This window comes from Hyperoodon ampullatus, assembly GCF_949752795.1.
Source record: "Hyperoodon ampullatus genome assembly, chromosome: 5".
Classification (NCBI taxonomy): Eukaryota; Metazoa; Chordata; class Mammalia; order Artiodactyla; family Ziphiidae; genus Hyperoodon; species Hyperoodon ampullatus.
Window position 1 is genome coordinate 34456612 of NC_136918.1, and position 144179 is coordinate 34600790.

The following is a 144179-nucleotide window of genomic DNA, read 5'->3' on the forward strand; positions in this document are numbered from 1 at the left end:
TCACAATCCTTGGTTCATGATATACTCTCATCATTTTCCAAGCATGACCCATTTTCATTTGTTAGTTATTTTAAATAACTGATTATAATTAGTTATTGTTTCATAACTAATTTTTAATAACTTTTAATATTTATTTATTTATTAGTTATTTATTTTGGCTCTCCGGGTCTTAGTTGTGGCATGCATGCCGGATCTAGTTCCCCGACCAGGGATTGAACCCAGGCCCCCTGCGTTGGTAGCATGGAGTCTTACCCACTGGACCACCAGGGAAGTCCCCTAGTTATTTTTAAAATTGTGCAACTACAAACCCATCACTCAAAACAAAAGCTAGAACAGACAATAACCCTATGGCCTGCCAATTCCACTTCTAGGTATGTACCCAGGAGAAACCCTTGCTTATGTACAAGAGGTGACATGTAAAAGAATATTCAGAGCAGCGCTGTTTACAATAGCAAAAACCTGGAAACAACCCAAATGCTCATCAGTGGAAAGCAACATGAATAAACTGGTGTATTCACACAATGAACTATTATATAGCAGTCAAAATCAATGAATTATAGTGATATACAATATAAATAAATCTTGGGACTTCCCTGGAGGTGCAGTGGTTAAAAATCCACCTGCCAATGTGGGGGACATGGGTTTGATCCCTGGTCTGGGAAGATCCCACATGCCGCGGAGCAAATAAGCCCGTGTGCCACATCTACTGAGCCTGCACTCTACAGCCCACGCACCGCAACTGTTGAGCCCGCGTGCTGCAACTACTGAAGCCTGCGCACCTAGAGCCTGTGCTCCGCAACAAGAGAAGCCACCGCAATGAGAAGCCTGTGCACTGCAATGAAGAGTAGCCCCCGCTCGCCACAACTAGAGAAAGGCCATGCACAGCAATGAAGACCCAACGCAGCCAAAAATAAAAATAAATAAATAAATAAATCTTATTGTAATATTAAGCAAAAAAAAAGGCCTCAAAGAATAAATACAGCTTAATAGCATTTTTAATAAAGTTAGAACACAAAAATTTTTTGAATAATAATTTTTAGGAATATGGATAGATGCAAAGAAACTGTATTAAAAGAGAAGCAGTGGAATTATAAACAAGGGATTTAGGATATGGCTACCTGGGGTGAGGGAAAGCAGAGGGATGGGATGGGGGAGTGGGCACATGGCTAGTGTAGGTTATTGTCATGCTTATTAACTGACTGCTTTAAAGAAAATAAGTGTAGGGAATTCCCTAGTGGTCCAGTGGTTGGGCCTCCTCGCTTTCACTGCTGAGGGCCCGGGTTCAATCCCTGGTTGGGAAACTAAGATCCCCACAAGCTGCACAGCATGGCCAAAAAAATAAAAATGAAAAAAAAAAAGTGTAAACCCAGTCTTGGACATATGAGGAAATTCCTGTTTTCTAGAACTTTTACTACAATTTTAATTCTAGAATTTCCTGATAAAGCTGACTGACTTTCATGTAAATATATGTTAAAATCATGTGGCATTAACTTGGGATTATACTGTATGCCAAAAAATGAAGTTCATACATTTGTAGAAACAGAAGGTACTGAAACCCCAATAACTGACACTGCCCCTTTCTTAAAAAGTATAACCCTTTGGTAGGAAAATATGAGAAAGTTTGAATAAGAATATTTTTTATATAAATGGAAATTGGAAATCATAATTTAATTAAAAGACTCTTTCACTTTTAACTCACAAAAAAAGTTTTCTCAAGTTTGAAAATTTCTGAAAGTCATGTATTATTTTTAACAGAGTAACCAGTTTTTATGGAGTTAACCTAGATCTCTCCCTAACAGAGTAGTGCTGATTCTGTTGCCTTACCATGGCTCTAATCCCAACCTCCTTGTTCCCTACAGCCACTGACCAAGTTTAGGCCTGGACTTGCAAACCCAAAGTCCACATTTAGCCTACAGAATTTTTTGTTTTTGGCCTGTGTAACGTTTACATTAAAATTGTTGCCAATATTTTAAAAATTGGAAATTGTACTTAAAAATGCAGATTCCAGCTTTATTAAAAAATCAGAATATTTGGCAACATTCAACTATAGCTAAGATGAGACTTTCCTTTTTGGATGAGGCATGGGGGTTCCAGTTCAGAGAGTTTCTGCCATTCTCCTACAACTGGCTCACTTCACTCATTGGCATTACACTTGGCCTTTATAGGAACTTCCAACCTCTTCTCATATCCATTCTTTTGACCTTCCCTCCAACATAGTACATACCCCATTACCTCTCCACATTGTCAAAAGTAGCCTTCTAAGCAGGTTTGATCAAATCACTTCTTGATTTGCATATCCTTGATTTGCTCCTAATTGTTCTTAGGATAAAATCCAAACGCACAGTGGCGTCATGATCTGGTCTGCCTGTTTCTCACCTCTTCCCATCTCTGATTACTACTCAGGACAAGCTGTTCCCAGACCCGCTTCCTCATGTCTGTGTTACTCTCTTCGCCTTCTCTTAACTTCTTCTCCAGGCTAACTCATACTCATCCTAAAAGACTCTGCTCTGACATCAGTCCTCCAGGAAACCTTTCCCCAAAGCTTTTGCCTCCTCCCCTTCCTTTGTGATCCCAAAGTGACATAAGCTCTTCCGAGTTTGTGAGTTCTTCATTAAAATTTTTGAGGTCTCCAAACACCACCAACAGGTGTTAAACCCGGGTAGGCTAAAGTGGGGTTAATCGTACTTGGATTAAGACCAGCGTTATTTTCGAGTCTAGACCTCTGACCGAGTATGGTTCCAAGGGTGAAGTGTGACAGGCGTGTAAAGTGTAAAGGTCCACACCAGTACGAACTCCGGAGACTAGGGCTGGTGGGCGTTTCAGACCCCGGCTCCCCGCCGGGTGCACTACCGCAAGCTCGCCGCCAAGGTCTGAAGTCGCTGCGAGCGCAGACCCTGATTGGATAGGGCGGTGCATGCCGGTAGCGGCCGGGCCTTCGAAGTGCTTGCTGGGAGTTGTAGTTTATGGAGCCGGAAGCGGGGGTGGCTAGAAACAGCAGCTGAGGCAGCAGTCACTGCCTTTGCTGTCACCCGGCTGTAGTGCATCACTCTGAGCCCACCGGCCGTGGGTGCCTCCTCGGTTCCCGGAGGACTCCGGGAGCCCTGAGGGGCGAAGCGACGGGGACGCCTCTCTTAAGAGAAGAGGCGACGACGCAGCCCCGGATGCGGGCAGACGGCGCGGGAATGGAGCTTGGCGGCTGCGAAGAGGGCTTGCCGGAGGAGAGCAGGTGGGCTGGGAAGGGGCCGGGGAGTCGAGGGCGGATTGATGCGTTGAAGTCCCGGGAGGCTTGAGAGGGCTCGGAGAGCACGAGGAGACCTGCCGGGCGCGACAGACATGAGGGCAACTGTTGTGGGCAACTTGTTTGGGAAGAAATTCTGAAAGGAGGGTCGCGCAGGGCGCGGATAGGGCGGACGAGGGAATGGGCTTAGTGAGGGTGAAGGAGGGGGGTAGGGTATGTTGAGGGAGGGGGCCTGGGGGGTGGGCAGAAGTGGGTGAAGCTCTGATCCAAGGCTGTTGGAGAGGAGGTGGATACTGAGAGGTGCTCTAGTGAGATTTCATAGGCCAGAGTCAATAGATAGCAGTAGGGGACAAGGTGGGTGCCCCGACTGAAACTTGCGGTGACAGCAATTCGGGCCAATATTAAGAAGGTTGAAGTAAGAATTTCTGGGAGTAAAGGTTAGGCAGCATGAGTGGCCTAGAAAGAAGCTTAGGAAAAATGAGTGTGAGGAAGGAGTGAAGGAGGGCCTGCGGATGAAAGTGGGCGATTGTAATGGCAGTGGAATGGGGATGGGGGCTTGCTAGTGGGACTAGAAATTGCGTGCGTGCCCTTTGTCAAAGCTGGATCGCTGTCAGAGAGTAACAGGACCTCCCTGTCGTTTCCTTTTCATCCTTAAACCCTTCACTCCTTCCCCACAATGCAGCTAAGCAATTTCCCATTTATTTATATGAAACTGTTGTTATCGAGTTCATACCTTCTAGAAATTAGAGAATTTAAGATTTTAAAAACTACTTTGACCCAATGGTGGCTTGGACTCTGGAGAGGTACTACCCCTATGTAGGGGTTGCTTCATTAATAACTCTGGTCTTAACCTCTTAAGAATCTGGAATGTACATCATAGAGCAGGAATGTGGGTTAAGGAAGTCTTTTTTTTAACATCTTTATTGAATTATAATTGCTTTACATTGTTGTGTTAGTTTCTGCTATATAACAAAGTGAATAAGCTATACGTATACATATATCCCCATATCCCCTCCCTCTTGCGTCTCCCTCCCACCCTCCCTATCCCACTCCTCTAGTGGGTCACAAAGCACGGAGCTGATCTCCCTGTTCTATGCTGATCTCCGTGTACTATGCGGCTGCTTCCCACTAGCTATCTGTTTTACATTTGGTAGTGTGTATATGTCCATGCCTCTCTCTCACTTCGTCCCAGCTTACCCTTCTCCTTCCCCTTCCCCGTGTCCTCAAGTCCACTCTCTACGTCTGCGTCTTTATTCCTGTCCTGCTCCTAGGTTCGTCAGAACCATCTTTTTTTTTAGATTCCATATATATGTGTTACCATATGGTATTTGTTTTTCTCTTTCTGACTTACTTCATTCTGTATGACAGACTCTGGGTCCATCCACCTCACTACAAATAACTCAGTTTTGTTACTTTTTATGGCTCAGTAATATTCCATTGTATATATGTACCACATCTTCTTTATCCATTCATCTGTTGATGGACACCTAGGTTGCTTCCATGTCCTGGCTATTGTAAATAGTGCTGCAGTGAACATTGTGGTACATGACTCTTTTTTGAATTATGGTTTTCTCAGGGAATATGCCCAGTAGTGGGATTGCTAGATCGTATGGTAGTTCTATTTTTAGTTTTTTAAGGAACCTCCATACTGTTCTCCATAGTGGCTGTATCAATTTACATTCCCACCAACAGTGGGAGAGTGTTCCCTTTCCTCCACACCCTCTCCAGCATTTTTTGTTTGTAGATTTTTGATGATGGCCATTCTGACTGGTGTGAGGTGATGCCTCATTGTAGTTTTGACTTGCATTTCTCTAGTGATTAGTGATGTTGAGCATCCTTTCATATGTTTGTTGGCAATCTATATCTTCTTTGGAGAAATGTCTATTTAGGTCTTCTGCCCATTTTTGGATTGGGTTGTTTGTTTTTTTTGATATTGAGCTGCATGAGCTGCTTGTATACTTTGGAGATTAATCCTTTGTCAGTTGCTTTGTTTGCAAATATTTTCTCCCATTGTGAGTGTTGTCTTTTTGTCTTGTTTATGGTTTCCTTTGCTGTGCAAAAGCTTTTAAGTTTCATTAGGTCCCATTTGTTTATTTTTGTCTTTATTTCCATTTCTCTAGGAGGTGGGTCAAAAAGGATCTTGCTGTGATTTATGTCATAGAGTGTTCTGCCTTTGTTTTCCTCTAAGAGTTTTATAGTGTCTGGCCTTACATTTAAGGAAGTCTTTCTTGACTTTTAAAAATATTCAGATATAATTAGAGTCTCAGGAGCAGCTGGGATCCAAAGACTGGAGGTGGAATATTTACCTCTGAGAAAATATCAACAGGGGAAAATTAATGAGATGTTGTACCTGGGTGAAGACCTGGCTGTTTTAAAGGGTGACTACTCTTTTATGTGCACAGTTAGCCTGTGGCCTGCTGTACAAAACCTGGGCCGACAGGACCTTGACGTTCCTGCCCGAGACTTGTGAATGATGTGTTCAGTGAAACTGAACATCTTTACTTCTCTTTTCCATGTTTCAGTTTCTGCTTATGTATATTTGGCTACTTATTCTTCCTCCAGATGTCTGTGAAATGCTTCATGTAAAAGGTCCTATATACATTCTAAACAAATTTTAGGATTGTTTTTATTTTCCTCTACCAGTTCATGTGGGAGAGGCTGGGTTGGAAATTCAAATTTCCTCCCCATCTAGCTGAGTTTTTTATTTATTTAATATATTTAACAAACACTTATTTACTACGTGCCAGGCATTGCTTAAGAGCCTTACAAGTATTATTTAATCCCCATAACAACTGGGTGAGATAGGTACTATTCAATATATTATCACCATTTGACAGGTGAGGGATCTGAGACATAGACAGAATAAATAACTTGCCATGGTCCTACAGTAAATCCTTGGTGGAACTGGGATTCAAACCCAGGCAATCTGGCTCTACTTTTTTTTTTTTTTTTTTTTTTTTGCGGTACGCGGGCCTCTCACCGTTGTGGCCTCTCTCGTTGTGGCCTCTCTCGTTGCGGACCACAGGCTCGGGATGCGCAGGCGCAGCGGCCATGGCTCACGGGCCCAGCCGCTCCGCGGCATGTGGGATCTTCCCGAACCGGGGCACGAACCTGTGTCCCCTGCATCGGCAGGCGGACTCTCAACCACTGCGCCACCAGGGAAGCCCTGGCTCTACTTTTAATACCTACACTATACTACCTCTCACTATGCTAATATACTGGGACGAAGAAATGTATAAGGTAATGAATTATATAGCATTCTTTGCCTGTCATTTTAAGGCTATTAGGACCGCTCCTTTGCAGGTATCTTTTTCTGTTATTCTTTCCATGCTTGCCTCTTAATCAAGGAACTTTAGTCAAAACTTAATTTCAATAGTGGGATTATCCCCACAAAATCACTCATACTGTTGCCATAGCCAACTCTCTGTGGGTGGCTAGTTAACTCAGAATGTGTTATTTAATGGGACTTCATGGCACTGATGGCCTCCTTAGTTCCAGATAGTCAAATGGTAAATAAAATACATGCCTTGTGCCTGAGAATTGAGGCACTGTGGCTGGGTCACTGCAAACCTAACCCTTCTGTGGCCAGTAAAACACCCAATTCAGAAGACATCTTGATGAGATGGCATCATTTTTAAAAAATATATAATGAAGGATAAAACTGCTCAGTTATTTTCTGAAAGCAGTTGGTGTAGTGAAACGTGCATAAGCTTTATATCCAGGTAGATCTGCATTTGAATTCTAGCTCTTCGGCTTAACTTGGCTTATCCTGTCTGAGTGGGAAGAATGATGCCTTCCTGACTGGTAAGTTGTGAGGATTCAATAACATAATGTGCATAAAGCTCCTCACAGGGTGCCTGATATGTACTGAATGCAAAAAATGTCTACTTCCATCTCCTCCCCAGTTTTCTTAAAATAAGTTTAGTGGGTGCTCTTCCAGTTGCTATTTTCAATGGTATCATTGCTCTCTCTTCCTCCTTCTGTGGCTCCTCTGTCCGAGTTGAACACACTGGGGACTGGGGTGTTGGCCTAGCTTTTAACTTCATCCTTGGAGTGGAATGTCATAGATTCCCCTATTGTTTTCCATGTAGCTAGTCACCACTAGCAAAATGCTGTAATGCTTAGGGATGATACTTCACTTTTCCTAGGGTTTCCTAAATGCCAATTATTTGGAGTTTGTCTGGTGAAACTACTAAACAATTAAAAGAATGATTCTTCTTGCATTGCTCTGTCACCCTTAGCTGCCTTGGGCTATGCAATCTACTTCTGAGCTTGGAACCCGACTACTTCCACAGTTTTCCTGGTACAATGAGTCTGATAGAGTCAGAATTCAAGGATTAAGGTACTTTTTTGTGTCTCCAAGCTGAGCTCATTCTATTGACCAAAACCTTTTCCTCCTCTGTTCTCTATCTCAGTTAATAGTGTTTTCCATTCAGTCAACCAAGTCAGAAACCTCAGTGAAATTTGATACTTCCCTCTCCTTCATTTCCCATACCCAGGCAGTCACAGGTACAATGAGTTCTGTTTCTGATTTTTCTCTTGAAGCCTTTTTTTTTCCCCTCCGTTTCCAAATATATTGGCTTATATTACCGAAAAATCCAGGGAGTGGTATTGCTTCAGGAATGGCCAAATGTAGCTGCTTAAACAAAAGTTTGTCCCTCAAAGTGAGAGAGTGGCATGGACATATATACACTACCAAATGTAAAACCGATAGCTAGTGGGAAGCAGCCACATAGCACAGAGAGATCAGCTCGGTGCTTTGTGACTCCCTAGAGGGGTGGGAGGGAGGGAGATGCAAGAGGAAAGAGATATGGGGATATAAGTATATGTATAACTGATTCACTTTGTTATAAAGCAGAAACTAACACACCATTGTAAAGCAATTATACTCCAATAAAGATGTTAAAAAAATAATAAAAGTTTGTCCCTGTCTGTGTGCTCTTTTTCTCGATGTGTTGGCTTCATTCTCAGGCAGATTTTTCTTTTTTAAAAAATTTATTTATTTTATTTTATTTTATTTTATTTATTTTTGGCTGCGTTGGGCCTTGTTGCTACGCACGGGCTTTCTCTAGTTGCGGCGACTGAGGGCTACTCTTCGTTGCAACGTGCAGACTTCTCATTGCGGTGGCTTCTCTTGTTGCAGACCATGGGCTCTAGGCGCGCGGGCTTCAGTAGTTGTGGCCCATGGGCTCTAGAGCACAGGCTCAGTAATTGTGGTGCATGGGCTTAGTTGCTCTGCGGCATGTGGGATCTTCCTGGACCTGGGATCGAACCCGTGTCCCCTGCATTGGCAGGCGGACTCTTAACCACTGCGCCACCAGGGAAGTCGCAGATTTTTCTACAGGATAACCCTTGGCGACTTCAAGTTTAGCAATCCAACCAAAAAGAAGACAAAAGCAATCCCCATAGGTATAGCAAAAGTGAAAATTCTGGGGCTGACTCTTTTTGGACTGACTTGTGTTCCTGTTCTTGTAATCAGGGTATGGAATATGTTGCTCAGTCAGGCCTAAGTTATATGCCCAACCCTGGATCCTAGGGTAGAGTGATATCTTCTTGGGACTTCATGGACCAGATTAAGTGCCAGAGGGGTGATTTCCCTGTGAAAGATCATTATTCTGTTACCAAAAGAAAGGGACATGAATTCTGGGCAGCTATAAACAAAATTATTCACTAAAGCCTTTATTATTTCTCATTGTGGATTCTCTCAGTAGCCTCCTGACTAAGCTCCCAATCTGAGCCCAGTCCCCCTATTCCAAGCAGCTTCCACATTGCTACCAGCTTAATTTTTCAGAAGCAGTTACTCTAGTATTTTGCTCAGAAATGTTCAGTGATTTCTCATTGAAAATAGAAAGTCAAAACTTCCCTGGTAATCAGTATGAAGTTTCCAGTTACAAAACCATGGCATTCACTCTCTCACATCTCCTTCCTCACCATTCTGATACTTGCTCCTCTAAATTCCCTGCATTGCCTCCTTCTTTGCCTGGAGAGCTCTTAGTCGTTCTTTAAATAATGCTCCTTTAGAAGTCATCATTGACCTGCCCTTTTCTCTCTCTCTTATTACAGCACTTCTCACTCTGTAGCATTTTTTAAATGTACGAGCCCCTTTCCCCCACTGCGTTCTGAATATCCGGAGAGGTGGGGACTCTCCCTCTTGAACCACCATAAGCCCGGTGCCTAGCACAGTGCCTGACATATGGTTGGTGCTCACTGAATATTTGCTCAAGGAATGAAAATGGTAAAATTTGGTCATGCTTCTTATGGTTGGGCAGGTGTCACTGGTGCTGTTGCTATTGAAAGGGCCTCTGTTTTTCCCTTTCTGTTTATTCATTTTTCACTTTTTCACGTCATTTTCATTTTCTGTTTCTTCCCTTTCGTTCCCGTTTTCCTCTGACCATGCTCTGGCAGCACTGGTAGCAAAGCAAGAGGATCACATGTTTTTTGAGCAATCCAAACTGATACTCCGATTATTACTACAACTCTCCCTCCCCCACCCCGCTGCCCCCACCCCTCCCCCGCAAAACATATTCTTGAAGCTTTTGGGGAAAATGCTATTGTCAGAACCCAGAAGCTGGAGGTGTATCAGCTGATAGCAGGAACCATAAGCTGAAGCTTTTCTCAGTATCTACCCTCCCCACAGCTGTTTCTGCTTTTTTATAGCTGCTTTATCACTTCTTCCGTAGATGGAATTTTTTTCCTGTTTTTTATTTTGTTTTGTAATCTTGCCTCCATAAACAACCTGCCTTGGTATTTATAGACCAGCTCTGTCCAACATGATAGCCACTTAGCCACCTGTGGTAATTTAAGTCTCAATTAATTAAAATTAAATAAAATTTTAAATTTTCAGTTCTTTAGTCACGCTGCACGGACTTCAAGTGCTTAATGGCCACAGTGGCTAGTGGCTGCCATATTGGACAGCACAGATACAGAACATTTCCAGCATCACAGAAAGTTCAATTGAACAATGCTGCTGTAGATTTAAATCTGCATTTTTCAGGAAAGAACTGCAGCATGCTTACATGTTTTTAGTTCCTCTGGATCAGGCTCACTTGAAGTGTAAACTACACTTGATTAGGAGGAGAGAAGATTATTAAAGGAAGTCATCAATAGTAGTGAGTAAAGAGGAACTTGGCAAACTATCTCTCAAAGTTTGTGGGGCCATATCCTTTGCCAGTGAAACTCACAGGAACCCTGCTGGATTGTAGGACTGAGAGATGATTGATTTTTTACTAGAAAACAGCAGAATCCCATAATTTCTTAAGAGTTCTCAGACAGTCTCCTGGTGAGCTCTCTTATTTGGATACTTTTGAGAAGAAAGCAGTAATAGTCATATTGCCATTCCTCTTCACCCACCTCCCTCCAAGACCATGAATTTATTTTTGCCTCCTAACCTCCTAAAGAGTCCTTTCAGAGTTTTAGATTTTCCAAGGGTGTTTTTTTTTTTCTATTTGTTTTGTTCTACTTTTGTTATTTGCTCACTGTTTTATTGCTTTCTGGCTGGAGAATATGTCTGTACTACTTCTACTTTTGAGGATCTATTGACTTTTCATATGCGTGTGCCTTAGTACAAGGCCAGTTTTTGTGACTGTTCTATGTGTGCTTTAAAAAAGTGTTCTTCAGGGTGTAGTTTTCTAGATGTTATAGAACAACCTTATTAATTATATATTATTCAGCTCTTCTAATCACTTTTTTACTTTTGGTTTTCATGATCTCCCATTACCATTGTTTTTTCCATTTCCATTTTTCTTTTTATTATTTATTTATTTATTTTGGCTATGCTGGGTCTTCGTTGCGGCACATGGGATCTTTAGTTGTGGCATGTGGACTTCTTAGTTGTGGCATGCAGACTCTTAGTTGCGGCATGCAGGATCTAGTTCCCCGACCACGGATCGAACCCAGGTCTCCTGTGTTGGGAGCGTGGAGTCTTAGCCACTAGACCACCAGGGAAGTCCCCGTTTTTCTTCTTGTTTTCTGCAGTTTTTGTTTCCCCTGTGTGTGTGTGTGTATGTGTGTGTGTGTGTGCGTTGTTTTGTTTGATACATTTTGAGGCCATGTTATTAGATACATAAAAACTAATGAGAGCTGTATCTTCATTATTCCCTTTTTGTCTTTTTAAATGATTCTTGCCTTGAATACAACCTTGATATTAGTATAGTTTCCTCCTGCTTTTTTGTTTGATTGGCTGTTTTGTTTTAAACAGTTGAGTTTATTCCATTGACACTTATTTTTATCTCATATCTGTTGGGTCTTAATTCTGTCATCTTTTAAAAATGATTTCTATAATGTTCTCTTGCTGTTTTCTTTCCTCAGCAGTTTTTGAGATAGTTTAGTTTTAGTTCTAATGATGGTTATCTTTTACTTTAAAATAGTCTCCCTAAAACTGAGGCAACTGAGGCAGTGTCTTTCCTCCTTTGCCTTTGCTATTGGAGTGGTGGTATATGCCTCCTTTACCTTGCTTGTAAAGCACTCTTCTACCCAGACAACATAAGGTGTGACTGTAAGGTAATGAGATTGGCTTTCTTATATGACTCACAAAATCAACCCTATTTTTTTGCAGTAAAACCTTATAAGTTTCTTTCATTCTATCCAGTAAGCAGATTTGATTCTCTGTTATATACAAGGTCATCCAATATTGAGGAAGTCTTTCCAGCTATCCTGCTTCAGTGAGAGCACCATGAACATAAACAGGGCCTTGGAACCTTTGCTAAGAAGAAATTTGACCCTAGTTTAAATTCAGTGAAGATACTCTTTGTAGGTGGAACACTGTGACTAGTCTTAATTATGTCACAAACTGTCCAATCCCAGATTTTCTCTGAAGCAGAATGGGTAAGAAGGCTTTATACTAGGTACCCCTTCTGATTTAATTGGATTTATTAGATTTATGCAATGGAAGTTCAAAGGAAAAGGACAGAGAAAAGGGAAGTAATACTACTATTATTTGCTTGATGGTGGTGCTTTCTGTAGATTATCAATTACACTCCTTTATGAAGTAGTTGTTCTCTCCATTTTGCAGATGAGGGAACTGAAGCTTAAAGAGTTTAATGGCTTGCCCAAGGATGCACAGCTAGTTTGTGCAGAGCTAGGATTCAAATTCAGGTTGGCCTGACCGTGAAGCTTGTTCTCTTTCCACTGAATGACATTTTCTCTCTGCTTATTAAAATATAAAATACAAAAGAAATAGAGGGACTTCCCTGGTGGCGCAGAGGTTAAGACTCCACACTCCCAATGCTGGCGACCCGGGTTTGATCCCTGGTCAGGGAACTAGATCCCACATGCATGCCACAACTAGGAGTTTGCACGCCACAACTAAGGAGCTGGCGAGCTGCAACTAAAGAGCCTGCCTGCCACAACTAAGACCTGGCACAACCAAATAAATAAATAAATATTAAAAAAGAAAAAAAAGGAAATAGAAAAACCATGGTCCTTCTCCTTAAGGAAATCAACCACATACCGGTAAATAACAATGTTTTTTTTTTTTAAAGATTATTATTAAGAGGAATGGTGTATTGACAGCTTGTGTTACAGAGTTTCTAACAAAAAAGTTGTAGCAGGTCAGATTATTTAGAACTTCTTGGGAGAAAATTGTACTAGAGCTGAACCTTAATCCCTGAATGGGACAAGAAGAGAATCATTCCAAGTGGAAAGGTCTCCATGGATACAGTCATGAGAGTAGGTATGAGGTTAGAATGTTTGCATGTGGTAGAGAGAGAGAGAGACTGTATTCAAATTGAGGAGTACTGAGCAGGATGGAGAATTTTTGAACTCCGTACTAAGGAGTTTGCATATCATCAGTGGTAAGGTTTCTGACATAAGGTATTTTCCTGCCTTTTGTTAAATCTACCCATTGTTGAAATTCAAGAAATTTAGTATCATTAAAATTTAGTATGATTGGTGAAGCATTTGTTGAATAGGTATAAAGTTACAAAGCATGCCTTCTAGACAGTGAGATTCCTACACATTGAGGTTCCCTCCTAGACTTTTGAGATTCTGCTGTCAACCGCTAAAGGGATGGAACTGCCAATGGTTAGGTTCTCCTAAGTGCCCCAGAGCTGAGAGCTGGATAATAGAGTCAAGTATGTTTTTTCTATAAGCATATTGTTTATCTGAAAAGCACTGTAAATATACTACATACTCTACAAGTTAAAAACTGTATAACTAAAAACAGAAAATATGGAGCCAGGTAAGAAGAAAGTTAAATGCAAATTAAACATGGTAGTTTCTTGCTACCTCAGTGTTACCAATAATTATTTCCCGGGACTTCCCTGGTGGCGCAGTGGTTAAAAATCCGCCTGCTAATGCAGGGGACATAGGTTCGATCCCTAGTCCAGGAAGGTCCCACATGCCGTGAAGCAACTGGGCCTGTGCACCACAACTACTGAGCCTGCACTCTAAAGCCCGTGAGCCACAACTACTGAGCCCGCATGCCACAACTACTGAAGTCCGCGCGCCTAGAACCCGTGCTCTGCGACAAGAGAAGCCACCGCAATGAGAAGCACCCGCACCGCAAGGAAGAGTAGCCCCCGCTCGCCGCAACTGGAGAAAGCCCGTGCAGAGCAATGAAGACCCAACACAAACAAAAATAAATAAATAAAATAAACAAATTTTATTAAAAAAATTATTTCCCTAATTAGGTTTTTCCCTACTTTAAGAATGAACCCATTACTTCTTTCCAGGAAGTGCTTTCTGGCATTAAAAGTCCTAGGTGCTTGCCTGACCACAATCTTTCAGCATAAGATGTCTTTGATACCTGAGTATTTAAAAAATCCTTTATGGTATTTTCCAGCTTCTGGTTCACTAACTTTGTTCATATTATTGACCTTTCTTTAATTGCTAGCCTCAAGGAAGGCCGAAATAGTTCCTCTCTTCTCTACATTCCCCTTATATAACCAAAAGTAACCACTATTAACATATCACTGTTTCTCTCTGTATATTTATGTCAAGACCATAAATATAATTTTATATTCTGCTTTTTATACTTTTTTTTTTGCAGTACGCGGGCCTCTCACTGTTGTGGCCTCTCCCGTTGCGGAGCACAGGCTCCGGACGCGCAGGCTCAGCGGCCATGGCTCACGGGCCCAGCCACTCCGCAGCATGTGGGATCTTCCCAGACCGGGGCACGAACCCATGTCCCCTGCATCGGCAGGCGGACTCTCAACCACTGCGCCACCAGGGGAGCCCTGCTTTTTATACTTTTACGTACTTTCATTAGCTTTGGAAATTGTTCCTAATCAAAAATTTTATTGGTTTCATGATATTCCACATATGGATATCACATACCTCTCCTCACATTTCAGGGATCAAATCATTACCTGAGTTGGGACAATCTGACCTTCAACTCTGGTCTCAGGTAGATACCACATTACAATGCAGATAACTGGCATACTGTAGATGGGATATGCTAATAAGTTGAAGCTGTTTCCTTTTATTACTAAAAAGAGTCTTGGGGGTGGAAGATATGCCAATATACATTTCTTGCATTGAACCTCATTTTACAATTGCACAGTATTTACTATTGATTTACTATTGATTTCACTTATTTTTAGTTATTAATTGTGTATGAGTTATATGGTATAACACTTCTTTAAAAAATAACATTTGCTTATAACTTTACTGTTTTAACCTGAGTGTTACTTCTAATTGTGATTTGGCAAGCTTAAGACTGAGTTGGCATTTAGGGAAACTTTTTCCTTGGGTATGCTTATTTGAGTTGCTTGAGCAATTCCTGTTCCTCTTCAAAGAATGTAGTCAAAATCCTCCCAAAAGAAAATTGGCAGGACTTTATTCTGAGATTGGCTTTGCTGTTTGTTGATGAACATGATTCAAGTAGAGATGGATTATGCTGACCCTTGCCACTCGAGCCTGGTTCTTCCTTGACGTAGGGTAATATGCTTAGAAAGACTTGCTTTTCATTTATGGTGATTTAAGAAGAGCACTCTGTGTACTTGTAGAAGTGGCCATACAAAGGGCTGCTCTGAGCCTAATACAGTCCTTGCCTGTGCCCAGATGAAGGTTACATGTGAATGCAAGATGATACGATCTAAATAATTAGTACCAAACAGGTTTAGCCTAGGAAAGACTGACCTCACTTGCTAACAATCTGGGTAAAGAATGAGGAGGGATATTTTATTTCTCATGGTGATCTATTTATTTGCATCTAAGATTCAGGTATGAATGGATTAATCCAACCATTGTGTATGGGCTTCCGTTGAACTTAGTATGTCAGCTCTCTGAAAATGATAACAGGATCATTAGGGTAAAGGATCCTAAAACGTAAAGACACTAAACAGACTAGCTATGTAAATCAAAACATTTTTAGGACTTCCCTGGTGGCACAGTGGTTAAGAATCCGCCTGCCAGTGCAGGGGACACAGGTTCGAGCCCTGGTCCGGGAAGATCCCACGTGCCGTGGAGCAACTAAGCCCGTGTGTCACAACTACTGAGCCTGTGCTCTAGAGCCCGCGAACCACAACTACTGAGTCTGCGTGCCACAACTGCTGAAGCTCGTGCGCCTAGAGCCTGTGCTCTGCAACAAGAGAAGCCACTGCAATGAGAAGCCCACGCACCGCAACGTAGAGTAACCCCTGCTCACCGCAGCTAGAGAAAAGCCCATGCGCAACACGAATACCCAACACAGCCAAAAATAAATAAATAAATTAATTAATTAAAAAAATTTTTTTTAAGTTTACTTTTCTTCTATATGAGCATATACCAAATATAGACGGTTTGGTACATCTTAGAGTAAGAGCCACCTTCTTTTGTAGCTGTGGTATCTCAAGGGCACTTTATTTTGGGGAAGAAAATTTCTTTAGTTTGTACAGGAGTTGTTAATACATCTGAATGCTCAAGGTTTCTAGGGTTTCAATGCTCTTTGTAAAATTTTGGAATCAAAGCCCTAGGATGTCTTGGTGTCTTGGTGTCTACTTTCAGCATTTATTATGATGTTCTTTGTGTCTTTTTTTTTTGTGTGTGTGGTACTTGGGCCTCTCACCGCTGCAGCCCCTCCCGCTGTGGAGCACAGGCTCCGGATGTGCAGGCCCAGCGGCCATGGCTCACGGGCCCAGCCACTCCGCGGCATGTGGGATCTTCCCAGACCGGGGCACGAACCCATGTCCCCTGCATCGGCAGGCGGACTCCCAACCACTGCGCCACCAGGGAAGCCCTATCATGATGTTCTTTGACAGTTAACCTTGTAAGATCAATACAGAATGAATCAGAACACAGATATGCAGAGTGACTTGAGGAACCAGACTGGCTCTCAGGCCTGCACCACTTGATTGTAACCTGTTGGAATGTAAAACTGTATCAGTCAGAACAGGCCAGATGCTTCCTGAGGAAGCATAGGAGATGGAGAATCACTGAAGCAAAAGCTGGCAGTCAGTTGGCCTCTGTGATGGCAGTTTCACAGTACAACAATAAATGGCCTTTTAATGACCACCTCAGTCCTGTGTACATCTTAGTTATCTTGAAATATCTCTCAGGACTGGGTTAGAAATAGAACAGGGGAATGGCCAACAGGTATATGAAAAAGTGCTTCACGTGACCAGTCATCAGGGAAGTGCAAATCAAAACCACAATGAGATATCATCTCACACCTGTTAGAAGGGCTAGCATCAAAAAGACAAGAGGCGGGCTTCCCTGGTGGCGCAGTGATTGGGAGTCCGCCTGCTGATGCAGGGGACACAGGTTCGTGCCCTGGTCTGGGAGGATCCCACGTGCCGCGGAGTGGCTGGGCCCGTGAGCCATGGCCGCTGAGCCTGCGCGTCCGGATCCTATACTGCGCAGCGGGAGAGGCCACAACAGTGAGAGGCCCGCGTACCGCAAAAAAAAAAAAAAAAAAAAAAAAAAAGACAAGAGACAACAAGTGTTGGCGAGGGTGTGGAGAAAAAGGGACTCTAGTTGGTGGTATTGTAAATTGGGGCAGCCATTATGGAAAACGGTATGGAGATTTCCTCAGGATATTAAAAATAGAATTACCGTATGATCCAGCAATTCTCCTTCTGGATATATATCTAAAGGAAACAAAATCACTCTCTTGAAAAGACATCTGCACCCCCATGTTCATTGCAGCATTATTTAAAATAGCCAAGACATGGAAACAACCTAAGTGTCCATTGACACATGAATGGATAAAGAAAATGTCACACACACACACACACACACACACACACACACACACACGAATATTATTTAGCCATAAAGAAGGAAATCTTGCCATTTGTAGCAACGTGGATGGACCTTGAGGGCATTATGCTAAGTGAAATAAATCAGACAGAGAAAGACAAGTACTGTATTATCTCATATATGTAGAATCCAAAACACCCAAACTCATAGGAGTAGAGAACAGATTGATGATTGCCAGAGGCAGGGGATGAGGTGGTGGAGGAAATGGGTGAAGGTGGTCCAAAGGTACAAACTTATAAGTCAGTTTTGGGGGTGTAATGTACAGCATGGTGATTATAGTTAACAGTACTGTATTGTATATTTGAAAGTTGCTAAGAGAGTAGATCTTAAAAGTTCTCATCACAAGGAACAAAATTTATAACTGTGTGAGGTGATAGATGTTAACTAAGCTTACTCTGGTAATCATTTCACAACGTATACATATATCAAATCATTATATTGTATGCCTTAAACTAATATAATGTTATATGTCAATTATTTCTCAATAAAACTGGTGGGAAAAAAGAAATAGAACAGGGGAGTCTGGTGACTCAAATGTTTAATGATGTAAGGTTAAAAAAGCCTGGTGTCTCCCAGTTTGAATAAATTCTTGGTCTCAAGGCCTTCAGAGGAGAAAACCAGAGTGAGATCCATTTGGCTTTCCCCTTTTAGATAATACTCCTGTACCAGACCTAGCTTCATTCATTTTATTTTATTTGTCTGCCTTTACTCTCTTCATCCACTTTTTAAAAGTGTCTCAGAAAGTGTACAAAATGTATGAGAGAAAGGATTCCAGTTCAGAACGCTCCTACCCTACTAGGTATTTAAATGATATTAAAATAGTTATAGTGAAAGTTCCTTGAAGAAATTATAACCATTCCCAGGACTGTCCTTTAAGAGGAAAGAGTAGTATTCTAATAAGAAATGAAAGGGCTAGATAAAGTGTACAGCATAACAATTTGGGGCCCAAGAGAAGCAGTTTGACACCTCATTTCCTCATGTTTTCCTTATCCAGTTTGATTCTGTGTATCCAGTTCTTTTCACTCAATTGCAGCTGGTTTTGAGTTTTTATTGGGTTGGAAGCTGTGTTGAGAAAATGCTGGGAATTTGAGAGGAACCTTGACGATCATCTAGGGCAATAATTTTCAAACTTTTACACTAAAGTACTTCACATGGTCCAAGGGAATAAGCCAGTAGTTGATTGATTTGGAGACATGTCCTAAGTGGCTCAGTGCAAGCTTAAAACATTTTGTCTCAATTTTAGGTTCAAAAATTAAGGGGGAAAATCATGGGCAATTTGTATTCTTATCCATAATATTTGTGTACAGATATATGTACTTAGTACTGGAAATATAGTTAATAAAAAGTTGTTTTTGGCTTTTTTGTTTGGCAAAAGATTTCTGGTTTTCAGCAAATGCCCTCATCTCTTTATATATTGACCATGTAATGTCATTGTCCAGAAATGGATCTTAATGGTCACACTCCTAGAAACAGGATTATAGGCTACTTACATGAGGATGGAATGATAGTAGATGAAGATCACCTTACAAAGCACAATATGCCATGTAAATATGAGGGCTTTATATATATATATATATATATATATATATATATATATATATATATATATATGCTTGTTTGTTTGTTTATTTATTTTGGCTGCACTGGCTCTTTGTTGCAGCATGTGGAATCTTTAGTTGCGGCATGTGGACTTCTTAGTTGCAGCATGCAGACTCTTAGTTGCGGCATGCATGCAGGGATCAAACCCAGGCCCCCTGCATTGTGAGCGCAGAGTCTTACCCACTGGACCACCAGGGAAGTCCCAATATGAGGGTTTTAAAACAAAATCTTAGTGTTCTTTACAACTTCAGTCCTCTCAGAATTGGGTCTTATACTCAAGTAAAAAATTAATAGGGGAGAGAATGTTAGGATGTGGGGCAGGAGGCTTCTGGTCTTAGACTTTCTTTGACGTGGTCAGGATCAGGTACAACAAAGTAACTAACCATTGGTATAATTGATGCCCTTGCAGGAGGGAGCACTGGCAGTTGCTGGGTAATTTGAAGACTACTGTGGAGGGTTTAGTATCAGCTAACAGCCCCAATGTCTGGTCCAAGTATGGTGGCCTGGAGCGGCTTTGCAGGGACATGCAGAGCATCCTCTATCATGGGCTCATCCATGACCAGGTATGTAGATCCCTTCTTTTCTTTTTGTGCCAGATTGGCTGAATCACTTGTTGGAAAGAAATAGTTGCATTAAGTTGTTGGCAGGGAGAAGATGAAGGCAACTAGTCTCTGAGCCCTTGAGAGCAAGACTATAATATATGATAACAAGGAGGAGGATAAGGACAATGATGATGAATCATTGAGATATTCCTCTTAAGAGTATCCTAGGACGTATCTGAGAAATATTTACAGGATATTGTCATTTTTAGACTATCCTGTGAGCATCACTTTGTTGATAACTTGTTGATGCTTGTGAGTGATAATTTTAGTTATAGCTTACGTTTTCTTCTATGTAAACTTTATTGATGTTGTTTCTTTTCCTAAGTATCCTCAAACACTCTAATAAGCTTTGAGTATTAAAAATGAGTGGAATCTACTAACACTCAGTGGTTTCTGCTTTAATTCTCAATGGCAGTTACTCCATTTGCAATGTTTTAAATAAGGTTTGGTTCTGGATAAAATGGTCAAATGGGTCATTGGATCTGATCCTCCTACTTTTTAAAAATCAAACCTCATAAATATGTGCATAATTTGTGTTCCCAAACACTCATGCTCTTCCCATGTAAGGCCTTAGTATTCTTTCCTGAAACTCTTTTTTTCTAAGCCAGGCTTGTCTTTCTTTTTTAATCAGAATTTATTCTCAACTAGCAGTCACACTGGAAAAAATTAATTGGTATTAAGATATTCATAGTTGATAGGATTTAATGTGCTACACTCCCTTCTAAAAATATGTATATATCACCTCCGAACAAACTCTTTAAACCAGTGTTCTTGTAGAGTTTTTTCAGAATTCAGTGGAAAAGTTGGCTTAGGTTAGATTTTCTTTATTCAGAGTAAGTTCTAAAAATGAGGCCCTCTTTCTAAAGAATTTTGAAGATATGGGGAAAATTTTTATCTTTTAAAGAGCTGAATCTTAATGGTCATCATTATTAAAACCTCACTCCAGGAATTTGGAGGCAACATTGTATAGTAGACTGACAGAGTCTTTGGAATCAGACAGAACCTGGATTGAAATTGCTCAGGTCCTTGGGGGAAAAAATGACACAGTAGTAATAATTATGGATTTTTGAGTCAGACTGCTCTTATTTTATCTCAGCTTCACCACTCTGTGGTATTGGGTAAGTTACATAACTGTTAGTGCTTCTGTTTCCTCATTTGTAAACTGAGGTGCTAACACTGGTATGTACTTCATAGGATTGTTGTGAGAATTAAATGAGATAATACCTGAAAAAGCTTTAAAAAGTGTAGTAAGTTGTCTGTCACTCTTAACTATTAGGTGATATTAACTTTTTTGAGCCTTTTCTCATCGGTAGAAATGTTGATAATATTATTTATATCATAATGTTTGATGAAAAGATTAAATGAAATGGCATACAAATTTGCCTAGCACAGTTTGTGGTACATAGGAAGTAATTAATAAATGTTCCCCTCATTTTTTTTTAAGCTTCAAGTTACATGTTGTCCTATGAAAAAAATATGACCATTGGAATTTACAAAACAAATAGTTTAACCCACTGCAATCTGGCTTCTGCCTTTACCACTGTTGTTCTTGCTACTGAAGTTTAAGTAAGTCCATGTTACCAAATCCAGTGAACATTTCTCCTTTGAACACTGTCTTGTGTTCTTCACTGTTGAACATCATCAGACCTTGCCTCGTATTGCATTACTCCAATGTTATGGAGACCTTCTCCTACCTCTGTGATCACTCTTTCTTAGTTTATTTCTGTGGAATCTCTTCCTCTCGGATTTTAGTTTTTAATACAGTCCAGTCCTATGTCCTTATCTCTTATTACATTGTACATTTTCTGAAACAGTCTCCTTCACTTGCATTGTTTTAACTGTCACCTATACACTACCTACCCCCAGCTCAGCCATCTCTGCTGAACTTCAGATCCACAAGACTAGCTGTCTGGCTATCTGCTATACATTATCATCTGGCTGGCTGTCCTATAGGCCAAGTACAACATGACCCAAAACAAACTTATTTTCTCTCATAAGGTTGCCCTTCCTCCTGATATTTTTAATACTGATCTGTGGCATTGCCAGCTACTCAGTCTCCCAAGCCAGAATTGGGAACCACGCCAACATGTTTTCCAAAAACCCAATACAAGTTTCCCAGACTGATGACCAAGATAGCTACCAGATTAGAGACACTGTCATTTAGTGGTTAAAGTACTTTCATCTTGATAGCAAAAAAGTTCTTTTCTTGGCTCTATTACTCATTTTACATTGTCATCTGGAGTAATCATTTTACTATATTTGAAGACAGTTTTACCATCTGTGCCAGAAACAGAATATGTATCATGATGAAATAGTAAAGTCAGTGGAATTCCCAAGTGAAAAATGCTTGGTAAATGCGACACAATATTATTGTTATTGGTAAGTAATAAGATCTGTGAAGGTACCTGGTCAGCAGAATGAAAACTGTTAAAGTATACGGTCACCTACAAAATAGCAGTAGTGTTAGTAAGCACAAGCAGAGCAAACCAGACAAATCTGTCATACACACATACATTTAGCAACTACAGGCTCTAGTGGGAAGAATTAAAGACAAAAGATCCATACCAACTTCACTGCTGCTCAGTTCTGCCTTGTAAAGACCTAAAAATTAAAGTCTGTATTAAGGACTTGTTTTTCCTTTTCATTTCCTCCCTAAAGATTAAGGCTTTCAAAGGCTTCTAGCTGCTGTGTCATCAGGAAGCTATTCTGGGTGTTGTGCTCTTGGAGGGGGGAAGGGATACAATGATTCATGCTGGCCATATCTCTTCTGTGCTTTCCTAAGGATGTGTTATGGAATGTGAAGTGTATTTTTTTTAATCACTCAGGGCCTTAGGAAACTCTAACATCATGACCATATTCTTAGAGGGATCTCGTTTTCCTTGACATCCTGCATCTGGGCTACCTTTTAGTCTTTCCATAACGCAAGGTATTTGATAACCCCTTTTCTGCTGCTTAGAAATGTGGAGATGCTTAATCCCTGAGATTTCTCAGCTGTCTAGAAGTGCAAAGATTCCCCCCACCTTTTCCAACACTAAGAAGAAACCTGTACTTGGCAGTATAAATGGACCAATTTAAAAAATAGCAATAATAACAAAAAAGACCTCTGGGTATATATATATATATATATATATATATATATATATATATATATATATATATATATATTTTTTTTTTTTTTTTTTTTTTGCCACGCTGTGTGGCATGCAGGATCTTAGTTCCCCGACGAGGGATCGAGCCGGTGCCCCCTGCATTGGGAGCATGGAGTTCTAACCACTGGACCGCCAGGAAAGTCCCTGTGTATTTCTTTTCTGAATATATAAGTAATATACAAGATTTTATTTGCTGAACATTTGGGAAATACCAAAAAGAGTTTAGAAGAAAGTAAGTTATTACCCATAATCTCAACATCAAGTAATAACAATCACTCTTTAACATTTTGGTAGATTCTCTTATTTTTTTCTATACATGTACATGCTTTTTAAAATATTAAGATTATACTGTATCTATTACTCTGTAACTTGCTTTAAAATATTTAATTAAAATAGACAATACAGGGAATTCCCTGGCCGTCCAGTGGTTACGACTCCACACTTTCACTGCTGAGGACCCGGGTTCAATCCCTGGTCTGGGAACTAGGATCCCACAAGCCACACTGCGTGGCCAAAAAAAAAAAAAAGAGAAAATAGACAATACATTTATATGGTTAAAAAAATGTATAAAACCACATGCAGTAAATATCTTATTTCCTTCCAATCCCATTGGTAACTACTGTATTCGTTTCCTTTCAGAGAATTTTTATGCTTATAAGAGCAAATATGAATAATTTTCTTTGCTACACCTTTTGATTTTTCATACAAATAAAAGCATACTATAAACACTACTCTACACCTTGCTTTTTTCACTTGATGTGATTGTAATTCATCCCAATCCATTACGTAAAGAGGTTCTTCATTCTTTTTTACAGCTGTCATTTTATAATATTCCATTCTATGTATGTACCATAATTTATTTAATCAGTCTCCTGGTAATAAACATTTAGATTCCTTCCAAGCATTTGCTCTTAGTAACAATGCTATGCTGAATAACCTTGAGTATAGGTCATTTTGCCCTTTACCATAGGATACTCCTAGTAGTAGAATTCTTAGGCTAAAGGGTATATGCATTTCAGTTTTGGTAGCTATGGCGAAATTGCCCTCCAGAAAGTTATGTCTGTTTACGCCCTCAGCAGCATTGTATAAGAGGATCTGATTCTTCATAACCTTGACAATATAGGGTGTTATTAAACTTTAAACTGTTGCCAATATAATAGGTGAAAAGTTACATTTCTTTTACTCTGAAAGATGTTTATAAGAGCCATTGAAGTATTTTTCTGGGACTTCCCTGGTGGCGCAGTGGTTAAGAATCCGCCTGCCAGTGCAGGGGACATGGATTCGAGCCCTGGTCCGGGAAGATCCCACATACCGCAGAGCACCTAAACCCATGTGCCACAACTACTGAGCCTGCACTCTAGAGCCCATGAGCCACAACTGCTGAGCCCACGTGCCACAACTAGTAAGTCCACATGCCACAACTACTGAAGCCCGTACGCCTAGAGCCCGTGTTCTGCAGCAAGAGAAGCCACCGCAATGAGAAGCCCGCACACTGCAATGAAGAGTGGCCCCCGCTCGCTGCAACTAGAGAAAGCCCACGTGCAACAATGAAGACCCAACACAGACAAAAATAAATTAATAAAAAAAAAGGATTTTCTGTGAACTTTTCCCTGTATTACCCCCATTTCCTTAGATTGTCAATCTTTTCCTACAGATTTGTAGAATCTCTTTATTTATTAAGGGAATTAGTTATTTGTCTGTAATGTGTATTGCAAATATTTTTTCCTAGCTTGTCTTTTGACATTTCTTTTTTTTGTTGTTGTGTTTTCTTTGAATTTTAGTTTATTTTTTTTTATACAGCAGGTTCTTATTGGGTATCCATTTTATACATATTAGTGTATATATGTCAATCCCAATCTCCGGATTCATCCCACCAGGACCACCACCACCCCCGCCCCCGCCACTTTCCCCGCTTGGTGTCCATACATTTGTTATGGTGGCTTTTACTATACAGAAATATCGGATTTTTAGTAAGTCAAATTAATCATTTCTCTTAGGGCTTCTGGGCTCTGTTTGATGCTCTAAAGGGGCTTTCCCACTATACAATTATTAAAAATGTTTCTCCATGGTTTCTTCTATTACTTTCATGGCTTAATGTTTTACATTTAAAGCATTCTATCTGTAATTTATTTTGAATATACTTAATTTCCTTGGCACATGGATCTATTTCTGGATTTCTGTTATGGTCTGTTCTCTATTTGTGTGCTATCACCACTCAGTTTTAATTATTGTAACTTTTCATTATGGTAGGAGTAGTCCCTCACTCATATAGCATCTTTTGTTGTTGATTTTTTCCCCCAACATTCACCTATTTATCATTTTATTTTCTTGTTAACTACCATTTCATTTTTTGATAAGGACAGGAAAAGCCTTCTTACACATGACCTGGATCATTAGCTGATTGATTGAGGGAAATTAAACATTGTTAAAATACATCACTCAAACATTTTATTTTAATTTAAAACATCCTAAATTTACATTTAATTAACAGTCTTTGGGTATAGGGTCAAACCTCTTCTGTGAGAATTAATCCACTGATGGAGTTCCATATCATCTTTCTTGTGTAAATTACACCCATAATACATCATACAGGACTTCCAGCTTCCATTTCTTTATGTTGGACTAGCAATTTAAAGATCCTGTAATATGAATATAAGACATTCTACATTTTTAGGCTTTCTCCCCACAACTTTGAAATTGTCTTGTCCCTACTTAATTGGACATCAAGTTTTTATTGAGGTTTTTGTGTGTACATAAGTAAATTGCTGGATCATATGGTAAGAGAATCTTTAGTTTGAAAGAAACTGCCAAACTGTTTTCCAAAGTGGCCATACTATTTTGCATTGCCACTAGCAATGAATGAGAGTTCCTGTTGCTCCACATTCTCCCCAGCATTTGATATAGGCATTGTTCTGGATTTGGGCCATTCCTTTTTTTTTTCCTCCCCTTTGGGCCAATTTAATAGATGTGTATTGTGTTGTTTTAATTTGCATTTCCCTGATGACATATGATGTGGTGCATTTTTTCACATGCTTATTTGTCAGCTGTATATCTTCTTTGGTGAATTGTCTGTTAAGGCCCGTTTTTTAAATTGGATTGCTTGTTTTCTTATTGCTAACTTTTAAGAGTCCTTTGTATATTTTGGATAACAATCCTTTATCAGTTTTGTCTTCTGCAAATATTTTCTCCCTGTCTGTGGCTTATCTTCTCATTCTCTTGACATTGTTTGTCAGAAAGCAGAAGTTTTAAATTTTAATGAAGTCCAGCTTACCAGTTCTTTCTTTCATGGATCATGCCTTTGGTCTTGTATCTAAAAAGTCACCACCATACCCAATATAGGTTTTCTCCTATGTTATCTTCTTGGAGGGTTATAGTTTTCCATTTTACATTTAGATCTGTGATTCATTTTGAGTTAATTTTTGTGATGGGTATAAGTGTTGTCCAGTGTTTCAGCACCATTTGTTGAAAAGACTATCTTGAAAAGACTATCTTTGCTCCATTGTATTGCCTTTTGCTCCTTTGTCAAAGATTAGTTGACTATATTTACATTGGTCTATTTTGGGGCTCTCTAGTCTGTTTCACTGATCTTTCTGTCTGTTCTTTTGCCAATACCACACTGTCTTGATTATTGTAGCTTTATAGTAAGTCTTGAAGTCAGATAGTGTCAGTCCTTTTTGAAGAAAAACATTGTTCTTCTCCTTCAGTATTGATTGGCTATTCTGGGTCTTTTCCCTCTCCATATAAACTTTAGAATAGTTTGTGGATATCTACAAAATAACTTGCTAGGATTTTGAATCAGATGCATTGAACCTATACATCAAGTTGGGAAGAACTGACATCTTGACAATATTGAGTCTTCATATCCATGAACATCGGTTATCTCTGCAACTTAGTTCTTTAATAGCTTTCAGCAAAGTTTTATAGTTTTCATCATAGAGATCTTGTATATATTTTGTTAGATTTATACCTAAGTATTTCAGTTTGGGCAGTACTAATGTGTATGGTATTATTGTGTTTTTAATTTAAAATTCCACTTGTTCATTGCTGGTATATAGGAAAGCAGTTGACTTTTATATATTAACCATATATCCTGTGACCTTGCTATAATAACACTTACTAGTTCCAGGAATTTTTTTGTTGTTGATTCTTTCGAATTTTCTACATAGGCAACCATGTCGTGTGTGAACAAAGACAGTTTTATTTCTTCCTTCCCAATCTGTATTCCTTTTATTTCCCTTTTTTTTTTTTTTTTTTTGTCTTATTGCATTACTGGCAAGGTATTTCCTGACTTCAGGGACAAAGCATTGATGGAACCAATCCAGAAAAAGGGTTCTTGTTGTCTGGGCCTTCTTGTTGTACGACCAAAAGACTGGCAGGTGGTGTTTATCTTTTCCCTTCAAGGCTTGAGGGTTAGCAGCTTCATAGATAAGGGCAATTCTGATCATAAACCCAGCTGCATTTGCACAAAACAGTGGAGTAAGCCTGTCCCTTCCTTCTTAAATCCTGGTGCTCGCTTCTCTTCCTTAGTAAATGTCCTTTGTGACATTTTTTTCCCAGAATAGGGCACTTTCATCTGCATTAAAAACCTGTTCAGGCAGATATCCTTTCTCCTCAATTATTTTCTTAATGGTGTCTGTGAATTTGTCTGCTGCCTCTTGGTCAGCAGAAGCTGCTTCTCCAAACCTCTCTCTAAAATTTTCAGACCATCCTTTTCAGACATTGAATTCCCTAGCTTTAGATCCTCCACCTTCTTTTTGCTTTCAGTTGTCACATAATGACTTTGCTTTTTCTTGAATCATATTAGAGTCCATAGGTATGCCTTCCCTATAGCAATCCTGTACCCACATAAAAGCTGAATTTTTCAATATGAGATTAAAAGGTATTTCTCAAAAAGTACAAGGTTTTTGTGCCTGCGGGAGTAGCTGCAGGCACAGCTTCACGAATTTCCTTTTCTTTTTTTACCATGATCCTTTCACTGGATTCACTTATCTTGAAATGGTGGGTAACTGCAGCTGCAGGCCTCAATCTATGGTGCATATCAAGCAATTCAGCTTTTTCTTATAATGTCATGACTTCTCTCTGCTTCTTGGGAGCACTCCCACCATCACTAGTAGAACTTCGTATGGGTCCTCTGGTGTTATTCAGGGTCTTTGGTATTACACTAAACACAATGGAAAATACACAAGAGCTGGGAAAGGTCACTTTTTACTGCTGTATGTAATTTACTGGAGAGACGAACTGCTCGTACAGAGATGATTAGTGTCACACGGCATTTTGAGTGGACACTCACAACACTTGAGCTCACAACAGTAACAACAGGAGGTGGCTACAAAATTATTATAGTAGTACATAATTGCATAAAATTAACTACAGTTAATTTTATGCAATTATTTAATACTACTTCTTAACGTTTGTTTATATTTCTCTTTATATTTAACTTTATGTTAAAGTTTTGATAAACTTTAACTTTTTATAATAGGTTTGTATATATTTTATGGTAGTAAATGATAAAATAGGATAACATCTACCTATATTTTATTCATTCATGAGATCTCTAACTTTCCTAATTTTTTCAATATTTCTAGGCTATGCAGTTCATCTGCAAGTTATTTTCAAATTGTTGCAAATCTCCAATAAATTTTCCAATATATTTATATTAAAAATCCACTGATAAGAGGACCCACCGTTCAAACCCGTGTTGCTCAAGGGTCAACTATATAGCCTTCTATATCATATGCATTGTATTACCTCCTCAAAAGAACAATTAAAATAATTTTTAACAATTATTCTTTAAAAGGGTGAACATCTGTATGTATTCCTTTTATTGCTGCTGAGAACCTTTGTTGAGGCAAGGGAAGGTTAGGCTTTGCTTTTTTTTTTTGGCCATGCCTCACGGCATGTGGGATCTTAGTTCCCTGACCAGGGATCGAACCCCTGCCCCCTTCATTGGAAGTGTGTGAAGTCTTAACCACTGGACCGCCAGGGAAGTCCCAAGTTAGGCTTTTCTTTTTCCTCTCTTTGAATGTCAGTACGAGAACTAGATGTGGTCCAAAATGGTAACAATTTGTTTACCTTCTGTCCCCGAAACAGGTGTATTGCCGCCAGACTGATTACTGGCAATTTGTGAAAGACATCCGCTGGCTCAGTCCCCACTCAGCCCTTCATGTGGAGAAGGTAAGAGGTGAAGGTAACCACAAGGCTTTGATGTTTGATGTTCTGTATGAAGAGTCTCCTAGGCTAGAAGGATGGCATATGTCAAGTTTCCTGTTAACTGAGGAGAGGAAATTATCCCTGTAGGACTGATTTGGAGGGGAGGATGATTTACTTTAAAAAATAAGCTTTGCACACCCATTGCTCTAGGCCACTTTCCCTCCTCCGGGAAAGACCTGAAAAAATTTTGTTATTTTCAAAAGATTTGCAAATATGGTACCAGAGTGAAGCTTTTCAAAATCTAGAACAAATGGCAAGAAGTTTCCTGAATGGTTGGGGGTAAGTAGGACTGATATGCTGATGACTGTTTAGGGAGAAGAGGATGCACCAAATAGAAAAAAAATGTGAGGTTTCTGGAGACCAGTGTCAAATGGAGCCTAACATGCTCCCGACAGCATTGGAGAGTAGAGTAGCACTGTACTCTTCCGTCCTCTCAGCTCAGCGTAATACCCCTGCCAGGGACACAGAGCTCCAGGAGGTTAGGTGACTTGGCCAGAGTTACACAGCTAGTTCCACATCAATCACAGCCAAATTTATATATTTATTTATTTAACCCTTGCCTATGGAAATTTTCAAATACGTTCAAAATTAGAAGAGTGTAATGAACCCCAAAATATCCCCCATCTTCAATACTTATTGATTCATGACCAGTCTTGTTTCATGTATATCACACCCACTGACAGATTCATTGCCAAGGTGATGTCTGGAAAAGTAACTTATTTTTAAATGATCAGGGAACCAAATCACAGGGTGTCACTCTGGCCTTTTTTGTGAGAAAAGCCCAGAGCCCAGTGATTTTCCTACATGGATTTTTTTGTCCTTATCACTTTATTTTTCCCACCAAACCCCCCTCTAATTTTTTTCTCTAAAATATATTGTGGGACTTCCCTGGTGGTGCTGTGGTTAAGAATCTGCCTGCCAATGCAGGTGACACAGTTTCGAGCCCTGGTGCAGGAGGATCCCATATGCCGCGGAGCAACTAAGCCCATGTGCCACAACTACTTAGCCCATGTGACACAACTACTGAAGCCCGCGCACCTAGAGCCTGTGCTTCTCAACAAGAGGAGCCACCACAATGAGAAGCCCGTGCACCGCAACAAAGGGTAGTCACTGCTCGTCACAATTAGAGAAAGCCTGAGTGTAGCAACAAAGACCCAACGCAGCCATAAATAAATAAATAAATAAATAAACAAACAAATAAATAAAAAATATATATATTGCTGTAGTCATTTCCTCTTAGAAACTGCCTGAAATTGCCATCCATACATTTTTTGCAGTGATCCTGAACTATGAGACTTAGCTTTTAGAAAGAGCCAATAGAAGGAAGTTCCAAATAGAGAAATGCTGTGGCGAAAGCCAACAAGACGTGCTCAGCTGATTTATCTTTGGTGAAGAATATTTGGGGGCATTTTTCCTAGATTTTTTTACCCCAGGTTTTTCTTGCATTCTTTCCTGGAGGCTACCTGAAATAGAGGACTCTGTGAGAGAAGCTGAGATGTCAAGTTCATTCTTCCTCTGAATACCCCGAGAATAGATGCCTCTTTGGAGTTACAACATAAAGAGACAGACGCAGCAGCTTTGTCCTCTCCAGGAGCTGCATATCACGTCTTAACTGCTTAGTCCCTTTCTAGTGGCCCAAACCAGCAATGGAGCCATTAATCCTTTCCTTCCCTCTCCTTCCTCTATAACCTGTAGGTGTTAGCTGGAGGGCAAATATCTCTGATTACCTCCTCTTACCTGTCTCAATTTAGTTCTCAGGTCATTAGGCCTCAATCTTGCTGGATTTACCAGGAAGTATATATTTTTAAAATTAATTTATTTATTTTTGGCTGTGTTGGGTCTTCGTTGCTGCACGTGGGCTTTCTCTAGTTGCGGCAAGCGGGGGCTATTCTTTGCTGTGGTGTGCGGGCTTCTCATTGTGGTGGCTTCTCTTGTTACAAAGCACAGGCTCTAGATGTGCGGGCTTCAGTAGTTGTGGCACATGGGCTCAGTAGTTGTGGTTCGCGGGCTCTAGAGCCCAGGCTCAGTAGTTGTGGCACACGGGCTTAGTTGCTCCATGGCATGTGGGATCTTCCTGGACCAGGGCTTGAACCCGTGTCCCCTGCATTGGCAGGCGGATTCTTAACCACTGCACCACCAGGAAAGCCCTGGATGTATATTTTGACTCATGCTTCTTTGCCTCCTAGTTCATCAGCTTGCAGGAGAACGGCCAGAGCAGCACTGACGACATGAGTGAGCGTGCCGTTGCGGAGCTGTGGCTGCAGCATAGCTTGCAGTGCCACTGTCTCTCAGCCCAGCTCCGACCTCTGCTGGGGGATAGACAGTATATCAGAAAATTCTACACAGGTGGGTAGAGGTCACATAGCCAGTACTGGTACATGTACTTCCTCATTCTCTTCTACTTTACTCTTCCTTTATAGACCCACTGTTACCCCAGGGTCTTATACTTTTACTTGATGCCATAGAGATCCTAATCAGAAACATGTATCTAGTCTTCTCTCTAACTTGCTATGTAAAATGCAGTCAAGCTTTATGCTAAGGTATTTCCCTACTCCCATATATGCAAATCAGTAAGAGTAACTACTATTTACTGAGAGTTTCCTATGTTCCAATCACTGTTATATATTTTTTATACATATATACCTAACAGCAGCCTTGAGAGTTGGGTATTAATACCCCTATTTTCCAATCAGGGAAGCAGAGCTCAAGGAGGTTAGGTGACTTGGCCAAAGTCACCCAGAGCCAGAGTTCAAATCTAAGTCTTCCTGATTTTGAAGCCTCTTGTCATGGCCTCTGCTATACTGCACATGATTTAGCCTCTTCTGTACCTTATTTGTCCCTAGTTCCCCTCTGTCCACAGTGGTATGATTCCCCTCAAGTCATCTTTGCCTTTTCCCTCTTTCCTTCCCTGAGCTTCTCCCAGGGCCATACAGGGAGGCTGAAGTTCTCCCTAATGGGCTCCATCATTGCAGTAGTTTTCTCTCCCCAGATACTGCTTTCCTGCTAAGCGACTCCCATGTCACGGCCATGCTCCAATGCCTAGAAGCAGTGGAACAGAACAACCCTCGTCTCCTGGCTCAGATTGATGCATCTATGGTAAAGTGGCCAAAGAATTATCTGTGTCTATGTTCTGGCCTCCTAGACCTCACCATGATGTAACCGCATGTAGCAAACTACTTCACTTAGGCAATTGTGAACTGAAAGGCTTTCATTAAAAACAAAAACAAAAACAAAAAATCTTAGAAGAGGAGGTACCATTAAGTACCTACTGAAGTAAAATGTCTATTTGTAAGTAAGCTTAAGTCTATTTGAGGAGGGAGGTGTCTATTTTTTTAAATCCTTAAAAAAATCTGTAGTCTGAGTAAGCACCTCCTTAAGGGCAGGCTTGATAAAATGCTAGGGAGAGGAGGGATGATTTTGAGTCAGGCTGACTATAGATAGGGTGTCAGATGTAGTGTGGCCTGATGTTACACAGGATCATTTTTGTCCAAGAAAATTTTGTTGTTTTATGTTGCTTATTATTAACTCTCTAATTCACTCATCCCGTCACTAATAACAGTGCCTCTGCTAGAAAGGAATCACAATTCCTATTTCTTTTGTGAGGGATCCCCTATCTCTCCTGGTTTTTCAATTTCGATTCTTGCTTACCATCTATTGAATACTTTCTACGTGCCAATCATGGTGCTATGCACAGTACATGCATCATCTCATTTAATCCTCAGAACTCTATAAAGTAGGCATTAATCTCATTTTATAAAGGTGGCCACTGAGGGACAGAGTAGATAAGTCACTTGCCCAAAGTTTGGACCAAATAACTTGTAAGTGATAGGGCCTGGATTTGAGCCCCAGCGTATCTGACTTCTGAGTGCATAGTCTTAAGCACTTTGCTGTACTGCCTCCATGATAAGCATTCCTGGTCTGACCACCTAGGATTCCAGTGCAGAAGCTGTGGTGTATGGCAGGACTTTGAAGTTTCAAAGCTGTATGCTCTAATAGAGGATACCTATGCTGTATCTACTGGCCCGGGCTGCAGTTCAGGCCTGCTGCCAAAGGCCAGTTCCTACCAGCGTTTCTGTAGTGCTAAGTGCTCCTCTTCTGAGGCCTCTATCCTTGACTCTGACACATGTGTTTTTTTGTAGTTTGCCAGAAAGCATGAGAGCCCGCTGCTGGTGACAAAGAGCCAGAGCCTGACAGCTCTGCCTGGTTCCACGTACACCCCTTCAACCAGTTATGCTCAGCATTCCTACTTTGGGTCCTTCTCTAGCCTCCACCAATCCATACCCCACCATGGCTCAGGTATGGGGGCAGAAAGGGGTAGTCAAGACATGTATCCCCAGGCCTGGAAAGCAGAGGACTTAGTGGGTGCTCACAGGCTGGCTATAGATGGAGCCTTGGGTTGATGCAATTTGTCAAACTTCATGTCTTAATACGGAAATCTTAAAGAGGTATATAGCAACTAGCCTAAGATAATTCAGTAGAATCATTAAAGTAACAGAGGCAAGAGATGTTTTTAGTTTCCCCTGGGTTTCTAATCCGCATTGCCAGAAGGCATTTCAATAATAATAGCTAACATTTATTCAGTGTCTGCCATGTGCCAGGCTCTGTTGTAATCAAGTTGTATATATTATCTCGTTTGACCCTCAAAACAGTCCTACGAGGTAGGTGTTATTATTATTGCTCATGTTATAAATGGGGAATGCATACTAATAAGCAATGAAGCCACTGTCCCAAGAGCTTATGCTTTTGGCTTAGCTGCTTCTAAGTAATTTTTTGCTTACCTTGAACGATTTAGCCTTTTCTGACGTGACACCATGTGTCCTGGGCACCCAGTAACAATAGGGAGTTTGGTCCTTAGTTGAGGAGAAGCCCTTCCCAGGTACCAAAAGCTTCCAGCTCACCTTTCCTTTCCCTTTCTTTTTATATCCTAGAAAGAAGATCTACTTCCTTTTCACTCTGTGGCCCATGCCAGAAACCTCAAGAAAGCAGAGGACATGTCTCGCCAGCAGAGGATCAAACCGTCCAAGCCCCTCCACTTCCGATCTCTGCATTAGCTGGGGACTCCCCCTCGACCCCAAATGAGATGAGCTCCAGCACTGTAACCAGCCCCTTAGAAGCACCCTGGGTCAGCAGCCAGAATGATTCCCCAAGTGATGCCAGTGAGGGGCCTGAGTACTTGGCCATTGGCAACCAGGACCCCCGAGGCCGGACTGCCAGCTGTCAGAGTCACAGCAGCAATGCTGAGAGCAACAGCTCCAATTTGTTCTCCTCCAGCAGCTCCCAGAAGCCAGATTCTGCTGCTTCCTCTCTAGGGGACCAAGAGGGAGGTGGGAAGAGCCAGTTGTCCAATGTCCTTCGCAGGTCTAGCTTCTCAGAGGGGCAAACACTCACTGTCACGGGTGGAAGAAAGAGGAGCCATACTCGCTCCCATTCGGATACCAACATTGCCTCCAGAGGAGCCCCAGGTAATGATAACCACCAGCCCGTAGCCAGTAAGGCGGCCTCCTGAATTTCAGGTGGAAGGGAGAGTTTGTTCTCAAGGGTCTTCAGATGGCAGAAAGAGAAGTTATGTTTCTGATGATATGAAGAGTATATTGCTTATAATGAAAAAGAGAAGTTTGTAATATAATGTGGATACCTAAGAAATCTCTCTGAGACTATTTATGTTTGTTCCTTTATACATTGCTAAATAGTAAATGCTTTCCTGGATTCTTTCACTGGTTCTTTAGCACCAGAGGATAGTGTGACTAATCACAGTCCAAGTTTTAAATGCATCTCTCAGACAGAGGGAAAGTACTAATGAGCTTCAAAAATAATCCCGTTAAATTCCTTCCCTTCCTGTGATTCCTGAGAAGTTTGGTCAGGATATAATAACAATAAGAGAGAGGCAAACTGATGTTAGGGTTTCCTTATTAACACTAGAGATGTAGTGAGTATGGGGTGATGGGACCTAGTAAACAAGTAAGTGGGGTTGACTGCTCCATCACTAGTTCAGGTTGAAAGGCAGTCGGGTAAGGAGGCCTTGGCTACTAGGACCTCCTTCACACAGACACCAGCTGCTAGCAGAGAGCACCTTAGGCATGGCCAAGGTGGTGTCTTTGCTTTTGCCATTTCCCTACTATCATCTTTCCTAGGTTGTTGGTGTCTGGAAGGCTTTGGTTGGGTTTCATTTGTAAGAGCATCTCCATAAAAGCAAGTGGAAGGCCAGTTTGTGCTCAAGGCCAGTTCTGGGTGGAAAAGCCTCAGAAATAAAATATAAAAGTAAAGTATAAAAAATTAAGAGCAAAAAAGGAAGATTTCCTTTTACAACTAGAGCTGCTGTTGATTTCTCTTTATAATTTCTAAAAGGTGAGAGCCAAGGCCTTCATCTGAAACTTCTGAATTGCAAACTTTTGTCTCTGTTTTCCCCTCAAGAATGTGGTTTGGCTCATTGGAACTCGTTAGAAAAAAAATCTCCAATCAAAGCCTGTCTTCCCATGAGCCATTGTAGATGTGAAGAGTGCTTGGGTTAGACCCTTACTTCACATCTCCTGGCGCAGACCTGGTGTCTGCTGTACTCCAGGCTGTTGGTGTTTGAACATGTAAAACTTCCCTGCCCCCATTCTTGCATCCATGCGGATTCCAGAAACTGTGGTAACCTGCATTGGAAAAGGGAGCCAGAGAAAACCTAAGCAGAAGGATCTGAGGGAGTGTGGGTCACGTGCAGCTTCTCCTACGAGTCATCTTTCCCTTTGCGCTAGGGTTCCCTCTCAGGAGTTAAGCCCCAACCTTTGCTAGATAAGAAGGCGCTCTTTTTTTCACTCTGTCTATTCTCGTGTTCTGGACTTTCCTCTGCACCTGTCTGTCTACATACAGGAGGCCCCAGGAGTATCACCATTATAGTTGAAGATCCCATTGCAGGTTTGGGAGCCAGTCCTGTCTGTCCAACCCCCGCCCCCCATCTCCTCGTGTTCCTCTGTGACCATCTTGCTTAGTTTTGAACTTCCTTTTGCATTCTGGTGTCAAATCAAGTCTGGCTGGCCTGGTCCTGTAGTTATGCTTAGACCTGTTGGTAAAATAATACCATTGTTTTGCATGATACGTTTTTTGCCCACGACTTCCAAATGCCTCATTCAGTCTCTCAACAGCATCCAGGAGATAGAATCAAGACTTGTCAAGCCTGTATTGCCCAAAGGTGAACCTGAGGTCTGCTGTTTGTTTAAGACATCATGATGAATCAGTGGCAGCATTTTTCTTACAACTGAGTACTTACTGCAAATTACTTTATTTTCCATGATTTAACACCAGAATGTGTTTTCTCCTCTTTCTGTGGTCTTGGATGTGAGTGCATGTTTTTGCCTCTCCTGGAGTCCCCTGTTTCCTTTTTCTTTCACCTGTCTTCCTTCCCCTGTAAATTTCTCCCCCACCCCCTCATTCCAGCCATTGCACAAGGTTTTTCTATTGACTTAAGTCTGTTTCTTTGGTTTTCACAGTGGTGTTCAAATTGCATATTGTGTTACATTCTGGGTACATCATGCATGGAGATATTGATGCTAGAATGTGTCTGCAAGATGGAGTGGTAAGGGAGAACTGAAAACTATGGCCTCCTGGTAATGGGTGAAGCCACTGGCTGTGTTAGCTTGGCAAAGGGGTTAAAGAGGAACAAGTCTGCGAGACCTTTGTTTAGAAGAGTGTTGTCGTTCTTAAGGAGATAAGAAATTGTAAGATGACAGATTTCAAGTCAGTGTGAGGAAATTCTAAGAATTAGAGCTGATCAGTTGAATGGGCAGCATCAGGAGGTAGTGAGCTCAGTGAGCAAAGGCTGGATGGCCTTTACGTGCTGTAAAGGAATAAGGTTCTGGTGTTGGAGTTTGTGTTGTGCACTGAGTTTGACTGGGGACCTCAAAGGTTGCCTCCAAATCATGGTTTCTTACCAAGGCATCATGGTGGCCGCTGGTTTGTACTGAGGGGCTCTGCCAGGACCACCGAGGGAACACAGAGTTATCACTTACCACGTGGTAGCACTTTTTGTGAGAGGAGCAGCTGACAAGTTGGCACCATCTGTCAAGGAAATGGGTTGGATGCTGCTCAATCATTAGTCCTCCCAGCGCATCCTGTTCATTTCTCAGGCACGCACCTGCTTTGCTGCCTGCTCTTCTTCTGTGGCACTGGGAATTTTGTGTTTCCCTTTGGAGAATATCAGTTTCCATTTCCTGTGAACCATGCCTGCTGCTATTCCTCCACTCTCAACTCTCAATGTTCCTTGAAAACTGCTACCCAGACACTTGCTACTTTGCCAGGCTTCTCATGAAACCTCTCCCTTCCTTCCCCAGGAAGGCTGGGTCTACAGCCCTGTGGCCGAGCCCTTTGGTTACAAGGCCATCATCCTTGGCTTCTCTAACATCGTCTTGATGCTTCTTTCAAGGACATTGCTGGGTGTTATTTTGTTTTGCCAGTTCAGAAGTGGGTTAAATTTGTAGGTATGACAAATTTACATTTCAGGTTCAAGAGAGGCCATATCCTGGTGTTTCTTTAGTGAGTTTAACCCTTCTGATAATTGTTTTAAAGTCTAGTGTCAAGGTATCAGAAAAGTTTCAGTGTGCTTGTCCCCATGTGAGGACTGTTTTCTAAATTGGTTTGTCAAGAGGGTAGAAATTGGCTGATATTCCTGGAACATTTGGTAAGAAGATGGAAGAAGAGAGAACCAAATTCATGAATCCACTTTGATTTGATTCTTTTTCGCCTCTGTGTTGCCACATTCCAGGTCATGTTTTCTCTTTTCCCCTTAGAATATACCGACTTCCCACCTCCCTTCCTCCATGTGTTCCTGCATTCTTGGACTGTTCCCTGTTGGTGTGCCACCTCTCTCCTGTTCGGGAGGGCATTGGGAATGGGAGCAGTTAAATACGGAAACTCCAAAGTTGGGAATGTATGTGTCGCTCACCTCATATGTGTGTTTTTACTCCCTGGTGGCCACTGACACTAGAATCCTGCAGTGATAAGTCGAAGTTGAGAGGCCCCTTGTCCTACTCTGGTCAAAGCAGTGAAGTCAGCACACCCAGCTCTCTGTGCATGGAGTATGGTAAGTGAGTACTAGGAAGGCCAGTGCTGCAATCGTGTGTCTGCTCTGCCCCCCCGATGCCTGCCACACTCTGAGCTGTGTAGCTCATCTTAGCTCTGTGGAGGGTACACACCGTACAGTCTCACCCTCCCTTTCATTATTTTCAACCCCTGTGCCAGAAATCACACTACCCCACCATTTCTCTTGCTCCTCTCTGCCTTAGGGGTCCCACTGTCTCGTGCTGTGGGTGTTATCACCGTGAATGTCTGGTGAGCCAGCTGGAATGGCTCTCTGAGTGGGTGAGAGAGACCTTGAAAAGACGCCTTTGAGTGTCGGCTTAATTACCGAAGATAGGCTCCACATGGAAATCATCCACAGGGAGAGCCATTTCTTTCCTTGTCTGACTCACAGCACAGGTTTTTTGGTTTCTTTGTTTGTGGGTAGGAGGACGAGTATGTCATCTTTAAATTTAGGTGGTCAAAGGGTTGTCTCCAGGCTCTCTCCATTTATTCCACCAGTCTCTAACCCAGGGGCTTAGTGCTCTGGGATTCCGAGATTCAGAGAAATTCCTGTAGAAGGTAGACATCTTTCCAACCTGTTATCCGGGAAGACTTGGGAGCATCTTTAGTGTTAAAATCACCAGACTTCTTAAAGAAGCTTGTCTGTAAAGAAGATTTGCTTTTCAAAGCAGGGCTTTTCACATCCACATTCCATTTTCCCACAGAGGGCAGTCAGTACCTGTGCTCAGGAGAAGGCATGTTCCGAAGACCATCAGAAGGACAGTCCCTCATCAGCTACCTGTCTGAGCAAGACTTTGGCAGCTGTGCAGACCTGGAAAAGGTGAGGACTCTAAGGAGCCACTGAAAAGCCCATGAGTTGGGAGATCTGGTCTGAGGGCTACAGTGCCATTTGTCCTAAAGAGGTTTTGGGTACACAGCAATAACATGGGTGTGGACTACAATACAGGTAAGTCACAGTAAAGATAAGCTCAATACGTTCTATCTCTGGAAACCTCTTCTGGGAGCCTATGTGCCTCACTGAGTCCAGAGATATTACTGATTTTGTCTTAGAAGCTACCCTGGACAGAGAAACATTGAATTTTAGTCACATGATTACTGTTTCCTTGACCCTGGAACCTTAGGTAAAGACTGTCTCCAGAATCAACTTCTATATTTTGTTCTAAGGCTCAGATATGTGATAAAAAATGTCCCTGTAGCATTTTTTAGCTTACAAAGCACTTTATCTTGAGATATCACATTTACCTTAATACTTTGTATATAAGTGTATGGTTTTAGGAAAGACCTGACCTCTTCTCTGTCATATTTTTATGTGGAAAGTGGGACAGGAAGGCCAGGCATGGCCAGATACGAGAGCAAAGAGAATGTACAACAGGTTTTCTGGCCATCAGCTTTCATTATAGGAGCAGTGTGCATTTCCCCTGGGTGTTTTGAATGAAAGCAATGCGTGTTCTGGAAGCTACTTTCCAAGAGTATAATCAGTGAGGTGTCCCCTTTTTGGCGCTCTTCTTCCCCAGGAAAATGCCCACTTCAGCATCTCAGAATCCTTGATTGCTGCCATTGAGCTGATGAAGTGCAACATGATGAGCCAGTGCCTAGAAGAGGAGGAAGGGGAGGAGGACAGTGACAGGGAGATCCAGGAACTGAAGCAGAAGATCCGCCTTCGTCGCCAGCAGATCCGCACCAAGAATCTGCTCCCTGTGTACCAGGAGACTGAGTACGGAAGTGAGTGAGGCTGTGAACGCCTGTTCCTGCTTCTTCAGGCTTCGGGATAAGACTTAGTACCTTGTGGGCTTTCTTTTTTGTCTTCATATGTTCATGTGAGACGTTATACACAAGCCAGGGGTTCCTCTGCTGTCAGAAAGATTTTCTATGTTGTTCTAATTTTTTTTTTCTACCAGACCAGAGTCCTAGAGCTCATCCATTTCCTACCTCTACATGTATATTATAAATTATCTTATTTGTGTTATACTCTTACATGTTATTATGTTTTCTAAGAAAACAAAGTCCCTATTATGCCTATTGCAAAGCACACAGGAATTAAGAAAGTACAGTAATTTTTAAAAAGAAAAATCTGGTAAATGTAGTATTCTTAACTTGTTCTATATTATACCTATTGTCTATATAGCTTTAATTTATAGCTGTCGGTTTAACATCGGCATGTCTGGCAAAGAAAATTAAACTTTAAGAGTTTTATAAACTGTTTCTAGGTTGCTAAAGAATTTATTTTTCTACTATATATGGTATAGACAAAGTTCAAAACTATGTACAGGAAGAAAGCCTGAGTATTTCTTTTGGAAGTAGGCCGAAAAGAGAATTTTCAGAACTGTTCATGTCTTCAGTTCATTTGTTCATAACTTTGCTATTGTAATGTGTGAATCCCAGTTTATTTAAGCTATTCTCTTCTATACTGTGTTAATTTAACTTTCATGTACATTTAGTACAACTTTTGTTATTAAAATTAGCATTTACCATTTTCAAAAAAAAAAAAAAAATATATATATATATCAGAAATATCTTCCAAAAAATAGGTTTCTGATATGAGGAGAACTAAGGCCACTGGTTCCAGATTCACTTTCCAGAGAGTGGTACTTTCTGCTCACATGAAACTTTTTAGGGGATCAATCAAGAAAGGGAAACTAGCAAGAATAGCTAGTTTCCATTTTCCCAGCATAACTCCCAGCCAAGGTTCTATTTACTTCTATGTTCAAGTCATACCAGGTCCCTTTTGTTGTGACCCTAGAAAGAGTAGGAGACCTCTTCTATCCTATTTATTACTTTTTTTTTTTTTTTTTTTTTTTAATGTAACAGGCTTTCGGGTCACTTCCAGCAGCTCCCAGTTCAGTTCACGTGATTCAGCACAGTTCTCTGACTCTGGCTCTGCTGATGAGGTTGATGAATTTGAAATCCAAGGTATGAATTAACACTTTTCAAGGGAACTTTCATTAACTGTGCTGAGAAGCTTTCCCTAAGCAGGGGGTCTTCATTATGGTTCATTATGGTATGTTGTCGGCTGTTGTAAGGGATAACTTCTCTTGTTAAAAACAAAGCCTATTTAAAATTTAAGCAGAAAATAACACTAAAAGGAAGTATTCCATTGGAGTGGGCTGGCTATTGATGTCACCATGATGCTTCTTCCTCAGTTGCACCTTTCTCTCAGATTCTCACTCTAATTCCTCCTACTAGCAGTCCAGAGCTAGCCCACATCTACATGAAATTAGATCCTATTCTCTTGTGTCCTATAACACAACTGAAATTGTTTCCAAGTGTTTAAAAGGAGCTTTATTATAATCCTAAGAGAAAATGACAGAGAGAGTCACTGGGAGGGAAAAAGCAAAAAGGGGAAAAAAAAATCAAGTTTACAAAGTGGAGCTTTATTTTCTGTCCTACCGGCGCTAATTTGCATAGCAGAATCACAGACTCTTGTTGTGAGCTTCTGCTTAGAGAAGGGGAGGGGCTCTTATCTGGAAAGGCAGTTGTGTTAAATCAGGTTAACCCATGATTAATGGGTTAATCCATTCCTGAAAATCATAAATGTCTTAAATGTCCTCTCAGTGCAATCAACAAATGAACAGATGGAAAACCAAACAAACAGTTCAGGGATGTAAGTTCTTCCCCCATGGCTGGAACCAAGACTAATTTTCTTACAGAGATGAATTGTGTCTAGTTTTCCATTGTAACATGATGATGAATAGATCTTTTACTGCATGAGGCTCTGATTTCCTGTTTACGCCAATCTCGAGAACCCATTCAGCTCCAGGTATGGTAGCTGAGTTTCTTCCCCATTCAGAAATACAATTTTTTTTTCAGAAATACAATTTTTACACATATTTTTCCAGGTCTCCAGGAAGTCTTCCTTCTGTGTTCTCCTTAATGCATCTGATTTCTATTTATAACAATGATAGTCACTTAAAACTCCATTTTTTCCTTTGTATGTGGTTTTCCAACAGTTCTCCAGTTCTCTGACACCAAATGAGTGTCCTACATTTCAATTCTGACACTAATTCCTGGAGTTAGCACAGACCCTACAGATTTAGGATTCAGTCCCATGAGATGGCTCCCTCTTCAGATGCCAGCTGCCAATGGGGTTCCCAGGATGCCTGTACTTCTCCCTGGCCAACTACCAACCCACAACTCCCTGCTCATGTTTGATAATTCACTAGAATGACTCACAGAACTCAGGGAAGCACTATACTTATGATTACAGTTTATTATAAAGGATACAAATGAGTAGTCACGTGAAGAGGAGGTACATAAGGCAAGGTGCCAAAATATCCTGAGCATAGGAAACCTCCGTCTCCATGGAGTCAGGGTGTGCCACTCTCCCAGTACATCGATATGTTCACCAACCAGGAAGCCCTTCCAAACCTCATCTTTATCAAGGTTCATTCAGTAAGCATGAGTGATTAAATCATTGGCCAGTGGCAACTGAGTTCCTGAGGTGGGGCTGAAAGTTCTGATCTTCTAAATAGCTTTTTCTTCTGGCAGCCAACCCCATCCTGAAGCTGTCTGGGTGTCCCCACGAGTCATTTCATTAACTTAAGCTCGGATATAATGGAAAGGGGCTCATTATGAATAACAGACATTCTTATCACTCAGGAAATTCCAAAGGTTATAGTATCTCTGCCAGAAACTGGACAGAGACCAAATATATATTTTTTTTTATTACACCACAGTCTGTGATTGACTTGATCTCCAAATTAGAAGAAAATAGGAGGGCTCTGCCCTTTCTCTCAGGATCAGCAGTTGGAATTTCATGTGGGTAATATTAAGGTAAATCCAAAACATGCTACTTCACTGAGTGTGGAACAGTCCACTTGACTATAAAGTCTGTTCCTTGCAGCAAAGCAAGGAGCCAGGGGGAGTTGTTCAGACTGAAAGGAGCCAAATTTGAAATAGCCTGCCTGGGGGGTGGCATGAGGTGCACTCCTATTGGAAACTGTTGCTGCATTTGTGGCCCCAGAGGAGGTGTTTAATCAGCTAACTCTCTAGTCAGTTCAGACAGAAATCCTTAAAGGAAAAGACCTTAGGCAGGGCTTGTCAACCTCTAAGCCAGATATTTCTTTGCTGTGATAGACTGTCTTGTGTATTGTACAGGGTTAAGCATCATTCCTGGCTTCTCTACCCACTAGATGCCAGTAGCATACCGCCCTTCTCCCCAGTTGTGACAACCAGAAATGTCTTCAGACATTGCCAAATATCTGCAGTGGGTACAATATCCTCCCTGGTTGATAACCACTGCCTTATGAGGTCTTTAAGGCTAGGCTGGTTTGGGGAGGCAGCAGTAACTGTCTCCCAAGCCAAAGTGAGAACCTAACTATGGATGTAGGTTTCTAAAAGCAGTGCCATCTTTTGGAGCAAAAGTCAAGTCCTGATTCCAGGAACATGTGGTACAGAACTGTCATTCTCATCAGTTTGCTTCCTGTCTGAATACTAAAGGGCACCCTTTTATAATCATTATTATACAGATGGTAGTGAAGGATCTAACCTGACTCACATGTCAAAGAATGGACTCTCAGTATCAGTGGCCTCGCTGTTTTCAGGTAGCCTGTGTTGGAAGCGTGGGTATGCTCATACATGCATGTGTGTGAATGTTTGTACCAGCTTTTGTACATACCTGTGGTACCTGTCAGGGTTATGAGGACTATAGCATCTGGAGAACTATCTGGGGAAAACTGGACTTAAGCTAACTGGGAACAAATTAGATACTCATTCTCTTTCTTTCTTTCTTTTTTTTATTACTTTTTATTTTTTAATTAAAAATTTTTTTATTGGAGTATAGTTGATTTAAAGTGTTAGTTTCCGCTGCACAGCAAAGTGAATCAGCTATACATATACATATTTCCACTCTTTTTTAGATTCTTTTCCCATACAGGTCATTACAGAGTACTGAGTAGAGTTCCCTGTGCTATACAGTAGGTCCTTATTACTTATCTATTTTATATATAGTCGTGTGTATATGTCCATCCCAATCTCCCAATTTATCCCTCCCCCGCTTTCCCTTCTGGTAACCGTAAGTTTGTTTTCTAGATCTGTGGCTCTATTTTTTTTTTAAGTAAGTTCATTTGTACCATTTTTTCAGATACTCATTTTCTTCTTCCTCATATGACCCCAGGAATCCTCACTGAGATTATCCTTGTTAATCCTTCCCTACAGTGATACTTTTAGATTAAGTGGTCATTGTGGCTGATGGAGATAGTGGACAGTTTAGAAAGGAGTGGTCAGGTGAAGAAATTACAGTTCAAACGTATAGCTAAACACTGCCACACATTCAGCAAAAGTCCGATAGAATGGTTTGAGGCTTAGAGTCTCTTTAGAGTTTTGAATTTGCAGAGCCAACTTTCAGAAAGCTATCTCTTCTAGGTACTTTGTATACAATTAGGATTTATTGCTGCAAATGTTTGGCCTTAGTTACTGCTTTGTGATCCAAACAAGTAGACTTCCTGTAGGTGGAGTTGACTAAAAGTAGTAGTTTTCTGTTCACAGTGGCTTTAAAACACACAAACAACAAAATTCAGGGCATTTATTAATTTGATTAATAGTTAATTATTTTATTAATTTAAAATTTTAATTAACAGTTAATTTTAACGGTTAATATTGTCAGCCACTAGAGTTTGAAATAATTACATGTGTAAGATTAAATTAAGATTTAGAGAAATAAAAGTAACCTTAAGTCCATTCTCTAGTAGGTCTGCGTCTTTATTCCCATCTTGCCCCTAGGTTCTTCATGACCTTTTTTTTTTTTTAGATTCCATATATATGTGTTAGCATGCGGTATTTGTTTTTCTCTGAAAGCATAATTTACAATTTATCTTTCTCTGCTGTAGGTTTCTTTATTGCTTTCTGTCCTTTTTCATTTGTTTCTGGTCTTTAATCAAGTTTATTACTGGGGACCAAATTCTTTCTAACAAGTGTCGGTATACTTCTCATTAGCAGTCTTCTTGATCATGTCCAGAGGCTTACAGATGCTTTTCTTTTTGATCACCTTAAGTAATATATGCTATTTGAAGAATCTCTTGGGATTCTATCAGAGGAAGGTTATCAGAATCCATAACACCTGTGGAAAAATTACTTAAGCATCGTAGTATAGACATCATCTATGATAAATGCTCTGCATAATTGTAATACTTTTCTTAATGTAATCATTTTTCTTAGATCCTAATTCAGCAAGTAGACCTTATGGAGCAGAAGTGTTTATGACAGAAATAGTTTTGAAAGTTACTTCCTCCTCACAGTAAAGTGGATGTAAACTTGTGATCGTAGCTTATTCATAGAAAGCTTTGTATTCGTTAATATCTATTCCCTTTTAAAAAAACCCATTTTACTGAGGAATAATTACACTTCAAAATCTACCCACTTTAAGTGTACAACTCACTAAATTTGAGTAAATTTACCAAGTTGTCAACCATCACCATAATCTAGTTTCAGAACATCTTCATCACCCCAGTAAGATCCCTCACGCCCATTTATAGTTAATTTACATTCCCACCCCAAGCCCCAGTCCACCACTAATCTTTATATCTCTATAGATTTGTCTTTTCTGGACATTTCATGTAAATGCAGTCACACAGTATGTGATCTTTTGTGTCTGGCTTCTTTCACTTCATCTGTATCTTCTGATGGTGTCTGCCAAAGTGATACGATATCATTCATGGGCTCCCAATTCCAGACAGTCTTTTCAGCGTCTTTGGTTTTAGGATTTTGTTGTTGTTTTTTTCCTCCCTTCATCCTTTTTCCACTACAACTTCATCAATTCTTCTTTATCCTCCTTCTTTTAGAATTTCAATCTCTGCATATATGTACCTAGTCAGGGTCCCATCAGGAGACAGAAACCACATGATAACTTGAATAGGGAAAATTTAATATAAAGAATTATTAACTCTGATGGGGGATTGAAGTAATGGGAGACCGGCTCATAAGGCGTAAAGAGAACTCTAAGGAATACAGGAATAGCGGATATAGGCAGGAGTCACCATCCCTAGGGCTGAGATAGAGCCCCCAGGGGAGGAACAAAGGTAGAAGAGGGCCATACCCCAAGGCTGCGATCCAGACCTCCTTGCTCACTGGATGGTGGATCAGTTTTCTGAAGGTGCAGAACTGCCCTGAGAGAATGTCCGGGCACGTTGTCCATGAGGGGTGCCATGCCAACAGCCCTCTTCAGGAAACCATTCTCTGGGGTGCGGGAGGAGGCTGCCCCCAGGGGGTGCTGTGCCTCAGAACTCAAGGGGTGCTGGGGGAAGTGGTTCCTGGGAGGGGCCAGGCCTGCAGCACCGGCTCGGAAGTTTTCCCAGAGGTCCAAGGGAAGCCGCTTATGAACAGTACCACCAGTGGCGCCCTGCTGCAAAGCCTCTTGAAGCCATGCTTACCCTGGGGAAAGTCACTTTGCACCACAGGAGTCCGCTTACGGGAGCGCACCAGCAGCCAGAAAAACCCCTTCCTCCTCCAGTGTCCCTCCGGCGCCCTCTACTGCCGAAGCTGAACATTGTGCCAGCTGGCAAAAGATCAGTGTTTTCAAGTCCAGCTCCATTATCACAAAGAAGACAAAAAGAAGGCAGGTTGGGAGCTGAAAGGCAATAAATTGAAAACTGGCACAATATATAAAGAGGAAAGTTCATGAACTATATTTTGGGCAAGTTTTACAATTATATCCAATTCAAGGTAATCTGTTGCTCCTCCCCACCTTCCCTCTTTTAATAAATTGTTTTCTCCTTCTAAGGCAAGAGTAATTGTGGTTCTCCATTTAAAAGTGTTTCCTCTTGAGTCAGCAGTTACAGAACATTCATTAGAGTTGGATTTCTGGATGTGTTGGGTATCCCCTTATGTGCTAAAAGGAAAACAGGATGCAAACCAGCATCAGATTGGCCAGTAAATTCTGAAGTTGACTCTATTCTTGTGCCTCGCTTATTTTGTTTAAAAATGTGCAGATTTTGCTAGGGTACCAAGGTTTTAACCAGTTCTTCCTTGATCATCCCAATACCGGCCTCTGGACATGCAAAAATTCTTCTTATAACCTGTCACTGTTTTTGTTGTTGTTGTTGTTTGTCTTTATATTTTTGAACTTTTTCCAGTCAGTAGTAATAGCCTTATCCTATGTAAAGCATCAGAAGCATTTGAAATGAGTTCTTGTTAAAGCATTGATAAAAAGTTTCATAATTATGTTAACTTCCATTTGGAAGAAGTGCTTCTCAGACTTCTTTCTCAAGTGCTCTCACTTGGGGTATGTTTAATCCATTCAGTTGAGTAGCTTTCTTCTGTCTCTTTACTCCTTAATTATCCTAGACCCTGGTCTACTTTTATCCAGATCCTCAACTAGTGTTCCAACCACATTAACCTTATCATCTGCTTGTACTGACTAGAGAGTGAGCAGGATGCAACAGAGAGGCTAGTACCCATGAGGCCTTCATGGTACTGACCAGTGACAGGTGTCATGTCCCTTTTGATATCAGGCGCTGCCTCCCCTTCTCCACTCTTGGGGTAAGATCCTCGCTTCCAAACCCATGTAGTCTTCTGCACTCTTGGAAATATTCATGATTAGCTAGGACATCACTGCACCTCTGGTAAAAAAGAAGAAACATGATAAAGTATGACTTGACTTTATTTTCCAAAGAGGAGAGAGTGTTATTTTTTCTCTCAAAGAAAAGAAGACTTCCTCTCTGTGAGGCTGAAGAACTGCTGAATAGTTTTATGAAGACAGCGGTTTTCAGCAACCATGAATTGTCAACCGCCTCTCCTCTCTGGCGTGCCATGTTTTCTTTAGTAGCCTGGCCCTCAAGTAATCATGTTGGTTAGCTCTTTATTCAAGATATCTGTCTAAGATTTTTGTCTCGTTTTTCCTTTTCTATCACTCGTAAACAGGCTGAAATTTGCTTTTTGCTTTTAGACAATTTTTTATTTAGGAAATATTTTTTGGAAACCTATTATGTACAAAACTCTTTGAGGATTTTAAGGACAAGGCAAGACTTACGTATGATCCAAGGCAGTTTAGTGTTACTCAAACCAATGTTGCAAACCCAATGGTCTATGAAGGTCTACTATTGCCTAGAGTTTTTTTTTTTCTCTTCTAGCACTATTTAGAATGGAATACAGAACTAGCCAGTGTATTGGGAACTGGATTTGAGTGGCACAAATTCAGACAGAGTATATGATATACATGAACTTCTTTGTTAAATAAAATAGGATTTGTTATTTGCTAGTCAAAGATTTTGTTGCTATCTTAAGTTTTTCTATGCTTAGAGAGCATATGAAAACGGAGAGATTTCAATTCTTTTCTCTTATTTGTGTTTATAGCTTTGAAGACATTGATTTTTCAGGAATATTATTTGAGAATATGCTGTTATACAGAGCACTGTGTTAAGTATTTCAGGGCCAAACAGAAGAATTAGACACGATCTCATTTCCTCACACCGAGATATTATAATCTAGCGGTACATACAAGCATATATGTATACAGAGGAAACATGAAGAACAATTGAACTACTCATGGCCAACTGCAGAATGATGTCATGTAAGCTTAGCGCTCTATTGAGGGGCTTAAATGCAGTAGATTGATCATTGTGTAGGTTTAATTAGGAAAAGGTCTTTTCACTAGGCATCAAAGGAAGTGAGGGACGAGACTTATCAGAACAGTCTTGTTTTCATGACTTGAATAGGCAGTATCTGCTTTTCTTGAACACGATTGCTATGTTTCACATTCTGCCCATTAAAAGTATTTGGGTAGATGAGGTCTCTAGAGATTCAGGCATATCATTATTAGAAATCCTTTTCAAAATTCTTTCTTGGAAATAGACTTTGGAAAATCTGCCATAGTTTCCTAAAATTATGTTTGAGAGTTCTTTCTTTAGTAAAGCTCATGTTGAATAGCTCCATGAAAATTTGTTGTTTACCAGGCATCTCCAGGGAGTTGCCAAACCATAGAGAAGTTCTTTTTTTCCCCTGTGCCACCGGACAGGAAGGGAGTCTTTCCGCGAAACTTTGTTAAGGACATGGTAGACTTCTCACATTCAGTGGGTAATAGCAACAGTGGTCCGATGTTAGAAGCAAAGTTTCAATTCCACATACATTTAATGAGTAACCTCTATGACCTAAATTCTGTGTTAGGTACTGATTCTGGTATAAAAAAAAGAGCTAGATAGAGTTCTTGACTCTGAGAGTTTATCATTTAAGAGCACTTGAGATTTAGAGAATGAGAGAAATTGGAGTCCTTTGTTGCTGCTTGGTAGAGAGTGTGTCCCTGTTTGCCTTAGGATGCTTCGTTTTCTCCTTCACTGCTTTGCACTCAATGTGAATTTGTGTTTCCACCTGGATTTGTAGCCACTTTGACCTTCTCAGTGCTATGCATAATGTCACCCATTCAGTCTGTTGTGACTTGAACGGAGCCAAACCATAAATCGTATGTAAAGCTCCACCTGGACTCTGCTCCTTGTCCTGCATAGAATGTAGCACCTAGCTGCTGCCCTGAGTGCTTAGCTGGCAATAGCTCGGCATGCTTTCCATTATTATCCCTCACCTCCTCCCTTTCCATTTCCTGCTCCCCTTAACTCTTGTTTGCATTTAGATGCTGACATCAGAAGGAGCACACTCTCAAACCACAAATCATTTGTTTCCTCCCAACCCTTGTAAGTACTTTTTTTTTTTTTTAATAAAACTTTGGGATATGTGGAGACACAAACCCAGGTCTTGGCCTATGGATGGGAAGGCCACGGGATGAAGCCATCTGAATTCACAAAGAGGCAAGGTTAACGTGACAGGCCTGCCTGATGGTGGTGAGTCCAGGGAAGAGAGCAGAAGATCGTGGGATCAAACAGGCCGGGCTCTGGTGGAGACAAAGCCCGCAGTGTGGATTATTCCTTCTTTGCTAACTCTGATTATACCAGAGACTCCCAGAAGATCAGGTCTCAAAAGAGAGAACAGTGATCGTGATTTCTGATTATGAAATCAAATTGAACAGGTTCCACATAGTAGACTCAACTAGAGGAAATAGTAGTTCATGTGGGAGTGACAATAGTCTTCATAGTCCACAAAGCAGTTTGACTCACTCTATTTGTAAACAGGTGTTGTCACCCCCATTTTGCAATTAAAGAAAGTGAAGTTTAGGGCTTCCCTGGTGGCGCAGTGGCTAAGAATCCGCCTGCCAATGCAGGGGACACGGGTTCGAGCCCTGGTCCGGGAAGGTCCCACATGCTGTGGAGCAACTAAGCCCGTGCACCACAACTACTAAGCCTGTGCTCTAGAGCTCGTGAGCCACAACTACTGAAGCCCGCATGCCTAGAGCCCGTGCTCCGCAACAAGAGAAGCCACCGCAATGAGAAGCCCACACACTGCGATGAAGAGTAATCCCCACTCGCTGCAACTAGAGAAAGCCCGTGCACAGCAACGAAGATCCGACGCAGCCAACAAATAAATAAATGAATGAATGAGTAAATAAATTAAGTAATTAAAAAAAAAAGAAAGTGAAGTTTAGAGAAAGGATTTGACAGAATTCTTAACCAGCAGTGCCATGAATGCTAGTAAGTGGGATTTGAGCCTAAGTCTTAAAACTATGTGTGGACCTGTGTATTTTGCTCTATACTCACATGTCTGAGGATGATGAGAAAGGAAGCTGAGTGGACTGGGGGTGCTGTGAGTGTTCTCTCAGTCCATAAATCACTGTGTATGGTATCGGGTCCTGAAGTTAGGGCTCCCATCCTCCTGTCTTTTCTCTATGCTCAGTCTTTCTTGACTCTTTGTTTCAGCGCTCACTGCTTCCTACACTCCACATCTGCTGAGGCAGTGGCCATGGGGCTCCTGAAGCAGTTTGAGGGGATGCAGCTCCCAGCCGCCTCAGAGCTAGAGTGGCTTGTTCCAGAGCATGATGCCCCTCAGAAGGTAGATTCTTCAAGTCTTTTTCTCCACCCAGCATCTAGCCCCAGGAGGCTGTGAGCCTTTCTGATATTGTTCTCCTTTATTACACGTCCCCAGTTTAGAATGAGCCTCCGTGTTTCCTTCCTTACTTTTAGAAGCCATTCATTACAAACATATGTCATGGATAAATGAAGGAATGCGTGCACGCTTGCCTAGGTTTTCCCTAGCCATCGTCAAGATAGGAGATAACGGCTCCTCCAGTGTCCTTATACCACATGACTGCTCACTAGACCGGGGGCAGCACTCCTGTGTTGTGACCACCTTGAGACACTGGAAAAGTGAACTGTTCAGGTTCTTCTTTGCTCTGCAGTTGGATAAGGCATGAAGCACCCTGGCACACCAAGGGTCCCGGGCTGGGTTCAGGGACAGCATTATCAAGGGGTGCTGCCACACTGGGATGCCATTTCTGTTCCTTTCGATCCTTGGAACCCAAGGCCCTCACTTCTAGTAGCCTGGTGCCTTATCATTTATTTCGAGGGCCAAGGTTCCCTGAAGCCCTTGCTTATGGTGTTCCTGAAACGGCTTTCATTAATTATGCTTCTGCCATGGCCAGAAGGGTCAAGCATATGTATTCCCCCAGATTGTCCATGGTGGATCACCCTGTGCTTTTCTTCTGCAGCTCCTGCCCATCCCTGACTCACTGCCCATCTCACCAGATGACGGGCAGCATGCTGACATCTACAAGCTACGTATTCGTGTTCGAGGCAACCTGGAGTGGGCCCCACCCCGGCCTCAGATAATTTTTAATGTTCATCCAGCCCCAACGTGAGTGGTCAGTGGCCGTGCCCTTTGGCAAACAGATACATTCTCTTTGGATTGTCAGAGCCTTCTCTTCACCCTATTGTCCCTACCTGCAGCTGTACCTCCCATACAATTCTAAAAGGCAGAGGGAGAGAGTTACTTACTTGTCTGCGAGGTTTTTTTTTTTTTTAATATTTATTCATTTATTTATTTTGGCTGCGCCGGGTCTTAGTTGCGGTATGTGGACTCTTAATTGTGGCATGCATGTGGGATCTAGTTCTCTGACCAGGGATCGAACCTGGGCCCCCTGCATTGGGAGCACAGAGTCTTACCCACTAGACCACCAGGGAAGTCCCTTGTCTGCGAGTTTTACTCTTAGTCCTCCCATTCCTTCCCAGAGCTAACCAGAAATGAGGTCTTTTATTTTTTTATTTTATTTTATTTTTTGCGGTACGCGGGCCTCTCACTGTTGTGGCCCCTCCCGTTGTGGAGCACAGGCTCCGGATGCGCAGGCTCAGCGGCCACGGCTCACGGGCCCAGCTGCTCCGTGGCATGTGGGATCTTCCCGGACCGGGGCACGAACCTGTGTCCCCTGCATCGGCAGGCGGACTCTCAACCACTGCGCCACCAGGGAAGCCCCAGAAATGAGGTCTTTTATCACTGGCCTCCCAACCTGTTGCTTTCCTCCTGGTAGTTTTATGAGCTTTTTTTTTTTTCTTTCCTCAAGATGGATGGATGCTTTTCTTTCCTTTTGTGCTCCCCTCTTTACTATTTCTCATCTCTTACATTTGTACAGAAAGTGTGGTTCATTACTGGGGAGAGTCACTGCCTAGACCTAAATTCTAACCTTACAATCCTTGGTTTAAATTGGTTCTCCCAATAGGTTCATTCTGTCCAACTCTAAAAAAATAGGTGAATCCCCCTCTCTTCCCATCCCTATGGGAGCCCTGTATTTGTATCCCCATCCTTCACATCTCAGAGACCTCATGCAGCCGGCATCTGCCAATCCCCTCTCCTTCCCGTTTCCTCAGGAGGAAAATCGCTGTGGCCAAGCAGAATTACCGCTGTGCAGGATGTGGCATCCGGAGTGACCCTGGTGAGCGTCTTCTCTGACCCCCCTGCTGCCTCCAAGGGCTTTACCCTGTCACACACCTGGGCGAGGGAGCTGGTCAGAGAAGTAGTAAGAGGAGATGACAGAGCAGAACTGGGGAAAGGGAAAGAAGAGGCCTGGAGGACGGAAAGGGGTACTACTAGGCAACAGTACTGGGAATCAGAGGGAAATGATTTCTAGGAGCCCATTACCAGGATCGTGTACTGGAGAACATTGTGTACTCTCAGCCAGGTTCTTGGAGGCTGGATCTGACCAATTCTGGCAGCACTTGTTTCCTCAGCGGCCTCCAGGCTGGGACACAGAAACCACAGGCCCCACTATGTTGGTTTCTGGCAGCTTTGGGCGCTCAAACAGAGGTGGCTGGAGCCCACTGGCCATCCCTTCCTCCTCTTTCAAAAGGAACAGCAGGGCTGCCTCACCAGCTTACAGATGGGAAAGCCACCTCTGACCTTTTGACTTTCCATTTTTTTCAGATTACATCAAGCGGCTGCGGTACTGCGAGTACTTGGGCAAGTACTTCTGTCAGTGCTGCCACGAGAATGCCCAGATGGTTATCCCCAGCCGAGTTCTGCGCAAGTGGGACTTCAGCAAGTACTATGTCAGCAATTTCTCCAAGGACCTGCTCATTAAGATCTGGAACGATCCTCTCTTCAATGTGCAGGACATCAACAGTGCCCTCTATAGGAAGGTCAAGCTGCTCAATCAAGTCCGGGTAAGACCCTTGAAAAGGTCACGTTGTAGATTACCCTCTGTTCATAGAGGTTTCCCAATATCACCACGCTCCTCTTTGTTGCTATGGTAGAGCTGTGACCATCTCATCATTCTCACTTTCTCTACGTACTTTTTCATGCCATTTTCGAGGTATCTGTCTAGTTAGAGTCTCGAACCGGGCAAGGCAGCTTGAAAGCTATAGATAACACTTAATGGCAAAAGCAGGATTTCTCCCTTCCCTGAAAATATTACTGAACAGAGAATAGAGTGTCGGGTTGGAAGTTCAGATTCTGGATTTCTCAGCAGCTCCCAGCTGTGTATGTGATTTGGGCAGACTGACCTAGCAGAGGGCCCTTCCCTGACTGGGGGTGCCTTTGAAGTGAGTTGTTGAGTTACAGGTATTGAAAACAGTCTGGCTCTGGCTGCCTCGTGCAAAGCCTCCAGACGCGCAGGGTTTAAAGGTACTGGCCTTTCTAACGTTGGTTTCTCTCCTCTTTACACCCCTCTGACTCCCCACCTACCACCACAATGCCATTCTCTTCAGCTGCTGCGGGTCCAGCTGTGTCACATGAAGAACATGTTCAAGACATGTCGACTGGCCAAAGAGTAAGTCTTGTGTGGAGGCCAGAGGCCTCTGGCTGAGCTAATGTCTCTGAAAGAAACATGTCCCAGCATTTGGCCCTTGTTATGTGAAACAGGAGAGTAGGGGGATCTTGCAGAAAATTCCAGAAATGGTAAATGAGAAGCCTACAGCAGTAACTATGTCTGTGTCCCTCTCTCTGGAGGGGGAGATCTGGTTATTCTACCCAGGGCAGGCCCACCACTCTTTGCAGGCTGACACGCATCACTGCAGAAGGGCCTAAAAGTCACTTCTGCCCTCCAGACACCTGGTGGTATGGAGGGTTGAGGTGGCCTGGGCTGGCTGAATGTTACCCACCCTCATCACTCTGCCTAGGACGCTTTTCTTCGCTATCCTGCTTCTGGATAGAAATCCTTCTACCCTGATGTGCCACACAAAGTGTTCGTTCTCCGCTCCCACCCACTTCCCCTCATTTCCTGCAGGCTTCTGGACTCCTTTGACACAGTTCCAGGCCACCTGACAGAGGATCTCCACCTGTACTCGCTGAATGATCTGACTGCAGCCAGGAAGGGAGAGCTGGGGCCCAGGCTCACTGACCTCACCAGGGCAGGGGCTGCCCACGTAGAGCGATGCATGGTAAGAAACTCTCAATTTAGCATGCTGCTGGGCCCTTGCTTAGGGACACCGAGAGTAGCGTGCATCCAGGGTTCTTGCCATTTAGTTCCAGGAAGTTGAATTGGCTTGTCAACACTGTGAGAAAAACTGTACAGGATTGCTCTTCCCTGGGTTGGTGAACAGCTAAATCATCCAGCTCTAAGGAACCTAGAATTAGAAGAGGATTTGGTGCTGGCATTTCTCCTGGGAAATGGGCAGGACTAAGCAGGCCTTCACTAAAGAATCAGCATGATGTGAGAGGAGGACCTTGGATTAGATTCTGGAGAGGGACTGGGTCTTGGCTTTATCATTTTCAATCACTGTGATCAAAGGAAATACTTTGCCCTCGCTGATGTAAGCCTCAATTTTCTTGTCTCTAAAATGAAGATAATGATTAATACCCACTGTCCTTTCCTCTCAGTATTTTTGAGGATTGATGAAATAATTTATGTGAAAGCATTGTGTAAACTTAAGTATTCTGTAGATGCAAGTTATCATTGTTCTTGATGTATCCAACATACCAGAAATTCATAAATTCCATATTTAGAATTTCCCGTCTTAGAATATGTCCAGTTTGTGTTCCTGTAACAGTCCCAGAATTAGAGCTTAAAATGGGGCATGTGTAGAAGTCCCATGTAGCAGGGGGCATTGGAAAGACTTCACTGTCCCCTGACTCGAGGCTGGGTGTTATTTTGGAGAACTGTACTTGCCTTTACATTTTACCTTAATTGGTTGTGTTTCCTATTTCAAAATAAAATCATTACCCAGGCTGGAATTTTGACTTTAGGAAGCCCTCTGTGGCATCGTTCCTTCCTTCTTTTCATCTCTTCTTTGAGAACCACTCTCATGGCTGGAGTTTCTCAAACTCATGCCTCTCTTGTCTTCACCTTAAAGCTTTGTCTAACACTGCACAGCAACGCTGCCCAGCCCTGGCCCCAGTTTGGCTATCATGCTGAGTCCAGCCTGGGTCTCTTTCCTGAAGGTGGGAGAACACGTTAGAGTCCCTCAAGACTTATTTATATTTTGCTCCTCCCCTCGCTTGTGTTCACCCTCTTGGCCAGTTCCTGTGGTGTGCTTTGCCTCATTTTGCTGCCTGTGTCTTTCCTCTCCAGCTCTGCCAAGCCAAGGGCTTCATCTGTGAGTTCTGTCAGAAGGCAGATGACATCATCTTTCCCTTTGAGCTCCATAAGTGCCGGACCTGTGAAGGTGAGGGCTGGTGCCCGGTGTGGGGTGGGCAAACAAGACAGAACACAAGGCTCATTTATTTCCCGTCAGCCACCCCTATTAGTAAGAGTTCGGTTTGGTTCAGCAGCTCCCTGTGTTTCCCCACAGGTGCACCAAGCCGTGGTGTGAGAAGGGTTATGGCAGCGACTTGCTTCCAGTTCGAGATAATACAAATTGTTCTTTTCTCTCTCTCCCCTTCCCAACTTGAATAGAGTGTAAAGCATGTTACCATAAAGCTTGTTTCAAGTCTGGAAGCTGTCCCCGCTGTGAGCGGCTGCAGGCCCGGCGGGAGTTGCTGGCCAAGCAGAGCCTGGAGTCCTACATGTCAGACTCTGAGGAAGAACCCACCGAGGCCTTGGCCCTGGAGGCCGCCGTCCTGGAGACCACCTGAAGAAAGCACGTAAAGCACTCTTCCTAGGGGCTAGGGTCACACACAGTGCAGAACTGAGCCACCTTTTTAAGGACTTTCCCCACTTGGTTTTTTTTTTAATTATTATCATCATTATTAATTTTTACGACCTGTCTAATGTCCATGTACAGTCAACCTTATTTAGGTTGGTGGGGTCCAGTCTGTTGTGACAATTTATAGGTACCAAGTATTTCCATCAGAACTGACACATGGGTCCCTAAGTGAAGCTTCTAGTGCCTCTGTCAGGGGAATGGACAAGGAGACCCAGTTCTTCCGACATCCATGGCCTTCTCCACTTGGACCAGATCTGCATCTCAAGTATCATTTCCGGTTTTATTTTGTTGTAATTCTGGAGCTTCTGAGCCAGGCCTTTCTCAGCGAACTCACTTCTCCTTTGCTGCTGAAACAGGAGGATGGAGTTTTCTCTCTCCCAGTCCTGGAATAGGGTCAGACTGTGCCCTGAGGAGAAGCAGCAGAGAATGGGACTGCATCATGGGCATTCTTATTTAGGTGTTTTTGAGGCCATAAAAACAGCGTTATTGCTACCTTAGAATTTTCAGAGACCTCAAGGAGGCAGTCATGACTTCCTTGTTTGAAATATTCTAGGCACAGATGATGTCACAGGCTGACTTTCTTTATCTACCCTGGGGGACTTGACACAAAGAACAGAACTGATACTTAGACCAGGCCCATTTCTAGCATAAGTGACACTACAACTCTGTTGTTTAAGGAACATTTATTCAGTCAGAGGGGCTGATAGCCTCCTCTCAGGTGATCAGGTCCCTTTTAGTCAACATAGCTCTGGTGCAGGTTTGATCTTTCAAGTCAGGCAAGTCCCTGACACCATCCTAAATTGAGGACAGAAACCCCATCCACCATTTTATCTTTGGGTCTCTTGCCACTGTGTCCTCTGTTAGGTGGTCAGTGTGGTTCTGAGTAGAAGCCTGGCCCAACTCCGTGCTCTCCCTCTGCTCCTGAAGCACAACTGGGACCCTCCCTCGTGGCTGATCTCTTGCCTTAGTTTCTTTTGTCAAAGTTGAGGAAAAAGCTTCCTGCTATTAGTGGTGTCAGACAACTTGACAGTTTGTGGATGTGAGCGTGAATGTTCCCGTGTTCTTGGGATAACAAGAGCCTTTATGCCAATTATGCACTTAACTCTTTAGCCTGGTGGTATTCATATGTTCACTCATCCTTTTCTTATTACTAACTTTAACACACACACCCTTTTTTAATGTATGTTTTGATGGGAAAAGTTTTTGCTGGGACCGAGTATATGTTTGTCACATTCTTGAAGTTGCTGTACTTCCTGACCTGTATGTAAAACACTGGTCAGGATCACTGCTCTAAGCGCTGGCAGCTCTGTGAACTAAAGCCCAGAGCATTTTTGTTTTGGGACTGACTTCTTCCTGGGTGCCTGTCTTTCCATAGTTGGTTGCTTGTAAGAAAAACTTGCTGTGGGCGCTGCCCCAGGAAGCTGAACAGAAAGTTGCACATGGTTGGTGGAAGCTGATGAGTGCCTGAGTTGGAGGCAACCAGGAGTCTCACAGGAAGTCGAAGGGGCAGTAAAGTAACATCCAGAGCTGAGGCTCCACCAGGACAAGAGGGAGCAGGGAGGAACTGACCTCTGGTGTTGGTCCCTCTGCTTCAGACTTGGGATCTGAAGGCTACTTCAGGCTGTTCTCCCTTCAGTTCGCAGGTGGGGCGGAGGGGCTGTGAAAGCCAAGGCCTCCAGCCCAGCCCAGTTTTGAAGGGCGGACTAGAAGCTCCCTTGTCCTTCAAGGAGCTTTGGGAATGACCCTATGAGACTCAAGTCTCACTGAGGATTAGGCCTCAGATTCAGACTAAGGGCTTTGTGAAGATGGTGAGCTCTACTTCCACTTTTGGTTTAAATTACAAATCTAGCTCCTTACTCCAAGTCACTACACTGGAGGAGAGATATACTCTTATTGTTGTGCATGTTTCATATAGCAAAGGATCAAAGGATGGAAGATGCTGACACTGTTTCTAAAGCTGAGCTCAACAATCTCACCCTCCTGGTCTTTCACTTATTTTTCTCCACCTCTCTCACCTCATCCCTTTAGGTTGCCTATCTGTTTTAGTGACCCTGACACTGTGCTGTCATCACTGTCCAAATACCCATTTATTTATTTATTTTAGAGTAGGGGGAGAGAGGAAAGAGGATGGGATTTTTTGAAAGCACTTTGCAACTTATCAGTATCTGAAAATCCCTGCTGTTGTGGGGAGAAGCTTTGAATGCACTGAAGAGAGTTCCTTCTGAATGAAATGGGAAGGAAGAAGTGTTTTTTTCTATAAATAAAGGGAAAAAGAAGTTTGCTTACAAGGTGGAGACAAGATTTAAGACATAGCAGAAGAGTGGAAGGCAAATATTTTCCACTTAAGTGAGGCTGTTATTGACTTTCTCTACCAAAGCTTTAGAGCTTCTGTTGAATTAACATAAAAGGAGCAAGAGTCTAAATGGAGATGTTCTTGGGTGTGTACAACTTGTGTTCCGAACTAGGTTTCTACCTGTTAAAATTCATACACAGCCTGACAGTTCATTGTCATCGTTAATAAACTAAGGACATGAAATTCTGCCTTTTATTTGCCTGCCTTGACTATCAGGAACTGGTATGGAGTGTCCACTATAAAGCAGGCATGTCTGAAAATTCAGGAAGTTTCTGTGTATTAATGCAAAGAAAACTGGACCTTACAAGTCAGGAAAAATGGATTGGAATGCTTTGTCACTGACTTGCTGTGTGACCTTGAGCAGATCACTTCACCTCTCTAGATTTCTATGTCTTCGTGTATGAAGCACTTTGTGGCACTTTCCAATGCACGGGGTGTGCCCCCTACCTGTCCCCTTGGTGTAGCTGTCGCTTAAAGCGAGGTAAATCTTCCTCTCCACAACATATGAATTGTCTTAGATGCTTCAGTTTCCACTTCTGTGAACAACCAGCTCTGAGTTTCTCTTTTATGCTCCTGGCCCGCTGGAGCTCCACCTGTACTCTGCAACTTTCTGAACACTTCCTCCTTCGATGTCCCTTGCTTAGCTCCAACCAGTATGTCTAAAACCAACATAAGTATCATATTTCCCCAAACCTAACCATTAGTCACCCCAGTTTGAAAATTTAGTTTCTTCCTGTCTGAGTCAGGTGGCACTTTTGGCTGGGAAAGCATTCTGTCCTTCCCCACCCGCTGTCGTCAAGTTATGTTGATTTTTCTCTTTAAAGTAAATGTATCTCATTCCTTTTCTACCACTAGCACACAAATTCAGCTTCTTATCTTAAATCGCCAGCCACGCCAGTCTCTTCCTATTTAATCATCCGTCTAATACTTGGGTACCTAGTGTGTGCTGGTTTCTGTGCTAGGCTCTGGGGCTATCGCATGGAGCAAAACAGAGCCAGTCCCTGCCCTTCAGGCACTCAGAGTCTTGTGGGGGAGACAGACATTGCCCAAAGTTACCAAAATGAATATGTAATTACAAGCTGTAATAGCTATGAAGGAAAAGAGTCAATGCAGTTAAAAAAATAAATAACAAGGATACCTAATTTAGATTGGAGAGAAGTAAGGCCCCTGAGAAAGTGATACTTCCACCAAGACCCCAAAAATGAGTCTCAGAGTAGGGAGAAAAGGGCTCCAGACTGGGACTAGCATATACTGATGGTCCTAAGACAGAAGGAGTTTGGGCAAGGAACTGCAAGAAGGACTTACTAAGAATTTCAGATTGTATTGTAAGAACATGGGGCACCAAAGATTTTAGATTTTTTCTGAGAACATTGGAAAGCCATTGAAGAGTTTTAATCAGAGGAGTGACTGATCTGGTTAAAATGTCAGCATCCGCTTTGCAGAAAATAGAGTAAAACAAGAGTAGAAGCGGTAGATATCCTAAGGAGATGGCTGCAATAGTTCAGGAGAGAAATTATGTTCGTTTGGATGAGGGTGTGGCATAGCATTGTCACTGTCACCTCATTAGCCCCAAACCTCTAAAAACAAGATAAATTCCAAATGTTTCGTTCTGACTCACATTTTTAAGCAGGAAGCAAAAGGCTGGGGGTGTGGGAGTGGGGCAAGATATTAGAAAGATGCTGGGATACATTACAGAATCCAAGGAAAATTAACAACTAAGTTTCAGGAAGGGCAGAGACCAGGGCAGCTCTGGAACCTCAGCTGCAGGATTTGCCATCCTCTTGAGTCTGCTGCCAGCGAGGCAGGCCAGACAGTAGACTTATGGCTGTGTTGGGGACTCCCTACTGAGGATTGGGGGTACACCACAAAGAAAGGGGAACTGTGAGCTGGGCACTCATCCTTTCTGGCATTGACTTTGTTATTCATCATTTTCTGTGGCCCCAAATGTTTGTAGGTTTACTATACCCTCTAATGGTGTAAAGAGTAGGCATAGGGCTTCCCTGGTGGCGCAGTGGTTGAGAGTCCGCCTGCCGATGCAGGGGACACGGGTTCGTGCCCCGGTCTGGGAAGATCCCACATGCCGCGGAGCGGCTGGGCCCTTGAGCCATGGCCACTGAGCCTGCGCGTCCGGAGCCTGTGCTCCGCAACAGGAGAGGCCACAACAGTGAGAGGCCCGCGTACCGCAAAAAAAAAAAAAGAATAGGCATAATTTTTATAGCGTGCTGGTTAAAGTGAGACCCAACCCTTCTTCCTTTTTCCTTTGAACGTTTGGCCTAGAGGATGGGAGACGGGGATCAATATGCCCACCACCATATCCTGCTGGCTCTTCTACCTGATCAACTATAGTCCTCTCCCATTTCTGATCTCCAGGGTATCAAACTGTTTGCTTTTAAAGCTTTAGTGAAGCAGCTGCCAGATGGTCCAAGCATTCCAATTGTGAGCTTGACATTCTTGGGATCAGAGATGAATGTGATAAAAAGGAAAAAGAATCTACCTAGCACTAGTATTCTAGGAGTGTGGAGAACACGAGGATGTGCTTTGCATATACCCTTGCCTCCCTCAATTCTGTGGACTGCTTCTGGGGGAGGAACAAGCAGAGAACTGTGCTCTGGTTTTGGATGTACACTTAATACCAGATCAGCGAGGTGAGAGTTCCTGTGTTAAAAGAAACCTTGCGTGGTCAGAAGGTTCTTAGGATGTAGGTGGGAGTTTTAGTGACCAGCCCTCCAAGAGGCTACAGCAGACCAGTAAGACTCAAGCCTGAAACATAGCACAGCACAGACGTCCTGTAACCATTAGGCAACAAGCCCTAGGAAAGTCCTGTCCTTTTCTCTCACGGCTCCTGCAATTTCTCACCTGTTTCCCTTTTAAACGGTGATGCCTGTAGTTCCCAAATGGTTTTATTTTCCCACTGGCCCACTGCAGGAACAGCCAGACTCCTGGCTTTGCCTTCAAGCTCCTGTTTCCACAGCAAGCACAAAACAGCACTAGCAGCGGTAAGGGGCAAACAGGGAAGTAAAAGGCACCTCTCTCTCCTCTGCCCCTCACTTCCCAGCCTTTTTCTACTTAGAAACTGAGAAAGAAATTCAACCTAGATGCCAACAATGGGTCTGTCTACACAAAGGTCTAAAAGAAGAGTTGTATATGTCTCTCTTAACCACTGGAAGCCCTCAACCACAGAGCTAACCAAAAGAAACTCCTGACAAGGTGAAAAGCAAGAATGAGGCCTGCAGAGGTAAAGGGAAAAACAGAGCTTCCCCTTTCTCTCTCTTTCTCTCCCTCCCTCTCTCTTTCTTTCTTCCTTATTTAATAATATTTAAATGTAGTTTTCTGATACATTCACATGCTTAAAATCCACAGAAAGATATACAATGAAAAGTCCCTCCCATTTCTGTAGCCGTGTGCCCTGTTTCTGCCTCACCCACTTCGGTAGCCACTCGTGACTTTTCTTTTTATCCTTACAGAGTTTCTTTATACAAATACAAGCAAATTATATATATATATATATATATATATATATCCTATTCTTCACACTTCTTTAAAAACTAGCATACTGTATACACATTTCTGTCTCTTGCTTTTTTTCTCCCTAACAGTATATCTTAGAGAATTTTCTATATCACTACATGAAGAGTTTCTATATTCTTTTTTATAGCTGCACATTTTCCATTATATGGATAGATTATAATTGATTCAACCATTTACGTATTGAGGGACATTTAAGTTGTTTCCAATCTTTTACTAATACAAACAATGCTACAGTGAAAAACCTGGTCACATGTCATTTCACATGGCTGCGAGCGTATCCATAGGATAAATTATCCAAAGTGGAATGGCTGGCACAAAAGGTTCGTGCATTTGTAATTTTGATAAATGTTGCCAAATTGCCCTCCATAGTGGGAATAAGGAGATTGGAGCAGTGGGAAGGACAGAAAGCATTACTGTGGAGTCATACTCCCCTGCCTAAAACTCACCAGTATTTCTCTCCCCATAAGATAAAGTTTGGTTTCTTCTCCTGGCACGTAAAGGACCTTCAATACATGACCACACTTTAGCTTCATGGCCTGATCTCCTGCCATTCCCTGAACTACTAGCAGTTTCCTAAATACACCTTGATCTTTCCTCTTTTAAAGAACTAACTCAGCTATATCACAGCGTTCCCTGCCTACATTCTACTGTACCCGCCCACTGTGAGCCCTTGGCACTCTTTCTAAACCTCCTGTTAGAGCACTTCTCACACAATCTCGTTATTTAGTATTTTCCCAAATAGGACAAACAAACAAGTAAATGAATGGAGTGAATGAATGAATGTAAGGAATTCCCTGTTCTATGTGGAGGCAAGTGGATAGATGAAATGACCCTTCGAGGGTCTTTCCTGACAAGGATTGCCTTTGCTACAGCAGTGGTCTTTCCTGTCCTCTTTAATCACCCTAAGCTCATTAGTGTTCCCTCTGCAAAATCCCAATGATATCCCCAAAGACCCTACACGAGCCCTTCCAAATTAAGCCAGAAGAACTCATGCTGAGGTCTTAGGCAGAAAGGAGGCCCTGACAGGGTCAACCCATATTGGGGTCCTGTAGTCAGATGAATTTAGTCAGTTTTCGTCTTTGCTACATGGATCTCTGTAATGACTATTGTTTAACTTTTTACTACCAGCAGGAGCAGGTCTGATTTCTTCCGACCAAAAGAGCCTGAACTCACCCAAATCTGAGATGAATATGAAGCCAACTGACCCTGGGGCTCTCCAGTCTCACTGCACAATTTGTCTTTAGGGTGTCCCTGCTGTTTTCCCCCAGATCAGGGATCTGCAGGGGACTCTACTACAGACCATTCTGTGGGTGCCCACCCGCTCAGAGTCTGCGTGGGTTCAACTATTCATAATAGTTGGGTTCAACAAATAGACATGACTCTTCCTGGAGAGTGAGAGAACCACTTGGGAAACATTCTGTTCTTGATAGTTTTTCCCTCTCTGCCTGTCAGTGGGAACAAGAATGATCAGAAGTACATTGTAGGACATGGGACAGGATTGTTCTGGCCTTGCCTCTGATTACCTCCCATCTTAGCTTTCTTATCTCTTTTCTTGCCAGCAAATATCTACAGTGATTACTTTCCCAAATCTTGAAGTGATGAAAATGTCCTCATCTCCTTTCTCCTCCCTCAGCTTTGTCTTCGACTGTTTCTGTTTTGTTTTGTCCAGCAGCCATTATTAGAGTAGATAACATTCCAAATGTACTTCACTCACTTTATTATTAAACTGCCAGCTTTTCCTTGCCAGGGACTAAACCAGGAGATACAAAGATATTTATATGTCCTAAAAATACCCTAGGTATTTAAAAATTGTTATGTCTACAAGGTAAGCTGAGAGAAGAATGATAAAGCTGTGTGAAAGACTGCTGAAGTTGATAGAATATCCAAATGTTTTCCACCCAGAGATTTAAAAAAAAAAAAAAGCTTACAGTACAGAATCTTTACTTGTTCTGACGTTCTTTGTTTATTACAAACTAGGTGTGGTTCACAGGAAGCCAAAGCTTGATTTCCAGCAAGTTCTCAAACTTCTCAACATTTAACTTAGACTTGAGATCTTCATAGGCCAAGAGTGAGAAGACTGTTCAACAGGGGAAAAAAAAAGGGCCGCTGAGTTACATTGCCAGCCCAGCATTCATTCTTTCATTTATTTATTCATTCATCTATCCATCCATCCATCCCAAATAAACATCTATTGAATATTTACTGTGTTTCTGTATTCCAGACACCAGGCCAGATCTGGAATACAAAGAATCATAGAAGGGGCTTCCCTGGTGGCACAGTGGTTGAGGGTCCGCCTGCCGATGCAGGGGACGTGGGTTCGTGCCCCGGTCCGGGAGGATCCCACATACCGTGGAGCGGCTGGGCCCATGAGCCATGGCCGCTGAGCCTGCACGTCCAGAGCCTGTGCTCCGCAACGGGAGAGGCCACAGCAGTGAGAGGCCCGCGTACCGCAAAAAAAAAAAAAAAAGAATCATAGAACATTGTTTCAAAAGATGTTTACAGAAACATAATTTATGAGAGTACAAAGTTAATGGAAAATATCCAAAAGTAGATGCAAACATTAAAATGATGGTTATAAAGACCAGGATGGTAACATGAAAAAAACCTTATAACACAATGTTATATGAAAAAAAGAAAAAGTTTATGTCAAATATTTATGAGTCCATAAAATAAATAAAGAATTGAATAAATAAATAAATTGGGAAGAAGAGACAAATCTTCCTGACAGAATTCCAAACAATATATGTAAATCCTATGCCCCTCCAGGAGGTGGCGCTTAATCCCCTCTCCCCATGAGGGTGGACTGGAATTAGTGATTTGCTTTTTTAAAAAGAGCATGGAAATAGAGAAATAGCAGCTGTACAGTGGACAAAGCTAGCCAACACTACCTTAACCAAGTGATCAAGGTTAACATCACCAGGGGTGCCGTTTGGATATTATGCATCCCTGTGATGAGATGGGCACATCGCCACATGATATTCTTTCCAAAAATCCATTGCCCCAGTCTAATCATGAGAAAAACATAATGCACACCCAATTTGAGGGACGTTCTACAAAATACCTGAACAGTACTCCTCAAAACTATCAAGGTCATGAAAAACAAGAGACTGAGTAACTATCACAGACCAAAAGAGCCTAAGGAGACATGACGACTAAGTGCAATGCGCTCTCCTAGATTGGATCCTGGAACAGGAAAAAGGACATTACTGGCAAAACCAGTAAAATCTGAATAAAGTCTAGAGTTTAGTTAAAAGCAATGTGCTAATGTTGGTTTCTTAGTCTTGAAAGATGGTGACATTAGCGAAAACAAATTGGGTGAGGGGTATATAAGAACTCACATACTGTCTTTGCAACTTTCCTATAAATCTAAAATTGTTCCAAAATAAGAAGTTTATATATAGGCAAGTATATATACCCCCTTATTGCAATTATAGAAAAACATTCATGGAAAGAAAAATACACATGGGAAGAGAAGGAAATACATAAAAGTAAGTGTAGCTCTGCAGAAATAATGGAACTATGGAGTGATTTTTTCCTTTTTATCTGCCTATTGAAATATCTGTAAAGTGGTCATATTAATTTTTATAATTTAAAGAGTTCACTTTGGTTTGGTTTGGTTTTAGGGAAAAAATTCTTTCCCTTGAAATGCAGAGGGAATGTACAAAAGTATATAGATACTGGAGGGGGGGGTCAAGATAGCTATTGCTTTAAAATACCCCCAAATATTATTCTGCACAAGATGTGCTGACCCACGTTGGCCCAGAAAACATGGAGAGCTCCTTCCTTCTTCCTTTTTCTTTTTTTCCTTCCAGTTTTGTCCTTCCTTCTTTATCTCCCCGCCTCATGTGCAGTTCCTCTGAGAACTGGTGCCTCTGTCCAGCCCTTCTGTCCTGAGAGCACACAGGGAGAGGACACCTTGGAGTTTCCATAAGAGCCAGGGACAGAGACAAGGCTAGTGGGAATCAGGAAAACCCTCTTGAGGTTTTAGAGTGGAAAGTCCAGATAATGACCATCTGGACAGTTCTCCAGAGGCTTCTAGGATTCCAGCTATTCCAGAGACTACAAACAGCACTATTTGACTCTGGCATGGAGCTCCCATCAGCACCTGTGAACAGAAACCATTCCTTCATTTGCACTTACTTGCCCATACCATACCCCTTTTGGACCCAAGTAGAAGTAAAGTCTTTAAAGGCAAAGAGTTTACCAGTCAGACAGAAATATTTATCCAGCTTGCCTTCTTTCCATAATATGCCAGTCAAAGATCCCAGAGAACAGATAGATAGAGCAAGCCTTCTTTTTAGTTCTTAATTAATGTCACCCACCCACCCCCCAAAAAAAATTACCAGAAATAAGTTCATTTTTTTAAACCTCTGACCAAGGAGTGGGCACATGGATCAAGCTGGATTGCCTGAACTCTCTCCCTAGTCTTGGAAACTTGAGCAAATAAGACAATGACCAAAAAAGTAAGTGGGCTGGCACTTTCTCATTCTAGCATGGTGAAGAGACTGTCATTCCTCTCTCCTGGATTCTGGGGCCGCCAGTTTCCTATCCTGTTCTGAGTCCAGTTTTTTAGCTTTCCCTTCAAATCTTTTTAGTACATTCCTTTTTCTTAAGTTATCAGGAGCCAGTTTCTGTTGCTGGCAAGCAAAGAACCTTGGTATAGGCAGTGAAAGGGCCACAGTGACAAATTATGCAATTAAATATTGGCTTTACTTGTCTGACTTAAACTGATCCAGATCATGGATGTGTGATTCTTTTCATCTACCATGTAAATGACTCAGTGCTTGGATGCAGTTCCTGCCCTTTAGGAATTTACAGTTTAGTTCTAACATAGGACGTACACAAACGAAGTCATTACATATGGATTTTTTACTGTGTGCTGAACACTATTCTAAAGTTTTTACATGTATGACTCATTTAATCCTACCAACTACACTATGAAGTACATACCATTATCATTTCCATTCTATAAAGAAGTAATTGAGGCACAGAGAGTTTAAATAACTTGCCCAAAGTGACAAAGCTAGTAAACAATGGAGCCTGGATCCAAATACAGCCAGTCTAGTTCCAAAAATCCCATTCTTAACAACTATGTTATACGGGGATGAATGTTAAAGACACAGTTCTGGAAGGTCAGAGAAGGGGGAGATCAATGTGGCCAGAGTGATCAGGGGAGGCCTCAAGGGCCTCTTGGTTCTGGAGCTGGGTGGGAGGCAGCGTGGGATTTAATCTGAGAGGAGGGAGAAGGGCCTTTTGGGGCAGAGAGGAGGGTCAATGCAGCAGGAGCAAAAACAAAGCTGAAACTGAAAACGTTGTTTAGACAACTATGAGACATACAGAGAAGGGGGTCTTTTGGAAAACGTTCAAGGAACAACTGGATAGTTAGCAGGGAGGTCAGACCATAAAGGGCCTTGAATGACAGATCAACCACTATGACTTTACCCTACAATGAGGGCCCCTGCAGCTTTTACAGGGAATAACATTTGGGAACGTTTTTTTGTTATAGAAAATTGAAAGCATACACAAAGATATTGAGAGTAGAATACTGAACCCCCATGTATCCTTTATGCAGCTTCAGCAATTACCAGCTCACAGTCAATTGTGTTTCATCTATATCCCCACCCTCTACCCCTATCAAGATTATTTTGAAGCAAATCTCAGACATATTAATTCATCTCTACATACTTCAGTATATGTAGAAAATCCCAAGGAATCTATTTTTAAAAACCCTCCTAAAACTAATGAGTTTGGCAATGTAGCAGGATATAAGATAAACATACAAAAGTCAATTGCATTTCTGTATACTAGCAATGAACACGTGGACACCAAAATTAAAAATACCATACCACTTACTGAAAAAAGAAAGAAAAGAAACACTTAGGTGTAAATCAAACAAAATATGTACAGGATTTGTACGCAGCAAGTACAAATTTCGGATGAAAGATATCAAAGAAGATCTAAATGAATGGAGAGGTATATTATGTTCATGGATTGGAAGAGTCAACATAGTAAAGATGTCAGTTATCTCCAAATTTATATACAGACTTAATGCAAATCCTATCAAAATTTCAGCAAGATTTTTTGGTTTATGGACAAGGTTATTCTAAAATTTATATGAAAAGACAAAGGACAAGAATAACAAACTATTTTGAAAAAGAAGAAGAAAGAGGAATCAGTCTACCCAATTTCAAGACATTATATGGTTACAGTAATGAAGAAATGTGTGGTAGGGGCTTCCCTGGTGATGCAGTGGTTAAGAATCCGCCTGCCAATGCAGCAGACACGGGTTTGAGCCCTGGCCTGGAAAGATCACACATGCCACAGAGCAGCTAAGCCCGTGGGCCACAACTACTGAGCCTGCGCTCTAGAGCCCGTGAGCCACAACTACTGAGCCCGTGAGCCTAGAGCCTGTGCTCTGCAACAAGAGAAGCCACCACAATGAGAAGCCCACACACCGCAACGAGGAGTAGCCCCCACTCGCCGCAACTAGAGAAAGCCTGTGCACAGCAACAAAGACCCAATGCAGCCAAAAATAAAAATAAATAAAATAAATTTATTTTTTAAAAAAAGAACCGTGTGGTACTGGTGGAGGTATAGACACAGATCAATGAAACAGAATAGAGAGCCCAGCAATAGACCAACACAAAATATGCCCACCTGATTTTTGACAAAGAAGCAAAAGCAGTTTGATGGAAGAAAGATAGCCCTTTCAACAAATGTTGCTGGAACAATTGGAAATCCACAGACAAAAAAAAATGAACCTTGACTTAGTATCACAGCTATACAAAAATTAACTCAAAATGGATCACAGACTTAAATGTAAAATTATAGAACTTTTAGGAAAAAAAAGAAAATCTCAGGATCTATGGCTAAGCAAAGAATTCTTAGACTTGACACCAAAAGCATGATTTATCTAAGGACACATCAAAATAAAAACTTTTTCTCTGCAAAAGACCCTGTTAGGAGGACAAAAACACAAGCTACAAACTGGGAGAAGATATTGCAAACCACACATACAGTCAAGAGCTAGTACCTAAAATACATAAGGACCTCTCAAAACTCAACAGTAAATGTATGTCAATTATACCTCAATTTTTAATAATTAAATTAAAAACTCAACAGTAATAAACAATCCAACTAGAATATGAGCAAAAGATATGAAGAGACATTTCACTGAAAAAGATATACAGATCGCAAATAAACACATGAAAACATGTTCAATATTACTAGCCATTAGGGAAATGCAAATTTAAACCACAAGATATAACTACATAGCTATCAGAATCACAGAAATTAAAAATAGTAACAATATTAAATGTTGGCAAGGATGCAGAGAGACTATCATTTGTTTATTGCAGGTGAGAGTATAAAATCGTACAGCCACCCTGGAAAACAGTTTGTCAGTTTCTTATAAGACTAAGCATGCAACTATCCTACAACCCACCAATTTCACCCTTGCACATTTATCTCCAAGAAATGAAAATACATATTCACACAAAAATCCGTGTGTGATGCTAATAACAGCTTTATTAGTCAAAAACTGGAAACAACCCAGATATCATTCTACAGCTGAATAATTAAAAAACTATAGTACATCCGTACCTTAAAACATTACTCAGAATTAAAAGGAACAAACTATTGATACATGCAACAACCTGGATGAATCCCCAGAGAGTTATGCTGGATGAAAAAAAGTCAATCCCCAAACATTCTGCATGATTCCATTTATATAACGTCCTTGAAATGACAAAAGTATAGAAACGGAGAACAGAGTAGTGGTTTCCAGAGGTTAAGGAGAGGATGGGGGCAGGAGGGAAGTGAATGTGGCTATAAAAGGGCAACAGGAGGGATCCTTGGCAATATTCTGTATCTTTACTCTTTCAATGTTAGCATCCTGTTTGTGATGTTGTATTATAGTTTTGCAAGATATTACCATTGAGGGAAATGGGGTAAAAGATATGTGGACTGTCTCTGTATTATTTCTTATAATTGCATGTGTGTCTACAATTATTTCAAATTAAAAGTTTAATTTTAAAAATTGATGTTATAAACTGCCATGAGAAAGAACCAGCAGATGTAATAGGAAAATTCTCCAGGAACTACAGAATTTAGAGCAATATGAAAGGGAATTTAAAATAAATATACTAATTTACATGGAAATGGAAAGGGATAAAAATAGACAAGGAAATGCTAAGAAGAATCATCTTGCTCTAACAGAGATCAAAATGTGTTCTAAAGCTATCATAATTAAGATAGTGTGGCACTTGTGTAGGAAAAGACAAATTAGAACAACGAAACAAAATGGAAAGTCCATAAATAGATCTATACATATAAGGAAGCTTGATATGCCACAGGGGTGGTATCACAAGTCAATAGGTCAGTGACAGATTATTTGGTAAATGATTATTTAATACTGGTTATCCATATGAAAAAAAATTATTTTAGATCCACACCTCAAGTTAACACACAAAATAACTCTAGGAAAAGACCTAAATGTGAAAAATAAAATTTTATTACCGTTGTGGCTTAAACTGTGTCCCCCCAAAAGATCTGTTCAAGTCCTAATCCTTGGTACCTGTGAATGTGACCTTTATGAAAATAGGGTCTTTGCAGATGAAATCAAGGTAAGATGAGGTTGCAATCCCTGACAGCAGTCACTCTGGTTTCTCTGATTCTGCTCTTCCCAAAGGCCTGGAAACCCCAGCAGATGGGAGAATTGTTTTTTTGCTGTGTTACCTCTGCTTGGGCAAGCTATTCCAAGCAACTGGGACACCTGTGTCCCTGTTATGGTGCCACCTCTGCCCCTGCCAGTGACTGTCCAGGTGCCAGCTGGCTCCTCCCTGGGGATGCAGATACCAAATGAACTTACTGGGATGGGTGGGTATTAAAAGTCCTGGCCTCGGTCCCTGAAACACTGTCTCTGCTTGATGCCTACAGCCATGTGGCTGGTTCTCCTCCTCCTGCTGTGGCTGAGCCCTGCAGCCCCAAACCAGGAGACAGGTGAGAAGTCAGGCTAGCAGGTCGAAGAGACCTGGCCTCCAGTCTCTTTTATTTATTCATTCATTCGTTTAATCAACCATTTTTGTCCCTGGCATGATCTACCTCCTTATGTTCACTGATTCATTAATTAAATAATTCATTTATTCAGACATTTACTAAGCATCTACCAGTGCATAAGGTGGCTTCTCTATGTACCCACATTCATATTTATAAGTTGTCCTTGGATGATTTGCTTGGGAAGGTCTGTTTTGGTTGGGGAATCAAGAGGAATGTCCAGAAGAGGTGCCTATGAGTAGAGGCAGCAGGGGGCTCTAGAATGTGCACTGTCAGGGGGTGGGGGCGGTACAAGAGGGAAGGTGGTATGACAAGCCCAGATCCAGATTAATAGGCAGACTCACTGGGCAACTGCCAGGCACCAACCCATTTGGTTTGCTAAAATATTCCTGGAAATCCAATGGGATGGAGAAAGCTGTATCTACCAGAACTTCTTTTGGGAGAAAACTAGATGTCATTGCTAGGAATACTTTTTGCAGGGGTGGGAGCCTCAAGGTGCGTGGTTAAGTAATAACAGATGTGTTAATAAATTGCTTGTAAAAAGGACTTCTGAGGAAGGGCGGGGCTTCAGATTTGCTGAGTGGGGTTCGAAATTTTGGGGCTGGAGCAGTATCACTGGGAACTGTAAAGGGGAGGAGGAGGCTGCCCAGTGCCCCCTTTCCACACCCTGCCCCAGCAGCACTCACCCTCTTCTCTATAAAACTGTCAAACAGGTTTAAAGAGTGCTGTTCTGGAGGGGTGCCAACTATTAGCATGGGGTTCTTCACCCAGCCTTGTTTGGGGCTGTTCCTGGCCTCACAGCTTGTCACTTCTACAAGCCTTTTAGTCTGAAGCCAACGAGATGGTCACACAGGAGTCCCTGAGCTACCGCCTCTTCACCAGGAGTCTGTTTCCTGGTGGGCTCACTGCCCCTCCACCAACCCCACAGCTCTCTCCTCTTACCTGTGGTGCAGCACTTACCCTACAGTATGATGACATTCTGGTTACTTGTAGTATGATGACGCTCTGTTCACTAGACTGAGCTCTTGGAAGGTGTTTCTTTGGAGGGTTGGGTTGGACAGGGCAGTGGAATGTATGTCCATGATCCACCATGGTACGCGGCTCAGAGAGTCACTCAATAGAATAAAATGAATAAATGAATGAATGCATGAGTGAGTGAATGGGTGATTGGTCACCATGGGGTGGACTTCGTTTCCCTTATTGCGCTGTCACTTTTCTGATGGGACCAGTCAGCGCTGTCAGAAACTGTAAATCTGTCCTGGCCTATGGACACCCTGGGAGCTCAAGTGTGAGCCCAAGTCCAATTCAGCTCTTTTAAATTAAATTAAGTATAAATGATTTGACACCAGAACTACAGAGATACATTTCCTCCCTTCAACCAATTGGTAGGAAGGCAGATAAACGCACCTTCAGAAAGAAGATTGTAACAATAGCGGAGACAGGGATTAATGCTATGTTAGAAATTAAAATCACTAGATTTTAAAAGTAAGAGGAAAAAGTTAATCCCAGTAAATGTAGTTAATACCTACATCCCAGCTGGGGGGATGTAGGAAGGCCTCTCAAGATAGATCAAATTTATATAAAAAAAATTTTATTATGAAAAATTTGAAACACACAAAAGTAGAGGGGATAGTTAAATGAACCCAATGGACCTATTGGCTAGCTTGAAAATTATCAACACCAAATTCTTATCCACCATATTAAAAAAATATATAACCACAATACCTTATCAGAGCTGAAATAATTAAAATAATTACTACCATTTAATACCTATTAGTATGCATACTTCTCCAACTATCAAAAAGTCCTTTTTGCAACTGGCTTATTCGAATCAGGATCCAAACAAGGTCCACACATACATTTAGCTGTTATGTTCTTAAGTCTCTAAATCTATATCAGCTCTCTTCCTTTTTTTTCATGCTGTTTATTTGTTGAAGAAACCAGGTCATTTGTCCTGTAGACTGTCCTGAATTCTGGATTTGTCTGACTGGATCCTTGTGGGTGCTCCTCTGTCCCCTGCATTTCCTGAAATCTGGTAGTTAAGGTTCATTTATTTTGGTAAGTATATTCTGTAGGTGAGGCTATGTACTACCTATTGCATGGAGAAGGAGACAGGCAATGTCTAGTCATCTCACTTCTACTGGTGTTAAACTCGATCAGCCAGATGCATCCGTTTGTAGGTCCATTATAAAAGTTCCCCCTCGGCCTTTCTCTAATGGTTTTAGCTTCCACTGATGATTGTTACCTAGATCCATTTTTTCATTAAGGATTGCCATATGGTGGTTTTCTAATTCTACCATTGCTTCTGCATTTGTTAGCTGGAGTTCTTCTATAAAGAAGACCTTTCCCTTGTCAACTATTTGGTTTGTGTGGAAAGACTGGATAAATGATTCTTCATTTATCACTCTCAAAATAATGAGCTGGTTCGTTAGCAACCCTGGGAAGGTTGAATTTAATCATGACCTTGAAGGATAAGAATGTTTTCTTCTAGTGGCTATGAGAGGGAAGGGCCTTCCAATCAGAGGAAACAGCTTGACTAAAGGCTCAAAAGCAGGAATATGCAGGATGTTTAGAGAATGGCAGAGAGCAGTGACAAGTGCAACCAAAGGCTTTTTGAAAGAAAAAGCCCTGAGCCAGATGTGGTGGAAAAAGCAGGGGGAAAGTCAAGATTGCTGGTTCCACTCCCAGCTCTGTCACCCAATCACTGCTTGGGAACACTGCTTTTCCATTTTTAGATCAGTGTCTTTCAAACTTTTCTGGCCACAGTCCACATTAATAGAGATATTTTACACTGTGATCCAGTACTTACATACATATACAGAAAAACACAAAAATTTCAGAAAGAACCCCAAGCAACTTACACTTCTATATACAATATACAATATATGTGGATATTTTGTATCCTATCCTATCCTATGCTATCCTATCCTATTCCACTCCACTCCATTCCACTCCATCCCAAACTGTTAAAATAAATGCTGGTCATGACCACTGACTTGATCTCTGACCCCCAAATGGGGTACTGGCCTCATTTGGATGGTCCCTGGGGCTCTTTGTCGACTCCAATCCTTTGATCGTTTCCTGGTCTTGGTGACAACCTGACACTGAACTAGGCACTTGGGAAGGGGGATGATATGAGAATGGAAACTGATCATTTGCAGGAGGCTCCTGAGTAGAACATGAGACAGAAGCCAGACCAAACTCAGAGGCCACCATTCCAGCCCAGCCCACCATCACCTTGAGAGATCTGACCTCCCTGGGCCACTGCCCCCCTTTCATCAGACACCTACCTGTTGGCCCCTATTTCCACAACACGCTGGGTTAGCCACACCTGGCCCCACATCCCCTCAGAGGCCTGCTCCCTGCTGATCCTTTCAACTTTGGAAGGTCGTTAGGCTGATCCCTAAACAAAGCCCCAGGCAGGTGCTAACCTAACAGGAGACAATTGGGAAGGTCAAGGTAAAGTAAAGGGAAAACAACATTGAGAGCCCTGGGCATGAGAGTACCTGGGGCCCCTTCTGAACTGAGCCGAGGACTCACCAGGTTACCTGGGCCACAGTCCCTACCTGCCAATGTCTTGTTTTCCTTATGTCTTAAAGAAGATGAACCCCTTCTTCTTGTAGTGGATAAGGAATGATCAGATAATAACTGAGTTGAGGGCTGCCCTGGTGGCACAGTGGTTGAGAATCTGCCTGCCAATGCAGGGGACACGGGTTTGAGCCCTGGTCCGGGAAGATCCCACATGCTGTGGGGCAACTAAGCCCGTGCGCCACAACTACTGAACCTGCGCTCTAGAACCCGCAAGCCACAACTACTGAAGCCTGTGCACCTAGAGTCTGTGCTCTGCAACAAGAGAAGCCACCGCAATGAGAAGCCCAGGCACCACAATGAAGAGTAGCCCCGTCACATTGCAACTAGAGAAAGCCCAGTGTGCATCAACGAAGACCCAGTGCAACCAAAAATAAAATAAGTAAGATAAATAAATTGAAAAAAGTAATAATAATTGAGTTGAGCACCTTGGGGAAATGGTAGGAATTGGGGTTGGTGAAACTGTTTTGTGAATCGCGACCTTGAAGAACTTCCTCTAACTTTGTGGGGTTTTTCTACGTCCCTCTTCTCACAACTCTTCTGTCGTTTTCTCTATTGCTTCTGTGTCTTCCTTGCTGTCACTTCCCGTCACACTCTTCTTTTTGTCTCTCTTCTTGCTCACTCTTCTCTCTTGGCTCTGTCTCTCTCCTTTTAATAACAACTTTATTGAGATACAATTCACATAATGTAAAAGTCATCCTTTTAAAATATAGAATTCAATGGTTTTTAGTATATTCACAGAGTTGTGCAACCAACACTATTACCTAAGTTTAGAACATTTCATCACCTCCCAAAGAAACACCGTACCCATTAACAGTCACACCCTTATTCACCACACCTCCCACCCCTGGCAGCCATTAATCTACTTTCTATGGATTTGCCTATTCCAGACTTTTCACAGAAATAGAATCATATAATACATGGCCTTTTGTGGCTGACTTCTTTCGTCTAGCCTAATATTTTCAAGGTTCATCCATGTTGTAGCATGTATCAGCATTTCATTCATTTTTATGGCTGAATGATATTCCATTGTATAGAAATTCCATATTTTGTTTTATCCACTCATCAGTTAATGGACATTTGAATTATTTCCACTTTTTTGCTATTATGAATAATGTTTCTATGAACATTTATGTACAGGATTTTATGTGAACGTATATTTTCAATTCTTTTAAGTATATACCCAGAAGTGGATTTGCTGGGTCATATGGTAACTCTACATTTAACATTCTGGGGAACTGCCAAACAATTTTTCAAAGTGGCTGCACCATTTTACATTTCTGCTAGCAATGTGTGGGGTTCCAATTTCTCCACATCCTCACCAACACTTGTTTTTGTTTTCATTTTAGCCATCCTAGTGGATGTGGAGTGGTAACTCATTGTGATTTTAATTTGCATTTTTCTGATGATTAGTGATGTTGAGCACCCTATTATGTGCTTATTGGCCATTTGTGTATCTTCTTTGGATATATCCTTTGCTCATTTTAAAATTGGGTTATTTGTCTTTTTATGTTGTTGAGTTTGTGAGAATTCTTTACATATTCTGAATAAAATTCTCTTATTGCATATATGATTTGCAGATGTTTTCCCATCCCATGGGTTGTCTTTTCACTTTCTTGATAGTATCCTTAGAAGCCCAAAACTTTGATCAAGTCTACGTTATCTATTCTTTCTTTTGTCACTTATGCTTTTGGTGTCATACCTGAAAAACTACTGCTTAATCCAAGGTCATGACAATATCTAGAGTTTTACAGTTTTAACTCTTACATTTAGATTTGTGATCCATTTTCAGTTAATTTTTATATATGGTGTGAGGTAGAGGTCCAAATTCATTCTTTTGCGTATGGATATCTAGTTGTCCCAGCACCATTTGTTAAATCTGTCTCTCTCTCTCTTTTTTTTTTTTTGCGGTACGCGGGCCTCTCACTGCTGCGGCCTCTCCCGTTGCAGAGCACGGGCTCCGGACGAGCAGGCTCAGCGGCCATGGCTCACGGGCCCAGCCGCTCCGCGGCATGTGGGATCTTCCCAGACCGGGGCACGAACCCGCGTCCTCCACACCGGCAGGCAGACTCCCAACCACTGCGCCACCAGGGAAGCCCGCAAACATTTCTTGAAAGTAGAAAGTAAGAACCTAGCGGCCCTGTGGCTAAGTAATTCTTGCCCGTCTTCTCAGTGTTCCTTCCTGGGCTCCATAGTACTGCCTGTAAGTCCTGAAATAGCCTGGCCTGAGCCCTGTGGCCTCTTGCCCACGCCCTTCTCTTTCCACTGTGACAGGAGGGGTAGGGTACCTTCCTCTGGTGTGCCGGGAGCGGCCTCCCTGGGGTCTCCTCGTGTGCAGGATTTCAGAGCACTAGAAAAATGATGCCAGGGGCTTTAGGGTCTGCCAAGCCCATTCTTTCCTCCCAAATCTACTCTTCCTCCTGTCCTGTGCATGGTTCCCTGTCCTCCAGCCTCCTGGACTCTAAACCTCAGGGTCATCTTTTACTTCTCTCTGCCCCTGGTCTTCTTCTGCAAGGTGCCAAGTCTTTCTAGTTCTGCTTTACAACACAGTTCATATATGCCCCCTTTACGTCCCTCTGCCGAAGTCCTAGGTCACAGCCTCACAGTCCTGGTCCTCTTGCCCTAACTGGTCTCAACCCACATTGTACCACATTGTACTGCCCAAAGCAGAGCTCTGGTTCTGCCAGTTCTCCATTCAGAAACCACCACTGGCTTCCCATTGTCTCTAGAATAAGGCTAACCTCCCATGCATGGCATGCAAAATCCACCACACAGCCCCAAGGCACATTTCTGGCCTTATCTCCTGCTAGCCTTGGGGAGAGACAGCCCGGGGCCCTGTTTGGGAAAGCCCCGCTCCTACCTCCAGAGCCTGAGGTCTCCCTTCCTTGCCAGGAAGAGTTTTTCAGGTGAGGCTCTGTGGGATGTGTCCTCTCCAGCTGGGATCATCCTGTGGGCCTCATAGAGAGCCCAAAGATGCGGATTTGTGGGCTCTTTCCTCTTCTTGGGTCAGTGGTCATTCTCCTTCCAAATGCCCAGAAACTCCTTCTCCTCCTTCACTTGTCTCTCCTACATTATCCCCCATCCCAACCAGGGTCCCCATAGATGTTCCAGTACTGGCACAGATTCCTTGCTAGTCAAGTGTGCAGGTGTGTGCACATGTGCATGCAAATTTTATTTCTACCTGGCTCTCCATCCTCCCTCCCTGTGTCCTTCAAACATCTTCCCTGTGAAAGTCATTTATCTGGCAGCGGCATACCACCTGGGCAAAGCCCTGAGAAAGCAGAGGGCTTCCTGTAATGTAAATTAAAATCACAGTTTTAACAGGTGATTCTTTTTTTTTTTTTGCGGTACGCGGGCCTCTTACTGTGGTGGCCTCTCCCATTGCGGAGCACAGGCTCCGGACACGCAGGCCCAGCGGCCATGGCTCACGGGCCCAGCCGCTCTGCGGCATGTGGGATCTTCCCGGACCAGAGCACGAACCCGTGTCCCCTGCATCAGCAGGCGGACTCTCAACAACTGTGCCACCAGGGAAGCCCCTACAGGTGATTCTTTTAATCCACAAGAATGTCTAAAATTAAAAGGACCTGTGGTATCCAAGTGTTGATGACAATGTGGAGCAACTGGAACTCTCATACATTGCTGGTATAGTATAAGCGGGCACAATCAGTTTGGAAAACTGTTTGATGCTGTATACTGAAGATAAACACATGACCCAGCAATTCCACTCCTATATATATATATATATATATATACCCAAGAAATATACAAGAATGTTGATAGCAGTGTTATTCAGAATAGTGAAAGACTAGAAATAATCCAAATGTCCATCATTAGGAAAGTAGATAAATAAATTGTGGTATATTTATACAATGGAATACTACCTAACAATAAAAAAAGAATGAAATACCATTATATACAACAAAATGGGTGAGTCTCGCAGGCATAATGTTAAGAGAAAAAAGCCAGATATAAGAAATTATATATGCATAATCCCATTTATATGAAGTTCAAAAATAGGCAGAACCAGTCTATGGTGATAGAGGTGGGAATGGTGGTCCTTGGAGGGATACTGACTGGAAGTGAACACAAGGGAACCTGTTGAGATGCTGAAAGTGTCCTATATCTTGATCTGAGTGGTGAATACATCCTGGGTGTAAGCACATGTAAAAATTCATCAAGCTGTATACTACTTGAGGTTTGCGTAGTTAACTATATGTTGGTTGTACCCTAATAAAAGAAATGAAAGAAGAGAGGGCTCCCTGGAGGTTTCTATGCTACAACCCAAGGAAATAGGAGCTAGGGTATGGAGGGGTCCATTCTCACGGCTTTGCAAACTTAAATGGTTCCCACCATCTCTCCTTATCTACACATGTTGAACCTGTGGGGACCCACTCAGACCCCCAGAGTTGGTATAAAGATTATTTTAAAGAGGAAACATTTGACCTACAGAAGATGCAGAAAGAAATGTTATCTGAACTTCCCTTATCTGACTAAAACAGAGCCTTCTAAAAATACAGCTGCCGCAAATCTCCCTCCAAGGGATTTTCCAGCCAATTTTAGCTGCCATGGAGACAGACTGCCAATAGAATCTTCCGTATTTTCCCACAGAGGTCCTAAGCCCCATGCCTTTGTTAAGTGTGGTGTAGAAACCTTTGTCTCTGGTTATTCAGTGAGTTACTCATTACTAAGCAGCTCCCTGGTGCACGTGTAAATAAACTTTGTCTTTTCTCCTGTTCATCTGTCTTTTCTTAGTTAAGTTGCAGGCCTCCAGTCACTGGACCCAGGTTGGAAGAGGAAAAAGTTTTTCCTCCCAACAAACACAGACCCAAATGGCGCTGGTGACACCTCCATCCTTCCATTTGTTCAGGCTGAGAAGTCTGTAGTTTTCTTGACTTTTCTCTTCCTTTGACAGCCCACACCAATCTGGTAGGAAGTCATGTTGGCTCTACTTTCAAAATATATCCAGAATCTGACCAACTCCAACCTCCTCTGGTACCACTGTGGTCAGAGCCACCCTCCTCTCTTACCTGGACTAGGGCAAAAGCCTCCCAACTCTATTCCAGTTTCTATTCCAGCCCACAGCTGCCAGAGTGGTCCTTCTAAAACCCAAGTTAGAACCCATCACTCCTCCGCTCAAAACTCCCCAGGGGCTGCTCCCACCTCACTCCAAGAACCCAGCGCCCAAGGCTGGCAAGGCCCTTTGTCACCTATGCCTTATCACCATGCTCCCCTGCCCCCCAGCTCTGCCCTCTCTCGTGGCTCCAGCCACATGCCCTCTTTTGTGCTTCTTGAACTAGGTCCTGCCTTAGGTCTCTGGATCTTTCTCTAGCAGTTCCGCTGCCTGGAGTGTTCTTCCCCACGTATCCACTTGGCTAACTTTCTCACCAGCTTGGAGTCATTGCTCAGGTCCCATGGTGCTATTTAATACTTTAATCTGTCCCTCACCTCTCCACGCCACACACACCAGGTTCTTCTTACCTGTCTTTTTTTTTTTTTCTTTTTTCCATAATATTCATCCCTATATCATTCACTTATTAATGTTTGCCATCTCCTTTCACTGGGAAGTTATTTCCATGAGGGAAGGGATCTGTTTTACTCAGTGATGTATCCTGGGTGCCTAGAACAGTGTCTGGCATCTAGTAGGTGCTCCATATGTGTCTGCTAAATGAATAAAACTAGCCTCCTATGCTCATTCAGGGTGAGAGCTGAGTTGGGCTGAACAAAATGTCCAGGAACTTTCTGGATAAGACTATTATGCCCCCAGGGCCAACAGTCATGTGTCCAGGCTTGGAAATTCCCCCAGATACAGGGGAAGATGGACCAGACAAAATTCAGCAAAACCCAGGGAAACATTCAGCAGGCTTCCCTTCTAGCAGGTTCCTGGTTAGATCTCATCGTAGACAACTGGGCTAGAGCTGAGCTGTTGATCACTTAGAGGATGAAAAGAGAAAGGAAATGGAGAAGGGAAGTCTGTGGTGGGAGTGCAAGGGCACCTGGAGTACCTCAGTCTGTAGATTAAGCCACTGGCCACTAGAATGAGGAAGTCCCTTTCCCCGCTAGGGTGGGGCAGACAGGTGGGCCAGGAGGGGAGGGAGGCGGCTGAAAGGAGTTGCATTCTTGCTGGATTTCTCCTCTGTCTTCTCAAGGGTGAAGAGTCACACCAGATCAGTCATTACTAGATCGGGTCAAACAGAATTCAGGTCACTGTATGGCCCTGGGACCTCCTCTCTCCACCTACCCACCCCCCAAGGGGAAATCCATTCTCCCATTTTATAAAGTGAAGGACTGAGGTTGAATGGGAGGGTGGAAGGGCTCAGCCTGGCAGGAGTACTATACAGATTAACAGTGTGGTTGGAACTGGGGTCCAAGATCCCTGACCCCAAGTGCTGGACTGTGTCCCAGACGGACCCCTCAGTCCCTTCTCATAGAGTCTTCCTCCCCTCATCCCACCCCCATGCCCTAGAATGACTCCCTTCTCCTTCCAGGCCACAGAGCCCTTTATCCCAACGGAGGGTGAAGTTCTAGAAGACAGTGGCTCACACCAAACGCAGAACCTCAGACTTCATGGCCAAGAGGACCTCAGAGGTCTTATTGACAGAGGCCCAGAGAAGGCAAATAACTTGTCCAAGATCACACAGAGCTCTTGGGCCACTACCAAGGAAGGAGCTGGAAACAGAACCTAGACCTTTTTTTAAAAAAAATTATTTATTTTTGGTTTCATTGCTGTATGCGGGCTTTCTCTAGTTGCAGTGAGCTGGGGTTACTCTTCGTTGTGGTGCATGGGCTTCTCACTGCGGTGGCTTCTCTTGTTGCGGAGCACAGGCTCTAGGCGCACGGGCTTCAGTAGTTGTGGCATGTGGGCTCAGTAGCCGTGGCTCGCGGGCTCTAGAGCGCAGGCTCAGTAGTTGTGGCGCACGGGCTTAGTTGCTCTGCGGCATGTGGGATCTTCCCGGACCAGGGCTCGAACCTGTGTTCCCTGCATTGGCAGGCAGATTCTTAACCACTGCACCACCAGGGAAGTCCCAAACCTAGACCTTCTGATTCCACTTTAAATTTCCTTCCTGCTGTGAGATTTTGTGATTTCTTGACACCTGTTCAGCAAGCTTTCCTCTACTCTGGAGCTGCTTTCATCACAAACCTCTTGCCCTGAAATCCCCAAGATACCTTGTCTGGCCTCTGGCTGTGGCCATAACAGCTTATGTCCTTGGCCCTTTGAGGGGATAAGATTCTTCACTAGGGCATTTGGAAATACATTCTGCAGCCTCATTCCCCGTCTTGTGGCCAAATCCCCAACGTTCCCTAAGTAATCACCCTCAGTGTCCCTCCTCCCAGGCCTGGGGACACAGACCAGCACACTTAACACTTTCCCTTCTCCCAGCTGTGCTCTCCCTACCCCACACCTCCAGTCTGGCCCAAGACATGATCCTGCCTCTGGCTGGGATGCTGGATCACAGGATGTAAAGATGGAAGGATGTTAGGGATCAGAGTCCTGCCCCACACTGGAGAGCTGTCTCCTGCAGACCTCAGGGGGCTGTTCCTTCTCTCTGTTGCTTGAGGATCTGAGTGGACATCAGGGCCTTCACTCATTTATTGAGCACCTAAAATGTATATGTTTTCAACAAGCACCAAGTATGTAGCAGGCACTGTTAGAGCCTTTTTATCTCATGTGAGCCTCATGAAACAGCCCAGTGAGGTAAGGATTATGCCCATTTTACAGATCAGGAGGTTGAGGTTCAGAAAGTTTTTCAATTTGCCCTAGATTATAGAGCTAGTAAATCTAGAATTAGGAATAAAACCCATGTTTCTCTAACTAGAAGTCAAAGCCCCATGCACAAGGGGAGAGGGAGGGGGAAAAGGCTGTGGGAAGGGGGAAATGTGTGTGAAACACCATCTTCCATGGCCTCCCTTGCCTACAGGACCCAGGGGATGCATATCACTGTGGAAATGATTCCATAGCTTCAAACCGAACTTCAGAGAGGGGGGTGTCAGTGGGCAAGGGCGGCAGGAGGGTTAGCCCCTTGTCAGCCCTGACACACAACCTGCCAGCTCTCAGCCTGTGCACTTGTGATCACCTGGTTGCACCCTGGAAACTACCCAGCCACACCTAGGTAGGTGGCCCGCCCTTGCTCCGCGGGTTGAGCAAGCAGGAAAAGGTGGCAGCAAGAGGCAGTGGGCAGATCTGCTGGGCAATGGTGGCCGGAGCCCCAGCTAGGATGGGCTTTCTCCGGGGCCTGGCTCTGCCCCTTTTCTTCTTCTGCTGGGTGGCTGGGGCTCCTGGGAGCTCTGCAGGTAAGGAGGCAAGAGGGTGCCTGTGGGCTTCTCTCCTGACTCTGGGTGGGAGCTTCTGTACTGCAGTCCTTTGTAGGTGAGGGTAGCTCTCTTGGGTTAGTTATCGTCAACCATAAAGCTATACATGAAGTATTACTATGGCTGATGGTAGGCAACGGCAGTGGGTCAGCTTAAGCACATGGGACTCTGCAGTCCATACAAATATGAGGTTGCTGTGGGTTTGTCTTTATGCCTGTGTGGGTGTGAGTACGTGGGGCGGGGAGATTGTGGGGGTCAGGGAGGTGCAGGCTGGTGATAAATCTGATTAAAGCCTAAGAATGTGGCTTGACAAGATTCTTTCTCCTCCAAGTTAATTTTCTAGCATGAATTTCCTTCAAAAACCCATTTTTGTGTGAAAAGTGTGACTGTCACAGGCTGCTTGTGGAGGGTGGATTCTGAGAGAGACAGGCTTTTATGAAAGAAGAGAATGAACATTGATCTGTAATAGGAACTGTGTGAGGCTTGTCACATGAATTATCTCTTGTAAAAATAGACTTTATTTTTTAGAGCAGTTTTAGGTTCACAGCAAAATTGAACAGAAAGTACAGAGATTCCTATGTATCTTCTGCCCACCTCCCCACAGCCTCCTCTGCTATTAACATCCCTCACCAGAGAGGTACATGTATTACAATCGAGGAAGCTACACTGACACATCATTACCATGCGTTATCTTTAAAGACTTTATTTTTCAGAGCAGTTTTAGCTTCACAGCAAAATTGAGAGGAAGGTACAGGGATTTCCCATATACTCCCACCACTATCTTTTTTTTTTCTTTTCTTTGTGATCATCACTTTTTTTTTTTGACATGGATATACCCATAACGTTTTATTGAATGAAAAAAGTTGTAACACAATATATACAGTTTGATGACATTTTGACATATATACACTACTGATACTATGTATAAAATAGATAACTAATGAGAACCCACTGTATAGCACAGGCAACTCTACTCAGCCATCACTATCCTTTTAATCCTCACATTAACCCTGTGAGAGAGAGATACAATTCTCATTCTTACTCTCGTCCAGCCCCCAACCCCCCGTGAGGAGACTGAGGCTTCTTACCGGGATTAAGTAACTTGTCTGCAGAGCCAGGCTTTTAGTCCACACATACCTAACCCCTGGACCACACTGCCTCCTGCATGCACTCATGATCTACCAGGCTTGTGCTGCACATTTTTTTTCTAACTTTTTTTTTTTTTTTTTTTTTTTGGCTGCGTTGGGTCTTTGTTGCTGTGCGTGGGCTTCTCATTGCGGTGGCTTCTCTTGTTGCGGAGCACGGGCTCTAGGTGCGCAGGCTTCAGTAGTTGTAGCATGTGGGCTCAGTAGTTGTGGCTTGCAGGCTTAGTTGCTTCACAGCATGTAGGATCTTCCCAGACCAGGGCTCGAAACCATGTCCCCTGAATTGGCAGGCGGATTCTTAACCACTGCGCCACCAGGGAAGTCCTCTGCTGCACATTTGACATTTAATTTAATGTAATGTTCACAATCCTATGAAATAGGTACCCCAGCTCCATTCCACAGTTGGGGAAATGTAGGCTTGGAGCTGGGAGAATCGGCCGGGTCACAAGGTTGGTAAGCAGCAGAGAGGGGGCTCGAACTCAGAGTCCAAAGTCCACATGCTTTCCTCTCCACCAGTTTGATTTGAGGAATGGGTCAGGAGAGCTGCAGCATTCTAGAGCTGTAAAGAGCCAGGGTGGGCTTTGCTCTGTTTGAGAAGACCCCCAGCGGGTAAGAGAGTTGGGTGGGGGGTTGTGAGGGCCCCAGAGATGAAGAGGCCATGGGTTTGGGAAGCATGAGGAGGTTTCACCGCAGGGTGACCCCACAAGGCTCCCAAGAAAGGAAGAAAATGTGTGAGGGGAGGTCAGTGGCCAGACCCCACAGCTTGAGCTTCAGGCTGTGTGGGCGGCCGCAGAAGGGCTCTGCCTCCACCTGTGGGGACTGAGAGGCTCAGAGAAGTATCTCGGGCTTTGAAGTGGAGAGAAGCAAGTATATTTCTGTAAAAGCGTGGTTTGTGTGTGTAGGTAGACTGCACTGAACAGGTAATGAGAGGGAATGCCATGACCACCTAATCCTCATGTGGGTACAGCCTGAAACTCTCACTATATGAAAGTAGGTTGTGTGCTCTCAGGTGACTCCTTGAAAGGACATGGTCAGGGAGGGATGCTTAATAACCCCCTGCAGGCTTTGGAATGTAAGGGCTTCCCCATTCCCCTTCCCCTCTGGTCCTCACCCCCATAGCAAGGCAGGTATGAGACCCTCACTGGTAGGGGACAGAGTCAGGATTTGCACCAGTAAATCATCAGACTCCAGAGCTGGTAGGCAACACACCTGGGACTAGAACCCAGTCTCTTGCCTCCTGGCCCAGTGATGCTTCATTATCCAATGGGAGACACAAGAGGTCAAGCCGAGGACCTGTCCTGACACCCTGGGTAGAGGTGACCAAATGGTCCTGGCCCTCCTTTGGGTCCTTGGGTACTTTGGGGCCAGTAGGTCTCAGGAAAGACCATCTTAAACCATAAGAACCCCGAAAAAGGATGCTTATATTTTCATCTTTTCCTTCCAAGAGTAGGGTTACTAGATAAAACACAGGGTGTCCACCTAAATTTGAATTTCAGGTAATGAGTTTATCAGTATAAGTATGTCTTAAATATTACATGGAAAATTACACATACTAAAAAAATTTGTCATTAAAATAATTCCTTGTTTATCTGAAATTCAAATTCAAATTTAACTGGGCATCCTGTATTTTTATTTGCTAAATCTGGCAACCCTCCTTAAGAGGCACCATGGCCTACAAAGAGAGAGCCTCTCCCCCTCTGTAGACAGGAGAGGCACTCTTGTCAGCTCCTAAATATTTGCTGTAGCCTCCCCCGGGCAATACGTGCCTGCTGGCCCTCCACTCACACGACCTCAGAGTGTCAGTCCAGTGAGCAGAGACATCCTGCCCTGGGGAGACAGGCTAGCAGCATTTTTCTAAAAAGTACAGTTTTGCTTCACCTGGCTCCCTGTTTCCTGTGGAAGATGCTGGGTTCATCATTTCTGGAGTTCCAGGGTTCCATCCTTGCCGTCTAAGGCCCGCGTTCAGGAGAGGCTTGAGCAGGTGGGCAGCTTGCCCTTTTCCTTTGCTAGAGCCCCAGGGACTCTGCCTGCTTCCCTCTTTTGCAGCAGCCATCACCCACACTGTCCAGGAAATTCCCCTCCTCCAATCCCCACAGCTACCTCTCAACACAAAACCACAGATGTTTCTTGTGGTTGAAGTGTTTTACTTCCATGGGGAAACAGTCACTGGATGAGAAGAGAATTGATAGGAAAGTGACAAGGGGGTGGTGGTGTGATGAATTGGGAGATTGGGATTGACATGTATACACTGATGTGTATAAAATGGATGACTAGGTCTTCCCTGGTGGTGCAGTGGTTGAGAGTCCGCCTGCCGATGCAGGGGACGTGGGTTCATGCCCCGGTCCGGGAAGATCCCACATGCTGTGGAGCGGCTGGGCCCGTGAGCCATGGCCGCTGAGCCTGCGCGTCCGGAGCCTGTGCTCTGCAACGGGAGAGGCCACAACAGTGAGACGCCCGCGTACCGCAAAAAAAAAAAAAAAAAAAAAAAGGGAGGCTCTAAAATGGATGACTAATAAGAAAATAAATAAATAAATAAACATTAAAAAAAAAAAAGAAAGTGACAAGATTCTTCCAGAAAGTTCTAAGAGTCGCGGTCCCTGCTCTGCAGTTCTTGGCTCACTTGGGTCTTCTGCCTTTTTTGCTCCCCCTTGAAGCTGGATCCTGGCCCTACACATTCACTCAGATGGTTTCAGACCAATAATCAACTAGATTCTGGGGATTGCTTGCCTCATGTGGGCCATCAGATGACATCAGTCAGGGCAATCCCAGTTCCATGGCTGCCACGTGGGCCTGGTCTTCCCAATAGTGCCTCTTCTTCCTTGAATATATAGATGAAAAATAGGGTAAAAGCAGTCCCCCTCCCCACCTTCCTCCCAGCAGTGCCCTGGGCATAAGCACAAGAGCTTGTGTGAAGTCAGTGCCCTGGGACTCATAGCTCACAAAGTTGGTCTTACCCAATACAGGACCCAGCACCAGTGAATCAGGCCACACAGAAGTGCCTGCTGTGACTCCAGGGGTCAGGACGAGCTCAGAGGGAGTCTTCCAGACCACTGACCTCACTGAGACCTCTATGTCAAACCATATCTCTTTGGAAACTCAAACCCTAAGCACCCAGACCTCTGATAGGACCTTCCTCCCAGGCAGCACCATTTCAGTAACAGAGAACAGGGAAAACAAGACCATGACCCTCATAAAAATAATGCCTTCCAAGTCCTCGGCTGTGATCACCACTCCTATGGAGACATCAGCCACAAGTGGCAGCCCCACGGGACGTGGAATGACCACAGTTGAGACCGTCACAGGCACTGAGCTCTCGAAAGCCGCCTTTGACACCCTTTGCAATTTCGACAGCTCTGAAGAGGCAAAGAGAATAATGGTAGTCTTCTTGAAATTAGCTCACACCTCTACAGAAGCTGAGGCCTTGTCCTCGGAGAGCAGCGCTTCCTCTGACAGCTCAGTTCCAGCCATCACCGCCTCACAAGCCCTGTCACTTGACATCGCTGCTCTGACTAAAGCCTTGGTTACCTACAACATAAGCAACATCAAGGTGATCAACTGCAGTGTTATAGAAATAGAAGCAACTGCCAGCATCCCTGGGACCTCAGACATAGATCGCAGCCCCACGGGAGGAAAGGCCCTGCCTACCCCTGAGACATCAGCTTTGCCTGACTCCACTGAAGTAAAATCACACCTCGCCAGGACCACAACCTCTGCTGAGACCTTGTCAACAGCCAGCGCCACAGAATCAGCCACACCTGACATCACACTCACCATCAGTAGCACCACAGAAATGGAAACAACAGCAGCCAAGGCCACGGCCCCCAGTGGGACTTTGGTGACAGTTAGCATGAACCTCTTGGAAGAAAACTCATCCCTCTCTGTTGAGACAACAAGCCACACCAAGGTCTCAGGAGCAGTTACAGTCTCCACAGGGACTGCATCAACAGTAGGCAAGGTGACTTCCCCTGCTGGGTTCTCAGCTACAGTCTACAGCCTGTCTGAAGTAACGACCATCATGAGCTCCACCCCCTCAGAGACTTCTACCACAGACATCACATTCAGTGAGCCCGTTCCCAACAGCAGGAGCCCTCTTCCTTCTGTCCATCTGGCTACAGCCAACAGCAGCCAAGAAACAAACATCACCTTAGCCAAGACCACAGCCTCAGCAAAGACCTTGAAGACAGCCAGCACAGCTGGAGGGAAACCCTCAACAGCCACGCCCACCAGTGCTCAGACAAGTCTGACAGATGTTACTGCAGGTGAACGGCTTCTCCCATGTGTGATTTTTGGGGATTTGAGGTTTGGAGTCTGCATGTTTAGGGAGTAGGGAGAAAGGAAGGATCTGGGGGCCTATTCTGAGCCCTGTCTCTGATGTCACCTCTTCATGATCTTCTAGTGGTTCTTGCCAAAATCAGTAATGAGCAGAATTAAGGTGGTGTATGGAAAAAGTGTGGAGAAATGGTTTGGGATCTTGTCTCTGCCTTTAACAACCTGAGTGACCTAGGACAGGTCCCTCTCCCTCTCTGGGCCTCAGTTTCTCCACCAGTTGCTGGAGGAGGTTGCAGTGAAGTCCTTTGCATCTCTGCCATTCTATGGAGTTGACTGTTAAGTAACTACTGTGCACCAGGCAAGGACCCAAATTTTACTTAAAAGACACAGCCCTCATTATCTGAATGCCTCTGATTCAGCCAGGGCCATACCATGTGGGCATCTGGCCCAAATTGCTGCCCTCTGAGCAGCTGGGACCCCATGAAAATGGAGCTCACTGGATGCACTTGCTGGGATTGGTGCCATAAATGGTGACCTAAAATAAATAAATAAATAGGGCAAAGGTTTGGGAGTCTAAAGCTACATCTCTGGGCAGGACAGGAATAAAGATGCAGACCTAGAGAATGGACTTGAGTACACGGGGAGGGGGAAGGGTAAGCTGAGACAAAGTGAGAAAGTGACATGGACATATATACGCTACCAACTGTAAAATAGATAGCTAGTGGGAAGCAGCTGCATTGCACAGGGAGATCAGCTTGGTGCTCTGTGACCATCTAGAGGGGTGGGATAGGGAGGGTGGGAGGGAGACGCAGAGGGAGGGGATATGGGGATATATGTATATGTATAGCTGACTCACTTTGTTATACAGCAGAAACTAACAGAAAAATGTAAAGCAATTATACTCCAATAAAGATGTTAAAAAAAAAAAAAGAAAGAAAGCTACATCTCTAAGACAACAGATATTTCTCGGGGAAGAGGTGCCTTGTCAGTGGCTGCTGGGTCAGCCCAGGTCCCAGTCAGCCTATAGCCTTCACCTCCACTTCCCAGCACTCTTTCCTCGTGCTTCATCCCTGCAGTATCCTCAGCTTGCACTGCCTTTTTTGGGGGGGGGTGAAATAAAAATATTAATCACAACCACCTTACTGAATATCTTTTGTATTCCAGGCAGAGGTGATATAAAAATATTTCACAACTAGTGAGCATTGACACCAGCTGAAGTTTCTCTCTGATGCCAGGCAGTATACTACTGTATGAGCTTTGCATGTTATCTCCTCTAACTAAACCTTCAAAACTACCTTATGAGGTGGGTATTCTTACCCCCCACCTGACAGAGGAGGAAATAGATTTAAAGATGGTAAAAAAGTAGCAGTGGAATTCCAAGTGAAAGTCTGTTTGATTCCAAAACTCGGTCTCCTGTTGTGCTTTTATTTTTAAAGGCTCAATTTATTAATATATTTTTATTTTAAAAAGCTTTTATTTGTTGATTAGATGATACATTCACATGATTTGAAATTCAGTAAGTACAAAAGAGTACACCATAAAATGTCTTTCTCCCACTGCTGTCCCCCAACTCCCCAATTTTCCTTACATACATAACTGACGGTATCACTTTCTTGTGAATCCTCTTCTGGACATGAAATATGCATATGGAAGCATAAGAAGGAAGATGAAAGATTTCTACATATTATATTGATATAATATAGACATATATACTATATCATATAGATATAGAATAATATCTCTCATCTTCCTTTTCATGCAAATGGAGCACGTGTTAAACACAGATCTCTGAGACAAGGCTATTCTTTTTTATGGCTTCTCAGTATTTTGTTTTACCATAATTTATTTAACCAGTGTTTTATGGATGGACATTTAGGTCTTTTTTTTTTTAACATCTTTATTGGAGTATAATTGCTTTCCAATGGTGTGTTAGTTTCTGCTTTATAACAAAATGAATCAGCTATACATATACATATATCCCCATATCTCTTCCCTCTTGCATCTCCCTCCCTCCCACTCTCCCTATCCCACCCCTCCAGGTGATCACAAAGCACAGAGCTGATCTTCTTGTGCTATGTGCCTGCTTCCCACTAGCTATCTATTTTACATTTGGTAGTGTATATATGTCCATGCCACTCTCTCACTTTGTCCCAGCTTACCCTTCCCCCTCCCCATGTCCTCAAGTTCATTCTCTAGTAAGTCTGCATCTTTATTCCCATCTTGCCCCAAGGTTCTTCATGACCTTTGTTTTAGATTCCATATATATGTGTTAGCATACGGTATTTGTTTTTCTCTTTCTGACTTACTTCACTCTGTATGACAGGCTCTAGGTCCATCCACCTCACTACAAATAACTCAATTTTGTTTCTTTTTATGGCTGAGTAATATTCCATTGTATATATGTGCCACATCTTCTTTATCCATTCATCTGTCGATGGACATTTAGGTTGCTTCTATGTCCTGGCTATTGTAAATAGAGCTGCAATGAGTATTGTGGTACATGACTCTTTTTGGACATTTAGGTCTTTTCCAGTATTTTGTTATGACAAACAGTGCTGCAGTAAATAGCACATTTTTCACATGTGTGTTATTTTCTGTAGGATAAACTTCTAGGAGTGCAATTGCTGGATCAATTCTAATAGTATTCTAATAGGAAGAAACGACTAAAATGTGACAGGTAAAGGCAGGCAGATTAGGGCTCAAGAAAAGACGGAAGTTGCCTACAAGCTGCTAAGTCAGGAAGGCTGGATTGAAAGACCTTTGCCAACCTGGAGCTGGAAGCACTGGCTGAGTGTATCCCCTCAGAGACCAGCCTCTCTGCAGCCTTCTCCCAGGCCGGCCCCTTTCCCAACAGCCCCATCCGGACCTCCAGGCCTTGAGAACTTTCTAGATCCACTTTCATTTCTCCTTCCTCACACTACTCTTTTGACTTCTCCAAATGTGGATGGGGCCTCTAGACATTATTTCCTTCCCTCTTGTTGGGAAGACTCCACGATGGGTCCAGTTACTAGAGAGAAGGACTCCTTTCTCTTTGCAGTGAATAGAGGTAAGATCCTATGTGAACACAGACTCATTTACACACGAGTGTGAGTACACATATGCAGCGTGGGGACAGAGACTGGGTAGCACAGTTCACATCTTGATTCCTGAAATGACTTACCCATATTTTCATCTTCCTACTGTTCTCAACTTGCAGGTGAGGATGGAGGCTTCCTCCTCCTGAGGCTGAGCGTGGCCTCCCCAGAAGACCTCACTGCCCCCAGAGTGGCAGAGAGGTTGATGCAGCAGGTGAGTGGCACTTTCTGTGCCGGGGGGTAGAGGAGAGTGAGAGGTTCTCGGAGACCCTGGGGAAGATCTGCAGGATACAGAAGATCCTGTACACTTGGGAGGGTCCAGTTTCTTCTGGAGTATGAGGAGTGAGATCTAAAAATCCCTGTCTGGCTTTGCTTCTGCCTGTTTTTCCTGAGTTCTGAATTCCCCTTCTCTGCTATGTAAAGAAAGATTCTTTCCCTCATCCCAATTTCCTCAGGCTATAGGAAGATCAGGCTTTCAGGCCCCTGGGAGAAGGTCAATGTTATAAATGGGCAGATAGGCAGGACTTTAGTTGCAGGTGGCAGCAACCCAACTCATCGTAGCTTATACAATAGGCAAGGTATTGGCTGAGAAACCTAGAAGTGGCTGTCCAGCTTCAGTTACGGCTGGATCCAGAAGCTCAAACAGGCTCATCAGGATTTTCTATTTCTCTCCCCCTCTTAGCTCTGCTCCCTTCATTCCTCAGAGTCTCTTCTTATGTAAGGAAAGGTGGCTGTGACAGCACTAGATTCACAGGGCACTTACCTCTCCCAAGATCTGCATATCATACTAGGGAAGGACGGATCTCATTGACCTGGAAGGGCCACCATGACTGACAGCCCGACCTGAACCACATGGAATGGGAAGGAAAGGCCCCAAAGGAAATAGGGATATTAGACAGAAAACAAAAAACAAACCAAAAACCACCCATAGATGTACGCTCTAGATGGGGACCAAGATTATATTTGTATAAGTTGGGAAAATTCTCCTAAAACCCAGATCCCTGGACAAAGCTTCTAGTGGTGGAATTCTAGGGTTAGGGTTTTGGGGGATGGTGTGAGTCATTGGAAGGTTAGAATGAGTCAGCTCAGCCTAACTCTTGTGCCCCCATCTTGCTTCCAGGGGATGATGGGAAGAGGGAATATTTGGGCCCTAGAAGTTCTCTTAGTGGAACGGGGCCTATCAGGACTCCCATAATAGGGAGGTCCCTGAACATGGCATGGGGTTTTTAAGTGGGAGAGCCAAATAAGTGACAAATTCCCACTGCACATGATAATCCAAGTAGCAAGTGTGAATCCTGGTTGAAGAAAGAAGCCAAGGATATGTCAGATCTGAGCCCCTCAAACTGGAAACTATTTCAGGGGTCAGAAAGAAGCCAGGGAGATAGGAGCAGATCAGAAGCAGAGGTGCAGGAACCAGGCCATGCAGGTGTTGGGTGTCAGTTCTCGTTGGGAGCTGGCCACTGGCGAAAGGCTCAGGGGTCAGACAAACAACAAGCATTGGCGCCACGTAGACCTGAGTGTGAATTCCAGTTCCTAACTGTGTGACCTTCGGTAAGGAACTCCGTATTACTTTCCTTCCTTGTAAAATGAGGCTGGTACTACCTGCTTTCTAAGGTTACTGTGAGCTTTAAATGGCGTGAAGGACCTAGCCTATGCCCAGCCCGCAAGAGGCTCAGAAAGTGCTGCTGGCTTCCTAATATGTTCCCTTTTGTCCACCAGCTCGACCATAAACTGCATGTGTTTATGTCTCCCATCCAAGTCTCCCTGCTGCGTGTCAGGAGGGGCTGAAGAACATCAGCTGTGATCAGGCACTGCCATGTGCGAAAGCAGGCAGTGCTGCCGGCGGCCTGGGCCTCAGCATGACTGGAGCCATGTTACCTGGAAGGTTCCCATGTAGATCAGCAAGCCACGGCCTTACCCATTCATGGCAGTGGGACCCTGGCTCACATATGCTTGGGTGTACGTGTGTAGGGAGGGGGTGGGGTCTTCGCCTGTTCTAGAGATGTCCTTGGACTTCCCCTGGCATGTGTGCTGTGTTTCAGTAAAGAGTGACCTGATCACCCATCTGTCACCTGCTGTGTGCTTCCATCCTACATTAAAATTACACTCAGTGTGGCCCAGGGTCACGTTTTTATGGTACAGGAATTTTGTGCACCCTCACTGCTACCTCCCTCCTTCATGCTCCCCAGGTTCTCAGTTTGGACCTTGATTACAGCACAGACGGAGGCTGGCCCTGGAGCCTCTTGAACTGTGAGTTCCTTCAGAGCAGGAACCACATCTGTTTATCTCGGTATCCCTGGAACCTAGCAGAGCACCTGGCCTGTAGTAGGATCACAGAGAATGCTTGCTGAATGGACTTGAATTTCAAGTTTTCGACACAAGCAATACTCAATTATTCCTCCCCCATAGCTCATAAGTCATGTTGTTTTTAAAAGTTAAACTTGGCTTATTTTTTTTCTATTGTAGAAGTAAAACTTGCATTTAAATTATTGAGAAATTCGAAAGAACCAAGGGGTGGGGGGAAAGGAAATGAGAAGGGGGGAAAGAGAAAGAAAGAAATGTCTAAAATCCCACCCCTAGTTGTCTGGAGTTGTCTAGTTGTACGTAATACAACCATTGTTAACGTGTATGTTCAGCCTCTCCACGTGGGTGGCTCTGAGTGGATCTCCACCAAGAGGTACCTTACATTCAACATTTCCAAGATCAAAGTACTAACCTTACCCCTAAACGTGCTCTGCCTGCATCTTCCTCATCTCAGTTAATGTCAGTTGCATCCTTCAGTTTGTCGAGCCCGAATCCTTGGAACTATTTCTTATTCCTCTGTTTCTTTTTTTTTTCACATGTTATATCCAATTCATGAGGAAATTCTGTTGGCTCTATTGTCATCAAAATATGCCCAGCACATGAGCCCACCTCACCATCTCTACTGACTGCTCTCACCCTGGTCCAAGCTGCCATCATCTCTCACCTGGATGACTAGTATCTTCTTATCAAGCCTCCCTGTCTCTACCTTCCCCCCCAATCCCTATCTAGTCCCAGTACATCAGCCAGAGCTGTCTTTTTATAACGTAAGGCAGACTGTACCACTCCTTTTCTCCAAACCCTCCCATTTCGTTCAGAGAAAAAGCCACGTTCCTACAATGCTGCAAAACTGTTCACGATCTGCACTCCTCCATCAGCCTCTTGAACTTGCTCACTGCACACGAGCCGCACTGACTTCCTTGCTATTCCTCAAATGTGTCAGGCCCTGAATGCATGCTGCTGCTTCAGGACCTTTGTATGTACTGCTCAGTCTGCCTAGAATTCTTCTCCTCCAGATATCCTCTTGGCTAACTCCTGCACCTCCTTCACCTTCTCAGTGGGTCTACCTAACCACTCTCCTCTGCTTTGATTTTCTTCATAACACTGATCACAACCTAACGTAATGCATGTTTTATTTGTCCTGTTTATTATCTGTCTCCCTCATCTAGAATGGAAGAGTTTGCACACTGCAGCATCCCTAGCATCTAGGATAGTGCCTGGTACAAAAAAGGCTCTCAGTAAATATTTGTTGAGTAAAAGAAGGAAACAACAAGACAACTTGGATATTGCTTTGAATAAGGGGAGTGTGTGTTTTCACTTGGCTCCCTTCCTCTTGCAGAGTGGAGCAGAATGAGTTTTATAAAGTAGATTGGACAAAAATAATTCAAACATTCATCTCGGCATATTTGTTCAGTACCTACAATAGAAGAAAGACTATGTTGTGTGCCTTGGGGGATTCAAAGATGTCTCTTCCCGCATGGATTAAAGTTAGTAGGGGGAGGAAAACTCCTACTCATGCTTAGAAGCCCAGGTCATCCACTACTTCCTCATGGTGGCTTTTCTCAAATTCCCTAAAGGGGAGCTAACATGCTATGTCATGATTTATTTATTATAAGTTTGTTAAATCAGGAGAGAGCACCATATAGTATCCATCCCTGTAGCCACAGAACTAGCACAGAGCCACAGAGGGCACTCAAATGTTTGCTGAATGACTTAGAGGACGGGCCGTGTGAGCAGATGACCATGAAATATGGGCACTGAGCTCCGAAAGGTAAGAAAATGACATTCAGTGTTGAAGTAACAGAAGATAAATTTAATGATTTAATTATTAAGCTGCACTAGAGTTAGGCATGAATTGAGAGAAGTTTATATAACACTGCTGTTACAGAAACCCAATTTTTTAATAGTTTTTCTTGTTTTGCATTTATTCAAACAGATGATACCTAATAAAGTGGATAATTTAATCTTAATTACATACCTATAAAGACATACATGTACATACAGAGCTGATTACTGTTATTATTGGAAGCCAAAAAAATCTGTAAAATATGGGATACACCAATTTAAAGCATTTAGGAATTAAAGTGTATAATTATGCTTCTCTCTGTGTGTGTGTGTCTGTGTGTGTGTGTGTGAGAGAGAGAGAGAGAGAGAGAGAGAATTACTGGAAATGACCAAAGTTAGCAGAAGTAATGTTACTAAACCAGCAAGAACCAGAAGTGCCTGGAGAAAATTCTCCAGTTATTTAAGATTCAAACGTGTATATATATATGAGATGAAAATGCCACATATTTCATAAAGACAAAGGTGGGCATGGATCTAAACAAGACAACCTGTCTAAAGTCTCCTGTGACTCAGCACAGACTCAGAAGGCAAAAACACAAGGCCATGATGAGGACAGCGTGAGGTGGAACTTTTCTGACAAGAGGCTTCAAGTGAAGCTTCTGCACAGCCCATCCTTCCTTCATCCCTTGTGAGCGGGACTGGCCACCAGTTAGTGGAAAGCAGTGAATGGTAACTAATCCCGAGGGTGCACCACAAATTGAAGTGAGTGGGCACGTTTTTTAGTATCAATAAATAAGTACATTGGTATATCATACCAATGATCGATTATGCATCATCCTGGTCATTAAAAGCTGGCCCAGGGCTTCCCTGGTGGCGCAGTGGTTGAGAGTCCGTCTGCCGATGCAGGGTACACGGGTTCGTGCCCTGGTCTGGGAAGATCCCACATGCCGAGGAGCGGCTGGGCCTGTGAGCCATGGCTGCTGAGCCTACGCGTCCGGAACCTGTGCTCCGCAACGGGAGAGGCCACAACAGTGAGACGCCCGCGTACCGCAAAAAAAAAAAAAAAAAAAAAAAAGCTGGCTCAGGGGTGTTTCTGAAAGGTTCCTCTGAGAGCAGGGAAGGTTGGGCAGAGGAATCTGTGTCTCTGGCCAAGCATCTCCCCAGACAGCTCCCTTTGCTCCCGCAGTGCCCACTGAGGGTGTCTCAGCTGCTTACCACCAACCGGGGGTAGGGGTGTGTGGTCTCTCCTTCCTCTCTGCTAAGCCAACACGTGCCTGGAACCCTGAAGAAGAGCCCATCAGTTCTTTATTCCAGGTGCATAAGTGACAGAATCACAGAGCCGGGGAGTTGATGAAAATGTGCAGCTGTGTCCTTGATCTAAACGTACCATTCAGAGGAAGCCTTTCCTTCCCAGCCAGGAGGCTGTCCTCCTCAGGTGCCGTCCCTCTTTCTCATGACTCCCTCTCTCTACATGCCCAGCGCCTCAGCCGTTCTGACCAGGTTGCCAGATAAAATACAGGGCACCCAGTTAAATTAGAATTTCAGATAAACAATGAATGCTTTTTAAAATATATGGATATCCCAAATATTTCATGGGACATTCTTATAGTAAAAAATTGTTTGTGGTTTATCTGAAATTCAAATTTAACTGGGCTTTCTGTATTTTTATTGTTAAATCTGACAACCCTACTTTTAATGCCTCCACTTCCACCAGTGTCCCCACCTCTTCCCTTTTCCCAGTCTGTGGGTTTCCCTCTGCTGTGGCAAGCCCCCAGCTTTTTCTTAGGCTTACGGACAGCTCCACTGCCTCTGGCAGGATTGTCCGTGACACACATTCTGTCTTTCTGCTCCACCTCCATTTCTCAGTGGGAGGAGAAGCTTAGTGTCTGAACATGGATGAGGGGAGGAAGGACTTCGGGTTTGGGTGCTTTGCTCCCCATTTCCACCTTGCTTTTGTTCTATCAGGTTTCCCTTTAGCAGGTTTGATGACACAAAGTATCTATAATAATCATGTCTTGCACAGCATGGGTCAATCCCTTGCCAAGGGTCCTCACTGGGTTGAGGATGAGACATAAATTTTGTACCTTACCCTAAAAGAGAGCCTTCCCCTACCTGACCTCAAGTCACGTTACAAAGTCCTCATCGCATAGCTTAGTTTTGGGATTGCGATGGTCAGTGCATGGCAGTCTCACCAGTCCACCATGCTTCTGGCATCCCTCGCTCCTTGCTTTACATTCCCTTCTCTCTAACTGTTGGACAACTCCCCGCCCCCCATGCTGTCTCTCCTCAGTGCCGTGTGTGTTTAATTCTTTTGATTTAAATTTTTATTATTTTTTAAGTTAATAAAATTTATTTTCAGAGTAGTTTACATTCACAGTAAAATTGAGCCAAAAGAGAATTCCCACATAGCCCCTCCCCCCCACACACACTTACAATCTCCCCCACTATTGACATCCCCCATCGGAGAGCATCTGTTACATCTGTTGCAATCAATGAACCTATGTTGGTTGACACATCATTAGCATCCAAAGTCCATAGTTTACATTAAGGTTCACTCTTGGTGTTGTATGGGTTTTAACAAATGTATTATAACATGCATTTGCCATCGTAGTGACGTACAGAATAATTTTACTGCCCTCAGTGTCCTCTGTGCTCTGCCAATTCATCCTTCCCTCCCTCTTAAGCCCCTAGAAACCACTGATCTTTTTACTATCTCCATAGTTTTGCCTTTTCCAGAATGTCATATACTTGGAATCATAAGCTATGTAACCTTTTCACATTGGCTTCTTTCATGCAATAATATGCATTTAAGTTTCCTTCATGTCTTCTCATGGCTTGATAGCTCATATCTTTTTAGTGCTCTGTAGTATTCCATTGTCCGGATGTACCATATTTTATTTACCTATTCATCTACTGAAAAACATCTTGGTGACTTCCAAATTTTAGCAATTATGAATAAAGTTACTATAAACATACGTGTATAGGTTTTTATGTGGATGTAAGTCTCTTTTAGGTAAATACCGAGGAATGCAATAGCTGAATTATATGGTAAGAGTATGTTTAGCTCCGTAAGAAATTGTCAAACTGTCTTCCAAAGTGGCTGCACCATTTTGGAATTCCCAGGAGCAGGGAATGAGAATCGCTTTTGCTCCACATCCTTATAGCATTTGGTGTTGTCAGTGTTCTGGGTTTTGGCCATTCTCATAAGCGTGTAGTGGAATCTTATTTCTTAATTTGCAATTCCCTCATGATGTATGATGTGGAACTTTTTTTTTTTTTTTTTTTTTTTTTTTGTGGTGCGCGGGCCTCTCACTGTTGTGGCCTCTCCCGTTGCAGAGCACAGGTTCTGGACGCGCAGGCTCAGTGGCCATGGCTCACGGGCCCAGCCGTTCCGCGGCATGTGGGATCCTTCCGGACCGGGGCACGAACCCGTGTCCCCTGAATCGGCAGGCGGACCCCCAACAACTGCGCCACCAGGGAAGCCCTTGAACATTTTTTCATATGCTTACTTGCCATCTGTATATCTTATTCGGTGAGGTCTGTGCTCAGGTCTTTTGCCTATTTTTTAATCAGGTTGTTTGTTTTCTTATTGTTGAGTTTTAACGGTCCTTTGAATATTTTGGATGACAGTCCTTTATCAGATGCATCTTCTGCAAATATTTTCCCCCAGGCTTGTCTTCTCATTCTCTTGAAAGAAGTTTTTAATTTTAATGACGTCCAGCTTATCAATTCTTTCTTTCATGGATCATGACTTTGGTGTTGTATCTGAAAAGTCATTACCATACCCAAGGTCATCTAGGTTTTCTCCTATGTTATCTTTTAGGAGTTTTATAGTTTTGTATTTTACATTTATGTCTTGTTCCATTTTGAGTTAGTTTTTGTGAGGGGTATAAAGTCTGTGTCTAGAGTCATATTTTTGCATGTGGATGTTCAGTTGTTCTAGTACCATTTGTTGAAAAAGCTGTCTTTGTTTCATTGTGTTGCCTTTGCTCCTTGGTCAAAGATCAGTTGACTATATTTATGTGAGTCTATTTCTGGACTCTTTATTCTGTTCCACGGATCTATTTGTTTATTCTTTTAATAACACCACACTGTCTTGATTACTATAGTTTATAAAGTACCTCGCTTAAAAGTAAGTCTTGAATTAGGTGTATAGGTCTTCTGACTTTGTTCTTCTCCTTCAATATTGAATTGATTATTCTAGGTCTTTTGCCTCTCCACAGAAACTTTAGAATCAGTTTGTGAATATCTATAAAAAATGTTGCTGGGGTTTGGATTGGAATTGCATTGAATCTGTAGATCAAGCTGGGAAGAACTAACTTCTTGACAGTATTGAGGCTTCCTATCCATCGACATGGAATATCTCTCCATTTATTTAGTTCTATGATATCTTTCATCAGAGTTTTGTGGTTTTCCATATATAGACCTTGTATATATTTTGTTAGATTTATACGTAAGTATTTAATTCTATTGGTTGGTTGCTAATGGACATGGTAACATGCTTTTAATTTCAAATTCTATTTGTTCATTGCTGGTATATAGGAAAACAATTGATTTTTGTACATTAACCTTGTATCTTACAACCTTGTTATAATTGCTTAATAGTTTCAGGAGGGATTTTTAGAATCAATTCTTTCAGATTTTCTACATAGACAATCAAGTCATTTGTGAACAATGACAGTTTCATTTCTTCCTTCCCAATCTTTATACCTTAAAAAGAATTTTTTGTGTGTCTTATTGAATTAGTTAGGACTTCCAGTACAATGTTGAAAAACAGTGGTAAGAGGGGACATCCTTGCCTTATTCCTGATCTTAGCTGGAAAGCTTTGAGTTTCTCACCATTAAGTATGATGTTAGCTGTAGGATTTTTTTGTAGAGTGTGTGTGTGTGTGTGTGTATGCGTGTGTGTGTGTGTGTGTGTGTTTTATCAAGCTAAGGAAGTTCCCCTCTATTCCTAGTCTGTTGAGAGTTTTCATCATAAAAGGGTGTTGAATTTTGTCAAATGCTTTTTCTGCATCTATGGATATGATCACGTGATTTCTTCTTCAGTCTGTTGACGTGGTAGATTACATTAATTTATTTTAAAAGGTAGAACCAGACTTGCGTACCTGGGATAAATGCCACTTTATTGTGGTGTATAACTCCTTTTATTAATTGTTGGATTCGATTTGCCAATATTTTGTTGAGGATTTTTGTATCTATGTTAATGAGAGATTAGTGTATAGTTTTATTTTCTTGTGATGTATTTTTCTGGTTTTAGTATTAGGAAAATGCTGGCCTTACAGAACGATTTAGGAAGCTTCCCTCTGTTTCAGTCTTCTGAAAGAGATTATAGAGTTGGTAGAATTTCTTCCTGAAATGTTAGGTATCAATAGAATTCACCAGTGAACGTATTCGGGCTATGTGCTTAATTCTTTTTTATTTTTTGCCACGCCACCCAGCACGTGGGATCTTAGTTCTTCGACCAGGAATCGAACCCTTACCCCCTGTAGTGGAAGCACAGAGTCCTAACCACTGGACCACCAGAGAATTCCCATGTGCTTAATTCTTGATGAATGAATGCTGGGATTAAATGAATGTGGTTCTATACAGAGACTTGATTACACTTGGGGCATTTGAGGGGAAAACGACAGACTTGTACATATTGGGAGGCACTTCACCTGCTGGGAGAAGTCATTCTCTATGTAAAGCAGACAGTTTGGAGTCTCTGCTCAGATCAGAAATCACGTTTCTCTTGGAACTTCTCCCAACACCACTTACTCACCTACAAGTCTGAGCCTGATCACCAGGTTTGTATCATGTGACCTCTTTTCCTACTCTGTGGTTACACTTGATTGGACCAGGGATGGACAACTGACATAAGCTGGACCAATCAGACTCTCTCTTCATGCATTTGGGATATAGGACCAAAAGGCAACTACCCAGCTTCTGCACAGGGTTGGAACTGAGGAGCTCTGGACACAGGAGGTGTGGACCAGTTGTCACTGGAGTTGTTATACCAGATATGTGTAAAGTTCTGCCTGCTAAGAGAGAAGGATGAGGTGGAAACTGATCAGGTTCCTGGGAAAAGCAGAGAGAGTGGGACTGAGGGACTATGGGGTGGAGCAGCTCAAAAGACTCCAACTGGGGCCCAGGAAAGGACAGAGAAAATGTATCAGGGGTTGGGTACCCTAGATCTAAGGATGGGGTGGTTCCTGGAAAGGTAGCTGAAATGATTTAATCCTTCCTCCAGGGAACACTCCAGACAGGAAAAGGCACTGCATACTTATCCTCTTGAAACTGATGGACAGAGACCAGCAAGGCAGGGAGGGGTCCTGGGAGAGAGTTGGGGATACTCCATATGGGGGTATCCTTACCATCCTCCTCAGAGGGCCAGGCCTTTGCTTGTGTTGGGGGGAGGGAAAGAAAGGGATGTGGAGACTGAAGCAAAGATCCAAGTCTGGGCTGGAGTAACCGAGCTTCCCAACATGGAGTAACTGAGGGCTGAAGCAGGACTGGGTCCAACCGACCTCTGCTCCTTCCACCCTCTGTATCAGGCCCTTTAGCCACCAGAGGAAAATCATGAATGAAATCCATGGCTTTGGGAACACAAAAAGTCAGAGGGATTTTATTTGAATAGACTTTAATTAGAAATAAACTGGAGACTTTTGTGTGCAAATGTATTTTGGTTTTTAATTTAGAGCCATCACCCCATCAACTCTGGTGTGTGCTTGTAGTGTTTCTGTAGGTCAGTGTCCTCTGTGTGGGTATGTCTGTGTGAGAATCCATCTATTTATATAGTAGGCCTTTATGGCCTCTTCCTGCCAGCCTCTGTGTCTCCTGTACTGACACGGTGTGGTCTTTATTATTCATTCCCATTAGTCATTCTTCTTAAAGAATCCTGAATCCTCATCAGTCACCTTACTTTTTCCAGTCTCCCTAAACCACGACGCCTGGGAGTGTGTGCGGATGAGGCTGGGGTAGCTCCTGAGGTATCATAGGCCACCGCAGCCCGTTCGGGGCAAGGCCTCAGCTTTCGGAGCCCAGCGCGTAGGAGAAACGGCTCCTGTAGCCCCAGAAGCGCAGGAGCACAAACAACACGACCCCCAGCAGCAGGAGGGCGCCCAAGGCCCCGAAAAGGATCCCGAAGAAGGCGCCGAGTTTCAAACTCAGGTGCTCACAGCGCTTGCCCCAGGGCGTGTAGATGGAGAAGGGCTCACAGCTGGGGACAGAGAGAGGGGACACAGTCAGCAGGGTGCTCAGCCTCCCCATCCCTCCTCTCTGTCGGGCCAGAGGAGGTTTTCCACGACAGGCTCGGCTCCCCTCTAGGGAAGGGGCGGAGTCAGCCCTGACTTGGAGCTGAGGGGAGGCCACTGGGCTACCAAGGCGGACGGGGATGGCGGGGGGTGGGGGGGTGAATTCATCTAAGGTCGCCTCCACAGGGACTTGGGGAGGGGGCGGGGCTGGCCGCAGGTGAGCATGCGCAGTCACAAAGCCTGCCTGCCCCCGGAGAGCTGGAGTCCGGTGCTAGGCTCCACCCGCCCCCTACTTGGACCCGGGAGCAGAGAGGGCTGGGCCCATCTGCAACTGCAGTGGGAACAAGCGTAGACGGAGGGCACTGATGTGACAAGAGGACCCAGGTGGCGCTGCCCCTCTCCATGGCAGCCCTGCGACCTAGTGCACTCCCCTCGCGGGAGCCCCTCGGACTGCTGATGAACCGGTGGGACAGAGAGGGCCTCCCCCGACTGTTACTCCTAAGAAGGGGCAGGTCCGGGCCTGGAAACAAGACAGTGGGTTCCTTTTCCACAACGAGGCAGCAGGCTGTCCACCCAAGAAGCAAAATCAGGTGGGAGAGTCTGGCTTTGGAACCCCGATCCTGTTACTTAACATGCTGGGTACCTTAGGCAGATTCCTTATCGTCTCTAAGCTGCAGTTTTCTCATCTTTAAAGTGGTCATAATATCTACCCAGTAGCTGGTTTGAGTTGCATAGGTAATATAGCAACTTTTTCATCTGCGCAGTTTAGGCATGCACACATCTTCTTTTCCATTGTCCCTTTTCCCTCTGATCCCCTTTCTCTTAATTACAAACGGAGCCATCCTAAATTTTCAGACACCATGAGGTACCATGGCATTTCTGGACCCCTTGCAGCTTGGATTCCCAGCACTGCCCTCCGCCTCCTGCCCCCAGCCCTGCCCACCTGCATCGGGGCCCATCGGGCAGGTGCTGGCACTGGCCTCCGTGCTCACAGTAGCCCTCACTGCAGGGAGACACGCAGGTGAAGCCGCTCTGGGGGTGGAAGACCAGATGGTAGCCCTTGTATCCGCTGCATTGGAAGTAAGTTTCCAGCGTGCTCACATTCACTGTCAGGTAGGATAAAAGTGAGTATAGAAAGCAACCGATAAACACCAGATCTATACCTTTTGGATCAAGAATTCCATTTTCAGGCACTTATCCTGAGAAATAATTGGAAACACCCATGGAAACGACATATGTTCATGGAAGACCAGAGCAGCATGGTTAATAAGAGCAATAATGTTCAACAGGAGTGGTTTTGTTAAATATTGTGCAACTGATAAGCACCACGGATGAAAAATGCATTGGTTAAGAGCATATGCTTTGAAATCAGCAAAAGGCGATCAGTTGAAATTCAAACTCTACTACTAACTGGTTGTGTGGTTTAGGGGAAATTTCTTAACTCTTTCAGCCTCAGTTTCCTTATTTTTAAAAGGAAACTACCTTGCTGTAAATTTTAAATGAGATAATATATGCAGAGTATTCAGTACAGTGCCTGACACAGGAAGCCCTCATTAAATGGTCACTATTAGTATAACATTCTTTTTTAAATCTATTATAGCACACTATATTAAGACATATTGTAAAATAATATATGAAATTGGAATGTGTATACAATATAATATGTTCACAATTATTTTAGTAATGAGGAGGTTAGCAAACATTCGGCATGATTTGATCCCTTTATTGTAAACAAATTTATATGTGTGAAGGTTCCTATGCATAAAATAAAATTCAGAAAAATTGGTGCAAAATGGATTTGTCTCTGGGGACAGGGATTACAAGTGATTTTTTTGTTGTTGTTAATTTGTGTTTCCTAAAGTTTCTACAATAAACACATTGTACTTGTGTAATAAAAATTGTGGGATGTTTGTTTGTTTGTTTTCTCTAACAAAAGTCACAATCAGGTCTGGGGTGTCCTCTTAACCCCAACCCAACCCCCCTACCACCCATACGCATAGTAGTTTGGAGAATTTCACATTGTTGCCCCTGGGACGGAGGAGGCTTAGCCTGGATTCTAAAAGAAGCTCTGGCTTGGTCCTAGACCCAAGTAACGCAGCAGCTTCTGTTGGGTTTGACATACTCACTGCCCTGTTCTCTGACTCACAAAATACGGTGGGCTATTCCTTTCCTTCCCTGGCAAGCTTGCCAACCTATCTCATTCCTGTTCCGGGATAATTAGGGGCTGTCAGAGTTGAAAGGGACCTCAGAAATCCCATCTCATTTTCCAGATGGGAGTGTGGAGGCCTAGATTGGGGATGGCTTTTGCATGGGGTCACACTCTTTCAGGGAGGGGATATCTCTGCCCCTGGGCTAGGTCTCCAGCCTTCAACTTAATATCTCCGGCTGGAGGGCAAAGCCAAAAAGAATGTCCTTGTTTATGTTTATAAAGTACAATGGTCTTTTAACCAAATCATTAACAATTTTGTGGAAAGAAAACCGTTAGCAGTGATGGTCAGGAAAGCAGCAGTTGGAGTAATTGCTCTGTGAAACTGTACACGTGGGGATTCATCAAGCAGTATTTTGTGCGCCTGGTCTTGAATTTAGAAGGCTGGTGGGTAAAATGTTCACAATTTCTCTCAAAAATTACAAATAAAAAAAACTAAATTAACTTAATTTTTGTCTGTGGCTTGCTGTAGAACACATTTCAGCCATGGATTTGTGTGGGCTGCAGATCTGTGACAGGCTCCCTCTGCTTACCTCCCCCCTCAGCTATCCCAGTAGTTGTCCCCAAGACAGTGACTCACGAGCCATAATACTGTACACGTCCCTCCTGAAGACGGGGTAGAAGGTCACGTTGTTCCTGGGCCCCGCACTTCTCTTCCACCTCCTCCATGGAGTTAAGAACGCCTCCACCACTGCGTCTAGCAGCTGGGTATTCAGGAAGTGGATGACAGGGCCCCCAGGGCGGTACTGGAACTCCGAGATAATGCTCCAGCAGTGAAGGGAGCTTCCTGAGGCCAGTGCTATTGGGGGTTCACTGTATGGGAGGGGCACAGTGAGGGGCCAAGGGGTGAGGAGTTTGGGGGAGGACCCGGCGACCAGGTGGGGACAGTCCCACTTACATTCGATCCACTTGTCTGTTCCAGAGAAAGGCCCGCACATCCAGGTTCCTCAGTCTATAGGCCACCTAGTGCAGAGGATGGGAGTTGGGGTGGGAGGGTGGAAGTGAGGGTGAGGCCCAATCCAGAGAGGAGACCCTTCCCACTTTAATGTACATATTCATCCCTTTCTGTTTCCTTCTTCCCTTTTTTTTTTTTTTTTTTCCTGGCCACACCCCACGGCTTGTGGGATCTCAGTTCCCTGACCAGGGATTGAACCCGGGCCACAACAGTGAAAGCCTGGAATCCTAACCACTAGACCACCAGGGAACTCCCTGTTTCCTTCTTTGAAGATGAGGACCCAAGACACCAGAATGTTTCTTATGCACTTCTGCATCCCCACACCCCAGCCTGGTTACTGGCACAGGTCCCTGCTTAATAGAAGTTTGTTGGTGAGTGAAGGACTTTACATATCCTCACCCCCACTTCCTATCACAAGGGGAGAATCTGAAATGAATGACCTCTACCTTGCCTCTGATCCCCAATTTACCCACTCATTCTCTCCCCACGTGTATATTGAACAGAGATTATATTTAGCCAGTCCTAGGGGATGGTCAGGTGTGAGGGATGTCAGTGTGACTTAGGAACAGTCCATTCTCAAAGACCCATAGTCTGGCGCAGTAGACAAATGTCAACAGATTTTACTGTACAGAGTGTGGAGTGCTGTAGTAGTAGTAGTAGCAACAGTAGCAATAACCATTTGGATAATTTTTTTTAATACATTGTGTTTTAGGCACCGTGCTGAGTGCTTTACCTACATTATCATTTAAACCTTGACACAAACCATTGACATAAGTACTGTTATTACTTTTATTTTTACAGATGGGAGTTCAAATAATTTGTCTAATTATTACACCTGCTTTAGTGAGTGGTAGTGTCAGGATTTGAACCTGGGTAGGATTCTAGAGCCTCAATAACTCAACTACTGTGCTACTTTGCCTGTGATTGGGGAATGGACAAGGGCATGGGAGCCAAGAAGAGGGAGGCTCAGTTTCCTCAGCGAAGTCAGGGAAGGCTTCCTGGAGGTGAAATGCCCTCTTGTGTTTCCTCCATATAATATCCAAGGGCAGGTCTTAAGGGATGCTTGGAAGGAGAGGCTGCATTGACTCGGCCACCCTGGACCCTATTCATTGCGAGTTGGTCATTCTAACCCCCTTGGAGGTCTCTGTCCTAGGCCTTCCTGCTTTCCTCACCCTCAGCCTTCCCTGGGGCAGGAGGCTCCCGCCTCCTCTGGCAGTTGAATCTAGACAGATTATGAGATGCAGAATGCACAAGCCATGGCTAAGACCCCTCCCTGAACCAGCCAAGACCCGTCTCCCCACCCAGAGCTGGCCTGCAGCACTGACCGAGGCATTGACATCTGCTTGGGAGGCACCTTCGTCTTCAATGAGCGAGAGATGGATGATCCTTAAGGGAAGCTCTGGAGATGGGAGAAGGCGGTTCATAATCACCTCACAGGTTTACCAGAAGGATCAGCAGAAGTGGCCAAGTCTGCTGACCCTCACACAAATGCATGTTGGACTACGATCAAGGCTTCCCTGACTCTTGTCTTGCTGCGCTGTGAGGTCACCTTTGGTCTTTCCTCAGCAGACTTCTCAGGCCCGCGGTTCATGCTGTGCCAGCTGCCCCCCACTCACTCCCACAGCCTACAACTTACCACCACCTGAGGGAAATTTGGAGCTGTGTCCTGTGAGTTTGAGGGACTTAGTCTGGCCCCCAGACCCCCATATCATCCCCCAGGGAGAGAGAAGTGGGGATGGTGGAGTATCTGGTCGTACCTAGACGGGCGGTTGGAGTGAAATTGTTCCCAGCCAGGAAGCAGCGGGTGTCGGTGAAGGCTGGGGGGCAGATGCAGGCGGGCTGGCAGGCCAGAGCCTGGGAGATGTAGCAGCGGCCGTTGTTGTAGCAGTAATTCTCAGGGCAGGACTTGTTCTGACAGAGGAAGGGGTTCTCCAGAGCTGCAGGGGGAGCAGAGAGGTCAGCAACACCTCGCTCAGCAGCAAGGGGCGGCCCCCGGCCCAGGGAAAGCTGCTCCCAGGACAGGCTTGATTTCTTTGCTGCAAAGCCCACTTAAACTGCATTCTGCTTGTGGGCCACTCTGAACCCCAAACTATCCTTCTTCCTTTTCCAGACATTTCTTTGCCGGGCGACCCTTTCTCCCCTGCCATGTAAGGGTTCTCCCAATTCTGCTGAGGGAATGGAGTGTTTATCAGACCCTTCCCAACAGGAAAGGACCCTCTTTCAGGAAAGCCCACCAGCCTGTTTTCTTCACTTCCATCCTCTTTTCTGCCTTTATAAGGCTGTGGTTCTACATCTCTGGTCTCTGCTCAGAAGATGCAGTGGTCTCTAGATTACACTGGGGCGCTTCGGGGGGCTTAGTGGAGGTCTCACTGTGATGCCCTCATGACTCTGATGGCTCAAAGGTTGAGCAACAGATGGTGGAAGTAGGACTCAAAGGAAGACGAGGCACCCCCGCCACCAGATGCCCATGGCAGCACCCCCGCCCCCATCCCCCCCCACACAATGTCCTGACTAGGGAAATGCAGAGACCCTGGGCCTTGCATCTCTGAAAACCCCCAGGAGCCTGAGGGCCCCACCCCAGCAGCCTGAGGGCCCCACCCCAGCTTACTTCTGGCTCCCTGGCTGCTGCTAAAAGTTCCCTCCCCTCTCCAGGCCATCTTCAGTCTTGTGCCTTGGGTTTCCCCCAACAGTGCCTCAGGGCTGCTCAGCTCTGGCCCCTCCTCCATGCCTGTACAATCTCTTCTCCTTCAGCCTCACACCCTGCCATGCCCACCTTACCTCCTTACCATACCCACCTGTATTGAACATTCTAAAGACTTGCTGGAAAGGGGGGAGAAATGGTTCGCCCAGTTGTCTTAGGCCCTCGAGATGTCACCTGTCCCCAGAACCTCCTCCTGCCGAGGCCCTGTCCCCAGCTCACGTGCACAGTGAAGACCATCCCCAGTCAGGTTCGGGGGGCAGGCCTCGCAGCCCTTGCCGGAAATGCACTTCACATTCGGGAAGCACTGCTTGTCACAGGGGTCCTTGGAGCGGTTGCAGTAGCGGCCTAAGGTGCTCCCGTCACACTTGCAGTCGGCCACCTGGAATAGGTTGCTGATCACTGGACGGCCAGGAGGCTGAACCATTAAGGGTTTCTGGGGTGTTGCTGTACCAACCCCTCAGGTCTGAGAACCCATGGACCCTGAGTCCTTGTCTTAATTCTGCCAGTATCCACTGAGCAGCTTCTTGAACAGGCCCTGGGCCTGCACGTCCCTGTCAAAGGCAGACCGTCCTCCAGGCCACGTGGCCTCCCTGGGCCATCCTTTCCCTGAGCCCTCTGCCTGGCCCCTGCCCCGGGATCCCAGCCTCTTCCCTCTCACAGCAAATCTCCTTGCCTGAAACCCTTCCTAGAGTAAGACAGGGGCTAAATAAATAAATATTCTACAGTCTCTGGAAAACTGGATCCTACGTAAGCTGCAGTTTCCTGCTCTCTCTTCCCTTGCTGACTCCCAACCAAGAAGAAGGAGGCTCGCTGCTGAGCACAGTGAGAGCGCGCAATAACCAGAACAAGGGCACAGGGAGGGGAATCGTCCAGATCCTCATCAAGTTCCTCATCTCTCTTTTCTATCTCGCCTACTGAGATGACGCTGGAAAGCTCCCCGAAATGGAACCCTTTAACACTTGGTACTGCCAAGACTGGATATCTTGGGATATCTAAAATAATATATTGATTTTAATCCCTTTTCCCCCCACTCTGTATTTTTTTCCTTTTCTGCCTCCTGGACTCCTCCACCTCTCTCCCTTTCAAGTAGGAATTCTCTGCTCATGCTTCAGGAGAAGAGTGTGTGTGTGTGTGTGTGTGTGTGTGTGTGTGTGTGTGTGTGTGTGTAAGAGGTGAAGGTGGTAGTGGGGTATTGCCAGCCGAACACTTTCCTTTCTGACTCCCCCCAAAAAGTAAAAAAAAAAAAAAAAAAAAGCAGATGGGGCCAGATTCATGGACTTAGGCCAAGTATCTTGGCTAGAAACTTGAATGGAGAAGGATTTTCTTCAAACTACAAAAGAGATGCTTCTTTTAGTTGGAGGAAGAGAGTAAAGGGGGAAAAAAAAGGTTTTGGGGGGACCAAGATCAGAGGGATCTGTACTTCTCTTCCCAACACCATGAAGATGAAGCCCCAGAGAAATGGCTACACAGTGCTTCTAGGCAGATGGGACCCTAAGCCACTCTGCACAAGGTTTCCTGTGCCTGAGCAAGGCACAGAAGCCAGAGAGCACTCCCCTATGTCTGAAGGGAGGGTGCGTGGAGCTGTGATCCGTGTAGACTCAGGCCCAGGGACCACACGGGCACCTTCCTACCCACATCTTACTGTCTTACTTCACTGTCTGACTCCAGAACCATGGAGCTGGGAACCACTGGGCAACTCTAAGAAAGACTGAGGTGGAAGTTTCCTGCCAGCCTGGCTCAATGGGAGCTGGGAGATAAAAATTCAGTTGAGCTATAAGCAGTAAAGGAAGTTCTATTTCTTACACTTGTAAGTTTGTGGCCCGAGATTGGTGTCTGCTCTACTCACCTACCACAGCTCCACCCGCCTCCCATCACACACATTAGCACAGAGGAGCTGAAGGACGACATCTTTTCAGTTCCCACCTCCTTTCCCTCAACTTGGAAACCTCCCCCCAACCCTCTTCACCACTCACCTCCAGGGAGGAATCACCCACCCGGCTGGTCTGGTTGTATAAACACTGGCTCTCTGCCTTGCACGCACAGACCACTGTTCTTGGCTTGAGTACAGATGACAAGCTGTCCTTGGCACTTCTTGCTAGAATCTCCAGAGTAAATGGTCCCAGCAACTTTGGTGTCCATAGCAATGTCCCATTCTCTGCCCCAGGGAAGACGAGACTGTTGAGAACTGGAGGCCTCAACTGCTCTGCTGTCCGCCAGCCCAAGTGCTGATGCTGGACTTCCCCCACCCCTCTCAGAACGCTCCTCCAATTATTTTCCGGCATTTCCTTGAGCAAGGCTGGTTTCCTGGAGTGATCCTGATCACGCTCCAAGCTGGAGGTAGCACCAGCCCAACTCAGTGATCGTAGGGCGGAACCTCACAGAGGGGGAGGCAGCTGCTCCCCCTGAAAAGACGCCAAAAGGCAACGCTGTCTAGGCCTGCACCAGGATGGGACATCCAGGGGGGATGGAGGATGAAGGCCAGGATCCTCCCAACACTTCCCCAGGCTACACTGCAGGCCAAACTGACTTCAGCTTCATGGCATCCTCATCCTTCGCCCTGATTTCTCACCCACCGCTCTCATTGCCTGGACTTTTGACCAGCCACCTTCAGACACCAGACTACAGTGAAACACTGCTACCTATCAATAAGGACTCTTCTGATCCAACCTGTCTTATGTTTTTCAAGAAAATAAGAACATCTCCTTAAAACAGTAGATTGAGAAGAGCTGCTAGGAGGGAACAAACGAGCATAGCTTCCAGGCCAACACTCTTCAGGATAGGAGCCCCGTGGAGGAGAAAATCTCCTGATACTATTAATTTGGCACCTGGGAGGATGCTGTATGGAGCAACAGGGTACAGCCAAAGCAGCCCCTTCTTATGCACAGAGAAAGACAATGAGTCAGAGAGGTGCTCAGAGCCCAGAATAATGCCCCCAAGGGCTTTGGTTTTAGCAAAGAACAGTCACAGCTTAATTAGTGCTGGCAACAGAAGCCAAGCTACATCCTGTGGGCTTTGACTCCTTTTTTTTTTTGCACTTTTTTTTTTTTTTTGGCGGTGCCTCGTGGTTTGTGGGATCTTAGTTCCCCAACCAGGGATTGAGCCCGGGTCCACGGCAGTGAAAGTGCCGAGTCTTAATGACTGGACTGCCAGGGAATTCCCTGGGCTTTGACTCTTGACCCAGATCATGGTTACAGGCCTGAAACGGGGTCTTCACACCATTCCTGGGAGGGAAAGATGAAGCTTTGCTTGGTCCCAGAGCAGAAAAGCAGATAAAGAGAGGCAAAGTGGGGCTTCCCTGGTGGCGCAGTGGTTGAGAGTCCGCCTGCCGATGCAGGGGACACGGGTTCGTGCCCCAGTCTGGGAAGATCCCACATGCCGCGGAGCGGCTGGGCCCGTGAGCCATGGCCGCTGAGCCTGCGCGACCAGAGCCTGTGCTCCGCAACGGGAGAGACCACAACAGTGAGAGGCCCGCGTACCGCAAAAAAAAAAAAAAAAGAGAGGCAAAGTGAAGTAAACATGGTTGACAAACATAAAAATAGTGAGAAAGGTACCAAATGAAGTTATTTGCATTTCTTTAAATCTTGTTCCATATGGTATCCTTCTTTTAATAGATATGAAACTGTTTTAAATTAGTATTTGTTAGTTGTTATATTTATTCTAATAATTTGTTGATTGCATAAGGATGATTGCATATTATAAGACTGAGATGAAATGATCTTGGAATCAGTTGTACATGCCCAGAGGCAGTCTAGCTAGCCAGCGAAATCTCCATAAGCCCATCACTACTATTCACTGGGGGCACCTATTTGAATTATAGGGATTATTCCCAAGAAATGTGGGTCCTGGATATTCCAATGCAAAAGTGACATGAAGTTACACAGGGTATAATAATGCAGAATTACCCAAAGCTTGACTCTGACCTCATCTGCTACAGCCCCAGCCAAGGATTCTTACCAAAGAGGTTGAAGTCAGTGTAGTTGTTTCTGAGAGTGAATGTGACGTCCTTAGTGCTGCTGGTGTAATTAAACAGCTTGGCCTGTCCCATGTAGGCTTCCATCACGTCAGGACCCTCAATAGAGGGGGGGTACTGATCTGAGACACAAAGAAGGAATGCAAGGTGTGAGGCAAGATACTCTCTTGCCTTCTGGGCCTCCTGTTTCTTCAGTCCTCTCTCTTGTGTGAGGCATTGCCCGGGCTGTGACCTACCTCCAAAAGCAGGAATTATTCTGTGTACCTGCTCTCAGACACACACAGAGAAGGTTGTGGTTGTATTGCCCACACACCCAAATCTTTATTCTCTCTTTTATCTTCTCCTCAAGCAGGATTCAAGTTCTTTCCTGATCAGAACGCTATTCTGGGCATGGTATGAAGTGAATCAGAGGTCAGCATTGCTCAGACCATTGTGGAGTTTTACCTTTGGAAGAGGGCTGTAAACCATGAGGGTAACATCTGATGGGCTTTGCATTTGTCAGGAAATGGAGAGGGAGTAAAACCTTTGCACTGGTCTCTGTGTTTTGGAGCCCTGCTATTTCCATACAACTGTTTATTCATTCATTCATAACAAATATTTACTGAGCATCTACTCTATGACTGGAACTGTTCTAGGTAGTAAGGATGCAGCAATGAACAAATAATAAAAAAGATACCTATGAAAATTAGAAAATATGTTAGATAGTTATAGATACTAAGGAGAAAAAATAAAGCAGGGAAGGCAAATAGGATGTGGGGGTGAATGTGAAATTTTAGGCAGGCTAGCCAAGAAAGGCACTGCTGAGAAGGTGACATTTGAATAGAGACTGGAAGGAGGTGAGGGACGGGCCTGTGGCTCTCTGGGAGAAGGGCATTCCAGGCAAAGAGAATAGCACTGCAGTGTCTCGGGTGTGAGCCTGGCGTGTTTGAAGAACACAAAGAAGCCAGTGGGGCTGGAGTGGAATGAGTGAGGGGGAAGTCCTAGGAGAAGAGTTAGGAGAGGCAATGGGGTCAGATTGGATAAGGCTTTGAAGGTTATCATAAGGACAGGGCTGGGGAATCATGGGACGGTTTGAGCAGAGGAATAACATGAGCAAAAGAATCTGTTAAGTTCTAAAAATGTGCAGCTTAAAGGAGTCTCATGGAAGGGGGTCACCTCATCTGCCCCCTAACTCTGCACATGCCTCCCTGGGCCTCATACCACTTACTCAGGGTGGTGTTCATCTGCTGGTATCTTCTAAAGAGCATCCCAGTGTACAGTCCAAGGTTTTTGTTTCCTGTGGCCAGGGCATCGTAGATGCACTGTTTATCTCCATGACACTTGGAGGTCAAATTTTCATTCAAAGATTTGTTTCCCAGCAGTTGTGAAAAGAAGACAGGGGTGAAGTTGGAAGGCAACTGGTCGTCCCTCTTGCCAAAAAGGCTTGTTCCGTTGATTTCCCCTAAAACACACAAGGTGCGATGGTGGTGGCACCAGGGTGGGACTCCAGCTATATCTCTGCTGTGTCCACCCCTTACCCTTACTTTATATGGTTTGGGTGGGGGAGGGGTATGTGGAAGGACAGAGCGACTTCCAGCTTCTGAGTCTGGAAGTCCCCGCTCTCGTGAGTGAGGGTCACCCAACTTCCTCATCCTCTCTTCCAGGTAGAGAGACGCAGGTGGGACGGAAGTGGAGGGGATGGCAGCAGCATCCTCAGGTCTCTTCCTTCCTACTCCCCTCTCATAGAGGACAGAGGTCTGGTCCCCACAGGCCTGAGGGAGACAGTGCGGCAGCTTCCTTCATCCTGGCCCTACCCCATCTGCCTGAGGACCCTGAGGCTCAGACTCACAGGCCATTCCATAGTGAAAAAGCGTCTCCTCGGAGCTCCCTGGGGGAAGGGTGGAGCCATTGGGCATCCTGAAGTCGTCATCTGGGTTGCCGTTCCAGAAGCCTGAGGGACAGAGCAGGGGTCAGCCACCCTGGGACTGTGGCCCTCCCTTCCCTGGGGAGCATCCAACAGGTCACATGGAGACGTGGGGAGTAGGGGGCCCGCGAAGCCTCCTTCAGTTGCACCTGTTGTCGGTTCAGTCCTCCGGGAGGCCAGGAGAGGACTATAGCCTCAGAGCCTGCCTCTCTGCTTCAGGGAAGAAGGAAATGAAGGAGGAAGTGGGGAAAGAAGGGAGGGAATGTGGGGGATGGGGGAGGGTGAGAAGGTGTGAAGCCAGAGGGAGGGAGGGAGGGAGGGAGGGAGGGAGGGGAAGGGTGGCTGCTGGCCCCATGCTCCCCAGAGCCCATCCTCGATGCCCCCTCTGCTGCCCTGGACCCGGAGCTTCAGGAGGACGGGAAGTCAGCCTCAGAGGTAGCTGAAGAGCTACCTCCCTTCTCCTTCCCTGCTGCTCTGAACCCTCAGGCTCTGTTCCAAGGAGGCTGAGAAAGGAAACTCCACCTGTGATGTCCACAGGCCCACAGGAGGTGGAGCTGCTTACGGGCTGGGGGGGTCTGAGCTCCTACTGCAGAGGCAGGCTCCTGCCTGTTCCTTACCCATGAGGCCCTCTGTGTGGTTCTGATACTCCTCCGGGAGGCTGCAGGAGGCGTGGAGGATGTTGGAGAGAGCGATCACTGAGATGGTCACTGCCCCATCAAAGTTGGCTGATACCATGGAGCCATTGCGGGTCATTACAACCCCAGAGGTGTTGAACACCTCCTGGCCTGGAATGTTGGGAGACAAATAAGGAAACAGCCAGCGTTGGAGCCCTGGAGGTCCAAGACTTGGCAGTAGTGACGTTTCAAGATGCAGAGAGGAGACTAAGAGCAGCTGGGAGATGCCCTGCAGGGTCCTACTCCAGTGGCCCCAAACCACACTCACAGGACACCTTCACGGCCCACCCCACCCCCTTCTCCCTGGGGACTGAGGACGGGCTGTCTAGAGAGGCTGTCACAGCCTCAGGGGAAGGAGAGAAGTGAGGAGGGAAAGTTTAAGGCCCAGCTCTGGTGAAGAAAGTGCTCAGGCCCAGCTGCTGGAGGGACAGCAGGGGTGGTGACCACGCTGCTCTGCCCGATGCCACTGCCTCTCCGCCCCAGCTCCCTTCTCCCTGGTGCCGGGCACCCTGCTGATCCTGACCCAGGGTAGCAGGAGACGGCAGCTGACAGCTGTCCCCAGCCTACCTTCACGGTTAGTCTCAAATGTTACAGTCTGGTTGTTGAGCCGAACGTGGATTGTGTCACTGGGCTCAAGGAGCCATTGAACCTGGAAGGGAATTGGCAGAGGCTTAAGCCCGACCTGCAGGTGGGTCCAGAAACTGAGGAAGGAGGCTGCGGAGAGCTCAGAGCCTGGGGCTTGGACGAAGGTGAAGGTGATGGGGAGTGTGACCATGAGGTGATACTAGCTACCATGTGTGAGGCGCTTGGCATGGGCCAGGCTCTGAGCGAGGCACGTTTCATAGATTAGCTTTTAAATCTCACAACGGTCCTGTGAGGTAGGTAATATTATCATCCCCATTTTACTCTAAGGAAAAAGAGGCACTGGAAGTTAAGCTCTTTCTTCAGTCTCACAGCCAGGACCCTAATCTTGTGTCTCCCGGGTTGACTCTTTTTTAAATTATTTATTTATTTTTATTGAAGTATAGTTGATTTACAATACCATGTTAGTTTCAGGTGTACAGCACACAAATTCAGACATATATGTATATGAAGAATATATATATATAATTCTTCAGATTCTCTTCCCTTATAGGTTATTACAAAATATTGAGTATAGTTCCCTGGGCTATATAGGAGGTCCTTGTTGGTGATCTATTTTATATACAGTAGTGTGTATGTGTGTTAATCTGAAACTCCTAATCTGAACCACTGCGCTGGCAGGATGCGTCCTCCCTCCCTCATGCTCCCTTCCCTTCTTCCTTCTCTTTCTCCTCCAGGGCCTCAATCTCCAGCTGAAGGTCCCTGAGCTAAAGGCTCCCTGCGAGCGGAGCGCCCCGGCCCCACTCACCATGATGGGGTCCAGGCTGCTGGAGTTGTATTCAGCGGCGAAGGCAATGAAGTTGGTGGCCTGGGCCGAGCCGGTCTGGGCCGTGCGGCCCTGCAGCAGGAAGGAGGAGTTTCTATCCCGGGTCCGGACCAGCAAGAAGTCTCCCAGCCCATTGAAGGTGTAATTGGCACCATCCAAGGTGGTGATGTGGGGGTCCCCAAACATCCAGGCTGGAACAAAGGAGGTACCAGGTTGGCAGGACAGACCAGGGAAAGGCCTGGGAGGCTTCAGCCTGGAGAGGTGCTCACGGAGCATTTAACCCTCTCCGAAAGCCGTCTTGTGCTTGTGTGCCCCCTCATGTCCTCTCATTACCTCCCCACCTACCACACCTCCCCCTCCCGCAGGGCTGTGTGTGAAGTACCTCCTCTGCCACACTCCGCACACACCTCCACCTTCCCTTGTGGTCACAGCGCTGCCCCAGGAAGCTTGTGCCACCCTGGTCCACACCCCGAGAGGCTACCCCTCCCCAGATCTTCCACTTCAGCCCTGCCCCAGGGCTGGGCTCCGGCAGCCTCACCGGGCCTCGGGGGCTGGTACCCAGCGCAGCTGACGCCGGGCCTCCTGAGCTGGTACAGGGCGCAGAAGGAGGGCTTGTCGTTGAAACGGCAACACCAGTTCTGCGGCTCCAGTTCTTGGTCTGTGGGGAAGAGCAGCGGGTTGGGGGAGATGCGGGACCTGCAGGACCCAGCTGGGAGGTTTGGGCAGAATGATGCGGGCGGCAAGGGCATGGTTGGCAAATCAGACCCACGTGAGTTCAGATCCCACCCTGCTTAATGACCTTAGGCCATTGACCAGTTACTATCTCCCTTGTGGGCTTGTCAGAGCCACGTGGAGCAAAGCCTCTTGTGGGCAGGCACAGGGTCCTTCCTTTCTTGGAGCGGGGAGCGCTGAGTCCCACAACTCTCCAAGCGCTGGGAGTGGGAGGCTGTGGCTGGTCGTCTGGGGACTAAGGAAGCTGCTGAGATTGCAGGGAGGAGGTGGGGAGCACATGCTTACCCTGGGCCCCCAACCCTCTCCTCTCTAGCTCCTTTGGAAGGTCTCTGTGGGAAACGACTCCATGTCTTCCCCCAGACAGCCTGCTAATCTGGGTCAGACCAGGCCCCTCCCCTTCCCTAGAAAGATGCACCTACTCTGGGCTGGGGCTATGGGCCAAGTGGAGATGGGGCAAGAGGAACTCAGTCAGAACTCCCTAGGATGCCAGCTGGAAGGGATGTCGGAAACTTCCTCATCTTACAAGATCAGGAAATTGAGGGCAAGTAGCTGGGAGGAAATGGGGAAAGAGGCTTCATTCTGTGGGTCCCACTGCTGACGTGGAGCCCAAGCTGGTCTCTGACAGTGAAGAACAGAAAGCTCCAGAAAAGGCGGGGTTGAGTTTTCCGTGGACACACTTACCAAACTGCCAAGGACTCTGCACTCTCCAGCCTTGGAGAAGCTCTCCCCAGGGTCCATAGCTGCAGCACACGCCCCCTCGCCAGGAGGAGAAGCTGCACAGGTGCCTGCTGCCAAGGCCCGACCAGGCTGCAACAGGCCCAGACACACTCAGGCCCAGGATGCCCATGGTGGTGGCGGCAGTGGGGTCGGGGTGCTTCCAGGGAGGAACTGAGGGTGCCCCGGAAGGGAAAGGTCAGGCATGGCCAGAGGGAGGGTGTGGGCTTGTGGGGGACACTGGGGGTGCCTCGAGAGACAGGAAGGAGGTGTCACCTATGTTGATGGGCTGGAATCTCAAGTCCCATAGTCCCTGCCTCCAGGAACACGGGCAGGAGATCTGGTTCCAGCCCCAGCTGGGCCACTGAGACTGTCTCTTCAACCACTGCAGGCACTGGAGACGGTAGTTGGGCTTTTCTTCCTTGTGCAACTTGTAGATTTGCAGCCCTCGGAAGCCTGGGGGAGCAGAGGAAGAAGGGGTTATCCCAGGGCCTGGGGCCACAGGCTCTGATTTAGCTTTAGGGACAAGCAAAACTCATAAATACACCCTCTGTATGTCACTCCCCCAACTCTGGACAGCTCTTCCAGGGATGAACCCAACTGAGACTGGCAGGGATTCCTCCCCAAAGACCCCTTTGATGTGACAGTCAAAATCCCAAATCTTGGATCTTAGGGTGAAACCCTGGTACAAGTGCTGGGCAGGGAGAGTTCACCTATACCCAACTCAGAGCCAAACCCTGGCCCTGAGCTTCAGTCCATCCCATTCTCTACCCTCATGTCTGCTACTCTACGCTCCAATACCTGCCAATCCCCCCAAACCAGTTTCTCCTCATGCACCCTATATCTCAGTGAGTGATGCCACCAGGCACCAGCCACCAGCCACATGCTCAGACACTTGCACAAACATGCCAGTGGCCAAAGCAGCCAGGATGGAGGCTGAGGCTCAGAGGCCAGCTGGGGAGCCACAGGGAAGGTGGCACATGAAGCAGACGCTTGCTCCAACAATACGAGGCTGAGGAAGCTTCCTCTGTGCCCAGATGCCATCCTTGGAAGTGAGAAGTAATTGGGAGAAGAAATCCTGAAGGGGGTTTGAAATTTAAATAGACCTTTAATTAACTGTAAGTTACTTACCACCCACCCCAGCTGCATGAGTGAGAAATGGGGCTCCAGAGTACAAAAAAATGCAATAGGACATAATGTATTAGATTTTGATCCTGTTCCCACACAAAAGAAGAAATTATCAAGATAACTACAGTTTGATAAGGTTTTGAAAAAGATGATCATTGTTTATGATTACCTGTTCGTGTATCTTCTCCACAATGGCCTGGTATCAAGGGAGACACACCAGATACTCTCCCCCAAAACACACACACACCCACTATCACATTGCGCCCCCTACATCACAAGCAGATGCATCTGGATAGAAGGGACTTAATCTGATAGGATAGCTTTCTCCACAAGATGGCACTCATGATTTGACTCAGCTTCTGTTTACCAGAATTTCTTGCCACAGAACAAGTAGAACTGGATTTATGCTTCACAGTTTACATGGCTAATTTCTAATGCTAAAATATCTTTTGTTCTATCACATTTTGGAAACTGTAATTTCTTTCCCTTTGGGGCCACCAGACAGTACAAGTCATGGAGGAGGTCCATGGGACCTAAAGTACCGGCCTTCTTACCAGAGTAAGAGCTCTCTGAGACCAACATAGTTGGTCTTTATTTTTTTCATACTTGTGGCTCTTAGCACCGTGTTCAGCACACAGCAGGTACTCAATAAATGATGACTGAATGGATGTCAGATCCCCTGGAACACCTTTTTGGTAGATCCATTAAGGGATCTCATCTGGGTTCTCTCTCCAGCTCTGGGACAGGACACTTGGAGAATTGTCCTAGCTGTTCATTCATGTCCCCACCTCCTGCTGTACCCCATCCTCACTTTCAGGATCTGGGCCCCCTCTCATAGCCCTCCTGGGTTTAGCTCATTCCAGGGAGGAGACTCTGTACTGCATGAGGGTGCAGGAGGTACGCTGCTCCCTGGGCCATGCCAAGTCTGGATTCCACCTGTGGGAGGTCAGATTGTGCTGGAAACACCCTTTGGGATGGTGGAGATACAAGGGAGCTGCCCCTCTAGGACTGTCATGGCACACGGAATGCGAGACAGAAGAGGACTTGAATCCCTCGTGTGATAAGGTGGCGCGTTTACCTGAGTTGGAATCCAGGAATTGGTCTGGACGATACTTCTCCCACACTGGCTGGAATGTCAATGGGCTATTTTTGAAATACCCATCTCCACTGCAGGCAAAGGAAAGAATCTCTGGCCTCTGTCACACACAGAGTCTTTCCCCTCAGTCGGCAAGTTACTCATTCATCTGGCTGGTCAGTCCGCCAGTCACCCACTCGGTCCAGCCAGTCATTAGTTATCAGCTGGTCAGTCAGTTGGTCATCCAGGCAGCCAGAATCACTGACTCCCAGCGCTAAGCAGGAGAGGGAAGGAGGCGGATGGGGCAGGGGTAGGAGGCCCTAATTTATTCCACATCAGATGGAGAACTGCAGGAAACTGGTCCTGAGACGGGGTGTGAAAGAAACAGCTCAGGCCTCCTTCCTGTTAGTTTCCCTTCAACTAGGGGTTGGAGAGGGGGCGCTGTAGGGGACGGCTGGTTGTGAGGGTTAAGAGCAGTCTCTGAGTTAGGAGGACCTGGGCAATGGGTGCTCCGACCCTCGCCACACACTCCGGGGTGGTATTTAAGCGCTGCTCCAGGAAGGAGGAAACCCTGGAGCAGAACCCTCAGCCTCTCTGGGTGCACACCTCAGAGCAGCGACTCTGGATCCTTTCTCCCTTTTGACACAGGACAGATGAGGCACATGGGCATGACACCTTCCATGGGTGCACTCAGAATGGTGTGAAATTCCTAGCTAAGTTGGATAATTCCGCTACTTTCTCCTCCAGGGCACGTCAAAAAGCAGGTGAAAGCAATGTAATTATAGGGGTGAGCCTGAACACACTCTCGGAGAAAAACCCTTGCAGCAATTACCAGTAACAAATTGCATGTGACCTTCACAACTGATTGCACACACACCATGGTTCGGAACTGTTGTGTCAGAGAATGAGCCATCTCCATACTTGGGAACCCACGCCCGCATCCACGCGCCATCCATCTCTCTGCTCTCCATCTTTGCCACTGACCCCACACAAACTGTTGGTGCCCCTGGGCGAGAGGTTAACTCTCAGCCCATCAGAAGTCAGGAAGGCAGATTTCAGCATTATATTTTGGATTCAACTTCCTGCTTTGCCACTTCCCAGCTCTGTGACTTTGGGCAATGACTTGTTTATTTGTACCTCAGTTTCCTTACCTGCAGAATGGGTAGTAAATAGTATCTCCTTCATGAGGTTGTTGTGATAGTCAAATGAAATAATGCCTATGAAGTACTTGGTGTAATAAATGTTGGCTGTTATTGTGATGATATTTGAGAAGTCGAGAGAGGTCAGTTAATGTCAGTGGAAATCCTAGAAGTCAAAACTCTGGGAATAATTATCACTGTGCACGGGGATTGGGGTAGGAAAGAGAATGGCAGGGTGAATAGGGATCTTTTAATCTGAAATAGCAAAAAGTAGGAACTAGAGTCTGTGTGAGTCAGAAGCATTGGCAAGGAGGAATCCTGCCTTGCCCTGGGGGGGATGGAGTGTGTGTGCAGCGCAAGCCCTGCTCTGCAGGGCTCCAATTATCTGCTCAGTGCTGACAGCCTCTCCCTGTCCTACCTGGAGAAGCCCATCAGGACGCGGTTGTCTGGGCGCCGGGTCACATCCCACTGCATACCGCCGCTTTGGTAGAGAAACATGGTGTAGGACCTGCTCCCGTCTGTGGAAAGGATGGCCTGGTAGGTGTTGGTCTGGGGGTTGGTAGGAGACAGACATAGGGATGCATGTGAGAGATCTGGGCTGTCCCACCACCCATCCCCCCCCCCCCCACACACACCCATGTCACGTTTTCCTGGCCTACCCAGAGCAAAGGCATGGGCTTAAAAGATAAGCAAGTTTGGAATTATGCACAGATTTCACCCTAACTGTCAAAGCCCCTGCCATGGTGGATTTGCCTTCTTTGTGACTTCTTTCCAGGGAGGGAAGGTAGACGACTCTGGGTTAGAATCCAGTTAGAAGAGGGTCTGTATGAGAAAGCTTCAGCAAACTGAGAGGTTAGCCAAGACACGCGAGAGCTGGGAGAGGCCTGAGGAACTTCCTCTGGGATATTTAAGGATATTGTCCCAACGTCTCCTCACCCTAAATAGTGTGGAGGACCACGCAGGTGAGACTGGAGGTTCTCTGAAGGTGGGTGTCAAGCACTGGGCTTGTACAAAGTAGGTAAGCAATGAACTTGTTGAGCCAATGAAGAAATGAGTGACTTTTTAGACCAGACACAAGGAATAACTTTGTGACTGTCCGAGCGGTGAGGCCCCAGAGAGAAGATTAAGGAGAGCCTGTGGTGTGCCCCCTTCCACTGGATGCATTTCGGTTGAGAGCCAGAGTGCGGAGTCAGAAAAACCTCAGTTCCAGGCCCGGCTTTCTCATTTCCTAGCTGGGTGACCATGAGCAAGTTGCTTAACCTCTCTAGCCATCATCTTCCTCATCTCTAATATGTGGATAATAATATTAGGTTGAGCCATATAAAATTGCCAATAGGCAGCCACTTTTGACTAACAGAAATTTCATGTCCCATGTTTCAACTCCTAATACCCAGTGCTCTGGGCTGGTGTGATGTCATGTAAGCGAAGCCCTGAGGCACACCTGGCACAAGGTAAGTGCTCAGGAAAGAGGGTGGGGGGTGGGGTGGAGGTGGAGGGATGGGGGATGGGGAGGCGGGGAGGTGGGCTGGGAGGGGAATGCTCTAATCAGCCATCTGTCCTTGAGTCAGAGAGGAGTTTAGAAGAGTGGGCCCTGCCTAGGATTCTAAGATGTCTGACTTCCAGATGGTTCACAGGGAAGTGCCTACTGGTCCACTCACCCCGATGGTCCACCGGGCAGGATAGGGGGGGACTTGGACCCACGTGACCTTTAGCGTCCACCTGGCTTTGTAGTTCCAGGTGTTTGTTAACTTTTTAATCCAAGACTCCACGTCCCTCACTAGCAGGTTGTATTCATCATAGAGAGTCTCGTATTCCTAGGAAAAGAAGGCAGGTACGGACAAGGAAATGAGGGTCCCAGCTCAATACTCCTGAGGGACCCCTCACTTTCTGCTCACTTTAGTCCACCTGTGTCTCCCACCCTTCCCCCTCCCAAGCCTACATTTTCACAGTTAGTGCCTGTGACCTTAAGATAGATCCAAATTCGGGCCACAGGGAAACCTGGGGTGTGTGGAGTGGAGAGTTGAGGCCCAGAAACCCAAGTCTTCTGGACTTGAACTTGTGCATCTCTTAGCATAAACTGGCTCCGACTGTGCAACCACCTGTGCCCGTTTGTACCTCCCTATGTCCAGCTGAAGGCTCCTTGAAGACAGGCATGTATTTCTTCACCTTTGGACCTTCTACAGTGCCTTGTCCGTGGCAGGGGCACGATCCACATTCGCCTGCGGTAGCTTTCATTGCGCTGGTACCTCCCACTGATTGGAGTCATAAGCCCCACCCAGGAGCACACGCAGGGTCCCTGCTTGATTCAGCCTCGTTAGGATGGACCCCTAAAACCTCATTCTAAAATCAAACCATGGATCGCTGCACCCCATCTCTGTCACCTGCAGTCTTCCCGTGGTTGTGTCCTAGTCTGCTTCCTTCCCACCCTCATATTTAAGCTTCAATCCCTGCCCACATTGAGCCCGGGCTCTGACAGCTGGAGCACTTTCAAGGCCTTCCACACAGCCTTTTGTCTCTCCTTCGCTGCTGCAGGACCCTGAGTGCTGAGCTTTGAAAGGCCCACCTGGTAAAATATGGTTCCCCGGCTGCTGGAGAAATCAGCATCGTCCCAGAATGGAGCCACCAGGGCCACAGGATCCCAGACTGTAAAGCCTCCAAGGGGAGGGTTGGGATAGGAGAAAATCTGGTACTCTGACTCCGGAAAAATGATTTGGCCATTATCTGTGAACTGAGCACAAAGGTTCTTCTGGTTAGCATTCAGGGAGGGAGCATCCCAGCCTTGGGTCAGCTCCTGGGATGCATGAGGGTAGAACTTCAGAGATTTCAACAACCTCTGGAAGGTCTCATCTATCTCCCTGCCTGCTGGGAGAGGCCCTGTACATAGTCCTCCCACAAATACTCGTCATCCTTAGGCCATTCCTCACATCCTAAGTCCTTCCTAAGGTGGTAGGTTTAGTCCTGCTTCAGTGGCAGACCCACCTATAGACCAGCCCATCATCATAGAGCAGACATCTCCGGGTAAATCCCCTTAGCCCCACCCCTGAAGCTTGTGCTATATCCGTTAGAGCTAAAAGAATTGATACCCTGACCCCATCGCTGTGTCACCCTTTCACAGTGTGTCCTGACTCAGCCCTCTCACTGAGGGCCACGACTGCCATTCAGCTCTCCTCCGGGAGACATGAAGTATCAATACTTGGACCAGGGAACCAGGAAATAATTATAGAAAATGTGAACAGCATCAAAGAGTCAATTTTCCCAAGCAGAGCATCCTACTCAATAAAAGGGCCCGTGAAAACGGTGGAGAGCTTACTGGGCCCTGGCACCTCTCTACTGAGGTGCCAACACTTCTGTCCACCTGGGTGGGGAGGCCTTGCCTAGCTCCCTGTCCTCCTCAGCTGGTGCCCTATCGTTAAAGACGGTGCATGCAAACTGAGCTAGCGGCAGGGACACAGTAGGTGCCTGACGAACGTTGCTTCCATTCTCCTGCTCGGTCATGGTCATGGTTGGTCATGGTCACAGGGATGTCTCCGAGGCTTGGAGGGAGAAGCAAGGCCCGCGGAATGTGGGTCATGGATCCTGCCCTTTGGGCTGCAGTCGGGGACTCACATAGAGGGAATCCCGGAGAGAGGAGCCGAGGGGGAAGCCAATCTGGGGTTTGAAGAGAGGCGAGGTGAAGTCCACAGTCCTCTTGACAAACTCCTGGTCTCCAGCACGCAGCCCGTAAGGGAAGAGGGAAACGCCTGGGCCGGTACAAAGAGGAGCAGGAAGTTCTCATGGGCCCTGATGTCATCAGGGCTGGTAGGGGCCCCCAAGAGTGTCCCCAAGCTGCTCCTCTACCCTTGTCCCCTTTTCCCGTAAGTGGGGGCCATCAAGGACTCCTCTCTCCACTTGCATTCAACCCATCTCCTCATTTTACCCCTGAAATGGTACGCTCAGCCTTCCCCAGTTTGAAGAAAAACAGATTCTGCTGTCAGAATACCAACAAATTATTCTGTACCAGTTACGGTACTCAAAATTCTTTTAAGGGTGAAAAGACAAAATTCCTCCAATGTAGTGAAGATGAGTCATTGAAAGATCATTTCACAGAATGAGACTTGTTCCCTAAGATGGTATTTCTCTAGATAAACTTAACATCCCCATAGAATTTGTCATCAGATACCCCATGGAGGTCCTTGGGCTCCAATTTGAGAAACCTTGCCCTAAACATTTCTCAAACGGGCCTCCTACTTTCCATACTGGCAGCCCTCACCTGGTGTTGCTTGGAATACCACAGCAGTCTCTACACTGCTCTCCTGGCCTCCTGCAAATTCATCCCCCACCCCAGCCACCATGACACTGTTCATAAATGTAAATCACGCCACATCCTCCCTGGTGCCTGTTATCTACAAGATTCCCTCACATGACAGCCTTGCTTCTCAACATGCTTCCCCTCACTTCTGGTAACCCCAAATGCTTTATGGATCTCCTCCCCATGCAACACTAGGACAGCTTTTCCTGTCCATGCCTTTATTCCAGCTGTTCAGGCCCTCCTGCCTGCCTGGGGCACTTCCACTACCCCAGCTCCTATTCACTCTTTCCAGGAAGCCTCCTCTTCACCTTGACCCCACCCCCCACCCCTGACATTCCCTCGGGCCTTCCAGTGTGTGCACCTAATATCCTGGGCTTATTCCTCTAATGACACCTACTGAGGCAGCAGCTCTGTCTCTTGCTAAACAGCACCTTGATCATTTCTGTATCTCTAGCTCCTAGCCCAGCACCATGTGCAAAGCCAGCCCTCAGCACCCAACTCTGATGCTCTTGCATTGCCCCTATAAGGCCCTTCTGATTCAAAACAACAGTCTATGAACAAGCAGGCTGAGACTAAGCACTCAGTTACCCACCCCTATCAAGGGGGTATGGAGAGCGGCTGGACTTCCAATGGCCCAGGTGGGGCAGTGGAGAGATCCACAGAACTGGTTCCCCCAGCGACCCATGAGGGACCTCGCTGGTAGATCCAATCCAGCTGCCACAGCTACAACCTCCACATCTAACTCCATCCTCTCCCTCCCAGGGTGGAGAGGCTCCTGCTCTATGGAATCACTAGCCTTTCTCAGGCTTGATAGGGACTGGGGCAGCTGTTGAACGGGTGCCTCTGGAAGTGCCAGCAGTGGACGTGGTAAGGGTCTGGGAGGTTGTTGAGTGTAGTGATGTTGCTGTGCTTCTCCCACTGTCTGTCTTCTGTGAGGTTATGATTGTTCCTGGGCAGGCAGGGAAAGAAGACTGGAGTGGGCTTTACAGAGAAAACAGCACAGTTAAAGAGAGTCAGAGACTTTAAGAGCTGGGAGAGACAGCTAGAAACCTGTCTGTCTTCTGGTCACACCCAAGTCACTCCCTGCAAAAAAGCAGTTATCTCCTGGGGTAGAAGGGATGATGAGCTTGTCACCCACCATACCCGCCACTGACTTCATCTTCTCGTGGACCTGAACTCCAGCCTGGCAGTGCTAACTCACCTTCCTCTCTCAAGCACTCCTTGAGGCTGAACTGAGCCAACTGGGCCACTGTAAGAGACCAAGACCCCGGAGTCCCCACCTACCTGATGTCTCAGTCTTCACGGTGGAGCTTAAGGATGCTGTGGATGGTGGAGAAGTGCTGGTAACAGACAGATGAGTGGGGTGACCTGTGAATAGGGTGGTGGAACTCCAGGTGACTGCAGGGCCAGGGGCTGATTGAGAGAATGAAGAATTACTGGTTGAAGTATAGAAACTCGATATGGTCTGAGCTGTGCCCACATTACCAGAAGAAGTAGAGTCAGAGAAAGAATAGTCTGTGGATGGCTGTAGAGTAAGCAATGGACTCTTAGAATACTTACATGCTGAAGAAGTATCAGGAGTGGTCTTGATGGAAAGGTAGCTTGTCGGTGGAAATGGTGAAGTTGGTGTGGATCCAGCTACACTGTTATGATTACTTGTAGAAACCGTATCTGTTGGCTTTGTAATAGGATGCATAGTAGAGGCTACTGTCTGAACAGTTGCAAGATGCTCAGAGGTGAGTGTGCTTGACTCGCCCACTGAGGAAGTAGGGACTTGTGTGGTATTTGTCAAGGAGTTATTGTCAGAACCTACAGGGGAAATGACCCCAGCAGTCCTATTTTCATGGGTGAATGAGCCTGGGGTCATTGTCAGAACTTCTCCACTTGTGGACAAGATTGTGGAAGGAGAACGAGAGGCTACATCTCTCAGGGTGATAGAAATGGCTGTAGCTGTCCCTTCAGTTGCCCCAGATGACATGGTTGGCATTGCTGTTTGGGTCCTGTGGCTGTCGCTGACTGGGTTTGAGATAAAGGTTGTGCTGGTGCTTGAAGGTGACAGTGTATGGGTAACAGTTTGTGGAGGTGTGTGTACATTTGATGTGGATGAAGGAGGTGGAGATGTGACTGCTGAGAAGGTTTCAGTCACCTGGGAGACTGAACTGACAGTTTCAGATCCTTTGGTGGTTCCTGTACTTTGAATCTGAGCCATCTGGGAAATGGCTGATGTTTCCTGAAAAGAGGTGCTGGGAGAAGCTGGGCTTGACTGTCCTGTAGGTCTCCCTGTTGTTGAGACCTCAGAGATGATGGTTGAAATGGTGCTGGAGACAATAACGGACCCCAGTCCTGTGGTTCCTGGAGTAGTGTCAGGACTGGTTGCAGTGGACAGTTTGGTCGTTGACAGAGTTGGGTGGCTTTCCCTGGAGGAAGTTGGTGAGAAACTCTTGATCTTACCTGAGGTAGATGTTTCTGGGGGAGCACTTCCTGAAGTTGTTTGGCTGCTTCCTGTGGATGACAAAGCAGGAGCTGTACCCCCCAAGGTGGTGTCCATCACCAATGAGGCCAACGTACTGGTGTACGGTTCTCTAGTGGTCACTGTGCCTTGAGTCTGATGGGTTTGGGAAATGGCTGATGTTGTGTCAAGTGAGGCGCTGGTAGCAGGGGATGTTGATTGTTCTCCTTGGCCTCCCGAGGTTGAGACTACAGAGGTGGCCTGACGAATGGTGTTTGTTATGGAAAGTGATGTGCCGCCTGAGGTTCCCAGGGTGGTGTCGGGGTATGTTGGTGCTGTCCACAGTCCTGTGGTAGTGGTAGTGGACTGAGTTGTGTGGTTCTCCCTGGAGGGTGCTGGGATGAAGGTTGTCACTTCATCTGTGGTGGACGTGTCTTGAGGCACACTTTCTGAGAGCGAGTGTCCACTTGGCTTGAATGAAGAAGTTGCAGACGTGACTGTTTTGATTGTGCTCATCACGGGGGAGAATAAACTCATGGTATGGGATTCTTGTGTGGTCTGTGTGCCTTGAGTGGGACCTATTTGGGAAATAGCTGATGATTCTTGAGGAGAGATGCTGGCAGCGAGTGGTGTTGACTGCCTTGCTGGGCCTGCTGTTACAGTTTGTTGAGATGTGTGTCCACTTAGTATGGATGAAGGAGATGTGGATGTGACTGTTTCAATGGTTTGAGTGATATTGGAGCTTGTGCTGCTGACGTGAGTACCTCCAGTGGTCTCTGTCCCTTGTGTCCAATGAGGCTGGGAAAATGCCGCTGTTGTTTGCTGAGAAGATGTGCTCAGAGAGTGGTGTGTGGTAGGCTCTTTCTGTTCGCCTATTGTTGAGACCTTAGACGAAACCCAAGAAGTACTAGCTGGGGAAGTATATGTTCTTTCTGCAGTTAATGTAGTGGCAGCTACTGGTGTTGACAATGGTTCTTTTTGTGACTGAGTCGTGTGGCTGTCACTGAAGGATGAGGAAGTGACTGTTGTTGTTTTACCTTGAGTAAATGTTTCATGAGAAACACCTGTAGAGATTGTGCTTCTGGTATAGGGCCACCCCGTGGTCTCTGTGCCTTTGCCCTGGTGGGTGTGAAAAACTGTAGATGTTTCTGGAGTTGAAGAACTGGTAGAGAGTGGAGTTGATTGTACTACTGACTGCCATGTTGTAGAAACTTTAGAAGTGAATGGAGGAAAATTGCTAGTTACAGAAGGTGATGTGTCTATTATGCTTCTTACAGTGGTATCTGATGAGGTTGGTGCTGTCAAAAATTCTGTTGCTCTGAGAGATATAATGCTGGAATTGGAAGGAGATGATGTGCTCGTTTTACCAGAAGTGAACGTCTCCTGAGAAATGACTTCTATAGCAGTGTGTCGAATTTGAGAAGATAAAGGGCTTAATGTGACCATTGCTGTGGTGGTCCTGGTTTGGGATTCTCCGGTTGCCTCCGTGCTCTGAGTCTGGTGGTTCTGAGAAGATGCTGATGTTTCCTGAGGAGAGATGCTGGAGGAGGGCAATGTTGATAGCCCCTCTACTTCAGTTGTCATTGAGACTGCTGAAGTGACTAGAGTAAAATTTCTAGTTACAGAAAGTGATATGCTCCCTGTGTTTCCTACAGTGCTGTCTATTGAGGTTGGTGCTGTCAACATTTCTGATGTTGTCACAGGTGTGCGGCTCACACTGGCTGGGGATGAAGTGGTTGTTTCACCTGAAGAGGATGTCTCCTGGGGAGTTCCTTCTGTAAGAGTGGGTCCCAGTGGGGATGATGAGGGAGTGGATGTGGTCACATCTGTGATGGTGGTGGTTTGAGTTTCTCTGGTGCTTTCCATGCTCTGAGCGTGGTGGTCCTGAGAAGATGCTGATGTTTCCTCAGTAGAAGTGGTGGAAGAGGGTAAGGTTGATTGTTCCACTAGTCCAGTTGTCACTGAGAGTGTTGAGACCACTGGAGTGATATTTCTCGTTACAGTTGGCCATGTGTCCCTTGTGTTTATTACAGTGGTGACTGTTGAAGCTGGTGATGTCATCATCTGTGATGTTGTAGGAGATGTGTTGCTTCCAGTAGATGGAGAGAAATTTCTGTGTGTGGAGGTTGGTGTTGTCAACATTTCTGATGTTGTCACAGGTGTGCGGCTTAAACTGGCTGTGGATGAAGTGGTTGTTTCACCTGAAGAGGATGTCTCCTGGGGAGTGCCTTCTGTACGAGTCTGTCCACGTGGGGATGGTGAAGGAGTGTATGTAGTCACATCTGTGATGGTGGTGCTTTGAATTTCTCTGGTGGTTTCCATGCTCTGAGCCTGGTGGTCCTGAGAAGATGCTGATGTTTCCTCAGTAGAAGTGGTGGAAGAGGGTAAGGTTGATTGTTCCACTAGTCCAGTTGTCACTGAGAGTGTTGAGACCACTGGAGTGATATTTCTCGTTACAGTTGGCCATGTGTCCCTTGTGTTTATTACAGTGGTGACTGTTGAAGCTGGTGAACTCATCATCTGTGATGTTGTAGGAGATGTGTTGCTTCCAGTAGATGGAGAGAAATTTCTGTGTGTGGAGGTTGGTGTTGTCAACATTTCTGATGTTGTCACAGGTGTGCGGCTTAAACTGGCTGGGGATGAAGTGGTTGTTTCACCTGAGGAGGATGTCTCCTGAGGAGTTCCTTCTGTAAGAGTGGGTCCCTGTGGGGATGATGAGGGAGTGGATGTGGTCACATCTGTGATGGTGGTGGTTTGAGTTTCTCTGGTGCTTTCCATGCTCTGAGCGTGGTGGTCCTGAGAAGATGCTGATGTTTCCTCAGTAGAAGTGGTGGAAGAGGGTAAGGTTGATTGTTCCACTAGTCCAGTTGTCACTGAGAGTGTTGAGACCACTGGAGTGATATTTCTCGTTACAGTTGGCCATGTGTCCCTTGTGTTTATTACAGTGGTGACTGTTGAAGCTGGTGAACTCATCATCTGTGATGTTGTAGGAGATGTGTTGCTTCCAGTAGATGGAGAGAAATTTCTGTGTGTGGAGGTTGGTGTTGTCAACATTTCTGATGTTGTCACAGGTGTGCGGCTTAAACTGGCTGCGGATGAAGTGGTTGTTTCACCTGAGGAGGATGTCTCCTGAGGAGTTCCTTCTGTAAGAGTGGGTCCCTGTGGGGATGATGAGGGAGTGGATGTGGTCACATCTGTGATGGTGGTGGTTTGAGTTTCTCTGGTGCTTTCCATGCTCTGAGCGTGGTGGTCCTGAGAAGATGCTGATGTTTCCTCAGTAGAAGTGGTGGAAGAGGGTAAGGTTGATTGTTCCACTAGTCCAGTTGTCACTGAGAGTGTTGAGACCACTGGAGTGATATTTCTCGTTACAGTTGGCCATGTGTCCCTTGTGTTTATTACAGTGGTGACTGTTGAAGCTGGTGAACTCATCATCTGTGATGTTGTAGGAGATGTGTTGCTTCCAGTAGATGGAGAGAAATTTCTGTGTGTGGAGGTTGGTGTTGTCAACATTTCTGATGTTGTCACAGGTGTGCGGCTCACACTGGCTGGGGATGAAGTGGTTGTTTCACCTGAGGAGGATGTCTCCTGGGGAGTGCCTTCTGTAAGAGTGGGTCCCTGTGGGGATGATGAGGGAGTGGATGTGGTCACATCTGTGATGGTGGTGGTTTGAGTTTCTCTGGTGGTTTCCATGCTCTGAGCGTGGTGGTCCTGAGAAGATGCTGATGTTTCCTCAGTAGAAGTGGTGGAAGAGGGTAAGGTTGATTGTTCCACTAGTCCAGTTGTCACTGAGAGTGTTGAGACCACTGGAGTGATATTTCTCGTTACAGTTGGCCATGTGTCCCTTGTGTTTATTACAGTGGTGACTGTTGAAGCTGGTGAACTCATCATCTGTGATGTTGTAGGAGATGTGTTGCTTCCAGTAGATGGAGAGAAATTTCTGTGTGTGGAGGTTGGTGTTGTCAACATTTCTGATGTTGTCACAGTTGTGCGTCTCACACTGGCTGTGGATGAAGTGGTTGTTTCACCTGAAGAGGATGTCTCTTGGGGAGTGCCTTCTGTACGAGTCTGTCCACGTGGGGATGATGAAGGAGTGTATGTAGTCACATCTGTGATGGTGGTGCTTTGAATTTCTCGGGTGGTTTCCATGCTCTGAGACTGGTGGTCCTGAGAAGATGCTGATGTTTCCTCAGTAGAAGTGGTGGAAGAGGGTAAGGTTGATTGTTCCACTAGTCCAGTTGTCACTGAGAGTGTTGAGACCACTGGAGTGATATTTCTCGTTACAGTTGGCCATGTGTCCCTTGTGTTTATTACAGTGGTGACTGTTGAAGCTGGTGAACTCATCATCTGTGATGTTGTAGGAGATGTGTTGCTTCCAGTAGATGGAGAGAAATTTCTGTGTGTGGAGGTTGGTGTTGTCAACATTTCTGATGTTGTCACAGGTGTGCGGCTCACACTGTCTGGGGATGAAGTGGTTGTTTCACCTGAGGAGGATGTCTCCTGGGGAGTGCCTTCTGTAAGAGTGGGTCCCTGTGGGGATGATGAGGGAGTGGATGTGGTCACATCTGTGATGGTGGTGGTTTGAGTTTCTCTGGTGCTTTCCATGCTCTGAGCATGGTGGTCCTGAGAAGATGCTGATGTTTCCTCAGTAGAAGTGGTGGAAGAGGGTAAGGTTGATTGTTCCACTAGTCCAGTTGTCACTGAGAGTGTTGAGACCACTGGAGTGATATTTCTCGTTACAGTTGGCCATGTGTCCCTTGTGTTTATTACAGTGGTGACTGTTGAAGCTGGTGAACTCATCATCTGTGATGTTGTAGGAGATGTGTTGCTTCCAGTAGATGGAGAGAAATTTCTGTGTGTGGAGGTTGGTGTTGTCAACATTTCTGATGTTGTCACAGGTGTGCGGCTCACACTGGCTGGGGATGAAGTGGTTGTTTCACCTGAAGAGGATGTCTCCTGGGGAGTGCCTTCTGTAAGAGTGGGTCCCCCTGGGGATGGTGAGGGAGTGGATGTGGTCACATCTGTGATGGTGGTGGTTTGAGTTTCTCTGGTGGTTTCCATGCTCTGAGCGTGGTGGTCCTGAGAAGATGCTGATGTTTCCTCAGTAGAAGTGGTGGAAGAGGGTAAGGTTGATTGTTCCACTAGTCCAGTTGTCACTGAGAGTGTTGAGACCACTGGAGTGATATTTCTCGTTACAGTTGGCCATGTGTCCCTTGTGTTTATTACAGTGGTGACTGTTGAAGCTGGTGAACTCATCATCTGTGATGTTGTAGGAGATGTGTTGCTTCCAGTAGTTGGAGAGAAAGTTTTGTGTGTGGAGGTTGGTGTTGTCAACATTTCTGATGTTGTCACAGTTGTGCGGCTCACACTGGCTGTGGATGAAGTGGTTGTTTCACCTGAAGAGGATGTCTCTTGGGGAGTGCCTTCTGTACGAGTCTGTCCACGTGGGGATGATGAAGGAGTGTATGTAGTCACATCTGTGATGATGGTGCTTTGAATTTCTCGGGTGGTTTCCATGCTCTGAGACTGGTGGTCCTGAGAAGATGCTGATGTTTCCTCAGTAGAAGTGGTGGAAGAGGGTAAGGTTGATTGTTCCACTAGTCCAGTTGTCACTGAGAGTGTTGAGACCACTGGAGTGATATTTCTCGTTACAGTTGGCCATGTGTCCCTTGTGTTTATTACAGTGGTGACTGTTGAAGCTGGTGAACTCATCATCTGTGATGTTGTAGGAGATGTGTTGCTTCCAGTAGTTGGAGAGAAATTTTTGTGTGTGGAGGTTGGTGTTGTCAACATTTCTGATGTTGTCACAGTTGTGCGGCTCACACTGGCTGTGGATGAAGTGGTTGTTTCACCTGAAGAGGATGTCTCTTGGGGAGTGCCTTCTGTACGAGTCTGTCCACGTGGGGATGATGAAGGAGTGTATGTAGTCACATCTGTGATGATGGTGCTTTGAATTTCTCGGGTGGTTTCCATGCTCTGAGACTGGTGGTCCTGAGAAGATGCTGATGTTTCCTCAGTAGAAGTGGTGGAAGAGGGTAAGGTTGATTGTTCCACTAGTCCAGTTGTCACTGAGAGTGTTGAGACCACTGGAGTGATATTTCTCGTTACAGTTGGCCATGTGTCCCTTGTGTTTATTACAGTGGTGACTGTTGAAGCTGGTGAACTCATCATCTGTGATGTTGTAGGAGATGTGTTGCTTCCAGTAGATGGAGAGAAATTTCTGTGTGTGGAGGTTGGTGTTGTCAACATTTCTGATGTTGTCACAGGTGTGCGGCTCACACTGGCTGGGGATGAAGTGGTTGTTTCACCTGAAGAGGATGTCTCCTGGGGAGTGCCTTCTGTAAGAGTGGGTCCCCCTGGGGATGGTGAGGGAGTGGATGTGGTCACATCTGTGATGGTGGTGGTTTGAGTTTCTCTGGTGGTTTCCATGCTCTGAGCGTGGTGGTCCTGAGAAGATGCTGATGTTTCCTCAGTAGAAGTGGTGGAAGAGGGTAAGGTTGATTGTTCCACTAGTCCAGTTGTCACTGAGAGTGTTGAGACCACTGGAGTGATATTTCTCGTTACAGTTGGCCATGTGTCCCTTGTGTTTATTACAGTGGTGACTGTTGAAGCTGGTGAACTCATCATCTGTGATGTTGTAGGAGATGTGTTGCTTCCAGTAGTTGGAGAGAAATTTTTGTGTGTGGAGGTTGGTGTTGTCAACATTTCTGATGTTGTCACAGGTGTGCGGCTCACACTGGCTGGGGATGAAGTGGTTGTTTCACCTGAAGAGTATGTCTCTTGGGGAGTGCCTTCTGTACGAGTCTGTCCACGTGGGGATGATGAAGGAGTGTATGTAGTCACATCTGTGATGATGGTGCTTTGAATTTCTCGGGTGGTTTCCATGCTCTGAGACTGGTGGTCCTGAGAAGATGCTGATGTTTCCTCAGTAGAAGTGGTGGAAGAGGGTAAGGTTGATTGTTCCACTAGTCCAGTTGTCACTGAGAGTGTTGAGACCACTGGAGTGATATTTCTCGTTACAGTTGGCCATGTGTCCCTTGTGTTTATTACAGTGGTGACTGTTGAAGCTGGTGAACTCATCATCTGTGATGTTGTAGGAGATGTGTTGCTTCCAGTAGATGGAGAGAAATTTCTGTGTGTGGAGGTTGGTGTTGTCAACATTTCTGATGTTGTCACAGGTGTGCGGCTCACACTGGCTGTGGATGAAGTGGTTGTTTCACCTGAAGAGGATGTCTCCTGGGGAGTGCCTTCTGTAAGAGTGGGTCCCCGTGGGGATGGTGAAGGTGTGTATGTAGTCACATCTGTGATAGTGGTGCTTTGAATTTCTCTGGTGGTTTCCATGCTCTGAGACTGGTGGTCCTGAGAAGATGCTGATGTTTCCTCAGTAGAAGTGGTGGAAGAGGGTAAGGTTGATTGTTCCACTAGTCCAGTTGTCACTGAGAGTGTTGAGACCACTGGAGTGATATTTCTCGTTACAGTTGGCCATGTGTCCCTTGTGTTTATTACAGTGGTGACTGTTGAAGCTGGTGAACTCATCATCTGTGATGTTGTAGGAGATGTGTTGCTTCCAGTAGATGGAGAGAAATTTCTGTGTGTGGAGGTTGGTGTTGTCAACATTTCTGATGTTGTCACAGGTGTGCGGCTCACACTGGCTGTGGATGAAGTGGTTGTTTCACCTGAGGAGGATGTCTCCTGAGGAGTTCCTTCTGTAAGAGTGGGTCCCCGTGGGGATGGTGAGGGAGTGGATGTGGTCACATCTGTGATAGTGGTGCTTTGAATTTCTCTGGTGGTTTCCATGCTCTGAGACTGGTGGTCCTGAGAAGATGCTGATGTTTCCTCAGTAGAAGTGGTGGAAGAGGGTAAGGTTGATTGTTCCACTAGTCCAGTTGTCACTGAGAGTGTTGAGACCACTGGAGTGATATTTCTCGTTACAGTTGGCCATGTGTCCCTTGTGTTTATTACAGTGGTGACTGTTGAAGCTGGTGAACTCATCATCTGTGATGTTGTAGGAGATGTGTTGCTTCCAGTAGATGGAGAGAAATTTCTGTGTGTGGAGGTTGGTGTTGTCAACATTTCTGATGTTGTCACATTTGTGCGGCTCACACTGGCTGGGGATGAAATGGTTGTTTCACCTGAAGAGGATATCTCCTGGGGAGTGCCTTCTGTAAGAGTGGGTCCCCGTGGGGATGATGAGGGAGTGGATGTGGTCACATATGTGATGGTTTGAGTTTCTCTGGTGGTTTCCATGCTCTGAGCGTGGTGGTCCTGAGAAGATGCTGATGTTTCCTCAGTAGAAGTGGTGGAAGAGGGTAAGGTTGATTGTTCCACTAGTCCAGTTGTCACTGAGAGTGTTGAGACCACTGGAGTGATATTTCTCGTTACAGTTGGCCATGTGTCCCTTGTGTTTATTACAGTGGTGACTGTTGAAGCTGGTGATGTCATCATCTGTGATGTTGTAGGAGATGTGTTGCTTCCAGTAGATGGTGAGAAATTTTTATCTGTTGCTGTTGGTGTTGTCAACATTTCTGATGTTGTCACAGGTATGTGGCTCACCATGGCTGGAGATGAAGTGATTGTTTCACCTGAAGAGGATGTCTCCCGGGTAGTTCCTTCTCTAAGAGTGGGTCCACGCGGGGATGCTGAGGGAGTGGATCTGCTCACATCTGTGATGGTGGCGCTTTGAATTTCTCTCGTGGTTTCTTTGTTCTGAGTCTTCTCGTCCTGAGAAGATGCCAATGTTTTTTGAGTAGTGGGTCTGGTAGAGGATGCTTCTGTTTCTCTCTCTCCTCTAGGTGTTGTTGAGACTGCCAAAGTGACTGGAGCATAATTGCTAGTAACAGAATGTGTTGTGCCTTCTGTTTGGTATACAGTAGACTTTGTTGAGCTTGTTACTCTGGACATTTCTGATGCTGAGAGAAGTGTGTGGCTGATACTGGAAGGGGACAGTTCCTCAGTAACACTACTTGTCAGATAGTTTTCATTTGTGGCAGATGGAGTTCCAGCTGTGCTTGTTTTGGCAGTGCCTTTAAATATAAGATACAAGGACTCATGAGACAAGAGAGGTTCCTTCTGTGAAGCTGGAAAGTTTATAACAGAATCATTTTGCACATATATCACTCTATATCACAGGGCTTCAGAATAAATGGCTGCAGGATTAATTCTTTAACCATGTCTAAGGTTTCTACCAACACTGTGGCACCTAGTCATAAATAATATTTCAATGAACATCTTTGTGCTAACACTTTCTCCATTACCATTAATTTTGTGGGTATGGTAATTGAAACTGGCCCAGTATACTCCTACCTTCCCCATATAAGACTTATATTGAAGCCAAGATCCATGAGCTGCAGTCTCAGAACAGTGTTTTAATTAAAATACACACAGTGTTCATTCAATGAAAAACATTCAATTTTTTGCATATCCTATATAAACATTTCTCAAACATGATAAAGGAGATGAGTAGCCTTCTGCCCTTTTCATAGCCTCTTTTTCTTTTTCGTAACCTAGCGCTTATCTCTCAGTTTTCCTTCTCACCTGCCTTCTAATTCTATTTCTAAAAATCCTTCAGTTTTCTCCTCCAGTGATAATCTTCTGATCTTCCTTTCCTCCTTCATTTCTCTCTCGTACCCCATCTCAAATACCTAAGAATTTTGTTGACTCATCAGGACCTTCTTTGAAGAGCAAGGAAAGGGAAATATTATCAACTTGTGTATTTGAATGTCTGACATGAATAGATACATGTACTGTTAACAGTACATGTCAACTACTTGTATTGTCTTAAACAACTTTGTTTATTCAGTATAAAGCATTTGGGAGGAGACCGAATAATACAAGAGAATTTATGAGGACTCAAGTATAAAAGTGACTCCCTCTTCTCTGGAATATTGTGGGTGTTTTTTGGGTGGACGCTCTCTCTCTCTCTCTCTCTCTCTCTCTCTTTTTTTTTTTTTTGGCTGCATTGGGTCTTCATTGCTGCGCGCGGGCTTTTCTGTAGTTGCAGCAAGCGGGTGCTACTCTTCGTTGCGGTGTGTGGGTTTCTCGTTGAGGTGTGTGGATTTCTCGTTGCGGTGTGCGGGCTTCTCATTGCAGTGGCTTCTCTTGTTGCGGAGCACGTGCTCTAGGCACGGGGCTTCAGTAATTGTGGCTCTAGAGTGCAGGCTCAGTAGTTGTGGCGCATGGGCTTAGTTGCTCCATGACATGTGGGATCTTCCCAGAAGAGGGATCAAACCCGTTTCCCCTGCATTGGCAGGCAGATTCTTAACCACTGCACCACCATGGAAGCCCTGGACTCTCTCTTATATTCAGATGTACAGTTATTTTTATTTCATTTTACTGTCTCTGAAGACCATCTTTGTGGGTGGTCCCTCTACCTACAATCTAGAGCTTTCCCTTTCTACCTTACTTTTTCCTTTTAAATGGGAGTAGCATGAATTCTGTTGGTTTTTAGAACCATGTGGGAGGTCCTGAGAACAGGCCGACCCCCTTTTAACAAACCTCAGCAAGCTGCTTCTCAAGGCACCACTGCCTTAGAGTTGCCAGCAAGCCCCCAAAGTGAGGCATAGAGCCACAGGGCCTGGGGTTCAAGCTACTTTTAGGATCAATAAAACTGTTTTCATGTTAATTTCTTTTACAATCAGAAGGGAAAAAAACCAATGTAATTATAATGAATATGTAATAATGAATCCAGCCTTGATTGCATTAGTCCAACACAGTCATGAAGTATAGTTAAAAAAATTTTTTTTTAATCAGAGGAAGAAGCCCAGGAAGACAAAAGTGCCTAGCGCCCATGAAAGTCATTGTGTGGCCCTTTTTCTAGTCGGTCTCAACAAAAGTCTCGACCCAGTGATAAAGAGATAGGCATAATAGTGGCAGTTCATTGATGACAATCTGACTTCATTTTACATTTTACATTAGTTCAGATACCTTGTCTGATTTCTCCCCCCAAACTATCTTCAACTTCCAAAACAATTTATTGAAAAAAACGCAGAGCTAACTTCTTTTTGAGTCAACCCTTATGTTGACACTAATTTTTTCCCAGTAGTTACTGAGTACAACAATGAATCCAGTTTTAAACAAATTTGCAGTATTTGGTTCTATATAGAAGTACCTTTTCCATTTATCAAGAGATGCTGTTCTCTTAAGTAATATGAACATCAAGGCTAAGACACTACTCTTTCTTTGAAAAGAGCTCTTTTCTCCAAGGTGATGACAATAGCCAGTTTCAAAATACTTAATTGAAGGGGGAGATTTTTCCTCATTAGTCAAATTCAAAACACTCAGAACATTAATAAGGTTAACATCTAGAAGAAAGTGCTTCTCTAGGTGGTTGAGGCCTCTGACATATACATTCAGGGCCTCAAAAGTAAATTTGTCAACTACATAAACTAATTTTTAAAAAATCCTATAAAGTGAATGTGTTTTTGAAATGAAAAAGCATCATCAATTTTTTTCAAGGAATTTAGAATAAGATTAAATTTTAATATTTTTTATTTGATTTGAAATGGCCAGTCTTCCTGCTAAAGTCACCAAATACTCCTTCCCTTAAGCCTGCCCTGAGAGGTACAAAAGATGAAGACAAGTTCCTTCACTGTGGAGAATAAGCAGTATCTGTGCAGAAGGAGATGACTCAGTCCCAAGTGTGTGCATTCCTGGGTTGCCAGGCAGTACCGAGGCTAAATGAGCCCAGGTTAGGTCTGGTCGATAAAACTTGTGTCAGGTCGGAGGTTTAGACATGCCTGGAGGGAAGCTTAAAAAAATGCTACAATAAAGGCTAAGGGATGGAGAAGCAGGATTCCCACAGAATGAGGCAGCCTGATTAGGGCTGCTTCAAATTGTTAAGGAAAAAATCTCAGGAATATAACAATTCATCTTCCTTATGAGAAAGAAGGCAGCATTAGACTAGAATAGTGACCAGACTATTTTAAGCTCTATAATGGGAGGGAGTGTTAACTCTTTCAACCTGAATTATAGCATTTTTTTAAAAGCAAATTAAATTTCTACCTTTTTTAATTTTAATTTTTAACATTTGTCCCAATATAGCAGAAACCTAATGAGTAAGTACACATACTCTAGCCCTGACCACATCATAGCATGATGTTAATTTAATTGATCATGCCTAATTTTTTTTCAATTTATTGGCCTGGAATAATGTTTAAATGTCAGCCTATTTTATTTAAAATATTTGACTGCACTCACACTAGCTACAGACAAACCCTGTCAGCCAGGAGAGCATACCATCCTCCTGAACTTTAAGGTCCATGAGTCTTCTAAACCAAGAAGAAACCAAGAAAACGTGAGTCTTTCCCCCTCTTAAGAACTTACTCTTTTTGGTTTTTATTAGGTCCCTTGCTGTTCTCAAAAAAAAAAGTTAACCTCTGTGCTCACAACTAGTTGGAGGGATATAGTTCACAGTGACACAAACTCCTAGAGAAGAATTTAGGTTTGAGTGCTGTTCCTGGAGGGGACTGCAATTTCACCAATTTCTCTTCTTAAGAAAGCAGTTTAATGGAAAAACAAGGTCCTACTGTGTAGTAAAGGGAACTATATTCAATATCCTGTTATAAACCATAATGGAAAAGAATATGAAAAAGAATATATATATATGTATAACTGAGTCACTGCTGTACAGCAGAAATTAATACAACATCATAAATCAACTATACTTCCATAAAATATTTTTTTAAAAGAAAGCAATTTAGACTTTCGAGTGAGAATGACTATGAATCAGCTCTAATTTGTTAAAAAGAAAGTGACTCACCTGCAGCTCTAATTTGTTAGAAAGTGACTCACCTACTATTTATTAATAGTAACTAATTACAGGTGACACGCTTCTAAGCTGGTATGGACAAATGCATGGATTGAGCTGCAGAACTGTGTTGGAAAGTCCTTGGGTTCCTATTTAACCCAAAATGACTCCACTTAAACTTTTTTTTTGTTTTCTTTTTTTTTGCGGTACGTGGGCCTCTCACTGTTGTGGCCTCTCCCGTTGTGGAGCACAGGGTCTGGACGCGCAGGCTCAGCGGCCATGGCTCACGGGCCCAGCCGCTCCGTGGCATGCGGGATCTTCGCAGACCGGGCCACGAACCCGTGTCCCCTGCATCGGCAGGCGGACTCTCAACCACTGCGCCACCAAGGAAGCCCTCTGCTTAGACTTTAAAAGGGGACTTCCTTTATTCAGAATTACAAGTAGATTTGTTTGTAGGACTCCATATTCTATACCTGCTCTCTCCTCAGTAAAGTTCCAAAACTTGGTTTCTCTAGATAAGGTTTGGATTGGCAAACATACACTATGCAATTATTATTAGGCTTATTTTATTTTCCTAAAAACATAAATAAAAGCAACGCTCTGTCATCTGGCTTTGAGTCACCAGACAGAAGCTATTTACATGCCAAACTTACTAAACTTATTATAGATTCTTGGCAATTAAATCTTGTCAGAGCTTGCATCACCTCTGCTAATATCAGTATCAGTGGCAAAAGTTTCATGACTACACAGCCCAATTTTTTAAGTAAAGATTTTTTGTTTATAAAAGTAGTACAGCTCCATTTCCAGCAATATGGCAGAAGAGATAAGCCTTTACAAAACCTGCAAATGACAAATAATGTGTAATAAGTGTTGTCTGAATGCTGAACTGAGAACAGAAGAAAAAGAGGGAGACACTCAGGAGTGAAGGAGTTGAAAACTAAGAGGATAAGTAAGTGCTCTCGCAAGATTTGCATGTATTTCTGAGATCTAGAGTTAGGGGATTTAAGGGCTGCATGGGGAAAGGAGACAGAATCTTAGATCAGGACACTGTAAATTGAGTATCTTCTGCATAAAGCTGGAACCCTCAGTGAAAAGATGGACTAGAAAAATCAGAAAGAAAAAAGAAGAAGAAAGCTGAATGAACAATATAATTAAGAACAGCAGGACTTCCCTGCTGGTGCAGTGGTTAAGAATCTGCCTACAAATGCAGGAGACATGGGTTCGAGCCCTGGTCCGGGAAGATCCTACATGCCATGGAGCAACTAAGCCCATGCGCCACAGCTACTGAGCCTGTGCTCTAGAGCCCACGAGCCACAGCTACTGAGCCCGCATGCCACAACTACTGAAGCCTGCGTGCCTAGAGCCCATGTTCTACAACAAGAGAAGCCACTGCAATGAGAAGCCTGTAGGTCAAGATGATTTTATAGGCAATTTTCACCAGACATTCAAGGAATAGATAATTTCAATTAATACAAACTCTTCCAGAGTTTAATAAAAGAGGGAATGCTCTACAACTAATTTTGTGAGGTTAGTATAATACCAAGATGCAAAGACAGTATAAGAAAGGAAAACTATAGATCAGTAAACCTCAGTAATAGTATGGATGGAAATGTCTTAAACAAAATATTAGCAAGCCAAGTTCAATATTGGATTTATAAAAAATTATATCATGATCAAGCTGTTTAAACCAGAAATACAAGAAAAATATAAAACTTTATTAAAGTATATAAATCATCATATAAACAGAAGGAAGGGAAAACATGATCATCACAACAGATACAGAAAAAGTATTTGATAAAATTCAATACTCATCCCTGTTAAAATTCCTAGCAAACTAAAAATAGAAGTGAACTTCCTTAACCTGCTCAACAATATCAATAAAAACCCGTAGTAAACATCATACTTAAAGATAAAACATTGGAAATATTTCCTTTAAAATTCGGAATGAGTCCAGGATGCCAGCTATAACAACTTCTATTTGACATCAGGCTGGAGGTCTAGCCAGTGCAATAAGATAAGAAAAATAAACAAAGGTATGAAAGTATAGACAAGTTCTTTTTGGTATGGAAGGGAAGAAACAAATGTGTGATTATTTGCAGATGATATAATTGTTTACATAGAAAACTACCTAAATTTATAAATCATTAGCGAAGTTTTACATATATGACCAAAAATTTTTTAAATGACTGCATTCCTATACATCAGCAAAAAAAATTTTTTTGGTTGTAGTGTTTTTGATACTGACAAATATAAAGTACCTAAGAATAAATCCAACAAAAGATGTGCTTAATCTTTATGGACAAAGTTATACAATGTTGAAATATATTAAAGAAGACATACTCATTATATAAAAATTGTAAACTATAGATCTTTGAAAGACCAAAACTCCATAATCTCACTCCCCAGACAATCACACTGCTATGTGTCCTTCCAGGATTCTTCCTATGCTTTAAAAAATATACAATTCAAGTTACCTAGCATATATAACTTTGCATTCTTTTTAAAAATTTTACCTGATATCATAAGCATTTCTTCATGCTTTTATTCTTTGTACAGATAGCCTGAAGAAAGACAAATCTTTTCTGTCTCTGATGGTAGTTCTTTCTCTTCCTCCTTTTGTAGGCATGGAAGAGCTGGGTCAGGGGGATTGGGCCAGCTAATGTCAATAGCAAGATCTTGGGTGTTTTACATAAACACCACTGGCTGAGCTCTGGAGGTCCCCTTTCCTAACAAAGACATTCCCTCAACCTGAAAACTTGCATTGTTACCATTCCCATTTCCCTACAAACAGCAGCAGCACAGGGGCAGGTCTCTCTCCTAGAACACTTCCTCCACTGTGTCCTGCTATAACCCCCTCTCTGTGAAATAATGAGAGCTCAGGGATCATGTGCTCTTTGCTTGGAAGTTTTTCCTTAATAAACCTTATTTTATTCTTGTTCTATGTGTTGCTAGTGTGTGTGTGTGGGTGTGTGGGGGGGGTGAGAGAGAGAGAGAGAGAGAGAAAGGAAGAGAGAGAGAGAGAGAAAGAGAGGGATAGAGTCTG

General features: G+C 44.5%; 3 protein-coding genes across 3 annotated transcripts; 2 read left to right on the forward strand and 1 right to left on the reverse strand.

The window, feature by feature from the left end:
- Nucleotides 1–3161: 3161 nt before the first annotated feature.
- On the forward strand, nt 3162–61907 carry RUBCN (rubicon autophagy regulator; the record flags this gene model as incomplete). Its single annotated transcript, XM_079704919.1, has 22 exons — nt 3162–3226; nt 19425–19578; nt 28857–28940; nt 31163–31322; nt 31966–32072; nt 33116–33272; nt 33905–34438; nt 35829–35873; nt 37939–38034; nt 38738–38853; nt 39548–39755; nt 40842–40943; nt 49585–49645; nt 50762–50894; nt 51550–51695; nt 52703–52767; nt 53256–53494; nt 54038–54099; nt 54556–54709; nt 55840–55933; nt 56164–56351; nt 61837–61907. 21 exons carry the CDS (start codon nt 3162–3164, stop codon nt 56340–56342), a joined length of 2961 nt encoding a protein of 986 aa, XP_079561045.1. The 3' UTR covers nt 56343–56351; nt 61837–61907.
- Nucleotides 61908–83149: 21242 nt separating this feature from the next.
- On the forward strand, nt 83150–93703 carry MUC20 (mucin 20, cell surface associated; the record flags this gene model as incomplete). Its single annotated transcript, XM_079705204.1, has 4 exons — nt 83150–83225; nt 87529–88647; nt 91854–91945; nt 93451–93703. 4 exons carry the CDS (start codon nt 83150–83152, stop codon nt 93517–93519), a joined length of 1356 nt encoding a protein of 451 aa, XP_079561330.1. The 3' UTR covers nt 93520–93703.
- A 9122-nt stretch (nt 93704–102825) lies between these two features.
- MUC4 (mucin 4, cell surface associated) lies at nt 102826–129595 on the reverse strand (the record flags this gene model as incomplete). The annotated part of the gene is made up of 25 exons (XM_079705205.1): nt 102826–103018; nt 103996–104158; nt 105839–106071; nt 106157–106221; nt 107539–107612; nt 107971–108150; nt 109134–109293; nt 110888–111069; nt 112869–113006; nt 114092–114325; nt 114713–114814; nt 115405–115572; nt 116029–116110; nt 116852–117060; nt 117408–117527; nt 118283–118408; nt 118592–118771; nt 120522–120610; nt 122076–122206; nt 123316–123471; nt 124221–124385; nt 125264–125397; nt 126742–126788; nt 128397–128447; nt 129459–129595. The coding sequence occupies 25 exons, from the start codon at nt 129593–129595 to the stop codon at nt 102826–102828; spliced, it is 3519 nt and encodes a 1172-aa protein (XP_079561331.1).
- Nucleotides 129596–144179: the final 14584 nt, after the last annotated feature.